We start from the raw sequence: 144,179 nt of genomic DNA on the forward strand, positions 1-144,179 counted from the left end.
GAAAGTTGGTGAAACAGAAAATTAGGGTACCAGAAAGAATGTATGAGAAAAAGTTTGGCTGGATGGAAGAAAACAGAAGGTTGTTACAAATGGAGCTCAGTTAAGCTGGATTAATGTCCCAAGTGGAGTACCTCATGGCTGAATCTTAGAATCTTTGCTCTTTTTATTTACATTAATGTCATATGCGAAGGAATGGTCAATAAACGACTTATATTTGCAGATGACATTGAGGTCTTGAGTGTTGTTAGCTGTAAAGAGAATGTTGCTAATTTACAAAAATATTTAGATCATTTAGTGAGTTGGGCAAAAAATGGCAGATAAGTTTTAATTATAATAAATGCATGATGTTGCATGAGGGTTATCATAATTAGTACTATTAGTATAATTTGGATGGGAATAATCTTAACAATGTAATGAAAGAAAATGATCTTGGTGTATTACTAAATTAGTCTTTAAAGCACCCAAGCAAGTCTGCTGTTGTTAGTAGTAGAGGAAATAGGATTTTAGGTTACATCTGCAGAACTACTGAATACAAGTCTAAAGAGGTTATAATTTCATTGTACAGGTTACTGATTAAGCCACATTTAGCATATTATGTTCAGGCTTGAATTCCTTCACTCAGGAAGGGCATTGTTGGAAAAGGTTCAGAAGAGGGCTGTTAGAATAATACCTGGAATGGAGAAATCGTCATAAGAGGAGAGGCTGAAATCTGTAGAGTTAGTGGAGATAAGACTAAGGTGTTTAAGATTGTAAAGGAAACTGATAATGTTGATACATCATATTTTTCATATTTAATAGTGTAAACAGTAAGACTAGGGGCACAAATATAAATTTGGCAGGGCATGAGTCGTCTTCAGCTATAACAGTATCATTTTTAAAACAGGGTGGTTAACCTTTCGAGTCGATTGTCTTCAGATGTAGTAGAGGCGGTAAATTTAAGTGAGTTTAAGAAAATGCTTGATAATTATCTGAGTGATAAAGGCTGACTTCAATTTTTTTTTAATTGTTAGTCGCAGTGTAATGGAATGCCTGCTTATATGATACTGGAAAACTCTTTTATTACATGATGTGAAATCCCCAAATTCGCGAAAGTTTTATCCTGTGTGCATGTAAATGTGCAATAGGAGTACATGTATGATGTCATGGAACGTCACATGCGGATCTAATGTACTGGCGCCATCTATAGAAATATAATAGTACTGTCTTTTGTACGTCTATGTAAATACTTCACAGGGTGTGAATGGATCTTTGCCAAAAGTTGTATATGAAGGTTCATTGGGTCCATGGGGAAATACAAATTTTCAATTTTGCATTTTGCGAATTTTATAGGATTTTTTGAGGTTTTGTTTAATCGCTACTTCGCCTTTGTTGGTGGATCTTCACCAAATTTGGCATGAAGGTTTGTTGGGTCTATAGGGAGATAGATGCAAGTTTACGTTTTCACATTTTCTTCTTTGCTGTTCTTATCTGCGTTTGAGGGTTTTTTTAAGTTATAGATAAAAAACACGACTTTCAGGTCCTAAGACAACCTTTCATTAATCATCAATTTAAATAACTTCCGTCCAGGATACTGGTACCACAGCTAGTTGTTTTAATTTAGTTTAGAGGATGGAATAGCTGAGATAAACCAGTGAGTCCCATGTTGTTCCAAAATGCTAAGTCTGCAGACATACATGGTTTTTTTAAGTTATAGATAAAAAACACGACTTTCAGGTCCTAAGACAACCTTTCATTAATCATCAATTTAAATAACTTCCGTCCAGGATACTGGTACCACAGCTAGTTGTTTTAATTTAGTTTAGAGGATGGAATAGCTGAGATAAACCAGTGAGTCCCATGTTGTTCCAAAATGCTAAGTCCGCAGACATACCGCTAAGCCAATGGGAGCATCAAATGCATACTAAAATATCAGAATGAATATGCATAATGCAGAAAATATGGTATCTGCATAAACATTCATGTAGCTGAAAAGTAAAATTTAAACTTGATAGTGTATCCTTTATACCTCTAATTTGTGATTATATACGTAGTTGGCGTTAAACTTTGACAAAGGTTTCTTTAAATATTTAGGATTTTTTAGTTTCATACTAATTAAGCCCTTGTCACGTAGAGAATGCATATTTTGTTCTGGTTAGGCTAAAACACTGTAACAATTTATCTGAAGTTATATCTATTTTCCAAGCATTAAATCTCAAAATAGTCAGTATATAATTTCAAAGTATGACTAAATAAATTTCAAGCCAATATCTTGTTTGTTTGGTTTGAATTTTGCGCAAAGCTACTCGAGGGCAATCTGCGCTAGCCGTCCCTCATTTAGCAATGCAAGACTAGAGGGAAGGCAGCTAGTCATCACCACCCACCGCCAACTCTTGGGCTACGCTTTTATCAACGAATAGTGAGATTGACCAAGCCAGTATCTAACAGCAGTCCTACACTATGACAGCGGTAAGTCTTTGAATATACAACCTTAAAATCAAGGTTTCGATTTACCTTAGCAGAGACAGCAGATAGCTCACTGTAGCTTCGTGATAAGAAAACATACACTTTAATACCAATTTTATCTTTGTAGTCTTTAATTAAAATGACATTAGACTTCCTTTTTTCATCAAGTCTTAGAAGGATAAGAAATATTTCAGAAAATGTCTGTTAAAAGTAAAAACAATAAAAATCAAACTGTACACTGATTGACCGTCTTAAAAATTCTTTTCTCTCTCGATAGATTTGAAAAGTCTTTATTGTATTGTTATTAATAAATATTGAAATTAACTTTGACAATTCTAAATTTAAAATGTGTCTTACAAATATGAAATCTTATCGTAATGTTCAATGGGGTTTCTTAATTCTTAGCTTATGCGTCTTATACCTTGATCATAGCAATACTTACTGTTTTTAATCTGAGCATCACCTTAAGCAGCACGTGGGGTAAATGACCAACTCAGACAAATAATCTTAACCGAACTGCAGGGTTGGTTGTCATTTTTATAATACTTCCACAACTTAAACTATGAAGCGTTTTTAGAAACGTATCGCAGGCCTGAGTCTTGGACTTTCTTATCAGCCACTATGCACAATGACAAGTAGGCAATGTCGACCCTCTTAATTTCTAACACCGAATAAACATTCTACTTCACCAAGCATCGTTTGATTTTACCAAATAGTTGTGTTATATAGGTTAATTTTAAATGCTGCTAGTTTAAAAAAAATGTATTTTTTCACTGCTCGTCTAATCAATTGTTCTGGTAAGCATGTATGTTACGCTTTCTTATTATACATTTCATTTATAAAGAAACGAGGGGAACGCTTTTATTAAGCTTAAAGTAAATAATAGATATGTTATCTTTTTAGTTGTTTGAAAATATTTGTACAGACAGCTTTCCCATTGGCAAAGGTTTCAAGTTGTTGCATTTTTCACTAATATAGAAATCATCCACAAACTCATCCGTGGAAGCTTTAAAATTAAACATCAAAGCAGTTTTATATGTTTATATCCAATACCGTATCGAGATTATATCCAATTAAAAAGACCTCTTTGACGAGGTTTGTTGTTATTTAGAATACAAACAAAGAATATTATTAGATACTGAAAGCGACCTCTAGTTCCAAATTTTATGATGCCTCAGTAACTGTGCTTAAATTTGAGGCATTTAAATGAATAAGTGCGAAGTTTTAGTAACTGTTTATGTTGTATAGTTAAAACACTTCGTAATATTTTCAAATAGTCGTAATGTGATTGATCGATTAATGAAACAAAAATTTGATTTTCAAAACCTTTTATTGACTCAATGATAAAATACACAATATACACTTGGATTGGATCATTATCCAATTGTAATTTAAATCGATACTCTTAAAAATAGTATTTGTCATATTATTTCATGCATTAGATGAGTTTATGCGCGAAAATTGAACCACTAACGTTGAATCATGCATAACACATTTAAATGAAATTATTGTTGTTGTTGCCTCCCCTTCATCAGCGGCACAGCGGCATGTCTGCAGACTTACAACGCTAGTAACATGGTTTCAATAATTGTGGTGGGCAGAGCACAGATAACTCATTGTGTAACCTTGTTCTTAACCTAAAACAAACATTTTTTTTTTTTTTTTGCTGTTAACACGTCATTCGACGTTATATTAAAAAACAAAAAAGTTAAAAATATTTGAGGGAGACTGGCGAATATATAGGACAGTAATAAAATTGCATAAAACTAATGCACGCTCCAGCTCTGCTAATTACTGAATCGGCCTGGCTTGGCCAAGCGTGTTCAGGCGTGCGACTCGTAATCTGAGAGTCGCGAGTTCGCATCCCCGTCGCGCCAAATATGCTCGCCCTTTCAGCCGTGGGGGCGTTATAATGTTACGGTCAATACCATTATTCGTTGATAAAAGAGTAGCCCAAGAGTTGGCGGTGGGTGGTGATGACTAGCTGCCTTCCCTCTAGTCTTACACTGCTAAATTAGGGACGGCTAGCACAGATAGCCCTCGAGTAGCTTTGTGCGAAATTAAAAAAAAAAAAAAATACTGAATCTACCACGTGATTGGAGCAATTTCATCATAAGGAAGCATAGTACGCATGATTAATAATACTTAGTGCTTTGTTGTTACTTTTGTGCACTGTATGCAAATCAAAATTTAACGATAAATTGGGGAAAATCAGTGATTCAATCATCTAGGAAAATTATATGATATGCATTCTTCATGTTGGGCGTGTTCTAGTATGATAGAGCGCGGGACTGTGATCAGAAAATCCAAAATGGGTATCGTATTATGCAGTTTGGTTTGGTTCGTTTGAATTTCGCGCAAAGATACACGAGGGCTATCTGTGCTAGCCGTCCCTAATTTAACAGTGTGCGACTAGAGGGAAGGCAACTAGTCATCACTACCTACCGCCAACTCTTAGACTACTCTTTTACCAACGAATAGTTGGATTGACCGTCACATTATAACGCCCCCACGGTTGAAAGAGCGAGCATCTTTGGTGTGATGGGGATTCTAACCGGTGACCCTCAGATTATGAGTTAAGTGCCTTAACTACCTGGCCATGCCAGGCCGCGCATTATGCAGTTGAACATGTTCCATACATTCAGCTGTGGGGGCTTTATAAATGTGACACCCAGTCTCGCTATCGGGTTCAAATTACCCATAAAGTATTTCTAAATTAGGTATAACTATGCTTGGATATTAAGTGTTCTGAATTGGCCGTTTAGCATGTGCCATTCAAATTGAAAATATCGGTATCCTAATGTTATTCAATTATCTGACCTCGGAGTCGTTCAGGTGAGATACATAAACTGGAACAGCAGGGAGAGATAATTGAAATGAGATATTACACAATAATTGGTAAAATATATTATATCATAGTGAATTTTTTTTAATGACAGAACTCTTACTATAACTAAAAAATCCTGTACATTAAGAAAGAAATTGTCCTTAATGGCATATTTATGTCAACACATAATTATTTCGTTCAGTGACATTATATCTCAAATAAACAAAACATATACATTTAAAAAAGCACACATCGCTATTATTCATTAAATGGTAAATGATTCAGCCTAGAAAACCTAAACTTCCTCTACTCCAAATGCAGCTTTAGCTAAACTCTTCATTCTTCATGACTGGATTAAAAAGAAAAGCTAGTCAGAAAAGGTTTGTTTATTTGTAGCGAAGTGCAAAGCTACATAATAGGGTCGCTCTGCTCTTCCCACTACGTGTATTGAAACTCGGAGTTTAGCGTTGTAAGTTCGCATACATACCTTTGTGCTACTAGAAAACGTTAAAAGAGGTGGAAAGCTAGAAAAATTCCACTAATCATTAGATATGGAAGTGAAATATTAAAAGAGAAAATAAGCAGAAAGTCTCCCTTACATAAATAGAAAACTATCCATGTTACAATTATATTTCCTATAACACAACGGAAAACTCAGTGTAAAAGAGTTTCGGAGAATTTCCTTGATGGAAAATCGAAGGAAAATTGTGAACAAATATATTGTAAAACATTGTTAACAAGAAAAGTATCCAACTGATGAAGCAATGTAATGTAGTTTTAATAAGTAATAAGATAATAAAAGTGAATGTAATTAGCTATATTCATTATCAGGTTGATTTTTAATCTCACAAAAGTAGGTAACTTGTCTTCATTGGAAGTTATTATTCATTTCAAACACGAAATAACCTCTCAAAAGGCTTAAAGAGAGTTGTGCTTTATTTAATTTATATTACTACAGAAAATTGTCTGCGGTTTGACCAAGGGCCTATAGTTTTATTTAGACCTACAGAGGCAACAGCTACATAATTAACTATTAAATTCTTGAAATTCTTTCTTACCACTATATATATTGGTATTATGAATATTATAAGCCTTTCTTTAATATACAAAGCATAAGTTCAGATTTTATTGACTACAGTCTAATTATTCATTAACTTCTTTAATCTTTAAGTGTCCTAAAATATTTCAAAAATTACTATTTTTACTAAAAAACAAAACAGATATAATATCGGCAGACCTTATATATAATTGACACAGATTTTACAATGTGAAAAAAATAAGATATAATATTGGCAGACCTTAAATTGTAACTGTCATAGATTTTACAATTTGAAACAAATAAAAACAGGTGACATTTGTATTTTATTAACACCAATTAGTAAAAGACAGTATTATGATAAGTTATATCTGACGCTGGTATAGATTTCTTTCACATCATTTCAGTAACGCAATGAAGACGAACATAGCTCTTCCGTCTTAAGGTTTTATTTTCATTTAAGGAGAAAACAACTCATTTGTAATTAGTTCATTACTGTGTTTCAATAAACAAATAGTTAATTTTATTGGTTTTTTCGTTAAGTTCAAACTTAGTTACAGAAAAAATAAATTAATGAAAACGAAAAACCATATATTACAAAAGTAATTAGATTAATGAAGCATGAAATAAACCTGCGAGAAACCTTTCATATACGAGAAACAGGGATGGATACAGAGGGGGGGGGGATGCATCCCCCCACTGACCATACCGAAATTGTGTAGGTTAATGGGAAATCAGAAATATAAAGTACTGATCATCTCAATTAGAATATTTTTGCTGTGTTTACTTGTAACATGTTATTTAAGAATATATGAAAGTTCATTGTCACATGCACTATGTTGTGTGATTCAGTATAGTGCTGTACGATTACTTGTAACTTGATATTTTAGAATAAAATCAATAAATGAGAGTTCATAGTCATACATGTTTCTTTTCTTTGTTTCTAAATTAATTCCATGAAATTTACGTTGCAGTAACAAGGAAAAGTTTACTTAGGGTCGGGTTTAAGTCACTGTTACTTAGTCGATCATCTCTCCCACCAAAAAATCCTGTGTCCACGACTGACGAGAAAACTTGATAAGTTTTTAAATTTTCAACGGTGTTTCTATTTCTGTGCTGCGGTATAAAAACCGAAAAGTCATTAACAAAACATGTCAAGTACTTTCTCGTCCATAGCAGATTCTTAAGGTGCCCGAAGCACAGCTTAAAAGTACACTCAGTGAAATATTCCTATCTAATATTTAGTGGTAGAGAACTAGAGTACTCTTGATGAGACCTTTATTATACGATTCTTTCTATCGAACATTTAAAGAAACTGTGTTTGTTCCACAAAGCTATATGAAGCTATATGCTGCTTGTCCACCGCGAGTAATCGAACCGCAGAATTTAGTTTTGTAAGTCCATATACTCACCTCTGACAACACAGATTTATTGAAAGCCCTAAAATCACCCTTCCTTTAGCTTAATTAGTTGTGTAACGGATTTACTGTTATACGTTTATTTTATCTACGTTTGTTTCACTTTAATACATGCAACGTATATTGTTAAATATATTTCGCAAGTCCCGTCTGTTCATTAAATTTATAGATTATCGAGTTTAAAAATAAACAATACATGTTTTATGAAAATATTAACGTATTTTCGAATATCGTTGCAAAGTGAATTTTTAAGAATCTCGCCTAATGAGTATAAACCACAATATAAAGTAATGGCAAAATATTTAAACAAAGACATATAAGTTAAATAGCAAAGTGCAACATACAGCGTGTCCAAAAATGAGCATACCAAAAATAAACTCGAATAAATTTTTATTTGAGATAACAAAATTCAAAACAATTTTTTATATTAATTATTACACTATATAACACAAATTTTGTTCCCGGATAGTATGTGTTATTTCATAATTGCTTGTGTTGTAAAAGTACAGAAAATGGCCATCATTTCCTTCAAACTTTGCTTTTGTGACCTGGATAATGAAATTTATAAATTAACATATTTTCTATGTAAAAACGGGCAAATTTGCACATTTTCATTTACATAAGGTCTGAATAAAACAACATATGAATCAAGATTTACATTTATTTATACTAAAGTTATACAAAAAAGTTTAGAAGAGAGCAGTTTTTCGAGATTTGCGACTGTATTGTAAATCACTCTCAAGTATCAGCTCCCAAATATAGTCTCCCATCATGTTTTCGTTATACGCTCCCAGGTCACAAAAGTAAAGTTTGAAGAGAAAAAATAGATATTTTCCATTTACTTTAGGCATAAGCAATTGGGAAATAACACTTTCTGCCCAGGAACAAGAAAAAGTAAAAATTTTGTTACATAATGTTATTTATGCATGTGTTTTATTTCAGAATTTAACCTGTTTTTAAATAGTGACAACTTCTGAATGCTTCCTTGATTTCACCCTTTTAGAGTATTGTCTTTGTTTGGAGATATTTGAAAACAAATGTTTGTTTTGAATTTCGCGCAAAGCTACTCGAGGGCTATCTGCGCTAGCCGTCCCTAATTAAGGAGGGTAAGAGTACAGGGAAGTCAGCTAGTCATCACCACCCACCGCCAACTCTTGGACTACTCTTTTACCAACGAATAGTGGGATTGATCGTTACATTATAACGCCCCTACAGCTCTAAGGGCGAGCATGTTAGGTGCGACGGAAATGCGACCCCGCGACCTTCAGATTATGAGTCGAGATTATGAGATTATAACTGTGTTGGAAAATGTTCTCAGAATATGAATGCAGAATTATACTGATTGTAGCTAATTTTGGATGTCATTTTAAAATATTAATTAAATGAAATAAAACTTACAAACCTTAAGAAGTTACCTGGTGTATGCATTTTCGGATAAACTGTGTATCCTTTTTTGTCTTAAACACAGCGATGCAGTAAAACCTACACGCAGCATTGAAATTAAAGTTCATTTTGTTTAGTATGTTTTATTCTTCTTTCTTTCTTTCTTTTTCTGATAGAAGAATTAGATCGGTCGCCCGCTGGTAAAGCGGTACGTCTATGGATTTATAACGTTAAAATAAGGGGTTCGATTCCCCTCGTTGGATATAGCAGATAGCCCAACGTGGCTTTGCTAAAAGAATTAGTTTGGTTCAACCGATCTGTAAAAACGTTGCACAGTTTATTACAAGGAGTCCAGTATGTCGGGATATATGATACGTATGATTGTTTCTGAACATATATGAAAACAGAAATATTACTTGTATTTCCAGGCTAGTTTGGATCACAATTCATTTTTTGATAAATTGAGAAAACTAGTTTCAAACTCTACATTCATATCTTTCTTAGCTATAACATATGTGATAAGCAGTTCCAAATTTTATATCAATATTCTTCTTTACTGCAGCACATATAATAAAAGTTATAGATAACAGTTTCATTCGATGAGCCCCAACAGGGCCAGGTAGTTAAGGAACTCCACTCGTAATTTCAGGGTCGCAGGTTCGATTCCTCGTTACACCAAACATGCTCGCCCTTTAAGCCGTGGGGGCATTATAAAGTGATGATCAATCCCACTATTTGTTGGTAAAAGAGTAGCCCAAGAGCTGGCGGTGGGTGGTGATGACTAGCTTCCTTCCCTCTTGTCTTACATTGCAAAATTAGGGACCGCTAGCGCGAAATTCAAAACAAACCAAACCAATGATTCGATGAACATCACGCTCTTCCAAGGATAAGTTCTGACATAAATAAACTTATCACGATATTTAAATCAGAAACACATACTGAACGTATAATATTCTTAGATACTGCCGCGTTTAAAATGCATTAAATGGAAAACACGAAGTAAAGAGAGGAGATAAATAAACAGATGACCGGGAGCAGGAGGTTTCGTCAATAGCGTTAAAACATAATATATATATATGATCAGAACCATGCGGACTTTATGGAAGACGAAACGGAAGACATTAATTAATCATACTACCAGCAGAAAGGTAAGGTCGTTCGGTATTATAATATGTATGAGAAAACACACCAATAGTAGTGCTGCGGCAGCCCACCATAGAATGTGTAAATTTCATTTAGTGTTTTTTTCTCTGTGAATTATTAACTTATTGTAAAAAATAATAATTTCCCCACGTGTATTTATTTTTTTTTTATTTTTATGAGTATAAGAGGAATATTTTGTTGACAATCTTCAGTATCCCAGTCGCTTAGTGGTAAATAACTAAGCTTGCACGAGTTTCGATACACGTAAAGGACATAACACAGATAGTCTAGTGTATATTTTTGTGCTTAACAACAACTATCCAACATCCATAAAATTGGCTCTCCAATGGCACAGCGGTATATCTGCAGACCTATAGTACTAGCAACCGGGTTTCAATACTCTTGGTGGGTAGAACATAGATAGCCTTTGTGTAGCTGCTTGTATTTCTTTTTCGTAATATAAAAACTGAATAGTTGTTTATTTCAATGTATAAACTATTTAATTAGATTGTTGCTTTTCTCCATACAGAGTAAATAAACCGTATTTACTCGAATACAGTGCGCACCTCCAAAAATCTTCCGAAAATGCGACTGAGAATTATATTCGCGCACGTTAAATTGTTAGGTAATGTACTAGAAGCTACCACCGAAAATCATTAAAGCATTATTAAAGATGTCAAAAAATGATGGATATCCGATACAATAGATGGGACGGATGGGATGGAAAACCTGTGGGAATCAGAAGAGGATGAAGCAAAGGTTCAAAGAAATCTTAGTTGACTGTAGTCTTAGTTGACGGTAGTTGTTGACTGTATTTAGTAATCCTTCAACACATTTAATGCAAGTGTTATGCAAAAGATATTTTTTTCTTAAATTTAACCTTTCATAATATGATGCACGTTAAATCTGGGCAACTACGAATCATAGAAATAGTGGAGTTATTGCGAGCCGTATTTAAATTTTATTTGCTGCATACAGTTTTATTTTAAGTGTTTTGACATTTTGATCTAATATCAAACTCTGAGTATATTTTGATGGAGAAAAAGAATACATCTTGTCAAGCTAATATACACAAGAAAGGTTGATAAACAAGTAAAAAAGGGATCATGTAAGAATAAAACTAGGCTAGTTATTTGAATATAAAACTTCAAAAGTACATATGCTAATTTACTTCTCTTGAGCAACCAAGAAAATAAACATATAATATGACGTCAGTAAAGATTGTTCCTGGTTATTTTTGTATGTCTTGTATTGATTTGGATTGATCCACTTTATGACGTCACACTTCCCACTACACGATTTCTGGTCGAGCATTTCGAAGCACAGCTGTTGAAATTGCTATCCTGCTCATATTTCGTACAGCCTACGTCACGAGCGAACAGCTGGCCCTCTAGGTTCTCTTATCGTCAGCACACTTTGTCTTCTGTTAAAAGCGCGGGGAAAACTCCCTGCAGGTAACACAGAATGTCAGCACGTTCATGTGCAAGTTTTGCAGACTCTACATAAAAAAGCCAACACATCACGTCCACATAGAGAATGTATACTTGGTAAGAAAATCATGGATACTAGACACATAAATGTTATTTCCCTACCAGTCTACTGTCCTTTCTACCATAGAACCAGTAAAACCATTAGAGACGGAGAAAAATGTACAGACGTACCAAACAGGTCAGTACAATTTTCAGCGACTTACCGCCTTTGCTTGGATGTAATAATGGCACATTCTTTGTTCGTCTAGAGAGACTTACGTCTGACAGGAAGAACATGATTAAAATTCGATGAACAATCGAGCTTTCACGCGTCCATCGGGCAATAAGATAAAGAAAGTTTATGTTAAGTTACTCTATTTCAATGTGTTACGATACTGTCTGATAATTAATTAACATATAATATTTAACCGAGTTATCTTCTTCGTAAGAATTAACATTGAGCTCTTAAAACATTCCAGTTGCTTAAGCCATCAAACTCTTACTTCATAGTATATAAGTACATATATTTCATATTATTCCCACTGTTTAACTTTTGATCTCACTTATTAACAATGAATTCAGTTAACTATTTATTTTAATATATTTTAAAGTATTTTGTTATTTGCATATGGTTAAAATTCAGTTTTCAGTGCAACATTTATTTTATACATTTCACTTATTTCATATTTCACAAACACAAGTTACTCATCTTCCTTCTCGTTAGTGTAGTTATTGGAATTATATCTACAAACTGATTAATCAGACTTTGTACTGAGTATTAAGACAACATCTGTGAATAACGCTTTTGGTATTTCTAACAGGAAGCAGTGATTGTTTGATGGTTGTTTCTTACCAGTGGTTTTTGTCTATACTCTTATAAAGAAATGCTAACTTTTTTTTCTTCGGAAATTACCATGCTTGACATTAGAGGCTTTCTTCACAAATATTTCTTGCATCATTTTATTATTTTGTATGCATGTTAGAATGAATAATTCTGAAATAATGATTTATTGCTCGTAAGATGGGTAAAGTTTTCATTTGTTTACGAAATAGTTATGATTATTGTTGAGGAAATCTGTAAAGTACTATCTTAGGGATTATTTAGCAGTTAGTATATAAACCAAGGGTTTCCAACTTAAGAGTGCCCCGGGGCCACAAGTATATTCACGAATGTAGTGGTGGACGGCATTATATTTTTGTCAAATTAGAGCTTGTTGGTGTATTACGTAATATAAAATAAAGAGTAAATAGATCCATGATAGGATTAGTTTATGTCCTTTCAACATGGTAAAATGAGCTACGACTGGGGAAGAAATTAATCTAAATGTGACTTACTTTACGTTACCTGATATTTCGACGGGCATATTTGTGAAAAAAGATGTATTTCATTGTGAAAAAAAGGAAAATGTAATTTAAACATGTTCAATTACGTAATAAATAAATTTAATGAAACAATGCTGCATATAAAAGAAACTAGAATAACAGACATATCTATGATATTTTAGGTGGTAAGGATATAAAAGTTTCAATGTGAACTTTGAGGTCCCTCAGCTGCATTGACCAAAGAGGGTATGTCGACATGGAGTTCTGTTGTTGCTAGTCTCTGGAGGTGAAGCAGAGAAGAATCCGTGAGGCGACTTCTGTTGTGGTTCTTAATGAATTTCATCATGGAGAACACACTTTCACATGTGTATGTGCTACAAAACATTGATGTCATTTTCTGTCCAAAAGCAGGCAGATTTGGAAATCGATTTTTTAAAAGTAGTTTAAAGAAATCTGGCCCTTTTCTTGTCTGGTTTGCAGAAGTGGATCAGGTTGCAAATCACATAATTCAAGTTGAACGTCAGCTTGTTGATTTTCTATGTCAACAGAAAGAGGATTATTGAACAGCTCTATCCTGCTGACAACTTGGAAAGTGGGCCAAGTCGTTGTTCTCTAAACAAACTTTGAAAATTCTTAATTTGTTTCGAAACCCATTTATGTTTCCCATTAAATCTGATACCATCTGGTTCCGCCCCTGGAGCTTCAGGTTGAGATCGTTAAGGTGAGTGGTGATGTATTTGAGAAAAGCCAGTTGTTTCAGAAAATCCTTACTTTTGAGCTCTTCTTCCAACTGTGTTGTATCCGATTGAGCAAACTGATCGAGGAATGCAGGGATTTCTTTCCTTATTCCAAAGAATTATTCAAGACACTTTCCGGCACTGAGCCACCTTAATTGGTTGTAAAGAGCCAAATCCCCATATTCTGCCTCCATATCCTCCAAAATCTGATTCACCTGCCGATGTAAAAGAGCTTTGTTTCCTCCTCTTATCATGTCAATAACTTTAACGAGTTTAAAACTTCATTTTGTTTCACTGATTTCCCACACAAAGCTCCTTGATGAATAACACAATGAAATGTTGGACAAATTACTTCATTTTCCCTAAGAAAACCAACAAAGTCTAATCTTTTTCCAATCATCACAGGTGCGCCATCTGCCACTATTGCTGAATACTTATTGAAACCTCCGATTTTATCAAATAAACTTTTCACTGCCTCGAAGATATCCTTTCCTTTCGTGGTCCCACAAAGAGTACATATATTCAATAATCCCTCTTTTGTTAAAAAAAATCTTCATGAATAATGAGTACAAATATTAACAGCTGACTTACATCTGCTTGAGCAGACTTTCGTCAAGACAAAGCGAGAAATAAGTACTTTTTTCAACCAATCCAACAAGTGAGTTTTCTAATTGTTGTTCCATACCAGTGATCCTTCTTTCTTTGGTTTGATTGGAAAGCAACACTGATTCAAATTTATTAGCAATTTTGGCATCCCCAAACGCCTCTGCCATTTCAACAGCACATTTCTCTACTAAACTGCCATCAATAAAAGGTTTCTTTGCTCTTGCAAGTTCAAGAGAAACGATGTACGAAGCATTCAAAGCAGATGTCTGACAACTTGCTAAACATACTCGTTTGTCATTTTAATTTCTTGCTGAAATCTACAATCTCAACTTTTCGAGTTTCTCCTTCATAATTTTTATACTTTTCTTCATGCATCGTTGAATAATGCTTTTCACATTATATTCTTTGGGCACTGATATAATTTGCATACAAACCAAACACTGCAACTTGCCGTTATTGCTTGTAATTAAATAATCAAGTTCCCAACTTTCCTGGTACACTTTGTTTTCACTGTCAATCTTACGTTTCTTAAAAAAAAACAACTTTGTTCATGTTTATATTTACCACGGAACTGAACAGTGATAATTTACAACATGTCAACCTCCACAACAGCAAACGGACAAACTGGCAATAGCCACCAGCCGGGCGAGTTCAATTTGTCTGGCAGAGGGGAGGGAGTATATAGCTGAGCGAGTCCACTTTATCTAGCAGGGGGAATGATGGTATAATACGCTGAGGTGTATGTGATATAATTTAAAAGCTATTACTATAAAGTTATTACTGTAAAACTATAGAGGCATAAATAATAGACATATAGGTGCACATAAAATAAATTTTAAAATTTCATTAATGAATGTCAGTTGGAGCTTTCATGCACTTTTACCTCGCAAATCAGAATTTTTCATTTCTTCACTAGAAAAAAAAAAGAAAAAGTTATTTTGCAATAAACCTTCGCGGGCCACACAAAACCATGCCGCCTGTTGAAAATCCCTGATATATTGGTTTTTGAATTTCGCACAAATTTAGTCGAGGGCTGTCTGTGCTAGCCGTCCCTAATTTAGTAAGGTAAGACTAGAGGGAAGGTAGCTAGTCATCACCACCCACTCTTGGGCTACTCTTTTACCAACGAACAGTGGGATTGACCGTCACGTCTGAAAGGGCGAGCATGTTTGGCGCGACGGGGATGCGAACCCGCGACCCTCAGATTACGAGTCGCACGCCTTAACGCGCTTGGCCATGCCGGGCCTCCATGATATAAACTGCGAAAGTAATTATTATAAACAAACTATAGACAAGACTATGCAGTAAATGTAGTGTCATGTAGATATGGAACCGTGTAATAGTAAATCAACTTGAATTTAAAGCTGTATCGATCAAACATGTTATTTATGTACAATAATATTTATTTATTTTCTCTTTAAGCGAAGATCACTAACAATATGTTGACTTTTATACTAAATTCAATCTCACAAACTGCAAAACAATTACAAGCAGGAAACTATATTTCTGTACACAAGATAGAGCAGCGAACGATAATAAAACTTGTAAATCCAAACGTAACTTCTTAAAAATAGTCTGGCATAACTGAAGCGTATCACAACAGTTTAGGACTAAGTTTTAACAAATTGTTCTAATACCAGCTAGAAACTTAGGATGGATGAGGAACATAGTTATAAAAATAAATTTACATAAATTTGGATTATATAATCGCACCAGTTTAAAACTGCTATAGATTAATTTCTTATTACGTCAGTTTAAGTCTAGCAACACTGGGTTATAATAATAGTTTAAAGTAACTAGGGGATAATTATATCATCATGCAAGTGTAGTAAGGCTTAGTTATATTATCAAGCCATTTTAAGTCTAATAACTAGACACTAGGAAGATTTGTTTGTTCTGAAAATGTGAAAACTAAAAGTAGCCTCCGATCTTTTAATGAAGGAAGCATGCCGCACGTTTTTGTTTTCAAGTTAATCATCCTTTTAAGACTGAGCTATGTACAGTTCTTTTGACCGTTCTGTCATATCAATTTCGGGATTTGAAGGAATAAAAGGTGTATCATATTTCTTTGTTTCGTTATTTTATTGCTACAAAATCTGGTGTAAACTATCGCCACACACACGAAAACTTTCTGTTTATTGCCGTAGTTATTTCTCTGAGAATTTATGTCCATCATGCTTCTAAGTGTAAAATTTCCTCTGTCTTCCTCTGTTTGACAAATTTATCACATATCAGGGTTGCATTCCAAATGCTCATTTTCACCTTTTCTCCAAACTTCCGTAGAGTTTCTTTGACTTCCGATGTTTAATGGTAGTTGTTTTTTGCTATATATTTTGTTGTCTTGCTAATATATTTACTCTCGACTTCGGAGAGAGATGAGGGTATTGCAATCAAGTTCATGTGTGTATCTGCCAGTATGTGCTTTCGTGCGCTTATCTCGAAAATTAATAGACCAGCTGCTTTCCCACTAGTCTTACACTGCTAAATTAAGGACAGTTAGCGAAGAAAACCCTCGTGTAGTTTTGCGCGAAATTCAAAACCAAACAATCTGTTTATTTACCATTTTAGCTAAGCTGTGTAAATGTCTATTTGGTGCTTTCTTTTGTCTTCTCTACAGATGTGGATTGATAGTTAAGTGATCTTGTTTTCTGTGTCCTGTACCTGTTAGTTATGGTATTTATTATCTGTATTTTTCACTCAGTTTATCATATGTATACATACAACTGCTCACTTTATTAATATCTCACAGTGAATCAGCTGAAAATTTATAATTTTTTACGCTCAAATGTGGGGTTCGATTTCCTGTGATGGTCAGAACAAAAATAGCTTATTTTTCGGCTTTGCGCTAAAACAAACAACTGAAATTTAATTAATATTTACATGGTACCATATATTAATAAATTGAGAAGTTAGGTAAAATCTTATGTTAATACTGGAATTAACAGACTTTGTTGTTGTTGTTTTGTTTGTTTGTTTGTTTTTGCTTTAGTAACAGCTCCAACATTGCGAAAGGTTACAACCACTGAAGTAAACACTTAACTTCGAGCTTGTGTCCCTTTATTTTATCATGTCAGTAGTGGGTGCCGCCTCTAAGCGTTATCTCTTACATTCTATGTATGTACCTAACGACCATTATGTTGATTCTAAGTTACAATTTGGATCTTTCTACACATTTGTCAGTCATATGTTATCCTTTCTTCTCTGTGTACCTGTCAGTCGTAGTACCTAATATTAAAGTGTCCCCAATCTACCATCCATATTACAAAGCGCGAATTATTTCTTGTTCTTCCTAATTGCCTTTAATATCTAATAATGCTAAATGTTAGATATTATTTTTCTATTTAGTAGTTCAGAAGTGTTTATGAAGGAAATCATTTTCGACGGTTTACGTTTTTCGTGGCATAATAAACAGATAAGGCCCTCTTGTTTTTCAACAGAGTACCCAGAAGTGAATTTAACAATGATAGAGTACCTTGAAAAGTGTTATTGTAAAAGTGTTTCAGGTGACTTGATTAACTGCTAGTATATATTTAGCACTTATGTGAATATTCAAGATGTGTCAAGGAGTATTATAAGAAACAACTTATTTCAACACTGCATAAGTCCAGCACCAATGGAATTATACAGAATAACAGTCATATAGTAAAATGCCACAAACACTAGACGAGTTCCAAGCATTGTACTTTTACCTCCACTCATTTAATCTACTTATAAGTTCAACTTTATTGAGTAAATCTCATAGCGAGATATAATTTCTTAATGGAAATCATCCTGATGTTTTATGTTTGTAATTCTTATCTTCCAATATAGTGCACAGAATTTAATCGCATACCCAATATTATATTTTTTTTTATGCTGCAAATTCATGTATGGACCAAACCTAATTCGTAGACTAGCTGTCGCGACTATTGTTCTTTTGATGGTGCTACGTAACGCACAGAAGTCCTTAACCTTTTATATAATTCCCGGACTTTTTCTCTAATATCTAAAAATAACCACTGAAGCATTAGGCTGATCGAAGTACGTAGTCGGCTTGTGTACGTAAGCTGATGACGTTAGAGTTAATATCGATTTAAAAAAATCACTTAGCATTTGAAGCAAAGTTAATTTATTTTTAAAATGTTGATAGACAGATTATACCAAGATTTAAATGGGTGATATTCTGAAATCGTCACACACTTGGTAACATGTAGACGTCGTGGAGTTGTACCAGTTAAATGTTAGTTACAAATGCATCAACATGTATTATTGATGTTTAACACCAAACTGTTTCATTTAGAATACTTTGAAAGACGCCACAGTCGACAGTTATTTCAATAAATATTTACCGGTTCTCAAATCAAAGTTTCCCACGGGTACAAGGATTCTATTTTTACATCACAAAGTACTTGTAATTAGTTTAATATGTATATCAGTTTCTAAACCTGAACTAACCTGTAATCTTATTGGAAGGTCAACCACTTACAATCTTATACAGTGGGAACACTTCTGAGACCTGACCCTAAATGCAGACTTTCCATGAATTCATGTTCCTGTTGGTAAGATTTTTTTCAAAAAACATGACAATCTATAAACTTGTGTTTAGTTAGTATGTTATCACGTTTTATAAGAAATGCAAGTGTGTACGTCTGATAATTGATTTTGTTGTTGTTTAGATCCTATCAAAGTTATAGTTTTCTTTGACATTTCTAAACTAATAAGAAACAATGATAAAAAATTATGCCAGTAAATATCGCTCTTTTACCTCAGTAAAAAGCTAGGTGTGGAACCTAAAATTTTACTTAGCGTTCTGAGAGTAAATGTTTGTTTGTTTTTGAATTTCGCACAAAGCTACTCGAGGGCTATCTGTGCTAGCCGTCCCTAATTTAGCAGTGTAAGACTAGAGGGAAGGCAGCTAGTCATCACCACCCACCGCCAACTCTTGGGCTACGCTTTTACCAACGAATAGTGGGGTTGACCGTCACATTATAACGCCCCCACGGCTGGGAGGGCGAGCATGTTTGGCGCGACGGGGATGCGAACCCGCGACCCTCAGATTATGAGTCGCACGCCTTAACACGCTTCGCCATGCCGGGCCTACCAGAAAGCACACACAAAATAACCATGGTATTAAGTATCAGTGGTATTTAATGAATACTTACGTTGGTGCGAAATATTCCCACAAATAACAAAAGTGACAATATAGACGATAATTTAGTGTTTTATAATCATATTTTCATAAAAAAAAACGATAATTCTAATTTTCTGTTTCATATTTTAACGATTATTCTAGACGCTTCGTTTCATCGACTAAAATCAGCATGTTAGAAACGTTAGCCACGAATGCCGCCCGTCCTTTCCAGATTCATCATGTCAATTCGGATCATCAGGCGGCTGCTTTTACAGCCCTCCATAATATGAGAGAAAAAGGGCAACTATGTGACGTTACACTGATTGTGGATGACAGGTCAATTGTCGCACATAAGGTAGTGTTGTCAGCATGCAGTGCCTATTTCCACGCCATGTTCAACAGTAGGTGAATTTTATGTCATACTTCTACAATACAAATCATTAGTATAACAAGGAATATTACATGCATTTTGTAAAGGTTTTGGTTTTGTAACTCTTGCTTCTGTAATATAAATGCTATTTCTTTTCATATCGCAATTCCTTAGTCTAATAAGCATAGTTTTGGAAAAATACTATAAGGATACTTTACACAAAAGCAGATATAATCTTATGTTGAATAATCAATTTTATTTCAGTTTTAATTTCTTTGTTTTTTCCACGGACTTTCCCTACTTCGTTCATTACACTTAGTTAGGACTATTTGGAGGAGGGAGGGCAACTTGGCCTGAATTTTAAGCTCAAAGGGGGCCTCAAATTTAGATACTTGACATTTTTTTAAGTTTATCGACTTGTTTTTATACAAAGAAAGAGGCTAGAAAAGCATTTATTAAATGTTAATATTAATAAATATATGTTAAATAAACATATCCAAATTATGTTTCACTTTTCTTTGGGGCTAATGATTGTCTTATTTTGTTTCCACATGTCCTTTTTATTATTATTGTTATAATCAAGCACCTCAAAAGGTAGTAGTGACCCGAGCTTCTCTGAGAGGGCCTACATGTAACTTCTTATTCCTCAGGACATACTTGAACAAAACAATCCTACAAAGCTGCTTATTTTTCGCACCTTTATTTATCTTTCGTCGATTAACCCCACGTGGCTACCTATTTGGCATAACTTTTCCGGGTTGATCAAGTACACACATAGTTAATTAACTCCAGGAGGCTGCTTGTTTCTAAAATTCTCCAAAGTTGGTTCATCCCTCATAACTGTTTAATTCTCACGATTTTCTTGAATTTGTTAATCCCACGTGGCTGTTTATTTCTCACAGTTTTTTTCAGAGTTTATAAAATCAAGCTTTTTAGCACGCTTTTGCATAAGCCTCTATTATTTCATTCTTGTCATAATATTCTCCACTACCTTTAAAAGATGCCACCCTTATTAAAGAATTAATAGCAAAATGTCTCATTTCTATTCTCATTAAGATTTTTTTAAAATCAACATTCATGAGGTTTATTCCCCTCTAACATCAGTTAACATGATCAGCCCACTAAAATGCCCTCAGTACTATAACAACGAAAGAAAATCGGTCAACAATGAAGTCTTTTATTTCAGTATAAACTAACTCAAAAGGCCACTAGAAACAGTTCAAGCATTTGTACAAATGTAAATTCACTCCCAAACAAGGAGAACCATTAAATAAGTAAAAACTAATTCACATATTTTTACCAAAAAACTATAAAACAAGACACACTATAGCTTCCGGAGCTTCTCAAGAGAAAACTATTACAAAACTGAACAAATTACCAGCATGTTCCGATAGTCTTCAGTGATATATTAACAAATAGGAAACCCCTAGCGACTACACGTTCAGTTGCGGCGCCAGGATATTTTCGTTGGGGGCTGAGGTAAACTGTGGAGGGGCTTCCCAAAATGCCATCAGTATGAAGTATAGATAGATGGTAAATTATAATAATGTAAATACCAAGGTACATTTTAGAAAGGTGTGCTTTTTTGAACTGCGTTTTTAATGCAGTTTTCATTGGAAATTCATAATCTGATTAATAATTCATTATTACAAATTAGAAATAATCTGTTTATGAAAATATGCGTATATGTAAAAAAGGAAACTCACCTAAATTCCACCCAAGGTAATATATAATAATAAAGAAAATAAAGATTAGCTTAGATTGAACATTTAATATACCATTAAGAGTAAAGCTACAAATCAAAAGAAATATAATATAAAGACATAGTTTACATAGCAGAAACGAGTTATCCCATGTGAAGTTAATACACTCTGAGGAAAAGTAAGGTCACTATCATGCTAACTATCATTCATCATGTTGTGTTTATAGTCAATATTACTTGAAAACAATGTGCCTGATCTGTTGTAACTTAAAATCAACGTGGTTGTCTAATCTTCGTCAAAGCTCAAGATAGAATGGCATTACACAGGGAGCGGCAATACAGCGCATGAGTTTCAGTGCATTCAGTACGTTGCTATGGGACGCATGACACATACTTCCGTCTTAATGAAGACGTTGAGTTATACAGATCTATGTCTCTTTGATGTTAATTGTTAAACAACAACGACAATTGTGTTTTTCATATTTTATGAATATAAGTAGGTGACAATATTGGGGGCTGAGGGGGGCTTGGCCCCAAAATGAGCCGCCACTGCACACGTTCTATGTGTATATGTGCTACAACTAATCACCTGTATAGCAACATTTAGAAGATCCACAGAAACAGTTTCTACATTCCACACTGGTACTCCAACAGTACTCAACGGAAGAGCTTTTTGTATTTCATATAAACAGATCTCTTACAGTGCATGAAAGATAAAGACGTAATTAATTTATATCATTCTATAATTGATACTGCAAGTAGCATGTAATCCAAATGCTTTAGTTTTTGGTATGTTTTTATTTTGTAATGTGTATGTATTTAACTTTGATAGATTGTTTCGGCATAATGGAAATAAGATGAATGGACAGCAACTACCTCTTGCAAAAACAAGTACAGAAGACGACGTTTTGAAAGAAACAGGCAGTTGCCATCCATCCATCTGAGTTTGATATATATTTAACTGTTATTTTATACATTACGATTCTTTATATTTCACACACTTCCCAAAATTATATAATTTAATAAAAGGTGTACTTTTCAAATTATATACGTTCATTAAATATACTTCAATGTTTCTCAACCGCCAGTCTATCATAACCAATTTCCGGTCTGTGGGATTTTGCAAAAACAAATAAACAAAAAGTTTAAGGATATTCATGCATAAATCGTATGGTTTTTTCGTTGTACTTGTGTTTTAGACTTTCCCTATAGTTTACGGAAACAGCGAGCAGGTGCTTCGTATCAAAAATATCGAGAAACACTATCACACCTGAAGGCTTACAAATGAAGCTTGGGACGTAAGTGAAATTTGTTTTCTTATACAGACCACAATGGACATAGGATTTTTGGTAATAATATCAAACAGTATAAGTAAAAACCTTCAACTGACAATGGGCATAACTTAATATTTGATACGACCTAAACATATATACTGTGTTGTTGTTCTTGGGTTTGGATCATCCTAAAATATGTATCTGGTTTCTTGGCGCCAAATTCAAAGAGAAATGAATAGCGTGCACTTCACTTGTTTCGGGTTTTTTGGCGAGAGTGAGAAAGATACAGACGTGTTCTTTCAACGCTAAAAAGGAAAGATTGAATAGATAAGCTTCCCCAACTAATACAGCTGAAAAAATATATAACACATTACCAGTGCGATTGACTACAAATACTACTACTACAGCGGCGGACACCTCAAGAAATCACTGACAGCAGAGCGGGAAACCGCATTTAAGATCTCACCTGGAGACTAAAATCAGACCAGGACAAACTATGGCAGACGGAAAAAGTACCGATGCCGATCAGGATATACAGAAAACAAGTAAGTCAAGTCTTGTTGGTGGCAAATCGAAAAGTAATTTAACTGATTGACCATTATTAGCGCGATGTACTATAGCTAAAAAGGAACTTAGTACAGCAGAAAAAAACAAATGAAAATAATGTAAGAACAAGAAGAAAAGTCAAAAGAAAAATTATTAAACTAACTCTACGGAAAATAAAGAAGAATCAGTTGTTGTTACTAATACCGAGGTAGAGGTAGCTTCCCCTGCAATTAACATTAACAATAAAATAACTAACAATGTAAAAGAAATAGAAGTAAAAACAAACGCCGTGGATGTTGATAGATCTACCGAAAACACTCAAAATAATATTGTAAAAAATACCATAGACAGTGAGCCAGACACCGAAGATCAAGAAGGCTTTATTACAGTCACATCAAAAAAAAAAAAACATTACAGAAAGAACAAAAAATAAGTAACAATATGGCACAAAAAACAAAACCACCACAATTCTCAATCATTATAGAAGGTATTCCAGGCCAGTACAACCAACCCCTACTTGCGACAGAGGTTAAACGCTGCAAGCCGCATGTAACTATTGTTAATATCAAGCGTCTGCCCAGAAACGGTGTCCTTGTTCAAGGACAAGCCGCTGCTGACCTAAACAGATTAGTAAAAGAGTGGCCAGCAGATGCCTTCAAACCAGGTAAAATTAAAATCCACCTGCCAGGAAGTAAGCCGCAGCCTAAAGCCATTGTAGTAAGAGGGGTTCACCAAACCATTAACCTTGAATCAATTATACAAGCTTTAGACGAACAAGGCATTCCACATACTAATATACAGCGAATAATCTCAAAGAAAACACAGGCACTCACTAATCTTATACGTATAGACATAGACGACAGTTACATCATTCTAAAACTAATAAATAATGGAATAACGCTTTGGTATCAAAAACACCAAGTAGAACAGCTAAAAACTCTGGCAACTGTAGTAACACAATGTTACAATTGCCAAAGATATGGGCATGTTTATACAGCCTGCTTAGCAACACCGAGGTGCTGCGGCTGTGGCGGGGAACACCATATCACCCAGTGCAAAAAAGATAAAGAAACACCCAAATGTTGTAACTGTGGTCAAACCCACACAACCAACTATAAAGAATGTGATAAACACAAACAAATAAAACAACGTATTTATCAGATAAGAACACCATCAGAACAGAATCAACCAAATACAAACAGACAACCAAAAACAGACATATCAACAGAATTTAATAAAACAACTAAAACCACATATGCAGAAATGTTAAAAGGAAAAGAACCCTACAAACAGCAAGAACAGAACATTATTACTCAGGATAAGAACACCTTAACACAAACACAAAAGCCACAAGAAAACAGCACCACCTTCCAAGAAACGAATACTAACACACCAGATAAAACAAGCCTTTTCACAACCATAATCAAAAACATATTTACAGAATTTGTAACAGAATACATAAACCGAACCAAACAACCAACTGCTTTGAATTACTGATTAATACCTCCAAAAAACACGTCACACCACACATACCCTACATAATATCACAGCATAATGTTCACAGTAGTATATATCAACATCCAAGGCGCAATAGCTTCCAAGAAACATGAGATCAAAGACCTAATACAAGAAACTAACCCCCACATTATAATAGTATGCGAAACTCTGATATACAATAACAATAGATTTAAAATACCAAATTATTCAACAATAAGGAAAGACAGAACAAATAAAAAATGATGAAAACAGAGGCATTATGCTGCTCTACAAAATGGAGCTATCAGTAATAGAAATTAAACTGAGCAGTAACAACGAACATGTTACTGTCGATATCCTGCAAAGAAATAAAACAAAAGTAACTGTAGCAGGGATTTACTGCTCACCTAATAAACAACTAGATATAGCATTACTCAGCAACATCTTTTCCCACAACCAAAACTCCATAGTTATGGGTGACTTAAATAGTAAAAATGTTACCTTTGGATGCCGGAGCTCAAACTACAATGGTAGAAATCTATTACAATTCATAGATGATAACAATATAGTCTTATTAAATGATACCACCCCTACACATACAGTGTATGCCACTAACTCCAGTGACATACTAGACCTGTGCATGTGTACATATAATCTGAGCCAAAAATAATAAAATTCAAGTGGTAAAAGATGTTGACAGTGATCGCCTTCCAATATATTGTCTTTGATCTCGCCCCCCATAAAAATATAACATTTAGGAAAGAAAAATTTAATTACAGAAAAGCAGATTGGCAAAATTACAAACAGGAATTAGACAACCTATTACCTAATAAAGTTATAAAAGAAGTTAAAACCCATATTGAAATGGATAACTACTGTCAAACAATTACGGAGTGCCTTCAGAAAGCAGCCAAGTTAACAATACCAAAGCAACACCATAAAACAACACATGGAAACCCATCACAGAAATAATCAATCTAATCAAAAAACAAAGACAATTAAGAAGACAGTACATGATAACAAGAGGAGAAACCAAAATGCAAATAAACAACATTAGAAATCACATCAGAACACAAATAAAACAACAAAAACAAGATAAATAGCACAACTACTGCTCAAAACTAAATGATAAAACTGACCCAAAAAAATTCTGGTCACATCTTAAAAGACTCACCAATGAAAATACAGACACAAAGAAATATCCTTCACTTGAACATAATAATACTATAGCACACACAAATAAAGAAATAGCCGAAGCTTTCAAAGATCAACTCCAAAATACATTTAAAACTCAAACTGATCCAGATATGGATACATATTTCTACAATAAAGTCACTAATCACATATTAAACAACAAACATCAATTTGAACCAATTTTTCCAATAAACATAACTGATACAAATACAAGTTCCGACACAGATTATGCAAACACGTTACTAACAAATGAAATATCCCTTTACGAACTACTCGAAGCAATAAAAAACACAAAACACAAAGCACCAGGTGAAGATGAAATACAAGCTATCCTTCTAAAAAAGGGCACTCCGAAATTGTTTGACCACCTAAATTCACTTTTTAACCTATCTCTATCCTCAGGATACATTCCAGTTTCTTGGAAGCTTGCAAATATATTAATGTTCCATAAGGAAGGGAAGCCAGCAAATAAACCTAACAGCTACCGACCAATCAGCCTGACCAGCTGTGTAGGCAAAATTCTTGAAAGAATAATCAGTAATAGACTCTCCAAATTTTGGAGATAACATCAAAATTATCAAAAGAACAAAATGGATTCAGGAAATTTAGACAAACGACAGACCACCTAATCAGATTAACCAAAACCATAATAGATATCTTCAATAAAAAAGAATGTACTGTCGCTTGCTTCCTTGATATCGAAAAAGCATTCAACACTGTATGGCACGATGGTCTAAGGTTCCGAATGAATGAAATGGAACTACCGAGAGGAATTATTTGCTGGTTATCTAACTTTTTGTAAAATAGAAAGTGTAGAGTAAATGTTGAAGGAACATTTTCTGAATACTTTACTCCAGAAGCTGGTGTCCCTCAGGGAGGGGTGGTTAGCCCTATACTCTTCATCATGTATGTAAACAATATGCCACTGAGGGATCCTAATCATGGATTCTCTTCACAGTTTGCAGATGATGTGGCAGTCTGGAAAAGTGCCGCAACACCCACGATAGCAGCCACTAACATACAACCACAACTAAATAGAATAAGTGAATACTGTAAAAAAATATAGAATAAAAATAAACACAGCAAAAACACAACTCATAGTCTTTACGAATTTGACAAAACACAAAAAACAACAGCCAGAATTATATATGAATGGCACACTACTCCAGATTGCCCCATCGGCAAAATTTTTAGGTCTGACCTATGATTCAAAACTAACTTGGATCAATCATTTGAACGAAATTAAAAATAAAGTCTGGCGAAGAACTAACTATGCTAGGAGTCTAACTGGTAAAAACAGTGGAGCATCTACAGATAACATACTAAAAATCTATAAAACATATATTAGACCTGTAATAGATTATGCAGCTCCAGCATGGATAACTGTAAGCAATAAAATAATTAAAACAAAACTACAAACAATCCAAAACACACTCCTCACAACTGCATACAGAGTTCCAAGAACTATATCATCTCAGTTCATTCATAAATACTCAAACATACCAACCATACCAGATACAATCCTACATAGTACAATAATGTACTTTAATAAGAATTGAATGAAAAACGAATTACTATGCAAACTAGACAGGTACCTCATACATGATGAAGCTAGTCCTAAATATCTCTCCCCAGTTAACTTGTATTTTAAATATAAAAATAAATAAAAAATATATATATTAAATAATAAAAATATGTATACATATATGTATTATGTATTATACATGTATTAAACAATAAAAAAAATGCCACCAACAAACTTGACATTCTGCTGATAGAATAAAATAATCACTATATAGGAGCCACAATACATGACCCTCCAGGGTATGAACTTTTCTTATCCAAACACCTACAGAGATTCAATTCAATTCACTTGTTTCTGGAGGAAGAGGTCTAGTGCACCTTACCCTCCAGGGTATTCCACATAATTACCCAAATACCAACACACAGAAAACTCAACGCTTCACTTGTTTCAAAAATAATACATATATATATATATTTCAAACTAGTTTAATGTATGTGCAATAAATTCTTTACACTATAATGATCAGAGGAATATCATAAACACTATATGGTTCTCTTCTACTTGTCAAAAGTCTGCTTAGGTCTATTCAGTTACTTTAGAATTCCAGTTGAGAAGATGAACGATCTTTTCCCACTTCAATCCTACTATTATCCTCTGTATAATTCACTTACAATTTGGTGTGAGTTACCACAGTATTCGTTTGGTCTTCTTTCTTCAAGACATCCTCTGTTTCCTTCGTCAAAAGTGCACTTCAATTACTTTAAAACCAGCTTTAGCTAAATAAATTATTCTGCTTTTTCTTCTTTTCAACTGGTAGCCGTACTTTAACATATTAAACGTTAGGCCTATCACTTCTACCATAGTTAACTTCCCACTGAACTTTTCCTTAGCTGTGACATTACTCTCTTCTTCTCCTGTTTTTATCTGTCTGCTGTTTCCAGCTCATCTCATATTATTTACAAGGTTATTACTAATTCATTGGCTTGCTGCGTTTTGGACATCAATGGGTTACAAACACAACTTCCAATATTTCTCTGCTTTTAATTCTCTTATAATTAAAGAAACAGCACACTAATCAATCATAAAACATTTGTTCATAAAATAATTAAATTTATAATATATAAAATAAACAGTCTTTTATATCCTGACAGGTAAATTTTACCAATTTACGTTAACTTGACTGATACTGTGATCACCTAAGTATAGTAAAGATGGAGGTTTCGAAACTGCTAAAGTTAATGGACTACATAATGTGTCTCACAGATAATTTGGTTTGTTGTAGATTTGTAAAAACATTTTCTAAATATGATGTATGTTAAATACTTATATGTATAGGATTATATAAATAATATTAAATTTGCATGTACAAATCAGTAGGTCAAGGGATAATCAGCCAATGTAAAATTGCAATGGAATTGTATGTACCAGAACTACATTTTTATTTTGTTTGGTGCATCATAGGTAGTGTTATGCCACAAAATATTGATTACTTTTGGGCAATGTATGAAACAGCTCTTTTTAATACAAAATATTCATACAGTATAATCTAAAAGATGTGTTTATATCAAGGATTTAGAATTTTTAAGATGGGGATATTGTTTGTACATAATTGCATTGGAGAACAAAGGCATAAGTTTCAACCTGTGACAGCAGGACCACACAAAAAGATACTTTAAACAAATCATACCTCAGACACGGTAAGCAGAATACGTTATTTTGTAATAGATGAGAATCCATTAATATAAAAGTTAGTGACAAAAGCTGTTCAAGTGTCCCAGACAACATAATCAAGAATAATCTCTTTCTAGAAAAGTGACACAAGTAATTTATGCATTTTAGTTCCAGGGTATACTGTTCGACCTTTCATATATCTCAAACAGCTGGAAAATGAAAGATGTATTCATACCATTCCACACAAAGACATGCCAGTCAGGTCAGCATATGAAGTAGCCATCAGTTTCTCAGTAATATGACCTCAGCATTCACAAAGACACCAAGATTTAATGGGACAAATATCTTTAAAATTATCAGTATCATAACACTTACACACACATTTTAATTTTAAGCATACACTCGTAAGTCATAAATTTATTTTTCTCTTTATATTTTCATGCATAACCACTCCTTAGATCAGTAAAGACAAAGTGAAAAATCAGTGGAAACTGCTAATTACTATGTGCACATATATATATTTCAGTCTAGAAATATTTCACATGTTAAGGTTAGCCTTATGAATGAGAATAACATCTTTTGGAATTACAGTGTGCTTACAATCTGTAAACACCATGATTTATTTCTATTCAACAAAACAGGAACATTAGTAAAGTTTCTAAGTAGTGATGTTGACCTTATTTCAGGAGTAATCTTTAGTTCAACTTCTTTGAAAATTTGCCTTTGGAGTTAGGATCATATAACTTTTTCTGTGAACTAACATTAGTAGTAGTCTGCTGGGGCAGTCCTCAATCATACTTATGTGGATCCACAGCTTGAGGCTATTGTAGGTTGAAAATAATCACTCACAATCAACCCTCTGTGAAGTGTGAGAAAATATAATCATATGCTGCAAGGGATTCAACTGTATCTTTGAGACAAACAAATATCAACTGGTACATCACTATACAGTAACTTCCATTTCTCAATTACCAGTACAAGGTTTTTATTCTTTTGAAGAAATTTTTTATAATACAAAAACATCTGACACATGTTGTTGATGTAATGATTCAAGTTTTCTTGGTACAAAGGCATTAATTATAATCAAGCTTGTGTATTCATTTCCAGTCTTGTGTTTAGTTCTGAAATGTTTGTTTGTTTTTTGGAATGAAGTACAAAGCTACACAATGGGCTATCTGTGCTCTACCCACCAAGAGTATTGAAACCCAGTTTTTAGCAGTGCGAGTCCACAGATATACTAGGAGCATTCTGAAATGACATGGTCTATGAAAACATAAAACATAAACTTTTTGGTATGCTGTGAACTGGTATCTTCCGTAACTGTATTAGCCAAGTGTATTTGTCCCAGATATCACATGATCTTGCTTTTAGAGCCTGTTTGGACAAGTTAGTATCTGCATATACTTTGGTCAACTCACAGACAGTTGCTTGCAGTGTTTTAGTGACTGAAGCACAGTAGCTTAGTACAATCTGTATCACATGAATATATGTAAGAAAATACCCATATTGCATCAGCCTTGCTCACAATTCTGCATCACTTGTTACAGCATAACCACTGCTTTCATTTGAATTCTTGGCCAACAGTGTCAATAAAGTACAAACTCTAGCAATCCATCAGATTGAACCAAACTTGGGCATTGTCTCTGTTTTTAAACTCTGTCTGATAGAGTCATTTTAGCAATGGAAATCCTTGTGTCTTTTCCATAATTCTGTATGCTTCTGTGTTCCCTCTTATTTGGACACCTATTTATCTACAGCTAGAAAAAATATCCTTTCTCTTTGCACTTCTACAAAGAAACACTTTAGCTTTTCCACTTTGTCAAGTAAACTGTGAATCTGTGGAATGCTCCTACATCCTGCTACAAGTTCTAATGCTAACACATTTAAGTGACAATGAACATAGACAACATTCTGATTCTTATTCTTGATCCTAGCTTGAACTCCATTTTTGTTTGGGATCATGACAACTGTGTCCAAAATATTTTTGAACTATTATGTTGTCCATATTTGGTCCACAGTCTCTCATAGTAAAAACTAAATTACTAATTCTTTCAGCATCCATTTTGCAAGTCTGGAACAAAGCCATTAAAATGTCCCTGACCATCATTGTTCTGTACACATGTAGTGATTTGTTCACCAGTGGAGGAATCTTGTATTTCATTTGCTAATAAACTCCAGTACTGTGGGATTGATTTGGCTATTTGGAATCATATTTCTTGCTCACACAACATTAATCTGAATCTGTGGAGATGTATGCCTTCTCCAACATGTTGCATACAGTACAAACAGTTTTGCACCTTTGGGCTCAATGATATGTGTTCAGTGCTGCTTCCATAATTGCCTAAGTAGTTATCCTTCCTTCCAACAGCTTTTTTCCAAAACAAATATCATTCAGATTTTCAAATTCTCCAAACACATCAGTAAGAAAGAAATGTACTGTAATTATTTACACTATACCATAGGCAAGATTTGTTGAACTTCTACTCTACGTTTCCTTTCTTCTATTCGTGATGGCAAAAATTAAAGTTTTGGATGGCTAAAATTTTGCTCACTAAGAAAATCAAAAAGGTGATTTTCATCTGAACAATGTTTAGTAATAAAATTTACTGGATTATGATGCTAATTAATTTGTCTCAATCAAGGGAGCTTCTGGATTAAGTTGGGATTCTGTTAAAGCAATAAATGAAGGGCTGATCAAAAGAGGTGATTTTATAATGAAGCTGCCATGGTTCATTTTTGCGAGAAAAATTGTTACATACATCCTCAAGCCTAACGAGGAAGGACTCAGGGGGCACAGTCCCAGGGCCCAGAGTCAATTAGGGAGCCTGGGGAATATATGGGATAAAGAATAATGTATTTTCATTTTCGTAATATACTTAAGGAAAACTTTCAGTACTGCGGGAAATCGCTTTACCTCCAAAATACCTTTTTATCCAAAAAATGTAAATTCTTAACACATTTGGCTTCCGCTGATCAAAAATTTCTTCATACGCCCATGAACGTATCATGAATTTATGATGACTTCAAAAAGGATCCCGATGATATAATTGTCCCCGGGGACCGACCTGCAATCTCGACGCCCCTGTACATCCTTGATGTAGTTCAACTGTATATAACTACATTGAGAAGCTGTAAATATTAAATTTACGCTAATTTACTAGGCCTAAATAGCTTATATTTGAACTTTTTGAGACTATCAGAGTTAATGTCATCCTATGGTGTCTAACATATATAGAATAAACCCTTTTAGAGTTACATTTTCCAGTTACGCTTACATAGCTCATTCAACATTTTTTATAGTAGTATGTATAAATTAGGACAATTTTTGTTCTTATCACCCTACTTAACTAACACAATAATTTAGAAACAGTTTAACGATAGCTACATTTAGACAACAAATCAGTGAATTCATATTTAATCTTAAGCCTAATTTTTTCTAATGTTCTAAACCTCAAAGGTGACTACAGACATGAATGAATGAATTAAAGTTAAATAATATTTACCTCACCTAGTTTTTGTGTGATAAATTGTAGCATTAACTGCTGATATGGTCTTTTGGTTGGAGTGGGTACAGTTGACATTTTGACCAGCATTTCTCGAGACTTAAACAGGCCTATCTATAGCTAAGACACAATAAATTTCAAACTGAGTCTGTCAACTCTGCTTTTACTTCTTAAAAGCTAGTGACACAATATTTAGTTGCAAATTTTTATCGAAAAAAAGACCGATACTAGAAATACCACACTGACACACCTACGTGTACGATGTAACATTGGAGTAGTCAGGCTTGAGGAGTTTTATGTCACTGTGCTTGCAGCGTGAGAAATTTACATTCAATGCAAACACAGTGACACATAGCATGTGTGTGCGTGCAGACTTCTCTTTCAGTTGTTCTGCATGATCAAAACAGAAAACGGTATAAAAATGTAAATTATATCAGACCTACACATGCCAACAAACAATATTTGATTCCAAATTAATCTGTTTTATTATAAGTCCGAAATAATAGCTACAAGAAGCAGGATGGAGTTTAATACTCTTTTGCTAATGCACCACGTTAAGAACCAGACATACATATATGATCCGAGATGATGAGAACATGATTTAGGCCTGATATAGAGAATGATTCAAGAAATAATCCTTGTAAGTATTACATAGTTATATTTAATAAGTTACACCATTATTTAGAATTTCAGGCCTTTTACTTTATTTTTAACCCACAGTTTCAGGAGGAAGATGCTCCCTCTCCGAAGGATATAGCACTGTAAACATGCGCTGAAAGACTACTGTCCACATACACTAAACCAGTGATTCTTAACCTTGTTGGAGGTACTGAACCCCGGAAGTTTCGTACTTGCATTTACTGAACCCTTCGTAATTGGAAAAATAAAATATGATTTTTTCAAATTCAAAACATAAGTAGATATTTTATTAGTGCACAAAATGAACCATGCATCAGTTGCACACAATATCATTGTGTTCAAAGAACAAAACCAACAAAACATGAATTTCACACAAAAAGAAAAACATAACTCAATGAATATTTACTGCAAATCTTCACCTTGGCAAGTGCCACTCTGATATAAGTTTCGCAACAAAGTCTGTTCCTTTTCTTCGTTTTTATGTCTACCATTCTCGAAAAGGATTGCTCGCAAAAATACGTTGTAACAAACGGTATGATTATCTCAAGGGCTTTCTTAGCAATAAGAGGGTACGCTACGATTTGGTGACACCAAAACGTTGAGAACGTTGTTGTTCTGAAAAGGTGCTTGAACCTGGCTCTGCTGAAGTTCAATGATTTCGTCGAGGTATTTATCATTGACATCTGCTGTCGCAACATTAAACGTGAACGGCTGTCTCACCCATGCTGGATATGACGTTTTGGTGGGGAAGTATCTGTCGAGAGACTTTGCGAGCTCACCTAAGTGCATGGCAATTGCTTGCTTCAGTTCCCCGGGAATAGAAATGTCTCCAATTTCAGACACATCTTCGATCTTACTTGCACAGTCATCCAGCAGGGGAAAGCTTGCGAAGTTATCATTCTCTATTCGTCGTTTCCATAACGGTAGCTTTTTTTTTAAAAGGATTCAGGTTTTCTTCCATTTCGATGATGTTGACTCCACTGCCCTGCATCTGTTGATTGAGAACATTGAAGATATCGGCCATGTACGCCAAAATGAGAATGAAATCAAATTTTTCGAAGCAATCTGCATGACAATGTTGGTGCTCTTGCAAAAACAGGGCTAATTCCACACACATGGCAAAAACACAATTCAGCACCTTTCCCCAGAATAACCACAGAACATTAGAATGGTACAGAAGTACCTCGAATTCAGAGCCCATTTCATTACACAGCTTTTTGAAGATGCGGTGCTTCAGAGCACCATTTCACACAAAGTTCACACATTCCACTACAATTTTTAATACTTCTGCCAGTTTTGAAGGAAAGGTTTTTGTCGCCAATGCATGCCTGTGCAGAACACAGTGCGTTACAATGATGTGTGGTGCATCGGCTTTCACCAGCGCATCAAAACCAGAGTGTCATCCCAGCATTACTGGAGCTCCGTCCGAACAAACTGCAGAAACCATATCCCTCGAAAGATCATTGTCTCTGAAGAAGTCATCCACAAGTTTCTTCACGTTGGCTGCCTTAGTTGTTGTTGAAAGAGGCTTATAAAATAAAAAATCTTTTATCTCGTCATTCTTTACATAGCGCACGAATACAACAAACTGGCTTAGTTTGGAAACCTCGGTGGTCTCGTCGTGTCTGAATTTTGCTAGGCTTGAAATCAGATCTGCAACTACTTAAGCCAAGATGTCATCTCTCATGTCATCTATTCTGCTGTTGGTGGTGTCATTTGAAAGAGGAATTTGGGATAACTTATTTTCAGCAACTTTTCCCAGCATGATATTCGCCATCTTCAAGGCAGCTGGTTTTACCAGTGCTTCACCAATGGTGTGTGGTTTGCCCTGCTTTGCGATCAAGTACGCAACTTTGTACGATGCTGTGAGGATCGGTTTGTCAATGGGTACAAAGCCGAGAACAGGTAAAGTAGCCTTTTCATCGAACCTGGCTCTCTTTACCTTGAATTCAGCAAGCGTTGTGCTCTTTATTTCCCATCTCCATGCAGCTTTAGGGAGTGTTCTCTTAGTTTTGCCAGTGCTAAACTAAAATTGCTCAACTTGGCATTGCAAATCATACATTGAGGACGCTGACTCCCATCATGTTCCGTTATACACGTGAATCCATATTATACGTATTCGTCCGACCATTTTCTGTTTTTGCTCGACATAGTTGGTATGAATGGATTGAAAGATTAGGAAAAAAATCACAAATGATGCACGATTACTACAGTCACAAGTCGACTGCTAAGCGCACGAAGTTCCCTGCAGCACAAATATCAAGGCCAAGTGATGTGACGTGATCAGCCGCAGCCAATGATGGTCAAGTGGAACATGACGTCATGAATCATACGAGTGGGGTGAACGGAAGGGATACACACACAGTGTGTGTGTCTTGACCTCCGCTGAACCCCTGGAGTTCGATTGAACCCAGGTTAAAAACCACTGCACTAAACTGTTTATATGGAAAGCTTGCATGGAGGAGGGGGCTGTATTTTATATATGCAAAAACGGCTCGTTTGGGTTGAGAAAATATTTTACATAGAAGAGTGAACAACGTTTCGACCTTCTTCGGTCATCGTCAGGTTCACAAAGAAAGAGGTAACTGACCGGAAGCTGGCCACAACCCAAACGAGCCGTTTTTGCATATATATTTCTCTAAAAGTGGGTTTTCTCGACATCACTGGGGCTGTATTTTAATCACAACAGACTTTTGCAATTGAAACTAAGCTGCAGAGCTATTGTCAAAACTCGCGGTTGTTAGATAGAACACGGCCAGATGTAACAACATGGACTTTAATGGCATGACATTATGAAGCTCCAAAATCGTTTTAATATAAAATAATCAACCACCAATCAACGAATGTGTTAGGCCTTTACGTCACGATTTCTTTGTCTTTCAATTTTACTTTTGATGAAAATGAAATCTTTAACATGTTTATGTATAATCATTAAACAGATCATCTGCTATATAATATAGGATAATGAATTAGGTCCATTGTTACAAATTCTAAATTAATTTAAATTATTATGTAATGAATTAAAAATGGCTCAAATCCTAATACATTTTATATACACTCCAATTATAAGATAAGTAACTGTATGTCTTTGATTTGTTTATCCTAGTTGCTAAAAGAGACGTGAACAGGCAAAACTGCAACCCACAGGAGAGGATACGGGATCTTTTTAAACAGTGCAGTGATTTTGTTTAATTCATTTTTTATTTTGGCTTATTTTTAAGCTATAAGAAACTAATATACTCTTCAAAACAAGAAACACAAAAGGGATATTTTTGTTATTTTAAAGAGAAATATATGTAATAACGTTACAAGCTCAGAGTATGTGATGTTACACGTGTTAAGACACTGATTGTCAGACCAAAATGACAATAAAAGTTGTGCACTTTCAAAACGGAGGAAAACATCGGATTTTTCGCCAAAACGCATGCGTGTCGAATAAATTTGTTTGAGAGATCTGCATGTTCTGCAAGTGCAACATGTGCAAAATCCCTATAAAAGTGACGGGTTCTCGGTTTCCATAGCTCAGTGTTAAGCCACCGACACGCAATACAGTTACGCCAAGACTGACTGAAGCACAACGCAACAACGCCATTGGTCGCTTGGAAGCAGGCGAATCTCGATCAGATGTTGCCAGAGCTGTGAATGTTCACCCAAGCACCATCACAAGGCTATGAAATCGTCACCAACAACATGGATCAACTTGTGACCATCCACGATCTGGCAGATCTCGTGTTACCACGCCCGCACAAAATCGCTACATCCGGTTACGTCACCTTCGGGATAGGACCACCACTGCGACGTCTACTGCCTCAACCATACCAGGGCTGCGTAGAATTTCCGATCAGACCGTACGCAACCGTCAACGAGATTCTTAGGCCCCATGTGCAACCCATCATGGTGAACGTCAACGACGTTTTTCAACATGACAACGCCCGTCCTCACACAGCCCGACTCACCACTGTCTTCTTGAGACACCACAATATCAACGTTCTTCCCTGGCTCTCCAGATCATCAGATTTAAACCCCATCGAACATCTTTGGGACGAGTTGGACCTACGTCTGCGACGGCGACAACCTCAACCGCAGACTCTACCTCAGCTTGCAGCAGCTTTGCAGGCTGAGTGGACAGCCATTCCACAGGATGTGATTCGTCATCTCATCGCTTCCATGGGCAGGAGATGCCAAGCAGTTATTGATGCTCACGGGGGGGGCATACTCGTTATTGACGTTGAGTGACGTTAAACTTCAACTAGTGAGCCTGGACTTCGCCTTTGCAGACTTTGGATGTTCAGCAGTGAATGTGCAAAGTTTCACACATGTCATACAGAACTACCCGGAATAAACTTGTTAACAATTTGTCTCATATTTAGCCTTTTGCGTTTCTTTTTTTGAAGAGTATATAATTAGTCAGAGGTTTGGATTTGCTGTTTTTAACGCAGTCCTTCCTCGTGATTTTGTTTGCTTAACTTTATCAAAATGTATTAATTTTCACTAAAATATATATATGTAGGGCCCGGCATGGCCTAGCGCGTAAGGCGTGCGACTCGTAATCCGAGGGTCGCGGGTTCGTGCCCGCGTCGCGCTAAACATGCTCGCCCTCCCAGCCGTGGGGGGTGTATAATGTGACGGTCAATCCCACTATTCGTTGGTAAAGAGTAGCCCAAGAGTTGGCGGTGGGTGGTGATGACTAGCTGCCTTCCCTCTAGTCTTACACTGCTAAATTAGGGACGGCTAGCACAGATAGCCCTCGAGTAACTTTGTGCGAAATTTCTAAACAAACAAACAAAATATATATGTATGTATGCCTCTTAATCGCAAAAACGTCTCATCTCAGGTACATTTTAATTTGTTGTTACTTTCTACTGACTAAATACAAATTTAATTTTTAATTATTAAAATGACTTAAATATATTGCAATTCGGCACTTGTTTCTTAAATAAGCTCAGATATTGACTTGGTTTTAGTTTTTGTTCCTGTTTTAGGATATCTTGTTAATTTACCACATATAAATATTGTACTGAAAAAGGTAAGTGCTCAAAGTAACTTTAACCAGCATGAAAACCCTTCTTAATGTGACTCCTTATAGTTTTATGTCAACTAATGTGAATTTATTTTATTGTAACGTACTTAAATAGTGACACTTAACTTACGTTTATTTAAATCCAAGTGTAAACACTAAATGTTCAAAATATGAGTTATCAAAGAGATGAGGTGAAATCTGGAAAGAAATGGAAGTAATGTGTAACTTCATTAAACTCATGACAATGAACACAAAAAGTACATTAAGTAATACGAGTTATTTGTGTTCAGATATATCACATGCAATCAATTTTCCAGAAACTACCAAGGTGTAAATTATTTTAGTTTGATTAAGGGCATAAGGTATTGAATATTATTGTTTCTAAGAGTTAGGCCTAATATCGAAATTCATAATAAAAAGTTTACAACCTTTAATTTCAAAATATCAATACGACAAGATTCAAAAAGTCAAGTGTCCTTTTTCATCACATTAATATTGCCTCACAAAACAGATTATGAAGGTGAGATGGGTGGGCAAAAATTATTACAACGTTGGTACAGTTCGTACTGTACGGGTGGTAGAATTGATATCATGTGATTGGTACTAAAGAAAATATTGCGAAGACAACTGAATCCAGTTTGATTATTATTTCTTTCAGAGTAAGAAGATAAAAATTAACTTGTATTCTAAATAAAGTAATTATATAATCCCTTTTGCTCTACACTGCACATGCCTTATTAGACACGTTTAAATAGTAATTGAAATAAAGGATTCTTAAGAGGTAGCAGCCTGATTACTGTTTTCCTGTTAAGAACTTGGGAATAGCTTTCGAAGGTCGAAACAAACTAAGCTTTCAAAACCAATTAGAATGTCGATATAAATAAATGTTATTATTTTGTGAAAGAAGCGAATGTACTATTTTTATCTTGGGAGAACTCCTTCAAAATTTTCAATGATTATAATAGTTTTCAAAGTTTGTACAGTATCGCCAAAAATTAGTAAAAGTAAACATTTGAGAAAATATATACCGAATAGGACATACTTATATAAACGCCTAATGGCTGAACAAAACTTTTCATGCATGCAATGAATTACATGGGATCAGGAGGAAGTCCCGCACTGGTACAGCGGTAAGTCTACGGATTTACAACGCTAAAATCAGGGATTCAATTCTTCTCAGTGAACTCAGCAGATAGTCTGATGTGGCTTTGGTATATGAAACCCACACACATCAGGAAGAATTTACGCGCCTCTTAACATGACCGATCTGAGTGAACACAGTGCAATGTGGCGTTTCACCTCAAAATACTCATAAATTTCTACTTTTTATAAGCGGTTTTGTCTTTGAAACTCTAAAAGTTCATATTCCACTTTCTTACCACAGATTATATTTGTATTCCAACGTCGTACTAACGATTTTGCTTTTGAAATCTCAGAAATCATATTTTACCTTCTTACAATAGATTGTGTCTTTGGAACCCCCAACATTCATATTCCACCTCCTTCTTAGTAATTTTGTCATCGAAACCCCAGTATTCATATGACATCTTAGCAGAGATATTTGCGCTGAAACTACAACAATATTCCACCTTCTTACCAAATACTTTGTCTTCGGAATCCAATAATAGTATGCCTTCTTACCAAATATTTTAAATTTGGAATCCCAACGTTAATATTTAATCTTGTTATTCAGAAATCCTGCTATATCATGATCGTTTTTATTTAATTAATGCAACTTATTAAATATTATTTATGTGCGAATGTAAAAAAAATGTTTTTAAACATTTTTAAAGTCGTGTTAATGGATAATGTCTTAATTCACAAAATAATATTTACATACATAAAGTATTTATAAATATACATTTCAAGGATTAAAAAACCAATGTGAGATTTTACATTAAAAAAATCTTTTTCTGATGCTTTTATGAAATAAGAACGAGATGTTCAATGACCAGTTATTATTATTGGTATTATGATCAATGTTGTATTGACGATTACGGTCTTGTGGCGTTTCAGACGAAATGGCTGAAAAGCATCAATCTACTGTGACGCTTCACGATATCGACGGTGGTGCTCTTTCTTTGTTAATTGAATTTACCTATACTGGTGAAGTACTAATTACAGAAGACAATGTGCAAGTATGTATGATATATTTTTTAATTCTAACCAAAATATCTTAAAAATCGGAAAATAATGTATAAATATATTTCTCTATGACTAAATGTGCTTTCAAAAAACGTAATATTAAATAATTGCATCATATGTATTAAACTCCTTTCGTTATCCGAGAGTATGATTTATTAACTCTTAAATTACGCAAAACTAATAAAAGACTATCTGTGCTAGTCTTACCTAATTTTGAAGTGGTACACTAGAGGAAAAGCAGCTAGTTAGCATCACCCTCCGCTAATTCATAGGCTACTCTGATGATAAATTATACTCTTTCAAAAAAAGAAATGCAAAAGGCAAAATTTGAGATATATTGTTAACAAGTTTATTCCAGGTAGTTCTGTATGACATGTGTGAAACTTTGCACATTCACTGCTGAACAACCAAAGTCTGCAAAGGCGAAGTCCAGGCTCACTAGTTGAAGTTTAACGTCACTCAACGTCAATAACGAGTATGCCCCTCGTGAGCATCAATAACTGCTTGGCATCTCCTGCCCATGGAAGCGATGAGATAACGAATCACATCCTGTGGAATGGCTGTCCACTCAGCCTGCAAAGCTGCTGCAAGCTGAGGTAGAGTCTGCGGTTGAGGTTGTCGCCGTCGCAGACGTAGGTCCAACTCGTCCCAAAGATGTTCGATGGGGTTTAAATCTGATGATCTGGAGAGCCAGGGAAGAACGTTGATATTGTGGTGTCTCAAGAAGACAGTGGTGAGTCGGGCTGTGTGAGGACGGGCATTGTCATGTTGAAAAACGTCGTTGACGTTCACCATGATGGGTTGCACATGGGGCCTAAGAATCTCGTCGACGGTTGCGTACGGTCTGATCGGAAATTCTACGCAGCCCTGGTATGGTTGAGACAGTAGACGTCGCAGTGGTGGTCCTATCCCGAAGGTGACGCAACCGGATGTAGCAATTTTGTGCGGGCGTGGTAACGAGATCTGCCAGATCGTGGACGGTCACAAGTTGATCCATGTTGTTGGTGACGATTCCATAGCCTTGTGATGGTGCTTGGGTGGACATTCACAGCTCTGGCAACGTCTGATCGAGATTCGCCTGCTTCCAATCGACCAATGGCGTTGTTGCGTTGTGCTTCAGTCAGTTTTGGCGTAACTGTATTGCGTGTCGGTGGCTTAACACTGAGCTATGGAAACCGAGAACCCGTCACTTTTATAGGGATTTTGCACATGTTGCACTTGCAGAACATGCAGATTTATTGGACACGCATGCGTTTTGGCGAAAAATCCGATGTTTTCCTCCGTTTTGGAAGTGCACAACTTTTATGGTCATTTTGGTCTGACAATCAGTGCCTTAACACGTGTAACATCACATACTCTGAGCTTGTAACGTTATTACATATATTTCTCTTTAAAATAACAAAAATATCCCTTTTGCGTTTCTTTTTTGAAGAGTATAGTTGTTACCGTTACTTTTATAACATACCCACATCCACAATAAGCAGAGAACGATTTTTTTTTTTAGACGATAACGACGTGTCAACTGTAATCTGGTATGCTAACAACTAGGCTCATTAAATGGCATTTCTACGAAAGTTAAAAAAACTATGAGTAATTGACAGTTCTTTTCAGTTTAGGTAATAAATATGATAAAGATACTTTACTTTAGTTATTTTGATGATGCAATGGTGGCCTAATAGTTATTATGCCAGGTTCACGTCCCGTTATTGCCAAAATCAAATTGTACTCTTCACTTTAGAGCTATAAATGTATCATAATAATCTACAGTACAATTACCACTAATTGATTGCAGTTAGCGATAGATTATGTTTTTCTCTCATTTCAGAATTAGGGTCAGCAAGCACAACAGGTTTTCACGAAATCTAGGAAACAAATTTTATGGCAACTGGTAGATATAATAAACGATAGGATAATTAATTAATAAAACAATCGACTATATTTTCATTAAGAGCGCTGGTAGGCCTTGCGGTATTTCTGTTCATTTCGGAGCTGGTGAACTGGCTTCGACTCCATGCGATACCGCAAAATATTCCCCACACTTTAAGGTGTGGGTGCACTATAACAGTGACAATCAGTCCCGTAGCGTGGATGGAGTGGTAGATTGCTGCTTACTGGCCACATTTCCTCAGGTCAGTAGTTCATAATAATGCGCGGCTTGTTTGTTTGTTTGCTTTGGAATTTCACGCAAAGCTACTCGAGGGCTATCTACCCTAGCCGTCCCTAATTTAGCAGTATAAGACTAGATGGAAGGCAGATAGTTATCACCACCCACCGGCAACTCTTGGGCTACTCTTTTACCAACGAATAGTGGGATTCACCCTCACTTTATAACGTCCCCACGGCTGAAAGGGCGAGCATGTTTGGTGCGACGGGATTCGAACCCGCGACCGCCGGATTACGAGTCGAACGTCTTAACCCACCTGGATATCCCAGTCCATAATGCCCGGCAGCTGATAAAGTTGAAATACAAATAAACTCGTTTATTTCTTTCAGGTCAACGAAAAAGTAATAAAAGTTGGTGCCTCTTTATAAAACAAAAAAATGGCCTGGCATGGCCAAGCGCGTAAGGCGTGCGACTCGTAATCCGAGGGTCGCGGGTTCACGCCCGCGTCGCGCTAAACATGCTCGCCCTCCCAGCCGTGGGGGTGTATAATGTGACGGTCAATCCCACTATTCGTTGGTATAAGAGTAGCCCAAGAGTTGGCGGTGGGTGGTGATGACTAGCTGCCTTCCCTCTAGTCTTACACTGCTAAATTAGGGACGACTAGCACAGATAGCCCTCGAGTAGCTTTGTGCGAAATTCCAAAACAAACAAACAAATCCATAACAATTTTAGTGAAGATCCATTCACACACTGCAAATTTGTTGCAGAGAGTACTATTATATTTATGCAGATATTAGGTCTTTGAATTCTTTAGGAAACAGTTATTTAGATCAGATTACACGATTATGCCATGAGACAAATAACAAAGAGATTAAATATTAATTCATATTGATTTGGTCTTAAGCTTACATAACACTCGGTGTATACGATAGCTTTAGGAATTCCCAATGATCAAAATATTCAATGCATTATGATATATTTACAGATGTTAAAAGATTTTAACAGTACACTGAAACTACTCATACACTGTAAATATATCATAATGCACTGTTGAATAATTCTTTTTTTTCAGTTTCAGAGAGCTAAGCACTTCTCAAGTAAATATATTATATGAATCCCCCGGCCTGGCATGGCCGAGCGCGTAAGGCGTGCGACTCGTAATCCGAGGGTCGCGGGTTCGCGCCCGCGTCGCGCTAAACATGCTCGCCCTCCCAGCCGTGGGGGTGTATAATGTGACGGTCAATCCCACTATTCGTTGGTAAAAGAGTAGCCCAAGAGTTGGCGGTGGGTGGTGATGACTAGCTGCCTTCCCTCTAGTCTTACACTGCTAAATTAGGGACGGCTAGCACAGATAGCCCTCGAGTAGCTTTGTGCGAAATTCCAAAACAAACAAACAAACAAATGAATCCCCTTTCAACACTCTAAAGAATATCTACTTCTTTTCTACAATTCGACTGTTGACTTCTGGACACCTTAATCAATGACTTAATATATTTGTAGACTTGTTCTCTTTGATCATTTTAATTAACTTTAATTAGAAAACAATTCACTGCGATCTCTATATGTTGCATTAGTTTGGGTGGGAATCGTAATATTTAGAAAAATGCAAGTTGGTAAATGGTGCCCAGACAATATTATATCATACATAAAAATAACGATTTAACTACTGAAAAATAGCTCTGATTTTACCACTAACATTTTCACACGGTTCAGGTCAATACTAGTGGTAAGCAGGTGCCTCAAATAAGAACAGAAGATGGTGAATCTTATTTTGGCCAAATGAAATATTTAAAAGAAATCTTAAACAATCTATATTTTATAAAAATGAACTGGTTTAGCTCGCAGAAGTTACGTACGCTTATAAACTATTAAAAGGTAGAAATATACAATGTGTAAAATTTGATTTTGATTGTCCAGGGATCAAAAGTTCAATATTTTTAAAAACGGATTTTCTGTAATTGAGGTTTAGTTTGATCTGTTCTTGTATATGCTTTTAATCTTAAGTAAAATAATGGAAAGTATTTCTTTCACCCAGATTATGCCACATACAAAAAATAAAATGAAAAATAAACGTTAGTGTTATTTTCATCGTTGAAATAAACAAAATATTAAATTTGAAATAGACAGAAAGTTAACGATGAAAATGCAACTTTGTCACAGAAGTTCAGCTATAACAGTCCTCAAGAGGGAGAATGGTAAGTATACAGATTTACAACACTAAAAGCATCATTCGATTCCCCTCGGTGGACACAGTAGACCGACCTGGGTTTGCTGTACAAAAACATGCACACAAATATAATAATAATTATGCTCATAAGTACGTAAGCCGCTGATTTAACGAATAATGTTCCTGTGGCACGGCAGCAAGTCTGGAGGTTTAAAACGCTAAAAAATGTGTTGTATACTCGTGGTGGGCACAACACAGATAGCCCAACGTGTATTATTATGCTTAACTACAAACAAGAAATTTATGACCTAATAATTAAAATTAATTAAAAACCTAACATAATATGAGTGATTAAAGGACATCATACCTTCATCTTATCTCATGATTCAGGAAGCTTCTTTGTTTGTTTTTTGAATATCGCGCAAAGCTACACGAGGGCCATCTGCGTTAGCTGTCCCTAACTTAGCAATGTAAAACTAGAGGGAAAACAACTAGTCATCACCACCCACAGACAACACTTGGGCTACTCTGTTACTAACGAATAGTGAGATTGACCATCACATTATAACGCCCCCACGGCTGAAAGAGCAAGCATGTTTAAAGTGACGGGGATTCGAACCCATGACCCTCAGAGTACGAATCGAGCGCTTTAACCAGCTGGCCATGCTTAGCGATTCAGGAAGTCTTTATTTCAATAGTTCAACTTGTCAACTGGATCACAGTGATAGCCGAAAATAAATCTAGAATGCTTTTTATTATTATTATTTAGTACGAAAAAATGTCGTGGTGTTGTATTACACTCGTCTGACTTCAGCATGATCGTTGTTTAATACAGACTTTTAACTTTTCAGTATTATAATGATGTTGACTTTCTCTTGTAGGCCCTTCTGCCGGCAGCTAGCCTTTTGCAAGTAGCCAGTGTTCGAGAAGCTTGCTGTAGGTTTCTTCTCCGACAGTTACATCCTTCTAACTGCTTGGGAATCCGAAGTTTCGCTGACGCCCATTACTGTGAGGAACTATATAAGAAGTCCCATAAATATGTCCTACAGAATTTCAAAGAAGTAGTTCTTGGAGAAGAATTCCTATTACTGTCTTTCAAGGAGGTAATTTACAAATGAGCACGATATATCAAATGTGATTTCCACAAATTATATTAAGAATCGACTGGTTTCGAATATGATATAAGTTCGTTACTTTTCAGTCTCTTCAAACAACTGAACACATGTTTTAACCTACCTTCATGCCATATTAATGAAGGATTATCACATTGACATGACTAATTGTGTCTGATGGCTTGCCATTGGACAAAATGAACGAGACGATTAACCAATGGAAAGGTGCTTTTTTGTTGTTGTTCTTAAATGACAATAAATAATTGCGTTGTGTATCTTATAAAATGGTGCAGTTCTTCTTTGTATAATTTTACTTATATTAATACACATGTATGTACGTGAATAATACCTTTTTGAAATACGTAAATGATTTATAATATTTATAAAATACTTTGTCATGATATCAAAACATAAAGAGTTAGATATTTTTTTGTAAACAAAGTCCATTGAAAAATGTAGAAATTAATTACTTATAAAAATTATTAAAGTATTCGTCTTAGAATAAAATAATTGCTTATAAGTGTTAATTATTTGAAATTAAAAACTAAGACAGAGTTGAATTTAAGCCTACAAATCTACTGACTGGTCATGTTCTTTTATCAGTTACGATACTTTGTTTGAATACTACAACCCCCGAGTAAGTGAAGAGTAGCAGGCATCACCCTTGAAATTTGTCTGCCTCCAAGCATCCCAAGTGTTCGTGATGAAAAATTACTCTAGACCGCAGAAGTTTTGTTTTTGTTTTTTTATTTTCATATCAGTGTTAATTAATCCACTTCATATTTCAAGTCAGTTTATGTTGTAAACTGCTACCCAGGATGCCATTTGTTTCCACTCGTTTAATAGCAGAACTCCACTGTGCTTGGTCATGATGACAGCCAAAAATATATATAAAGCACAATATTATATGCGTTACTGACAATTTTATGTTAATTTTAGTGTTGAAACCTTGGAAGTTAAGAAAAATCATACTGTACTTCAGAATAGTATTTTATGTTTTACTTTTAATTAGCACGTTGTGGATTTCATATAATACACATTTAACAATAACATTTAAGATATATTTTGTCTGTCGCAAGTCATAAATATTTGAATTAGAATTCAAACATAAAAGTTTAAATATCTTAACTGTATAAATGAGACTGTTGGTAATAAGTAAGCCTCACTTATAATAATAAAATAATGCGATATGCTGATAGTGCGACATATATTTTCATAGATTCACAAATAACTGTTTTAATTCTTTAACTTAACTAGTAACATTAATTAATTACCTGGTACTGTAAATTTCTTAATTTGATTTTTTTTTTTTTTTACATAGCACAATTAATTGTTGAACTGCACATTCTGAAACTATAGATGTATTGTTGATTTAGATATGTTTCGTCCTTACAAAATTTTAATTTTTTTAGCTATTTAATTTGTACATATTTAGGTTTCAGACTTGGTATCATGCAACGAACTGAATGTTACTTCGGAAGAAGATATCTACAGTGCCGTGATATCATGGGTTAAATATGATATAGAATATAGGAAACAGTACCTCGACCAAGTAAATACTATGCTGTTTTTTTGCAATTTTTTGTACTGGAACTCATGTAAAATTGTTAGTTATATTACACAACAAAATTTGAGGACTAAAATATTTGAAGTAGAAAAAATTTTAAAAACAGAGATTCAAACCTTCCAGTGATGGTTTTCACCTGCTTCAGTGTGACACATAGCATTGGCAGTCAAACATGTAATGAACTGAGGCTTGCAATGGGATAATAAAACAACTGTATTCAGCATGAATTTCTATGCTAAGACTGCAATTTATATTATTTTTTGTGACTCATAATAGCTATAACAGATGTAGACATTAAAAGGTGCTGAACAAGAAAGGGGTAAACACGATATTCCCCAAACAAAAAGTGGGTGAACTGAGTTTTGATTGTACTAGTAGATATGAAGATATTTAAGAAATACCATTTAGTCAATCTAATTCCTCGTTAATAACAATAGGCGTGAACATAACATCAACACAAATATCACTATCCATTTATAAGTATTTTGTACATATTAATAGCATTCTTTTCTTATGTTTGTGGACCACATAACGTACACAGTGTCTGTGTATGCCAGTGACATGAGCATCTCCTTTTAACTCACTTATTATCTTGCATGAGGTTTACAACTTTTAGATTATATTTTTAAGTGATGCTGCTGTTGACAAATGAAATTAAATACACTAATAAGGCAAGCAGGTATCCTTAGAAAGGCTCATAAAATATCATAAAAAATTATAAAGTAAAACTTAATATTTTTAATACTGTTGTAAGATTTCTAAACTATTAAATCCACAGGTTAAACTAGAAACATCACACTTAAATATCAATGCAAAAAAATTAATTTTTAACTTTATGCTTTGCACTGCTGCTAAAAATAAATATTGTTCTCCCCATCAGTTTGCTCAAGATATGTGAAGGGTTTGTAAAGTTAAATCATCCTTTTTAATTATGAATGTACGATAATTCTTTATATATGATTATTGTTTATGTCTTTAGATTCACAAGCAGGATTCTGTATGCTGCTTATTGCTTTCATAATTATTTTCTAATGTTTTTTTCTTGCACAAAATTTCAAGGATACTACTTACATGGTTAGTGCTTCCTGTCTAACGTTTGGGTGCCTGTGCATGTAACTGCTTTTCATTACAACTATTTTGCATTATAATATTTAACTGTGTTTTTTTGTTTTTTTGTTTTTTGCCTTTGGTTATTGATTCTCCCCTTTAACTTAAATTTAAAAATACTTCACCATTCTATTGTTTCTTCATTAAGTTTTAATTTTTCATGCAATAGTAGGAAAAGAAGAGAGCTAAATCTCTTTGACCAACCCCAGAACATTTCTTTACGATGTTATCACGTCTGAAACAAACATTATGTGTATTTTGTAGACTTGAAGTAATAAACTAAGGTTTATTGGTCTGGTCAAATCAATAACGCATGATAATATAGAAACTGTTTGTTGTTAAATGCAAAGCTACACAATGGACTATCTGTGTTATGCCCACCACGGATATCAAAATGTGGCTTTTAGCATCATAAGCATACATACTTTCCCCTGAGCCACTGTGAGACAGGGGATCGGGGGTATGTACGTATGCTCTTACATAAACTACTAGAAAATGGAGAGCAATGATGTAATGTTAGTTGTCAACAACTTCATTAGTCTTGTTGCTATCCTTTGTAAAAGAAAATTGTTTCACTGGTGCAGTGGCACAACTCTATGTCTGCAGACTTACAACACTATAAATTGGCTTTTGATACTCCTGGTGGGCAGAGTACAGTTAGCCCATTGTATAGTTTTTGAGTATAACTTTAAACAAAACAAACAAAAACTAATGATAAGCTATATGAATGCTGCCTCAATTCTTCTAGATTATACAGATAGTGATTCGTAACTTAGTTAGAAAATAATCCTAACACACCATGCAGGCTGTGGTTCTTTCTTTTTATATGTCAAACAGAAGAACACTGAGTGTAATTTTTGTTTAACATTATTATTTCATCTGCCATTTCAGAACTATTGAGTTTCTGTATTTAGTTTCTAAAATGCATGGATGAGAATTAGCTGTGATGGTAATCTGTAGTCAGTTTTTACTATTATTTTTTTAACTCCATTGTTAGCCATATTTTTAGGCCATGTGATACATTCTTTATATATACTATAATGTCATTTTATTTAATTTCTCAACAATAAAAGCTCCTCAAGTATGTCCGGCTCCCATTAGTCAGAAGAGAATTTCTTTTAAGAAAGGTAGGAGAAGAACCACTAGTTCGAGAGAGTCAGAAGACAAAAGATCTCTTGATTGAGGCTATGAAGTACCATCTCATGCCAGAACATCGAAGCACCATGACGGGAGTAAGAACAACTTACCGAAGACCAGAAGGGTTGAAGACTTATCTGTTTGCTATAGGTATAATAATCTTTCAGTTTGATTGTTTAAGCCACATGTATTTGGAGTGATTTGTATTGACTAAGTATAACTTGAAAGTTAGTAAACAACAAACTTAATAACAAGTTGGCACTTAAAGGAATGGAATTTTAAACATGAGTAAGTCATTTTATAGTTATACGACAAATTACCTTAAACAGGTTATAAAAAAGGCAGGAAAATAAAAGTGATATAAAGTTATAGCATGCATAATTTAAAATGTATAACAGTCATTAATATTATTGATGCACATATCCAATTGTTAACACTTCTGGAAAATATATTACAATAGTTACCAATACTTGCCCATTCATGTCAACCATTACATTCTTTTGAACACATACCTCAATTGTTTTGAGTTCTAGAAATAAAAATGTCATCATTCTCAATCCAAAAAATGTTTTTCACATTGTGGATATTTTAGATGATTTCTGGCACACGTAATTTTTAAATGTTGCATTAAAATAATATTTTACTATCAACTATATTTTTATTTGCAACATGTTATGATACAGTGTTTTAAAATACATATAAGGTTTTTATTCTTTGGAGAAAGGATATTAAATTAAGAGTAATTGCAACTTAATTTATAAATTAAGAAATAATACAAAAATAAATTGTAATCAAAATAAATAAATCAACAATTACTAAATGCACGAAAAAGACCCTTTATCATTACTTTGTAACGTAAACAGAATAACTTTCAAAATAAATTTTCATTCACTAAAAATGATACTATTATTAACATAGATGTAGAGTAGCAAGTCACAAAAAGTGTACATATTTAAAAATATTTCCACCTCCCTTAAAGATAGTGACAACAGGTAAGTTATAAAATCCGTGTTGTTATGGTGTCGTTATTATTACTATTTTATTGTTTTCAGTTTCTTTGCGAACAATCTAGAACAGTAGTAGAATGAATGAGCTTGTGCATATATTTACTTGCAACGTGAGACTAGAAGCGCAGTACGGTATAATTCACTATTCGTTTGTAACGTGAGTCATGTTACTAATATTCGTATGTCTAAAATCATTGAAAGAACTATTTTACTCGACTTGTTTTTGTCATAAGTGGGATGATGTATTTAATGATTGTTGAAAAATGCAATTCTAGTTTCAAAATAATTAAATATCATATCTTGAATTATTCAAAATTATATATACGATCCTCCTCTTCTCTAAGGAAATGCGGATGAGATAAAATAATTTTAGAGCATTGGTAGAACAAGCTCATTCAGTATAAAAGGAAGAAAGCTGATGGGAATCTGTTGTCAACGTCAGAACATTTATGTTTCTTCTACCTGAAAACAATATAACAAAGGATTATTATCGCGGTTTACACAGCCCAGTCTCCAAATATGACATATAGAGAAATGGTTGATTGAAAAGAAAAATATTTTTTGTATTCAAAATTTAGCTTTCGCTTGTAGGAACATCAGTTACGTTTTCATCAGGGCACGGGTTGGCCCTGTGACAGAGCTCTAGATTTCGGAGGTGGCGATATCACACAATATCCCTTGTACTTTAGATCATAGATATGTTATAAGAGTGGCTGTAAATCCCTTAGCATGCGCGTTGCTGACTGACTAACATCCCTTTTGTCAGTTGTGCAAAATTAGGGAAGACAGTATATATCTTTGTATTAAATAAAAAGTACAAATACGTTCGTTTTTTTCACCCTGTTAAAACTTTCCTGTATGATGAAAACATTACCTTAAAGTACATATACTAGTATTTCAAGAAGGGATACTAGGGCAAGAAATAAAGTTAGAATTCCTAAACAGAAAACAAAGAACTTTTAAGTAAAAAAAAAGGCTATTTCTAATCACCTGTTCATTTTATGTTACAGAAACTGCTAGCAACAATCTTGAAACAACAACAACTAAAGTCTTTGTTTGTTTTTGAATTTTGCATAAAGCTCCACGAGTGCTATCTGCGCTAGCCGTCCCTAATTTAACAGTGTAAGATTAGAGGGAAGGCAGCTAGTCATCACCACCCACTGCCAACCTTTGGGATACACTTTTACCAACGAATAGTGGGATTCACCGTCACATTATAATGCCCCAATGGCTGAAAGGGCGAACATGTTTGGTACGAAGGGGATTCGAACCCGCGACCCTCAGATTGCGAGCCGAATGTTCTAACCACCTGGCAATGCCGGGCCACCAGTCTTAGAATTGTTGATCAAAATTATATGATGAAGCTCTTTTTAGGTTTTAGACATTATTAATCTTTAAACTAATATTTTTAAGCATAATAAGATGTATTCGATAAAGGTAGCAATTACTGAGTAAAGTAAACTGCTTCTGGCAAGGGTTGACAGTATCAAAATAATGCTGGATATTATATATTACTAAATACGGTAGTGCAGTCTCTGACTACAGCTACGAAACTGGAATATGTTTGATAGGTCTCTAGTCAGTATGCAATCTAACAAACACCTAGCTACAAAAATGTATATACAAACCAAATGAGTGAAAAGAAACGACTAAGCTCGAAAAGGCGAACCAAAGTAAGTTATTTCACAGGTAGAATGTTCACTGTAAATTGAACATGTCATAATCGCCAAACTAAACAAAATTATTACGGGAATTCTGCTCCTCCTATTTTTGGTTATTTGTTTATGAACAGTTTATTTGTCGTTTAATTTACATAAAAAAACCACTCGAGACGCAGGGGTACGAACACTTTCTGTCGTAACTGTGCATTATCTTTGTTTTGCATCCAGCCTTAAATAATGTTTAATTTTCGCTTGCAATACATTCAGTGTGTGACTGTTCCTGTATATGAAATGAATTATTTGTTTGTTTTTGAATTTCATGCAAGGCTACTCGAGGGAATGCAGCTAGTCAACACCACCTACTGCTCATTCTTAGGCTAATCTTTACTAACGAATAGTGGGATTAACTGAACATTAAAACGCCTCCACGACTGAAAGAGATTGCGAACCGAGTGCTGTAGCCACCAGGACATGTCAAGCCTACAGGACGTAAATGAAAAAAATTCAAGATAGTCATTAGAACATAGCGCTTCTTTATTTTGAATCTAATGATTTTAAAATTACACAATATATCCAAAATAGTTTATTTAACAGCTAATGGCACAAAACGAAACAATAACTAATAATTTGATCTTGCATACAGTCGAGAGAAACATCACACTGAACGATATTTTCGTTCAAAACTAACTTTTAAACATCACCTACAAGACTTGACTCTGTAATGACGTCACCCATTAGACAATTGAACTAATCATCTGTTATATCTCTGGCGGATCTCAGCGAATTTTGAGATGTGTAAGCAAGTGAACTTGTAATGCTAGTGTTAAGGACGGTTAATTTAGTAAATGCGGTTATATTATTTTTGTAAATTGTGCGCAACACATATAGACGACACGTTATTATATTTACATAACATACAAACATTAGTTATGTCAAATCATCTTATTAAGCGTAAAACTTTTTTGGTATTTTGGTATAATGAAAATGAATTATTGTTAAACTCTCCGCAGAGATGTTCATTATGATTAAGCGGGTGGAAAGTAACTTTTAAGCTGTCTATAGGAGTAAATTATTGTTAAGTTTACATACTGAGTACTATATTCCTGATTAGAGTGAAACAGAATGGTAACAGTTAATCTACTTTTACATTATTCATTGGAGCATTAGGAGCCAGACCAACACACGTCCTTCTTAAGACTAATGTTTCGTGCTTTAATTTTAGGTGGTGGCTCATTGTTTTCTATTCACAATGAATGTGAATATTACAACACTCGTACTGATCGCTGGGCACCATTTCTACCAACTCTTCACCGCAGATCACGAGCCGGAGTGACGGCATTGGAACGTCACGTTTACGTAGTTGGTGGGTAAGTTCAAACAGTTTCAATTTAGGGCCTGGCATGGCCTAGCGCGTTAAGGCGTGCGCTTCGTAATCTGAGGGTCGCGGGTTCGCGCCCGAGTCGCGCCAAACATGCTCGCCCTCCCAGCCGTGGGGGCGTTATAATGTGACGGTCAATCCCACTATTCGTTGGTAAAAGAGTAGCCCAAGAGTTGGCGGTGGGTGGTGATGACTAGCTGCCTTCCCTCTAGTCTTACACTGATAAATTAGGGACGGCTAGCACAGATAGCCCTCGAGTAACTTTGTGCGAAATTCCAAAACAAACAAACAAGTTTCAATTTATCGTCGTCTATACGTTTAACGTAACTTGTATTAATTTAATATGGTTCTTTACATATTACTCTTACTTGATATTCGTCCAAATAATGTATATGTAAGTACAGATTGGATGTGACTACATTCTCGTTTTGATGTTCTTGTGATTTTTAAATAAAATAACTGTACAGTAATAAAATATGGCACATAATATAAAATATGATACGACACACCTCATGACATCTAAGTTCTATTGTGTGCCAGTCCAATTCTTTCAGACTTTTAGACCAATTAAGTTTTATGATTAAATGAATTAATTAAACTTGTGTAGTCATACAAATAAATAAGATTCATTGTGAAAGATGTTACGAAAGTTTAAAAACTGTCGACTGAAATGTCATCACGACATTGTAATAACGAATGAGTGAGATACAGTAATATTTCGATAGTATCTATTTTGAAAACAAGCGTTTATGTGGAAGTTTGGTTTGAATTTCGCGCAAAGCTACACGAGAGCTATCTGCGCTAGCCGTCCCTAATTTAGCAGTGTAAGACTAGAGAGAAGGCAGCTAGTCATCACCACCCACCGCTAACTCTTGGGCTACTCTTTTACCAATGAATAGTGGGATTGATCGCACATTATAACGCCCCCACGGTTGAAAGGGCTAGCATATTTGGTGTGACGGGGATTCGATCCCTCGGCCTACGAGTAGAGTGCCGTAACAACCTGGCCATGCCAAGCCGTAAGTTTGGAAAAAAGAAATGAAAGAAGTAAAATGATACAACTCACTCATAGTTCATGATATTCATTGCAATTAAACACGTACAGCCTGAAAGACACTTTTTTATCAAAGTAAAACATCCTTTCCAATTAATTACAGAAAGAATGTAATCTAACAAATGAAAGAGATTTCAGTAAGATCTCACATTAGTTTCAGTACAACGGAAAACAAATGAAATTCTAGCTCGAACCTTCAATTAATTAACAATGTATGGTTGCATAAAGGTAATTGATGACACGCTGTAAGGTAGAAGTTGGTCCAAAAGTTTCCATTTAGACTCAACCAACTTTATTAGAATAAATAAGTACCCTTATTATAATATATGTCTAACGCTCCCTAAAAAATCTAAGTTTTGTGTGTGTTTTTCTAATAGCAAAGCCACATCGGACTATCTACTCAGCCTACCGAGGGGAATCGAACCCCTGATTTTAGCGTTGTAAATCCGGAGACATACCGCTGTACTAGCGGGGAACATCTGTTTTAATTATCAAAACAGGCTTTTGTGGTTGCATATGTGTCAAACTCAGAATACGTACATGTTGGTCAAGGGTTACGATTGACAATATTTTGTAGAGTGATTCGGCTAAAAATATCACAAATTCCAATTATACTTTCATCATTTTGTTCATTATTTGTTATTTTCAACTTGAATGGTACTTTATCAAATACATAGGCTAAACAGCCAGATCAGAGACCCTTTAGATTCAGTCATCCCTAATTTAGAACTCCTGAACATAAAGAAGGGTAACCGACTAGCAACACGCGTCACCTACATGGCTACTTTAAAGTACTCAAGTTCAGAAATAAATATACTGCGTTCCGAAAGAGCGTAAACGAAAAGTGGGTTGTTTGGTGAGTTGTTCTCGTGTGAAAAATACAGCTTAAATAATATTGTCAAAAATAAATAACAGTGATAAACGAATGAAAAAGTACTTAAATCATACTAGTATAATTTTGTTTAATAAACTGTGTCAATTGTTATTAGAGTATTATATGCCTAGCAATGACCATTCCAGCTGCACTGTCTAACAATGCAAGAAACCCCCATTATCCAAATCACTATATATAATGGTACTGTTCTAATCTATTATTAACAAATATACAAACATATACCAGTTTTTCATAATATGATGGTTATCACTTCGTAACACTTATTTTTAAGGTTAAGATCATAGTTATTTTGTTGTTGTTTTTAACTTTTCACGTTGGACAGACATTGTAGTCAACTTTCTTATAAATAAAATTATTTATTTAGGCAGGTATCTTAACCATGTCATCTTGATTGATTGATTAAAAATAGAAAGCAGGTATACTCTAAAAAACCCAATTTCTTGTTACTGGAATATTGTGCATAATGAAACATTTTTCTCAAAACAAAATGAGTCCTAACAAATAACTAAAAAGCAAGCATACACTGTGATATACAGGTCCTAGCGAAAGTATTCGTCACCTACCAATAATTTCACATTTCAGTGAAATACAAATAATGTAGAATTTTTTTAAATGAATGTGTTTTTGTTCAAAACTCCAATGATCAATTTTTACACTGTTATGTGTGAAAGAGGTTGAATGTCAGCAAAATCTGAAAAGAAAATATATATAAATTGAAATTTGCTTACTGTATAAGCATTCAGTCCCCTAAGTCAGTATTTTGTGGGAGCATCTTTAGTAGCAATTACTACTGTGAGTCTTTTTTGATAGTTCTACCAGCTTTGAAAAAGGGTTGGTATAATTTTTGCCCATTCTTCCTGGTAAATTGCCCCATTTCTGACAATTTTTTTTTTTATCTTTGGTGGATTGTAATCGTCAACTCTCACCATAAATTTTCTATTGGATTCAAGTCTAGGCTTTGACTGGGCCACTCCAGGACACTCACTTTCCTGTTTTGAAACCACTCACTTGTGGCTTTGACCTTATGCTTTGGGTCATTGTCTTACTGAAATGTAAATTTTCAACCCAATTTTAGGTTCTTGGCTGAATCAAGCAGGTTTTCTTCTAGGATTTGTCTGTACTTTGCACCATCCATCTTGAGCTCAATCCTGAGAAGCTTTCCAGTTCCTGCTCATGAGAAGCATCCCCATAACATGATGCTGCTACAACCATTCTTGATGGTTGGTGATGGTGTTGACTGAGTTATATACTGTATCAAGCTTGCACCAAACTTGCTGTATCTGTTAGTGAATACATCTGGAATTGCTAGCTGATAATTATGTTAACAGCTTAGACTCAACATAGCAGCTGAAGCTCAGTAAGTTCTTGGTTGAATATGCTTATGCACTCGTGTGGCCAGATGGTTGACAGAGTCAGACAATGGTAACTTGCTATCACATAGATATGGGTGATGTTTGTTTTGTAAACTGAAGCATTAAAGATACAGCCATTACTGAAATATGGTGGATGTTAAAGGATGGAATCATAAAGCTTTCAGAGAGTGTGTAGTTACTGCTAAGAAGGAGGAAAGAATGCCAATGTTATGCTTTTATTTTACATGGGTAAGCTCATTGACACACATTCATGCACTTCTACCAAAGGAGAGATAAGTGTATGGACGCATTGAAAGGAACTCGTTGTTTCAGTACATAAGGTCTACCTTCTAGATAGTAACAAGTCAAAGTGAATGATGAGAACAGTAGTAAGACTACTTTTGGTACTCTTAATTATTTGTATATATTCTGCATCATACCATCCACATCTGCCACTTTTTAGATGGTAATGGAGCATATGCTGGGAGGGCTGCAATAGGAGAGGTGCATCATCTAAAATCATGAAATCTTAATGTTTGACCACAAGTTTCAGCTTATTGCTGAGAACAGGAGAATAAGAAAGGCAGGCTTGGAGCTGCAATCACAGACGTTTTCACAACCACTTATGCAGGTTGAGTTCCATGATTATATTTTGGGTAGAGATTGAGTCTCTATGATCCCTGTAAAAATTGCACCAATGCAATACTGGTTGCAAACTATCATCAAACAAAACATACAGTAATTTTGCATCATATTATCAATGTTTTGTGGCTAATTTTTTTCCAATATCACAGCAGCATTATCTGTTTTGAGTAAAGCTCATTCATATTCTAAATCTCTTGAAGACTGTAATCAAGAATTTCAGTCACTAAAATATGATTTAACCTAAGTTTAAGTGTTTCTTCAAACATTACAACAACTTGTAATGTTATGTTCTCTATGTTTTTTATACACCTGGTCCATTAAATTACAAGCTGCAATAGATGCATGGTACAAATAGATGGTTGATCATGTTGATGACAAGCTGATGCTATGTTACTGATGAAGCTCTCTTGCAACAACTAGCAAAATTCAAAACACACCAAATCATAAAATTTCTTTTCAACTTTCTAAATCTATGAAAATGATAGCACTTGCAGTTTTTCATTTTACATTTTTTCAACATATCGAGACTGCAGTATTATTTAATGTACTGCAAGGTACACTGTATTGTATCTGTATCAAGTTGCATGAAAATATAAACTATGAATAATCACCATTTTTGTGGTGTTTCTGTAATAGAAAGAGTTTATGTAAACTAGTGATTTCTCTATGTATTTTTCAAAACAAGCACTTATAATCAGAATAAGTAAATCAAAATTTATGCAACAGTTTTAAATCATATGTTGAAATGGTTCTGATTCATTAAAGCCCACAATGAGTTTCACAGTAACACAGCTGTGACCATGAATGATTTATCTCCAAACATTTTGCATATTCTTTTATAAAATGTTTAGTAACTATATTATTTTGATTCCTTTTATTGTGTGTTCCATAATGTAACCAGACATTTTCTGATGTCACCCAACCCCAATCTTATTGAAATAGTATCTCTGGATTCTTGATTAGTTTGTTCCCATATCTGATTGAGTTGATGTACAGTTCTTTTGATGTACTGTATCAGTGAACATCTTGATGAGGTTGTATTATTGAGTTGCCTATTTCCTTACACAAATATGTGTTTACATGCTTTGTTTAAAATGTTATATGAAATTATTGAATATAGGAGAACTAGAAATCTCTCTATTGTTGCTATGTTATTATCAGTGATGCATTTTGTGGCAGATTAAAAATGCCAAAATAGGGTAATTGATTGTGACTGAGATCTCCATACATCAAAACGAATATTTTGGCCCACACCAGCAAAGGCTGAAATAGTGTCAAATCCAGAGTCAGCATGAAGAATACCTTTGTGGTACACTTGTATATAGACTATTAGCAATACTATGGACTAGAATGTATCTAAATATTGTGGCATTATCAAAAGTATGCCACAATTCACATCCATGAAGCACATTAGCGGCTACAAATGCTATGACAGAACATCATAAAACTTATGCACCTGATGAAGCTGACATGAACTACATGTAATTCTATTCTGTAATAAGCCTCATTATGACTGCAGGTACCAATAATTAGTCTTATTAGAGCACTTTATTTACAAGTTACCAATATAACTTTACCTTCTGGAGTTTCAAAGTTCTCTACAGCTGTTGTAAGAAAACAAAAGAGGGCAGTCTTGTTAGAAGCAACACTTAAAAAGATTTTTTTAATTGGCTGCTACTCTTACAGTGCAACTGATACCACAGCATTGTCTTGCATAAGCTTTAAGCTATCTGGCTAGTGGGTAATAGGTGTCCTATCCAATGCCCACTCTAGAAACAAACTGCAACTGTTTGTAAATTAGAGGTGTGACTACCCTGTCAGTATTGTCAAATGTCTTTATGGTAATATATGATTTCATTTGGTTTAAGAATTGCATCAATGCAGCTTCATCTCTGACCTACACATTTACAGTCATCTGACTTCTGCTCTAATATTTCTAAACAATTCAATAAATCAGATTTACTACCAAGCCTTATGCTCTTGTTTTCTGCAAGTGAAGTCACGTATGATGTTCATGGTCAAAGAACATATCTAAATTACCATATCTGTTTTGACATTCAGTACATGATCTCGAGAACAAATGAACTTCAGATTTCATTGTTTTCAATTTATACTTTGCTTTCAGTGGTACCTTATTTTAACTCAACTGATATAGATCTCTCTTCACTAAACACAGATTCATGACATCTGTTCAATTGGTTTTTGTGTTCATTTTGACCTTCTTTAGAATACATTTTTACTTCAAGTGTGTTTCTCATCATCATGAATTTTGCTGAGTTTGTTTACAAATATATTGAGATGTTATTACAGTAAGGTAAATTTTTCAGTTTATAAGTTTTAAACTTTCAAATGTTATACTCATCCAGGACCTGCCTTAGGTATTTTACCAAAGCCATAAACAAAATCTTAAAATACTACCCTTGATGAAACCTCTGCATCATTGTCATTGATTTACGTATTTATTTTATCACACCTGTGTTTTACCTCCAAATATTTAGATTTAAAATAAATTATTTTCTTGTCTTTTTGCAGATGCAAAGGTGTATACATCAGTATGGTTTCTTGAAATTGGTTAAAAGCTGATTTTTCAGTTAAATTGCTTATCTAACAGTTTCTGATCGTATAAAAACAGTTCTCAAATAATTTAGACATGGTAGCCAAGGTAAAGCAAGCACAAAATATTCGTTTACATTGAAATTAAATAAATATAGAACTCTTTATTAAGTTTTCTGCCTTAGACAGTTGGCCATTTCCCTTACCCACTAAAGCCAGGATTGTATTTATCCAAACTGAGCTTTCTAAAAACACAATAACACAGTTTATATTCAAGTGCTTTCATTACTAAGAGTATGTCGTTATATACTTGCTTTTTTTTTGTAACCTGCTAACAAATACATTCATTTTTATTATATAGTGTATTTTTATGATATACTTTTGATAACTTAGGGTCTGCTAGGCTACAATGGTTTGTTCTGAATTTTGCACAAAGCTACATGGGGGCTATCTGCTCTAGCCGTCCCTGATTTAGCAGTGTAAGACTAGAAGGAAAGTAGCTAGTCATCACCACCCACTTCCAACTCTTGGGCTAGTCTTTTATCAATGAATAGTGGGATTGAGTGTCACATTATAATGGCCTCCCCCGACTGAAAGAGCAAGCATGTTTGATGTGACAGGGATTTGAACCTGTGACCTTCAGATTAGGAATCGAGCACCTTAACCACCTGGCCATGCCAGGCCAGTAGGCTACAATATTTTTTAAATTCTGTAAATTTTAACATTTATGTTGTTTGGTTTTATTTGTTTTGAGTTTTGCACAAAGCTACACAAAAGTTATTAATGCTAGTTGCCCTTAATTCACAGTCAGAGACCCCCAACTCATTGATTACTTTTTACTAACAAATAGTAGGATTAGCTGTAACTTTATGATTGAAAGGGCAAGTATGTTCAGTGATTGTAATTCAAACCCGCAGATTGAAAGTTGAGCATCTTAACCATCAGGCCCATTAATGCTGTTAGACCTATATTACACAATGTTATGGATTGTAACAGGTCCCATAGTATTCACTACAACATAACATGATCCAAATTATAATAACATGAGTAATGTTAGCCTATGGGTGAATTTTCAAATAAAGAGATTAATGATATAAAATTAAATTAAATAATTTAAAAAAACTTTGTTTTATCCTCAGTTTTCAGAATATCACATATAACATTCTTCTATTAGTATTGCATCTTGTAATAATACAATAGCTTATGGATTTATCAATAAATGATGACTTTATAGCATTGTATTCTAAAGGTATGATGGAACAAAGGACTTGGTGTCTGCAGAATGTTACAGTTCCCTATCCAATACCTGGCAGCTCATATGTAATATGGGATCTAAAAGAAGTTGTCTAGGCATAACTTCTTTAAGTGGATTAATTTATGTGGCAGGCGGATACGACGGTGTTTCATGTTTAAGCAGTGTGGAACGCTATGATCCTTTAGTTGGGACATGGTCTTCAGTGGTTGCAATGGAAACCAGAAGACGCCACTGCAAAGTGACAGTTTTAGGTAAGTCAACTTGTTTCATAAGCTCGCATGTGTCAGTGAGTAAATTACATTTTCATGTTGCTTATTGCATTTTAGCTACAACAGTTATGCTCCTTTTCACGTAATAAAATCATATAGTTTCAAAAGAGTTAAGGTTAGAATTAATGATGTAGGTGTCATTTGTATTCGTAAATTAATGTCTAAGTATCTTTAACAAAGTTGATGTTATTTTGTAAGTCAGTAATTCAGTCTAGTTACTTTTAGTTTTCTGAGAGAATGGCACAAAAGTAAACTTCACGGCTTATTACGGTAAAACTCAGGGTTCAATCCCTATGCAGCAAGTCCATTGTACAGCATCGTGGTTAAATAAGCAAGTGCCATGTATCTTATGTTGAAAAATATATTTAGTGGCTGAAATTTAAAAAAAAAATATCATTTATAGGCATTTTACACTAACAATTTAAAAAAGTGTTTATGATTTGTTCTATTTGACAAAATGGTACCCAAATGCACTTGTTCCTTGGAACATTCATATTAGAAGTGTTCAGTGAAAGGTTTCTTACAGTCTTCTATGGCCTAGCATGGCCAGGTGGTTAAGGCACTTGACTTGTAATCTGAGGATTGAGGATTCGAATCCTTATCACACCAAACATGCTCGCCCTCTCAGCCATTGGGGCATTATAATGTGACAGTCAATTCCACTATTCACTGGTAAAAAGAGTAACCCAAAGTTGGTAGTGGGTAGTGATGACTAGTTGCTTTCTGTCTAGTCTTACACTATTAAATAAGGGATGGATAGTGCAGATAGCTCTCAAGTAGCTTTGTGCAAAATTCAAAACAAAGAAACAAACAAAACAGTCTTTAAATATAGGGCAAACTTGTCAGATTTTATAAAAGAAAATGCTCTACTAGCAAAACACTGTCCAACACTCCAGTAACAAAAGTATTCATTTTTAATTGTATGATGGTAATAAAATGTGAACCATGGAACCTCAGAGCCACAGCCCTGCACACGAACCACTAGGCTGCACTTGGCTTAACTGGTAGGAATTAAGAAAAAAAAAATTTTTTAACTACTTGTGTGAAGATATTTTCCAGTGATGTTTGAAAGGTCTAACTAAATATAACTTAGATGATGTTGTTTACATTAAAAATTATGTGATTTTATCTGTAGATTTTGCAAAAGTTAATTACACCAAATTTCACTGGCTTTGTTTTTAAAGCCCAGCATGGTCAGGAGGTTAGGGCACTTGACTTGTAATCTGAGGATCATAGGATTAAATCCCAGTTACACCAAACATGCTTGCCCTTTCAGCCATGAGGGCATTATAATGTGACAATTAATTCCACTATGTGTTGGTAAAAAAGTAGCCCAATAGTTGGCAGTGGGTGATGATGACTAGCTACCTTTCCTCTAGTCTTACACTGCTAAATTACGGACAACTACCACAGATAGCCCTTGTGTAGCTTTGCATGAAATTCAAAACATCTGTATGTTTAAGTTTATATGTGTTGATTTAGAATAGTTGTTGTAACAAATGGTGTGAATAAATATTTGTAGTATAAATGCTTTTTCTCAAGCTTGTGAAGCATGATTTTTTAATATGCTTGTCATTAAACAATAGTATGAGGTCTATTATATATTTTTTTAACATTGTATTCTATATCTAGTCCCTTAAGGATTTTCAGAATTTGGTTGAGAAAGTAATGTTTTAAAATATAATATGCTCAATGCTAATGTCTTGTTGCAAGTATAAGTAGTTACGACTTTTAGTTTTACAAAGTAAATTATAATATATAGTCAAAATTTATTAAATTATAGTTTCTTGTTAATTCTAGGCTTTGCTTTCAAAAACTGATGATGTTCCATCCAAAATAAATAACAGTTTTCTTATGTTTCGCACTGTATGCGAGGAATTAAGAGGAAAGGTGTAATGGTTGAATTAAGGGCATGAACACCCACAGAAAACACTCAACAGAATATTTCATAGAATAAAGTTATGTTGAACTCTATTTGGAAAATAAAACGCTAACTGCTTATATTAAAGCTAAAAACAACAATAACAACAACTAATTCTATTCATATCCATAATCTTAACCACCATCAGAAGCACTGACTCCTCAAGTGCATTTATAGCTGGAAGTAAACTATAAGACATAATGTATTAATCCAACATATAGCCAAAGGAAGGTCAATTGTAACATAGTTTTCAAATACATGATGCAAGTCATGATTTCGGTTACATACTAAATCAGTGCTTTATAACCTTGTGATAATTAATCAATGGGGTCATAATATACTGAATCAATGTGTTGACTTCAGCTAGTAATTTCTGGTAGTGTTGACTGGCAATATAGAAGGAAAGAAATACTGATTCAATGCACAGTCAAACTTTATAACAAAGAGTTAGTACTGAGTTAGTACATAATGCACTGATTCAACATGTATTCAAAATTACTTTTAATTGTCTTCTGTCTAGTATATGGTTAGGTCAGTGTTAGGCAGGGGCATAGATTTTTTACACCTGATGGAGGGGATGATTTCTGCAACCACTTATGTGAACTGTTCAATTTGCAAATTGGTAATCTCTGATTACATGAACATGAAAGCTGTAAACATGTAGTCACAGAGTAATCTTGTTGCCACAATACTTCAAGGTTTCCTATAGGTTTGTATAAGTGAGGCGTTGTGAACAGTTTTCAAAATGTTAATAGAATAAAGACAAATGTGTCACAAATTAACTGCCACATGAATTTATTCCTGCACACTGTACAGTATAAAAGATGGCCATTATACTTGACAAGGTTACTAATAACTTTCATTGCATGAATTACATTTTCAAATATTAATAAAATTAGTAATTACCCTTGATAAGTTTATATCTACTGAAAAACTGTTCATGTTGTTTGATAAAAATAATTAAAATGTCTTTGCGAACTCTTGAAAATTACACATCAATACAATGTAGCACATAATTATTCATACTTTTCACTGAAGTAAGATTCATTTAGTCCTCTAGTATACATGTTCCCAAACGTAGACCTCCATTGTGATGATCTGTTTATGAATTCTTTCATAAGCTCTTCTATCTTTATCTTGTCGACCTCATCTTTGTGAGTGTGACAAACTGCTACATGGTTGAGGCGGCACTGAGACATAGTTGACCTTAACCACGTCTTCAATAGTCTTAATGCAGAAAAGCTGCATTCACGTTCGCAGCTGGATACTGGACATACAAGCAAATTTTTCATGAGAAGAAACACTTCACTAAACATCTGCAGGCTTGTTTCATGCATTTTACTGTAAGCATTCTTTGCATGTTTCAGAGTTACTCCTTTTGTTGTTCCTTTGAACATGGGCAACTGAAACTCGAGCCATTGTGCAGAGATTTCTGGATAGAAGTTATAACCAAGTTGTCAATCTTGCCAGATGTGATCATGTTCTCAAGTGCCAGATATTGCCTCAAGTCATTGTTGTCTGCATTGAATCTAGTTGTCAGATGTTCTATGACTGTGTCCACAAATTCAAAATATTGGCTTCTGTAGTAATCTCTAGCTGTTGCAGAATGGTGTACTGAGCCATCACCTGTGATCCTTCTGGGTGGTCTGTGAATGAGTGGTAGTTCAATAGGCACCAGATCTAGGGAAGTTACCTTTTTCTCAGCTTCATGAAATATCTTGTTGTAATTTTCCTCTGTTCTCAAAACCTGCAATTGCTCAACTGTCATTGTAGATGCTTCAATCATGCCAGATACTGTTGCTCATTTGCTTAGAATGCACAGTTTAGTTCCTCTAATGCAGCTAATGGATGCTGAGCCATCAACAATCCTAAAACTGTCTTTCCTTTGTCAAATCTGTCCAGCAGACCTCGTGCTTTCACTGCTACATCTGATTTTTCATTTGCTAATTCAGACAAAAAATCAACAATATCACTGTAGTGATCATAAGCACATGTAGTTGCAGATAGGTGGCACAACCAGTGTGTTGGACACAGTGGGCAGATGTATTTAACAGGACCATTGTGGCTGTCTGATGATACAATATTTTCAAAGATTGTCTTGTATTTGCCTGACCTCTGAAGCAAGATACCAAGTTCATGTTCCCACTGGATAGAATCTTGAACACATTCACAAGCTTCAACTGCATGATGCATTACTAAATTAGCCTTGTGTGTTCCACAGTGAAAAAACAAAGCTGACGGTTGCTTCTCTTTTTTTTTTTTGCCTGGCATCCACTGTACGCACCACTCATGTTAGCGGCTCCATCATAAGTTTGTGCTCTTAATCTTGACAGTGGTAAATTGAGTCTAGTCAGTACATCAAGTATAGTCGAGGATATCGTTTCACCAGTTGTATTGGAAACACCGTACAAACCAAGAAATGTCTCATGGATGTTAAGGTTCTCATCGACGTATTGTACATATATTGCTTCCTGTTTGGCACCTGTAACATCATGAGTGCCATCAACCATTAATTCAAAGATTTTACTTTGTTGGACTTCTTGTGCCATGTTTCTCAGTATTTGATGGCTGAACATCTCTATTATTTCATTCTGAGCCTGGGGTGATATGAATGTGGTTTTCTTTGACAAGTAGGCCATCAACTCAGGATCTTCCTTTTCCAGGAGCTTCATTAACTGCACGAAGTCCCCCTCTGTATCAGTATGTCCACATAATTGTAAACCTTGACACAGTAAGAAACATAAACTTCTGAATATTTTGGCTAGACTTCTTGTGCATTCTTCCTGCTGCTCCTTTTTTCCATCATGTAGCTGGACAGTCACTGGAGTTACATCAAGTGAACCTTCTGGAGATATAGCGAATCTGTGCTGAGAGGAGGATTGGTGTTCATTGAATTTCTGTTTTGCCTTTTTCCAGTTGCAAAAACAGGTGGATATGAAGGTATACTCCATTGGCCTCTCCAATTTGCCTATAAAAGGCCTCTATTTTCTGCCTTGGCACAATGAAAGCATATGACTTTTTGGGTCTGTTTGTCGAAGTGCATCTTCGAGAACTCATCAACCACTTGCCCTGGAAGTTGATATTTTGAGATTTTGCTTTCTGTCGTGGTATTACTTGTGCATCTGGATGATATGACTTTCCACACTGTATCTATGGAGTGTCAGATTTTTCATTACTGCACAAACTTGTTTCACAACTATCTAGTGGTTCATGATTTGCAATAGTTGCACAAGCATTTTCAGACTCGTCCTCTGATAAACATGGTATTTCCTATATTTATAATTGGAATCTGTTTCCCAGATGACTCAACAGGCTAAAATACAGTCTTTATTGAAAAACTCTAACTACGACGAACGAATATAGAACAGAATGGAAGTAGGACTGAATTGTACAATGTATTTAAGTTGAATGCGAGAACCTTACAGTGACTAGTGAGCCGACTGACCACCTGGGCATCGCTGGGACAATAATGTGTGCTAGTTACAACACAAGTAATTGTAAGTTTCTTGAAAAATACTTAAACAATCACAAATATATTATATTCCTGTTAAAGCTGATCAAAAGGCAAACATGTTGTGATATAATGTCTATAAGCACGTCTATTAAATAAAAACACCTAAACAAAAACTAGCAATACAATTCGAGTAGAGGCTTCAGGCTGTGGAAATTGCTCCTTTTGTGTTCTAGTTATACAAGAAAATACAATATTTTTCTGTCTATGATGAGAGAATATATTGTTCTTTTACCATAAAGCACCAGCACTTTATTAGAGGGTGGTGATAATCTGAAATTTCATGGATTAATGAGGGCCACAAACACAGGTCTAATAAGCTCTGTTGTAAAATCAAGGCTCAGACTAAAGGGAGTGGGTGGTGGTGATGTAGGGCCCATCTGGATCCGAGCTGCCCGAACCTGTCATTAACTGTATACTAAATGTACATTATGGTCAGCGGCTTCAGCAGCTAAGGAGAGTAAGGCATTTGACAATAAAACCAGCTAGACATGCATAAGAACAAATGGCGTAGAAAAACTGCACAATATACACATAAGATTGATGCAGCTACAAACTACAAATGGCCTGCCAGATCTAGATCACAGGAGATTACACTTGGGAGTAATATTTTTGAATTTCATGCTCTGTTCAATTTGTTGTGATGAAAATTTTACTTTATCTTACACTACGTACAAGATGTAGGTAGATTCTATGATAGTGCTTGCAAGCCTTACATGTATACTTAGACCTACTGACAGATACTTAGGAATTATCGCTTAGATCGAAAAGCTTAGAAGCACGCCTACATTAAAGATGTACATTTCGGCTACTGAAAAGGCTACATCTAGGCCTAATTATGTAATTCGATTGGTAAAAACACATGAGAATCACAAGAACAAACACACAATTTGTAGGCCTGTGATGCAATAAAACAATTCAACAGACCAAACTATAGGGGGGGGATGATTGTATGCACCATACCCCCACCTAAAATGAAGGGGGTGTATCCCCCATCCCCCCAGGATCTATGCCCCTGATGTTAGGAATGTCTGTATGTTGGAGACATTTGTGTACCTTTACATGATTATGAAAAAAGGATTCATAGTTTGAGTATTCTTTCTCCCCAAGTGATGCAAAGAAGGTTCACTCAGGAAGCCACAGGGCAGGGTCATAATAAGAAGAAAGATTAGACTTAATTTTTCTGTACTATATGTTAGATATACATGACAATTCATTTTAAATTTAATATGAGATTATTATTTAGCTTATATTGTGCAAACATTAAAGTAAGTTATTTTTGGAAGCAATAGTTATGGCAAGTTTGCTTTATAGCTGTTTACAAATCATATGCTGTGTTGTTTAGTTGTTGTTAACTGATGTCCTGTTCCTCAAACCTTTTGAATTCTTCTTATTACTTTAAGTGAGTATTGTTATATCATAACATCTTATAATTTGTATAAAGTTCTAGGTCTCAGTCAGGCAGTATATATACAAGTTAGTGCAAATAAATTAGTTAGTGAAAGTAAAAGTGAAGTTAGGCTATGTTTGTGTGCTTTTATCATAACAGACAATTTTTAAAGTCTGTTTCACAGCTTTTATTGTAATAACAGAGATAAAGGAAGGTAATTTTTATTGTCAAAGAGTGTTCTGAAGTAATTGAACCTGCCAGTGTGGGCTTTGATAAAAATAGACAATTATACAACTGTGACAATCAATAATGTGAAGAATTTTTGTACCTGCATTGACTTGTTGTGAATGTATCACACTTGTTGGAGTATGGCAGCATAGATGAGACCTGACTCATAATCTGTTACTACAATAAGCTAGTGTAATCTTGTGAATATGAAGCATATTGTTTTGTTTGTTTTGAATTTTGCACAGTGCTACACAAGTACTATCTGTATTAACCATCCCTAATTTACCAATGATAGACAGGACAGAAAGCAGCTAGTCAACACCATGCACTGCTAACTCTTGGGCTGTTCTTTTACCAACAAATAGTGGAATTGGCTATCACAATAAAATGCCCCTACAACTGAAAGGACGAGCATGTTTGAGATAAACAAATGCACACAGTTAGTGGCATGTAACATTCTACCAAGATGATGCATTTATTTTGCAGATTATATATTAAAAGATGTAATTTGTTGCACTTTATCACTTTAGTTTTTAAAGTTGGAAATAAAACCAATCCAAGAGTAGATAGAGGTGTAACAAAGTTAGTAATATTTATTTTAAGGCCAAACAAGAATAAACAAAATGTTACAGGTAAGCTATCCAACCTTGGTATTTGTTAGTGTAAAAAAAGAATCCATTCTACCTCATTTTAGACATTAAACCTCAGACTGATACAATATATTCTTCAGTATCAGTAAAATTCAGTGATATTCCAGTCTACTGGTGACAATAAGATAAATTACAAACTATCCAAGATATAAACATTCTAAAATTTTATGCAGAAAATAAAACAGAAATGGACAACAAATGAAAGAAATACACATCTGAATAAATATGTATTCTAAGCTAGTTATGGAGGGATGAAATTCACAACTATTTCAGTCACTGAAATGTCTTAACAGTTTTGTTCTTCTGATGAAAATTTTACTTAATCTTACACTACGTACAAGTAAGTAAATAATATTGCCTATGGGTATCTGTCCCAGTCAAGTAGTCTCTGCTGGCACATCTTCCATGCTTTTTAAGACTCCAATTACTCTCTCATAAAGTCCATTAGATCTGGATTTTATGGGATGGGGCTGCCTTGTGCTGACAAGTCTGCTCATCTCTTGCATCACTTCTGAGTTAGACTGTGTCTTTCTGTCTAGGCTTTCTTTTGAAAACCTACTCTGCTGAACATTATCAGGAGGCTTCTGCTACTCTTTTCTTCCTTACTCTTGACAGTGCTATGACTTCTGAGTAATGTGGTGCATAATGAATTACTGTCAGTATGTACAGGGTGCTTTTGTCTTATTGAGGTGCTAGTGGTCCAATCAAATTCACAAATACTCTGCTGAAAAGCTCTTCTATAATAGGTATCTCGTCCAGTAGCATCTTGGCCATCCTCCTTGCAGAATCTGATCACATTTCCGATAACCCTCCACCAACAGATGTTGCTGGTGATTATATCTATCACCTTCTTCCCTTCAAAGTATCCGTCAACAATCAAATTATTAGCCAACTTCATCACAAGTCAGTTATTCTGTTGGTACTGTGATCTGTTTAACTTCCCCAGTAGAACCACCTTTAAAAGATCTAGCACAGTGCTCCCTTCTGGTCCTTTATTCCATAGGTCACTTTTCCCCTTAGTCTTGTGTTCAAATTTCTCCCAGGCACTGCTCCAAAGTTTCAGCATTGAAGGATCTTTCTTCTGCACTTCCTTTAGTTTCTGTAGCTATACATTCAGGATGTCACCCTTTGAAACTTGTGGGTGATTGATATTTTGTTTGGTTTTCCTCTCTCAAGTTACAGTGGTGCCTGAAGATGCCTCATCAGACTTCTTTCTGTCTGCTTCTTCCAAACTGATACTGCCTGTTATATTGCCAATCACCAAATCACAGATGAATGCCTATATACACAGGGTCTCAAGGTCTTCCATATAGTATGGACTGTCCACCTTTATTCTTGCTATGGGAAACTTTCTCACTATCTCATGAATCAACATATGCAGATATACTGTGACTCTCATCTGGCCATCAGATGCTAGACTTGTTGTCACTGCTGCACCCAGTGTCTTGTAGGGCTTTCTTGTCACTGGCATCTTACAACAAACAGTGTTACAAATTTTCATATGAATGTGGTTCAATGGTAGGAAAATTATATCACTTTCAGCTTCAGAGTTTGAAGGTTTGCATTTCAAATTAGAGTATATATATGGATATAGATTTAGCTTCTTACATATACAGTTGATTGCACAAATGCTTTTTCCAACAAGTAAATTAATCTAGAAACATACATCAAATTCTGATAATGCAAGTTGTAATAACTTTGGTAATGTTTTTTGTAAAAACAAATAATGTTACTCAACATAACATTAACAGTATTTCAATTCCTGTGTTTTAACACTTCTTTCAAGTGGTTGAGTAGTTAATAAAAGAAGATAAATCTATAGAAGGTATAACAATTATGAAAAAAAAGGTAAATGCAGTGATTAGATTTTTGATTCAATAATTATATTATTTTACAGATGGTTGTTTATATATAATTGGAGGATATGATGGAGCTACTTACCAGTCATCTGTAGAAAAACTAGATCCAAGGGTAAGTTTGCTGTGTTTTGAAATCTGTCATACAACTAAATAATGTTAATTTACATGCAAAAATATAAAATAATGAAGCATATCACTGTGCAAATGTGATAGCAATATACCATTATCTTGTTATAACATTACAAAAAGATTAAACTTTGTACCACTATGAACCAGAACTTTATGTATCCTTAGCTTGATTTACATATAAATCATATTCAAGTGTGTTTAAATTCTTTACCATTTGAAAATTTTGCTTTCTCAAACATAGATAATAACATAGGCTATAATAATGTTTCCATCACCAGAATAGTCCTTATAGCTGACACCTTTCAAATTAATGAATAACTTTTTAATAGATAAAGAAACTAAATCTTATATAATATTTCAAGTGAGACCTAACTAATGAATTGAACAAAAAGATAATTACCTCTTTTTACATATGATCAATATATCTATAAATATACCCTAATATTCTATTACATATGCTTATCTACCACATTCTCAAGATTCTTTTCTTCAGTTATGATTTGTATAAATCCCATCTGTATTGCACACATTATACAACCTATGAAAACTTGAAAGCATTACCTTGACAAATATTTGATCAACTTACAATTCAGCAACTTAATCTGTTTCACAACATAGCACCTGTTGTAAAACAGCTTTCGCTCATACAAATAGGGTCTCAACCACTACTATGTCTGTTGTATTCCAGGGTTCATAATTGACCTGATTATTCCTGGTGTTGGGCAAATGGCTTCATTTTAATGTGGTTGACATGTTTTTATGCATTTTACTTTAACTTGTTAATAAATACCAACTGACCTAAGCCATTCAGTAATACCTCAACACTTTTAATACAACTATAAATATCCATGAGTGTAGTCATTAGCAAATTTTACAATTTACTAATTATGTTCCTCTCAGTATCATAATGTAAATAAGAAAAAGCAAATGCACTCTACTGTTAACAACAGTCCAATTTAACTAAACATAATTTTAATATTTTTCACCTACCTACTCCTCAATGTAGTTAAGTAAAGAGTAGATTACAACTTTTTTAGCTAAGCCTTTAGAAAACACTATCAAAACATTTTTGGAAACATAAGTATCTATATAGCAAATAACATTCTCAAAAAAAAAAATTGAACAGAGTAGTAAGACAAGATTTCTCTGTGATAAACCTGTGTTGGATCTCTTTTATCATATCAAACTTACTAAGTGATTTTATAAAACTTCTTTTATAACTCTCTATACTTTTCCCCCTACTGAAGTAAAACTAACTGATTTATATCAGTAGCTTCCAGGATAATTCTTATCATCTCTTTTAAAAATAGGAATAACATTAACAACTCCCCATCCTCAGACACATACCTCCTATGTGTTAATTAAATAAAATTGAAAAGTAAAATAGCAATATATTTAGTTTTTGATCTCTCTTAAAATGCTGAGAAAAATATTGTCTAGCCCTATCTACCTATTTAACAAAAATAAATTAGTATCTGTACAATTCAGATTAATTCCATTTTGACCCATACAGTGTTGAGGGGCATAAATATTATTATCTTCTTTTGGCAAAGAAAACCATCCTGATTCATTTGAACAAGAAATATGTTTCTCTCACTATTTCTTTCAATAAAACCCCAATTAATGTGTCCATAATTAAAGCTTTCAATAATTATTGCATTGTTAATCTCACTAGTAACAACCCCTATCTCATTATACAATTTCTCATCTCTAGATCAGATGGCCTATAATAATTTAATCAAAAAACACCTTAGGTGTGAAAAAAAAATGTAGTCAAAAATGGAATCAGCATGCAACTTAAAGGAATGAAATTAAAATTGGTGACATTTATAAAAAATTTTTACAGCAGATATTCATCAGTTAATTAGCTAGACTGCATATTTTGTTTTACTCACATCATGCCCTACACTTGTTTCTACAGCAGCAAGTTGTTGTCCATTTATCTTAGTTTCATATATATTTAACTGCTACTGTTTATGATTTTACATAATAAGATTTGTTATTTTTCACATACTTTCCAAAATTAAATGGTTTTAATAGCGTGTGTGCTCTTTAAATGATATGTGTTCATTGAATCTACTTCAATGTTTCTCAGCTGCCAATATGTCACAACCAATTGCAGGTCTGTGGGATTTCAAAAAAGCAAACAAACAAATATTTAAAGAATATTCATATAAATCATATGGCTTTCATTGTACTTGCATTTTAGCAGTCTCCAACAGTTTAGGGAAGCAGTGAGCAGTTGTTTCATGTCCAAAAGATTGAGAAACTCTATGTATCGTATCTGAAGGATAAAAAATAAAGCTTGAGATGAAAGTTTGTGGTGTTATATTGACCATAATGTACACAGGATTTTTGGTAGTGAAGCATTAGCTTTAGGTTCTGTGAAATGCTAGGATAAGGTATGCCAATTGTCAGTTAAAGGTTTTTACTTATACTTAGTAATATAAATATACACTGTGTTGTTGTTGTTGGACTTAGGACTTTTCAAGAGTGCATGTCTATGACTTATTGGCAATACATGGCATTACAATCGACAATAAAGTGAATAACATGCACTCCACCTGATTTCAAAATAATATGTGCATATATATTTGAACAACAAGTTCTTTACACTATAGAGATCAGAGGGATAAACACTATGTAGTTCTCTTTTCCTTATCAAAAGTCCTTTTAGGTCTATTCAGTTACTTTAGAATTTCATTTAACAAGTTGAACTATCCTTCCCTATTTCTATCACACTAGTATTTAACGTATAATACACTTATAATTTTGGGGAGAATTGCCACTGTCTTCTGTGTTGTTTCAGTAATCATTTGGTCTTTTTTTCCTTCAAAAAATAACAGATTCTTTTTGTCAGTGTTGTCAAGCTGATTCAATTACTTTAGAACTGTGCTTTGACTGAATAAATTATTCTACTTTTACTCATTTTCTGCTGTTAGTAATACTCTAACATATTAAACATAATGAAATAAAAACCCTATAATTCAAGTGCTTGCAAAAGGTGGACCTTTCTTCTTCAGAGGCAAACATTTTAAATGTTAGGCCTATCACTTCTACCTTGGTTAACTTCACACTGTATTTTTCCTTGGTTGTGACTTTACTCTCTCCTACTATCTTCTTTGTCTATCTGGTGTTTTCTTCTCATCTCATACTATTTGTATGTTTGTTATTAAATCGTCTGCTTGCTATGTTTCTGAAATCAATGAGTTACAAACACAACTTCCAATAGTTATCTGCTTTTCACTTTCTTATGATAAAAACTAGACAATCATAAAATATTTATTCTCAAAATTAACCAAATAATAATATTTACACTGAACAGTCTTTTATATTGTGATATAAACCCCTCTTCAAGAGAAAAATTTACAATATTTTCTTTTTTCTTACTATATACAAGAACTGTTCTTAGTTCATATACAAGTGTACAGTTTTTTCATCTGCTTCTTCTATGGTAGGATCTCCAGTAGGGCTCCTCCTTTATGGGGGATCCCCTGTCTTCATCTTGACCTTGTGTTGCCTGAGATTTGTGTTTACTGATCTTTCTTCATACTAACACAGTAGATTGTGTTCCTCTTCCTTCTTATCAGTCAATTTGACACTTATGTTGATGCATTTATATGTTTCATCTCCACTCAGTGTTCTTAGGCTTAGTAGGCCCTATCTTCTATAATAAATTCACTATCTTCAGATTCTGCATCTATGGTAGCTGCATCTGCCATGTCTATTTGTACATCAACAGCTATACCTGCCAGGTCTTCTTATTTCTGAAAGAACCTCTTCAACAGATTGGCATTGTAGACCTTTATAGTGCATCCTGTCAACCACTTCCTGTACTGTGAAAGGTCCTTTCCACTGCTGGGTGAATATGTTATTGTCAAAAACTAAAACCTCCTGTCCAACCTTGAAATGTTGATCCTTGTCTTTTTTGTTGTAGAAATATTTCTGACTGCCTTCAGCTATATACAAGTTTTGTCAAACAAATTGACAGGTCTCCTACAATTAATTTTTGAGGTCTAACACATAGTAGTATGTGTTCCTTACTTCTGACTATTCTTTTCCCAACCACAGCTCTTTCAATATTTGCATTGGGTCCCATACTGTTCTTCTACACAGTAACTCAAAGAGTGAAAGTCCTATAATTGTTTGTGGGACTTCTTGATATGATAATATCTGCAAGGTAGTTGTCTCAGTCACATGGTCTCTCTTGGTACATCTTTAGCAAGCTCTTCAAAACTCCACTGACTGTCTCACAAAGTCCCAAAGTCAATTACCTTTAGAATTGTACAGATTGGTAAAGATCTGCTGAATACCGATAAGTCTGCACACTTTCTGTATCAGTTCTGAAGTTAACTGTGTTCCTCTGTCACTCAGGATTTCTCTCAGAAAATTAATTCTGTAAAATATCTCTAGGAGGGCTTTTGGTACTCTCTTTGTTCCTATCTTCACCAGTACTATTGCTTCTGGATAGTGTATTGCATAGTTGACCACGTCAGCACATACCGGTTTTCCTTGTCAGATACAGGTGCTAATGGCCCAATCAAGCCCAAGCTAATCTGCTGAATGGCTCTTCTATAGAAACACCTCCCCCCCTGGCACTTTGACTACATTTTGGCAGATCTCACATGAACTGCAAAATTTACTCGCATCTCCAATGGCTCTTGGCCAATGAAAATTATTGGTGATTCTGTCTGCAGTCTTCTTTACTCCTAGGTGTACTCTCACACTTTATTCACAAGCCAACTTCATCATCTGAGTCCAGTATTCTGTTGGTACTCTGATCTGTTTAACTTCCTCAGTATAACTACCTTGGTAGATTATGTATACTTCTTCCTTCCAATCCTCTATGTGCTATGGATCTTTCCCCTTTGTCTTGTGCTTAACTTTCTCCTGGGCATTGTACCAAAGTTTCTGTAGTGAAGGGTATTTTCTCTGTGCATTCTTAAGTTCCTGCAAACCAACATTTGGGATATTGCCTTTTGACATTTGCAAGGGCTTAATGTCATGTTTTCTCTGCTCCTTTTTTTTTAAAAGCTCTCATTTTGACAGCATATACTTAATTTATCTTCCTTCTGTCTAGTTTCTCTAAATTTCTACTATCTGGTATATTTCTTATCACCAAGACATATACTGATTTCATCATGCACATGGCTTCAAGGTCTCCTACAGAGTATGGAGTATCCACTTTCGTTTTTACTATTAGAAACTTTCTTGCTGTTCCACTGATGTACACACAGATGTACTTTACCTGTCATCTGATCATCAGATACTAGACTGGTTTTCATTGCTGTACTATTGCACCCGGTGTTTCAATAAACCTTCACTTTCTTGTCCCAAGTATAGCCTTTACATACTGGCACCTCTTCACGTTTGCCACAAACTCCCATCAGTATTGGCACTGATGATCCATTTGCTAACTTGAGCCAAACATTAGGCATCTACTGATCAATCATACTTCATAAATTGAGTCTGGCATACTGTCTTGATTGCCTTTCTTCTGGCAGCAGTATCCAGTGTTTGTCATGCTTTTCTTTCTTCTTACTAGCACTGTCTTTGTAAATAGCTCCAGCTACTTTGTGTTTACATTTTTGTTGTTGTTTGCTGGCAACGAGTGTGCATTCCTTTGCAAGGTGTCCCATTTTATAATATACATAGTACCTCTTCTCCCTTCTGTTTATTAACCTCCTGTCACCCTTGGTAGGGTTTTGCTTCTGGTCAGCCATCACTGGTCTCGAATTTTACTAGATATTCTTTGACTTGCTCGTTATATTACCACTATAAGCCTCCATATAGCATTTTGCCAGACAGATTATCTCCTCCAGATTTTTTGGTGCTCTCTCCTTTAAAAATGGTGATGTGTTGGATGAACATATGAGATTATGAACTGTTCTTGTACTAATAGGTCTGCCAGTCCCTCAAAACTATTTTCTCATTTGATCATGTCAGTCCGTCTGATGAAATATCACTACAGACATGCCATAAACTGAAAGACAGTTTCTGCAGTGTCATGTTTCACTTCTGTGAATTTCTGATTTTTCATTAAGTTCATATTGTTTCAGTAAAACCACTTTTAATTTGTCATAATTCATAGTATTTTCTGACATGCCTGCATGTACTTGTAGGTCTTTTCCTATATGAAAACAGACTGACCAGTTCTGATTTTGAGTGAATCTTTCATATCTCTCCAGGAAAGCATCCATCATCTTTATGTTCATCAAATTTGGGAAGCTTGCATCATCTGGCATTAATTCCATTATCATTCTTTGGTCTCTCTTCTTTTGGTTGAGAGTTTTGCAATCCCAATTTGTGTTCTTATTTTTTTGTCTATTTCTAGTCTTTACTTTATATTTCTTCTTTTTCAATTTCTATTCTAATTCTCTCCATCTTTAGTCTTTCTTTTCTTTCATTTTCATCACTCAACTTTTCTTCTTTCTCTCTTTAAGCTCTTATTGTTTCACTCTCTTTTTCTAGTCTTTTTTTTCTTCTTTTTAACCTCTTCTTTCTCTAGTTCTTGTTAACAAACTCTAATAGTTTACTGCCTTTTACCCCAAGACATTCTTCCTTTTCAACCCATTTATCAAAAATCACCTGATATGGTTATATGTGGTAATTGTAATCTTTACAGTCTTTGCACTACTACTGCATTTGTGTGTATAGGCTTACTTATTTCTTCTGTCATTCACATTTTTTGCTATTGCCATTTACAACTGTATAATCCTGGCTGTGGCTCACCAATCTGTCAGATGTTATATTTGCCAGTTGCCAATTAAAGGCTTTTACTTATACTTTATTGTATAAATGTATATTGTGTTGTTGTTGTTGGGTTTAGGATTCTTCCACAGTAGGTGTCTATGACTTGTTGGGAATATAATCAACAATAAAGTGAACAACATACACTCCACTTGATTTCAAAATAATGTACAGATTATATATTCAAAGCAGGTAGATGTATGTACAACAAATGCATTACACTATAAAGATAAGAAGGATATCATAAACACTACTTAGAGTTCTTTTTGTCAAAATTTACTTCGGCTTAATGAATTACTTTAGAAATTTAATTGGCAAGCAGAACTACCTTTTTCTATTTCTATTACATAGCATTCTATGTATAATTCAATAAAGTTTTAGCCTAAGACACCTGCAGTCTTACACTGCTCTTTCAATAATCTCTGTTCCTTTTGTCAAACTGCAATCTGATTGGCTCAGTTACTTTAGAACCAGCTTTAACAGAATAACTTCTTCATTTTCTCCTTTTCTGTTATTAGTCTTATTCTGACATATAAAATGTTAGCCCTTCATTTTTGCTGTAGTTAACTTCATGCCAAATTATTTCTTGGCTGTGACTATTTTTTCATGTTATTGTATTTGTCTATCTGCTATTTCCCTCTCATCTCATAGTATTTATATGTTTATTGCTAAATTGTCTGTTCACTATATTTCTTGACATCAGTGGGTTACAAACAAAACTTTTAAACTCTCTTGTAAAAACAAATAAACAATCACAAAATATTCATTTACAAAATAAACTAAATGATAGTATATAAACTAAACAGTCTTTTATACAATGACAGTATATTTTTCTATCAAATAAATTTTCATACATTTGGTGCTAAAATGACAGGAAAACTTCAATTAAAATTGAAGATATCTCATGTATCTTTAATGGATTGCCTTGTAATTTGGTATATGAAGCAACTGTCCACTATAGCACATCCACTGTAAATATGTAATAGTATGGATTATCACAGTCTAAGCTACAGAAAGTGGTAAATTTTTAAACTATCACTCCTGTTGGTAATGCACACTGTGTCCTTCAGTATGTCTTGGAGACACTACTGTGTGTCTTGATACATATTTAAAATTATTTACTATTCAAACTCCTGATTGTAGCTCATCATGTCAATTCAACTTCTTGACAAGCCTTTTTGTCTTTAGGCTGTAGTCCTTTATAAGTTATGCAATAACTTATAAACTGGAATTTTAAAATAATTTCTATCATTATTATTTTTGAAATATAACAAAGTTTCATTACTGTTCATTCTATCAACTAGAGCCCTCAATTTATTCATTTTGGTCCTAATCTTTAAACATTAGAATAATAGCAACTACTCTTATTTTGGAACCCACAATTATTTATCTTTAAACTTGTTATTTTAATTATACTGTAAGTTTGTTTTTTCAGTTTCCTCATTGCTCTAACTGTCCTGTCAATATGCTTATTCCTAATTTCTCAACTTCCATGACCTCACTGCAAAGCATTTGCTCTTAATTTTTAGTTTGAAATTTATGTGCAAAGATACATAGAGGTTATCTGCATATACCATTTCTAAATACAAACTACTGATTCCACAGCCCCAGAGTATGAGACACATTTTGTGCACTAAGGAGATGCAGACTGTAAATTTTGAGAAATACAGTCTGGATATGTTAACAACTAGGCCATATCCATCATTGCATTTTATTATATTCTATACATTTTAGTGTTTGAATGTTAAGGAGTAATTTCTAAATTAATCATATACATGTATATATAGAACTATATTATTATACTAATTTTATTGTAGAGTGATAGTTATTCTCTACTGATTTTGAGTTATCTGACAAAAGTAGTCTTGAGTCTTCACTAACTGAAAAAAAAAAGAAAATGATAACCTCTGCACTTGCTAAGCCTACCCCTGATAATCTTTCATTTAAGTCTAACCCAAAAGAGAACTCTCAAAAGCTCTTATGATGTTCCATTTCCAAAATCATTCACTCGTATGTGTAGTGCAAAAACTGAAAAAGAGAATACTCCTTGGTACCAGTAGTTAAGCTGTCAATGCTTTGTGTATGTGTGTGCATGTATATATAATGCAATATTTTGGCCTAGATTGTCTGTGCTTCCACTATTAGTCTGAATAATTTTGTTTAACAGATGTGTAATGAGAGAATTACACTACATAAAATTCTTTATTATCTAATCCTCACTCATTACAAGACAGCCAAAAAATTCAAGTTTGTTAGAGACTAGTGCCTGAATTCTAGTGAAACCTGTATTTAAATAAAGTTATTATTGCTTAGATTGACATACAGAAAAATTCTGTAGGACACATACTCAATTCTATAAGAAATGCAATAACTAACACTAAAAATAAAAACAAACATCTATCATCAAAAGTGGCATTTCTTCTATTTTTAATATTAAACGTACCATTAAGTTGAAATACAGAATTGATGACTGTAGTATAATGTATATCATAATTAAGGGTCACTTAAATACGATACTACAATCACTTTCCAGTATTCTGTCCAAGAATGTTAATCAATATATATAACTTAATATTTAAGGACAGCCAGGGAGTTTTTGTCTATAGAGGTCATTACTTCATCAAACTAAACCAAACTTAAGAAGAAAACAACTTAAAGTAAGCCCTAATCATTCAACTATTAATCAAGCCTTCTCTTACAGTTACAGCATCCAACATGTCAAAAGAAAACCTATTCCAAAGGCTTACCACCCTATAAGAAAAAATAAAACTGTCTTAGCTGAAGATGATTCCTATCATGCCAGAATCTATATTTGTGTACCCTATTCTATCATTCTCACCATCAAGTATGAAAACATACAATGCATAAACACTATCAGTTCCCTTAACAATTTTAAACACTTAACCATATCTTCCTTAACTTTCTCTTTTTCTTTAATGGTAAAAATATATTTTGGATATTTTAACCTGTCCTCATACTCAGTGCCCTTTTAAGGTAAGAAGCTCAAGATGAACACAATACACCAATGATCTATACAATAAAATTATAACATCTATAGACGTCTATTCAGTGTTTCTGTAGATACAACCTAAAACCCTATTAGCATCCTACTCGAATGACTTAAGAGACTGATAAACTAGAACACAAAGGTACTTTTCTTCTGTAACAATGTTTAAAGTTATTTCCATCAAAATTTTTCTTTAGAATTCAAATTATGATAAGCAACATGCATTTGATTATAATTAAAAACTATGTGCCATTTATTCACCCAACTCACTAAATAACATTAATCCTTTCATACAACAGCATCATCCTCCTCACAGCCAGCAACATACAAGATTTTAATACAATCAGCAAATTTAAGTAATGTATTTAAAATTCATTCACCTGTGCCACTGATGTAAATTAAAAAGAGCAAAAATCCTCAAATTTAATCATGAGGTACCACACTTGTGACATTTTTCAGCCAATAACTTTTTTGGTGCTATAACTAGAAGCTTTAATAGCAGTTAGAATGTTAGACAGCACTAGTACTGCTAAATTCAATAAAAATTTAAGATTTTTATATCTTGTGTATTTTTAATGGATTGCCTTAAAATTTAGTATGTAACATCCCTAAATATGAAATGTGAGAAATACTGTAACTTTGAGAAATTGTGTAATAGAGTTTAAGGATACCAGATGAATAAACTGACTGGTAATACTGACAGGGTTATTGAAGATGAGATGGTTTCTACAATATGAATTCAGCAACTTCAGTGCTTGAATTAGAAGCTGTAAGAATGTTAGGTTGCATCAGTACTGAAAAATTCAATTAAAGTAGGAGATTTTATGTCTCATGTATTTGTAATGGATTGCCTTGAAATTTGGTAAAGGAAATAATTGTCAAGAAGAGCATATGCACTACAAATATTAATATTTGAATGATTAGTTGAAATTATGCCCTAGATAGCACTAGTACTGCTAATTCTTGATTAAAAGTAGTTTATGAAGTTGTTATTTTGAAAGGCTTTAAGGCCTGTTATAAAAACTATGTTTATAAAAAATGAATAATTTTATTTAACAGACATGTACTGAGAGCTATTAAGGGAAGTAATATCATTAAACATGTGTTTAGAAGGAGTATCCTGAAAGGAAAAAATACACTTCTATAAATTTTCTATAGACCACTTAATGACAGAAATAGGTACAGGCAAATTAGTTATGTTGCTAATAAAAAAAAAAGTTTTATTTTTATGTGGAATTTTAAGTAAATGGATTAGGTTTAGCCGTTTTTTATCATAAGAAGCTAAATGTTTTGAGGTAGTATGAATTATTTTCCCCTTCAACATGTAAAAAAACCTACTGGGGAAGATGCTGTTTCAGACTTTGTTCATCTCCTGATGAAGGTTAGTTAGAAATTTTACTGTGCAAAAGTACTTGAATATTACTTACTGTAACATTGTTACCTTTGATGTTTTTATTGAAACAGACTTACTGGTAATATGAATTATGTTCTTGACAATAGAAAAGTAGACTATTAAAAAATTAAAAAAATTACTTTAAGAAACAAAAATTAGGTGTCTGATTTGAATGGAAAGAATGTTAATGAAACTTGAAATATTTTTTTTATTAATTTTATCATGATAAAAAGAAAGGGGTTCCTCTAAATTGTTTGCATTTAAATTGAAAGCATTTTTATAAATGTATAAAAAGAGGAATAAAATTCATTTGTAAAATAGAAGAGGGAAAGATTTGTAATGAAAAACAAAATGAAGTTAAAAAGAAAAAACTTATCATTAAGATAAATTGCATTCTGAACTTTTTTTGGCTCCAAACACTATACTTGAATTGTCTGTGTTATGTACAAAAATATAAAAAGTGAAGGTCTATAGTGGGTCTTTAAAATATTTTAAAACCAACCTTATGAAGGAAGTGAACTTTGTTAAAATGTGAAATATGTAATTATTTTTCTTATATTATTTTTACTAATGAAGCAGGATATTTATAACCTGACCAATTTCTTTAAAAATGGGGAGATTTTTTTAATTTAGGTTTTACTTAAGTTGAATAAATTATTGTTCCAGAAGAACTGGAGAAACGTTTTGAAATTAAATTCCTTATTATGATGACATTTTCCCCAAATATGAAATTTATAAAAGGAATTAGAAAGGAATTAATGTGGGCTTTAACTATTATATTTCAAAAGCCTTTTGACACTACTGAAAAGCCTAATGACTACATCAAAAGGAATAAAGGGCACACCAAACTAAAGTTTTATTTGTCTTAATTCTGTTTGAAAGATTTCAGAATCCATTATCAAAGTTATTTAAAAATGCATTGCATAGACAGTTGGCATTGATGAAATGATTTCAGAAAATAGTTTTATTAGCATAACTAATTTCTTGTATATATATTTTTTTTTACAAGGCATCTGGCTTTTTGTGTAAGATCATCCTAATTAATTTTGTGTATTTTAACTTTCATAAACCACTTGATAAGATACCTTACAAAAGATTCAAGAGTAAGATGCTCATGGGATTGATGGGAAACCAAGTAAATTTAAAAGTTAATTTGGAGTACAAAGGACCCTTACAACTCATTGCTTCTTTTAGTTGTTTGGATGTTTTTTGGGGCAGCAGTTTAAGCTTGCTGATTTTACTAAATTGCTGGAAAGGGACATAAATGTTGTGAATGTTTCTCTTACCCAAAATGATCTTCACAGTCTTATAATAAATAGGACAGGATATGGGAATTGTGCACTTAAGATATTGAAAGTTGAAAATAATTTTTAGAATAAGCAAATGATTTAAGTATTATTGCTAATAAAACTATAAAGCCCTCTGAATGGCAATTAGGATTTGTGGCCATGTTTACCAAAAAGTTATTGTTGACTTGTATAAAACTGAAAAATCATTTGGAATACTTTGTGTACTTTATGTACCTTTAATAAAAGTATGTTTATAAGTGCAAAGATTTACTACAAAAATTGTTCCTAATTTAAGTCATTTGAGCTATGAAGAGAGATTTATTATTTTGGATGTGTTTTCTTGCTTTCTCTTGTACATAAGAATTATAATACAAGACTTAATTCAGGAGTTCAAAACTATTAGCAAAGTTAGTCTTCCTATGTGTTGTCTATTTGAATTGTAAGAAGAAAATGCTTTAAATACAAACTTGAATGTTTGTGGAGTAATAAACTGAAGCCTTATATTTCCACTTCTTAAATGTATGAAGTTAGTTATAATATTACAAAATGGTCTTAATGGTGATCTTGTTAGTTTGAATTATTTTAAAATTTTGTTTAGTAGGTAATGAATATAAAGATATACATTTAACTTTGTCTAAAAGAATTCAAGCAAAAAATTAATGTGTTAATTATTATATATATATTTTTTATTGAGTAATAACACCTAAAAGTCAGTAGCATTCTGTTACTTGGTCTTTTTCTTGTGTCTTTTATTTTCCAAGAATAGCTTCCTTGTATGTGACAGATTTCTGAAATGTTTTGCATGAAATTAGCATCTTCTGATAATTTTTAATTAGGTACCATTGCATTTAAAACAAAGTTTAACAAATTTATAAAGAAAACATTATATTTAAGCATTTTTCTTTTCACAATAGTAAATTAGTGTCATCCGTAGGCTTCTGTCTTCCAAATATTCCTCAAATTGTAACACATTTTACTGTACAGTTCAGTAGATAAAATAATGTTATCACAGCATATTTTTGTGCAGACTTCAACTTTCTTTTAAAAATGTTCAAACTTTACCATTGTACCTTTAACAGTTTTACATGGACTGTATTTTAAGGTTAAATATATATGTTCTTAAAGGAATATTACATCCTGTGGCCTTGGTGTTTGGTTGTGAGCTGTTCATTTTATAGCTCTTATATCTTAAATACTTCATACAATATCCAAGAGACTTGACCACAAACTTCTGACATTAAATCTCCAAGTCAAACTTAATCTGTAAATAAAATGATATCTAAGTTTAACATGTGAATATATGTACATAAATTTATTACTTATTTGAGCATTCCTTTATAGTAAAAATACTGCATATTATCTATATCCACATAAATAAATCTCATCACGTTGAATTTTCTAAGCATTCTTCCCTGGAATAAAAAAATATTTTTATTTCATTGTAGAAGTTATAAAAGTGTTTTATGTTCTTATGTTGCACTTCTCTTTGAAATATTTGGTACATCATATCTGTGTAATAAGAGACTAACTACTGCTTATATCTGTTAGGAGGGCAAATGGACAACTGTTACTAATATGATCAACAGACGTAGCAGTTGTGGGGTGGCAGTCATGAATGGATTGCTATTCGTTGTAGGAGGTAATGATGGTAGCTTATGTATGTCTAGTGTGGAGGTTTATGATAGTCGTAGAGCAGCCTGGGATGCTGTTGCTTCCATGCATTCTCGTAGGTAAGATATGTAATTCAAACCACTTGACAACAACTTTCAAACAAAATGTTCTAAAGCAGTGATGGTGAACCTGTGACATGTGTGTCACCTTGGGGATGCAAAACAATTTTGCTGGCACACACACAAAATGTCACCACTTGATTCTTTAAACACTAACTCATAATAAATAAAATATATATATAATTATTATCAGTATTGACAAATACCATAGCAAATGATTTTTCCCAACCCAGGAGCAGTCAGAACTGTTCACAGGAGAAGCTTCACACCCTCCTGAAACTCTGGAATTCTATTTCTAAAACTTTTGACTGTTGAAAAACGTCACAATGGCAGTATTAATAGTATTTTAATCAACATATTTATACAAGTCATTATTTTCAGTGATGGGCTTTGTAAAGTGTAATTATAGGAATAGACTTGCTCATGAAAGTAGTGCTACATGCATAGCTCTTAAAACAACCAAATACGAACCTGATATAGAATATCTGTAATTGTTGGTGCAGCAGCAAGTCTCACTAAGAATAAAATATCCTTATTTTTCTTTCATTGTTTCTTTTTTTATGTTACATAATATGAACCACAGCTTATCCTTTCACAAAATGTTTTCTGTTAATAGTAAAACAATGAATAAATGTGAATAAGCAAGAGGACTCCTTCTCTTTCCTTAAAAAAGTATATTATTATTGTTACTAATTAATTATTTTATTTCCTGTGAATTACTATTGTTATTAATAACATGTAACTCCTGAAGCTGTTTCATTTAAAATAATTCAGAATGATAATAAATGATAATCTACTGCTAAAAATTACCATTGGCATGCAAGAGAATTATTTTGAAGATTATCCCCAGTTTGAGGACACACTCTCAAAAAGGTTCACCATCCCTGTTCTAAAGTGTTTATAATAAAGCTGTTCTATCTTGATTTTTAATCCTTTTAATGTATTTACACTTTCCTTGATAAGTTTCTAGCCATCTCTTAATAGTTTTTAATTCTGTTTAATTATATAGGATGTAAGTTTTCATTAAGGTTAAGTCATTATGGAAATATTTCAGTTATTTTATGTTAGCAGTTTGTTTTTAGTTTAACTCTGCATTTATTCATGAAGTTTTTTTTTAAATCTATTAATAACCTTATGATTACACATAACACTAACTCTCTTGTGTAACATATGTTTACAATGTATGGTAATAAGTAGCTTCTCAAAAATAGGAGTACCCATGAAGTAGTACATGCAGAGGGATACCTTTATGCAATTGGAGGAAATGATGGAAGCTCAAGTCTGAATACTGTGGAACGCTATGACCCTCGATACAATAAGTGGATGTTGGTTACTTCCATGATGCTTCATAGGAGTAGTGTTGGGGCTGCAGCTCTGGACTGCCCTAATCTGGAACAATTACTGTTTCAGTCAGAATAAAGACTAGCAACGTTATGAAAGAACATTTCTCACATTTAGTATACATTGAACAGTGAGCAAACAAAATGGGCCTAGACTATTCCAGTTTAAAGCAAACCTAATGAATGAAAGATAATATGTTTTTTTCCACACTGAAACACTTTGATAATGGAACCTTACTAAGTGAAATAGCTATATTTTCAATAACTATAAATTGTTGCCAAGATTTTACATTTTCTTAAGAAATTAATTATCTTGCTAAACTCGTAGTTGAAATGTTAGTGCTTACATTCCTGCAGAGAGCACTTTTTTAAGCCATTGAAGCATTAATGATCAAATCTCACTGTGATTGTATTAGCCAAAACTATAAAATATTCCAGTCACACTGTCAGTTACATTCACAAGTGTAAATACCCTAGTCAGAAGTTTACAATTCAGTATTATATATCAAAATTCTCCTTCCAAGAATGTGAATTACCTTGAAATAACAACATGATTCTTTCAACATAGAAGTGAAACTACCTCATACTCTAATTAAAATAAAACTGAGATCAATAATGATCAAACAGTCAAGGAGGAGTCCAGCTAGAATGAAGGTGTGGGCCATGAGAAGACCTGTACATAATCAGGTTATTACTGATGGTATTCAAACCTTTGTGTCATTTCTTTACTCAAAACTGATTAATTAACAATGTAACAGACATCATCATGTATTATTTGTAATTCAAAATTAATAATCAACCTGGTTATCTTATTTGTCTACATAAGTTGTAAATGCTTAATTGGAATTCTCATAAGTGAGTCATTACAAAATGTATGCTGAAAAACTCTAGTGATGTATTTGCAGTATGTCATTCAAAATATGAGGATCTAATTTAGAAGTGTATGGTTTACTCCCATAAAAGAAAATGAACAAAAGATATATTATACATTCTTCTATAAATTGTTTGAACTCTTTCTTACTAACTGTGGCAATATAAATGGAATCCTTTCATTGTTGGCAAGGCTTATATTTAATACAAGAATCAACAGTAAATATAAACAGTGTAACTGGTGGAGTTTCAGAAGCTTATTTGGTAATATAAAAATACTGGTATGGCCTTCTCTGTACATATAAAGGTACTGTGTTTTTGTTTTGACTATTTAAAACAGATGTAAATCAAAAATAAAACCAAATGGTTTGTACTCTGATTGAAATAGAATGGAAAAAAATTTATAAAGATATAATAAATTGAACCTTCTACCTAGCCTTAGAGCTTCAATACAAATATCAATGCATAGAAATTTATAAAACAGCTCATGAAAGCAACTGTGCTCTTTTTGAGAATTGTTTTTCCCACCAGAGCAAAGTATTGAACTGCAAATTCAAGTTATTTATTTAAAAACAGGATTTATTAAATAGAAAATCCTAACCAGTAAGGTCAGTATTTTAATTAAAACAATGAAGACTGCAATTTTTAATGTATTTTTAGCTGCCTAAGGTGTTTTAAAGTATAAATTACTACATTAAATCTGTTTGTTAAAGCCCAATTCACAAGTGTGACACTAATAAGGTAAACACACACACACACACAATAAAATACTTTAGACATAAAAATATTACAATTCTACTATAGAGCATGCCTACATTGATATTTTACATTATAGCATGCAGTCTATACAGATACTATAATCATCACCATTTTAATGATTCACTGAAACATAATTTTTTGCTAAATGATTTATATTTATACATGTTTTTATTCAGCAAATAACAATAATTTAATAAGTTGTGTTTTTTAGAAGAGTATCTTAAATTTAGATTATAATTGTACAAGTTTTGATTGTTGGAACTTATTTCTTTTCAATTATATTTGCCCCCAAAACATCATGTAATGGTATTTTGTACATTATTAGTTTAAAAGCATTACTTATAACTGGTGCCAATTGTGAATAAATGAAAGTTAAAATGGTGATGACGATGACAGTATGCATGTAGACTGCATGCTATTTGTAAATATTTTTGTAGACTGCACACTATAGTAGTATCAACATTACATTAGGTTAAAGGAGTTAGTGTTGTTATAAATGATTGGGATAAAAATGGTCAAATGCAATGATTAATATGTTTCATGTTTCAACAAGAGAAGTTTCTTTGATGCAGAAAAATGACTGATGTGTGTGAAGTTATTTTTCTAAACATTCCTTCAAAGGAACTTTCAAATCCTTCAGTGAAGGTTCTTAAATTGTTCATGTTATGTTATCCTATCATATGACATTAGAATAGAAGATTCGTGTTTTATCACTTACGCTTTGCTCAATACTCTTACTCATCAGTTCTGCCTAGAACATTTTTAACTAACCCACAAAATAAAGTAACAAAAGTTGTTAAGGTTTCAAAACCAAGCCTAGATACGAACATATCATCATTTTTGTTTATCCAACACATAACAGTATTTCAAGTTTAAATCTAGTCTTACATGATGAGAAACCTGAAGGTGATGATTATTGATAAAAAAAAAATTATTGTCTCAGTAAACACCTTAGCAGATAACAATGGCATGTAACTTTCGTTTTAGAAACATTCCTTGGAGGTGAATGTTGACTAATGCTGAAAAACTTAATGTAGCTCACAAGGATTTTGCTTCCCAGTAGTTTCATAAACTAGTAGTTAGTTATCTTGTTTGACACCAAGTAGATATTTAAAGAATATGTTCAGGTAAGTACAGTTCTAACTTCCTTTAAACCCAAACAAAACCAGGTGCTTATTTCCAGCTCAACCAGTCTGTTGTCTTTAATGACAAAGTAAATCACAAAGGTTTTGCTCAGTCTCTTTAAATACTTGTTAGTTTTATACTAAACCATTTTATAGAGATGTGTATTGCAGTATCTTAAATAATTATAATGTACATTAGGAAAATCAGTAACCTTTAATTTATATATATATAAAAATATTTTACTTACAATATTTTAAAACCACTGTTAAATGCTATCTTTTTACATTAATAACATCTTAACCTTTCAACGGAATCTTCTGAAAACAGTGTTTACATTTTGGTTGGTTTTTGTACTGGCTGTAAAACCTACTATCATTGGTAACTTAATTTTCGCTAGATGTTTTGCATTGAAAGTAAATGTGTTTGTGTTTACCCACCTTCAGATTAGTGTGTGTTTTTATTTTTTATCAACTGTATTTAAGGTGTTTATACAATTTCTATTAATTATAATTTTGCTCTAGTAATATATCATAAGAACTGAGAAACTGCTTTATTAATGACAACAAAATTTACTAATAACTGTAAGTAGTTAACAGTGTATTTGTAACATTTAAAAAGATTGTTAAGCAATGAAATGTGAACAAAAATATTCTTCTTTGAGCTTTTTTCTTTCCTAATACAAATTTCCACAAATCTAACTAAAATATTACATTTATTACTCCATATATATCTACTAATAACTCATCTTTTGATGAAAAACAAAAAATATAATCTGTGGAATTATTATTCTCTGTGTCACTAAAATTGTTGCTCAGATTTGTTTCAAGTAACATTCCCACATGTTGCTTTTACATAACTTCCTTTCTATTAAAATAAATCATATTCCATCAACAAAACTTAAAATTTAAAGTCAAGAGGCTTACTGGTATATCTAGGCTGTTCCATTCACTCAATTAAGCTATTATTATATATATGGAAGCCTCTCAAACTTTCTTAAATTTGTGCTTCTATCATGTCTTAAGGCAACCCACTCCAAATGCCAGTCACCTTATAAGAAAATTAAAACTGTTTTAACTGTCAAAATGTACTTTTGTGTCTCATAACCTACCAGTCTCACCATTAAGTATAAAAAGAATGATGCATCAACAATATCAATTCCTGTAACAACCTTATACAATTCAATCTGATCAACAAGAGAAAAATGTTTCTGAGGTTTTAAGCTGTCCTTATGTGACAACCTTTTTGTTCCAGGTATATTAGTAGCCCTCCTCTGAACTCTTTCCAACAACTCAATGACCTTCCTAAGATAAACAGTTAATTACTAAAAACATGACTCCAAATGCTGCCTAATAATAACTTATACAATGAAATCATAATCTCTTCAGACTTGTATTCAATATTTCTGTAGATACAATCTACCACTACCAACAACAAACTGCTTGGATGGATTAAAAAGCTGTTCGGTCAAAATGCCAAAATTATTTTCCTCCATAACATTAATAAGGTTATTCCTATTAAAATTTTGCATAAAATTCAAATTATGAAACCCTCATGCATACCATGCATTTATGATAATTAAAGCCATCTGCCATTTATTTGTCTGACATGTCAAGTTGTCTAAATCCTTTTGTAAACTAACAGCATTCTTGTCACAACCAGCAAAGCCCAATACCTTAACATCATCAGCAAATTTAACACATTGGTTCCACCAGCAAAATTAGTAGTTCCTACCTTAATGCCATTGAAGAGGTGCTGAGGAGTTGTCACAAACTCATATGCCACAAGATAAATTTGGCTTTGAAACATAATTCTCTGTGACCCACTTGTATGGTCTACAACATTGATGTAAATAAAAAAGTGCAATAGCTCTGAGGTACCCACTTGTGACATTAATTTAATTTCATATAACATTATATATAACAATCAGCCACTTTGAAATCCAATGAACCAACTTATTCCCCCACACACCTGTAAAGCAGAGTTTGAAATTTACATCATATCATTGGCTCTAATCAGATACAAAGTCTATGGGGCAATTACAAAAAAATAACTTAATCAGCTCATCAGAGCCAATTAGAATTTCAAGCATTTTTTTACTTTGCTTTATCATCAAATAGTCATATAGTCATATTATTTTTTCCCTAATATCATAGTTACATCTCTTGAAAGTATCTTCTTGTCTTCAACCTCCCAAATGGAGCCTTTAGGTTTATGGGAATCTCTGGCCTGTGATGTTTGAAATGAAAAAGAGGTTCCTGTAACTTGTGAACGTAAGAATCAATTCAAATGAATAAATATATTACTTTTTGACATTGTTAGAATACCAATATTTTTATATGTTTATCTGGATTAATATAAAGATTACATACATTCCAAGAGTGATATAATTATAAATTGTTTTCACTTATAGTTTTGTTTAATGTTAGACATAAATATGCTTATGTATTTTGTGTACTGTTTTAAAAATTCATGTATACATTTGTTAAATGAAGTGAACAGTCAAAATTTTTATGAATTTCAAACCCTGCTACAGAGATCAATTTGTTATCAAGCAAGATTTTCTGTAGTACTTTGTCAAATGTATTCTGAAAATCCAGATCACCAACTCACACTCTTGCCAGTATCTGTATAAGTAGTAACCTCTTCAAGGAATATAAAAAAATTAGTAAAGCAAATGTTTCTCCTTATGAAACAATGTTATCCTACTGTTAAAACTACTTCTGTACTTTGTTCCTAAACTACAATTTTCTTTAAGCTTCATCCATTCCTGAAAGTGAAAGCTTATATCTTTCCCACTGATTTATTTTCACACTTCCAGCCAAACAATCTGTCCATCCTTACATATGATCCTAAGCGTAGCATTCAGTTATTATTATCTACTTATAATTTTATCCCTGCAATCAATATAATTATGTTTTTTTCTTTATATGGCTTGCTGTACAGAAAAAAACGTTTTATTGTGAAAAGAACTATAAACTGAAAACATAACTTAAGAAGAACTTATTTAATCAAAGAATCAATCATATGATGAAGCTTTTAATGCTTACATACTGATTATTTAGTTTACCAACAGCAACAGGAAGTAACATTGTATTAAAATATTTATAAGTATCTTTTTCTTATCTTGATTTTAGAGCATAACTTTATGATTATGTAAACTCTATCAGTGACATGAAGTACATATCTTTATCTAATCTTACACTACTCTTAAGCTACACCTATTAAACTATAATATGCTCAATTATAAAATAATGTGTATGTAAGTACAAAGACCAGTAGCTGCGTGTTTAGGATAGTATATTTGCTTATACTCAAACAAAAACTATTTGTACAGATGATGTTCAGAAAATAAAAGTGCACTTAGCAATAGGATACTGTTCTATAAGTTATTGAAGCCTATCTAAATGCGAAGTACGATCTATTTAGTTCGCTAATGTGTGAAAGCAGCTTTTTACCTTTTTATATGGAAGGTTATAAAAAGATATTTAAAACTGTATGTATAAATATGGATATTATATCGCGTTTTAAAAAAAATTCACATTCCTCCTCCAGAAAGTTTAACAATACCACACAATCCTGTTGTCAGAAATATTTAAGATAACAACGAACAAAGTGAGCTTTGTATTTTAAAATCAAATTTTAGAAAAAACGTTTCAAGTTGGTTTTATTTAGCTTTTCTTCCCTAAATTAATTTTTTTCAACTATCCAAATTACAAATATCTTTCGGCTAAAAGCTTGAAACAGTCTTGACAGTTGTAATTTACTTAGTGCAAAGCTACACGTCACTTCGCCAGGAAAACGAACCTATGAATTTTGCGTTATGAATTCGTAAACTTATGCTGACCCACCAGTGGGCTGCTTCAATAACAATATAACGTTTGTAATTTTTTTTCTCCTTTTCTCACTCCTTCAGCAGATGAAATATCTGGGGGGGGGGATTATCCCTAACTTCTCCCTGTGTATGGTCATCAGCTGACGTAGCAGTTCAAAGCGCGAGAAAAGCATATAGGGACTGATCCCCATGTCGACCTTCCTATGTCACTCTTCGGGACGGTACAAATGAGGTTGAAATTGAAAACCGGAGTTCGAAACTCGTAGTGGGTAAAAGCACAGGTAGCTCAGTCAGTATTCTTTCGTTCAACAACAAAACAAACACTCCGTCGGTTAAGCTTGGTCAACAAATACAGGCGCGTAAAACGGACGAGCTGGTAACACTTTTGTTTCACAAATATGTAAAATATGTTATAAAACAATTAATGGGTTACTTTAGTGGGATTGACCGTCACATTATAACGCCCCCACGACTGAAAGGGCGAGCATGTTTGGTTGGACGGGGATTCGAACTTGCGACCCTCAGATTACGAGTCAGATTACCGTAGCCACATGACTATGCCGAGCCGTCATTGATTATTTACTATCCACATTATCATGGCAGTAATACATCGTACAGAGTTACTATAATTATCTTGTTCTAAGTGATATGCTCTTTGTTCCCAAGGAGATGACTCTGCTCTTCTCGCAGCGATATTTCACCACAGTGTGTAAAATCCAGATTGAAAAAGTTAACGCTGGAATATCCTTTACTGGCGGATTGTGACGTTGACTGAAGTTGACGATAAGGAAACTGAGTTAACATTCTAGATCTAGGTGCGATTCCTTTGTTCAGCTCTGCTTAGCTTTCATTGTAACTAGTTTATTGCCTTGAACTGGCAATAATTTAGTGCATGATCCCGAATGAAGTTCACTGCAGAAATGACTGGTTTCAGTACGCAAGAAATATCTAAGTCTTTTCCACAGAGTACTTGCTGATGTATGATGCATTGTATGAACAGAGAGCTTGGGAATTGAAGATCTTCCAACTGTTTCCTGATCAGCCCCACCAGACCCTTCTTTACTCCAGCCATGTTTCTTCCTCCATCAACTGTTACACCTCTAAGCTGATTCCACTGAAGGTTATAGTCTTGAAAAGTTTTATGTACTTCCATGAAAATGTCTTCTCCAGTTGTTCTTCCGTGCATGCTGCAAACTGATGCCAACTCTTCCGTGATCTGGAAGTCCAAATTAACTCCACGAATGAACACGAGAAGTTGTGACGTACTCGAGAGATCGGTAGACTCATCCAGTGTCAGAGAATACCATCGGAAGTTTCTAGCTTTTTGGCGTATCTGTAATGCGATGTTCTCTCCAAGTTCTTCTGCTCTCCGTACAATTAAAGTTGTTGAAAGGCTGATACTTTCAAAGAAATTGGCTTTTCCAGGACACAGCTCATTTGTTGCTTCATCATACACTCTTTGATGAAGTTGCCGTCAGTAAAAGGTTTTCCTCGCTCTGCCATCCTATTCACTATTTTGTAACTTGTACGAGTGACAGATTCATTTTCAGCAAACTTTCTCGTGAAGAGATTATTTTGAGATTCAAAAACACGTTTCATGGATTCAAATTTCTCTGAACGGAACTTTCCTGAAAATTCCAAATATGTTGATAGATGTTTTGTTTCATAGTGATGCCGAAGATTGTACTCTTTCAAAACGGCAACACTTTCGGTGCATATCACACAAATAGCTTTGTGGTTTTTTGTTTCAACAAAGAAGTACTTTTCACCCCATTTTTCATTAAAAGCACGACACTCAGAGTCCACTTTTCTTCTTTTAAAAGCAGCCATAACGATGGGTGAAAAAAAACAAAAACAGGTTCTGAAAATGAAAAACAGAACGCTGTGAGAAAAGTATTGTACTGGTCCAAGAACGCACAAACAAAATATATTGAAACGAACGTTTGCCACAACACTTACCTAAGAACGATTTACGAAAAGCGCATAACCCGACTACTAAGAGAAATGAGCTTGTTGAAGCGGTAACCCTAGGCCGCTAAATTTAAAAGACGAATCGATAGGAGGAGAGTTAAGTCTGTACTTGTTTTCGAAATCCTAATGCTTTCATAGATACATGCCTCGATATGAATAAACGGGCATCAAGGACGAAAGAATAATTTTCCTGTTGATTAAAAATGCGCGTGACACCCTTGTTTCTTTTTATCATAACGTCTTGTGTTTGCTAGCTTAAAGCGACCATCGGTGTAATTTATTTTGTTATGACAGTCGGAGATTTGATGAAATGTCACTTTTTATTTCCAAGCGGCTAACTGCTGGGGGGCCGGACAAAATGACCTCGAGGGCCGTAGTTTGATGACCCCTGGTCTAAATAAAAATTTCCAGTGGCATACGAATGCGTCGAACCTGTTTATTTCTCAAGCAATGTAACAAACTAGTAACGTTTAAGACTAGATAACACTCTTCATATTTCTAGGTCTAATCTCGTGCCTGTTCGATACAAGTCAAGAAATCGGAAATACTACATTATTTACAAAAATACTTTTGTGTTAAATTGGCACTGTAAAAATAAAATCAGCGGCAACTGTCAATATTGTATTGATATAAACTGATTTTAATGTAGTTTAACATTAAGCGATAAATTTCGGGAAAATCTTTTACAAGACTTGGTTAAGGAAGAATATTCATTATAAACATAATGCAAATATTAATAAATAACAGAAACTATTAAATTATGTGGTTAATTGATATTATTGAGGTTTTTGAGTCATTTTTAACTAACCATACAGGAACCTACATTAATTTAGGAGTGTATATAATGTTTTAATATTGCACCTCACTCATTAATTTATATTATGCAGTTGACTAACTTTACTGTCACTTGTTGGGACAGCAGTTAGTCATCGGATTTGTAAAGACAAAAATCAAGGGCTCAATTCACCTTGGTGGATGCACTTGGTAGCCTGATGCGGGACTGCTATAAAAGAACACACATTAACTTTATTAATATCAACTCCTCCCAGTGGCTCAGCGGTATGTCTGTAGACTTACAACGCTAAAAGCCGGGTTTCGATACCCGTGGTGGGCAGAGCACACTCAGCACATTGAGTAGCTTTGTGCTTAATTCAAAACAATAATATCAGCTTTACTGAAAAGAGAGAGTCTCTAACACACACACACCGTATTAATTCGAATTTGAGACGCCCTCTAATTTAAGACGTAACCCACTTTTAAAAATAGATTTTTAGAAAAAAATGGATGATAATGAGAAAGGACTAAATATGTTTTGAAAGAGTTTATTAACGAATAAAAAATATAACAATGTATTTGAAATGAACTATAATAAAAATATACAGGAAATCAAATTTTTCATTACAGTCATGTTACTTACTGCTTTCTTTATTTAATCAGAATGGTACTCCGATGTTTCTTGTGACTCACTGTTATATTCTGAATATGAAGCATCTTCATCACTTGATTCACTATTGTTCCAAAGAGTGTCATCTTGCGCTCCATCTTCCACATTCTCAAAATATGGCACGGCAATTTTTGACTAACTGTTGTCCTTCGCCGTAGTAATAAGTTTTCTCTTTTTATAAATTTCCTTTTTGACTTTCTGATTTTCTTGCAAGAAAATAACTTGGGTTTCATACCACGCCAACGACGTACATTTGCTTCACTCACTGTATACTGTTTACCGGCTGCACGATTTCCAATCTGTTCGGCGCACAAAATAACTTTTCTTTTAAATTCGGCATTGTATGTAAAATGCTTTTCCATGGGTAAAAAGTCAATAAAAAAATTTTAAAATACAATGAAATAGCGTCTGAACAACAGGAAAATCATACAAAGACCTGAGGACAGTGATATCCAAATACACCGCTAGAGGTGCTGACATCTGCAACTTTGACGTTTTATAGGTGTTTTCAGTCTTTGTAAGCCAAGTACTTTTTAAAATGTAGTCCAATCTAACTGTTGTCCTTCGCCGTAGTAATAAGTTTTCTCTTTTTATAAATTTCCTCAAACCAGCCACGACTAGCCTTGAAAGAAATACCACAATTTTTCTGGACATTCTTTCTCTTGTTACAGGCAGCCCTTTATTCCATAACACTCTGAAATACGTTAAAACAGCGGCATCAATTTCAGGATTTCTTCCTATTCTTGGGCCAGAAAATGACTTTCTGATTTTCTTGCAAGAAAATAACTTGGGTTTCATACCACGCCAACGACGTACATTTGCTTCACTCACTGTATACTGTTTACCGGCTGCACAAGAATTTCTTTGCAAATCACTAATGAGCTTCAATGTAATATATTCTCCACTTTTTAAAATTTCCTTATGCGGAAAAGTATTTCGAATGAACCTTGGCATTTGGCTTATATGAAGTATGACATAAATTTTGCATTCTCCATTGCTGGGGTGGGAAAACTGTGGCTGCAACTTTTTTGACGACTAATTGGAAATCAGTCCTTTCAACATAGAGAAATGGCAAATTGAGTCATTATAAACAAGTACCACAATTATAATATTCACATCTAACAGTATTTGTAAATATATTTGCATCAGGTTTGCCTGTTCTTGTCTTTTCATCTCATTACTAAAGAAATAGCCAACAGGTGACCTCTCGTTGATGTTTACAGAAACGACAATGAACATCGAACGTCATTTGTACAAACGTCATAATGGCTAAGAATTATCTTTACATCCTACTTTACGTATTTTCTTAAGGACATTTCATTTAGCATCAAAACACAAATAATTTTATTTGCTCAGTCTTTTTTTTTTTTGCCTTTGGTTGTAACGCGTTAAATGTTTCTTGTGTGAGGCCCAGTACTCCAAAGATTGATTTGATACCACTTTCGAATAATATATTAATATAGTAGAGCAAGCTTAAAAGTACAGAAGACCGTGCAAGAGACCGTAAAAGTGGAGGATATGCTTTAAGAATCAATTTTCTTATCTATAAAAGTCCCCTTCCTCAAGTGCACAGCGGAATATCTGCGGACTTACAACACTAGAAATCGGGTTGTGATATCCTTAGTGGGTAGAATACAGCTTTATGTTTTACTGTAAACAAACGAACAAAAATCTCTCGATAAGCAATACTCTTTTAAAACTTTCTAAAGAGGTATCCGAGAAAGTGGTGTTTATAACATAAAACTATTGGTGGATGTTAAGTTTCTTATTTTTCAAACTTTGTACAATCGCTATTAATGAAACAATAAGTTGTTTTAAAACCCCTTTTTTCACTGTGAAAAACTACATTTTCTTTTCTAGCTGCATTCAAATGATAAACTTTTGGTCTTTTTTTTTTTTTATTACAAGACTAACACTCAAATGATAACTATGATCTTTTGCCTAAGATTTGCAAATGTTGTACTTGAGGTAACTGGATGTGAAGCAATAGTCAAGTGTGTTTGTGTGTTTTCCTATAGCAAAGCCACATAGGACTATCTGCTGAGCCCACCGAGGGGGACCGAACCCCTGATTTTAGCGTTATAAATCCCCAAACTTACCGCTGTACTAGCGGGGGGCACAACAGTCAAAAGTATGCTTGAATTGGTGTACTTTCGTACAGACGTTCTCTTTCTGGAAAACTGCAAACCAATCACAAAATATACTCGAATAAAAAATTTACTGAAGCAATTTATATTTTATCCCTTCTTTTAATAATTTCATTATATGGAAAGTTGATTTTTTTAAAATATTTCTTATTACCTTTTAAAGAAATGCCACAGTTCCACTTAAAAAAGAATATAATAGCCTGTCTACATAGACAGACAGAGCAATGGCACCACTGTTTTTGGCTTAAACATAAAAATGAATCTTAAATTAACAGTGTAGCATAACCGCTTAGCTTGGTATTGCTTTATTGTTAAGACTAGATATTTCCTGGCCCGGCATGGCTAGGTGGCTAGGGCACTCGACTAGTAATCTGAGAGTCACAGGCTTGAATCGCCATCGCACCAAACATGCTCGTCCTTTCAGCCATGCGGCCATTATAATGTTACGGTAAATCCCACTATTTGTTGGTAAAAGAATAGCCCAAGAGTTGGCGGTGGGTGGTGATGACTAGCTGCTTTCCCTCTAGACTTACTCTGTTAAACTAGAGACGGTTAGCACAGATAACCTTCTTGTAACTTTGCTCGAAATTCAAATTCAAAACAAACAAACAGAACATACGCTACTTGTGAGTTTGGTTAACCATACTTCCCGTTGGTGAAGAAGTAGTCTAAGAGTTGGCGGCTGTTTGTGGTTACTAACTGCCTTCTCTCTAATCCACCATTCTTATACTAATCCTCAAGTAGTTTTATGCGAAATTCTAAGAACAAAGAAATAAACACAGCTGCAAAGCAAATATTAAACACAAATATACCTTACATATAATTACTGAAATAAACAATATTGCTATACACTGGGTTTGGTTTGTTTTGAATTTCGCGCAAAGCTACTCGAGGGCTATCTGCGCTAATCATCCCTAATTTAGCAGTGTAAGACTAGAGGGAAAGCAGCTGGTCATCACCACCCATCGCCAACTCTTGGGTTACTCTTTTACCAACGAACAGTGGGATTGACCGTAAAATTATAACGCCTCCCCGGCTGAAAAAGCGAGCATGTTTGGTGTGACGGGGAATCGAACCCACAACCCTCAGATTACGAATCGAGTGCCTTAACCACTTGGCCATGTCGCGCCCCTATACAGTGGCGAGATCTCTGAAATTAAAAGCGGTTCCAATTTTTGCCAAACAGCAATCAAAATGTCTCGACTGCTACAAGGCAGCTCTTTCAGAACGAAAGGTTTTTGAATTTGCTGAATATGAGAAAAAGAACTTATTTTATACATTTCATTTATACAACTCTTTTCCTTAATAATAGTGGCACTTTTCTATACTTGTCATAAGTCATCAGTAATAATCAGTAATTACATTTTTGAACATTAAATTTTTTTTTTTCAGTCCTTCAGGTTTTTCCGAAAAGAACCATATTGTGTCTACTATATCCATTGTTAACAAAGTGTTTCACTCAATACAGGTCTCAATGGGCCAGCTGAGGAGCAACAACCACGGTAATGGGGTTATACTATTATTCTTTGTAATGGATTTATTATAATTTTAATACCTACGTTTGTTTCAGTTAATGCATTAACGTATGTGTGTTAAATATTGCGCAATTCCCGCATGTTCTCTAAATTTGTAGAAGACTCTTGAGAGTAAGAATCAACAATGTATGTTTCACTAAAGCACGAGTGTATCTTCAAATATTGTTCTCAAGTGAACTTTCGAGAATTTCGCCTAAAAATTATAAATCGTCTCCAAGAGACAGTTTTAAAATATTGTTGGTCAGCTACAATCAGTGTACTATAAGCCTCAGAAACTATAATTGTGAAAACAAATTCTTATTATTTGGAAAAACTAGGAACGTTTAGAGATTTCAAACATTGCAAACCATTATTTCTAACAACAGTTATTATAAATTGTATTGCTGTTTGTATAATGACATATATTTGTGTTAAGAAATTAAGTTATGTGTATCAATCTTGTTGGTAAATATTATAAATTTGATACATATCGACATTCACGACATTCAATTAACTTCTAAGTTCAAATTTCAGGTTATTTGAAATCGTAATACGTACGTATGTAATAAGATAAATCGAACACTCGCCGATATAAATTATAATACGTAACATTATATACAACAAAAAGTAAATGAGAAACCCAGTCTATCTTTCTGTTTACTACTTGTCATAGTTCTATCAGAATTAGTAGCTATAGAGAAAAGCAAATCGAAATAATAAAACTTGGCTTCGTATTTGCACAAGATATTTGTTTCAACAACAACTGTTAAAGTGAGCGCCTTTTCTAAGCTAGCGAGGAAGGATTGTAGTTAATTATATTTGTCATAACACATCATTATTAGACTTAACGCTATACTCTTTATTCAGTCAATTAGGGTTTTCAAGAATTTTGCTTTGAATTGTAAACAATTTAGAGTTTTCTACTATTATATTCCATATTTTCATGCCTGAAAGATGAATCTTTTTTTTTTTATTAGATTTAAACAATTTATTTTAATTCAACTTGTAAATTCGCTCTGCGAAATCGCTGGCACAAGTGATTGTGTTTCTTTGCATTTAATAGATGTTTACCTGTATACCATAATATTATACATATGGTTTGCTTTAGCACATTAAATTTTAGTTGTTTAGTATTATTAATTTCTCTAAACAATATATTGTTTGTCATGTGGTTGGAAAACAATTTTATTGAAGTATTTTTTTTTAAGAAAGCATTTCACTGGTATTTGATTCCTGATGAAAATATTGATATATACGAGCCATTTCATAAGCACATTCAATTGGTGTTTTAACTAGGTTTATCTTAAACAACTCTGAAACCTGTTAAAATATAAACCTGTAACTATCATATTATGATACACGTCACATTCAAAACTACTATTGTAACAGTTTCTATTCTTGGAAAATTATTTTGAATTATTCAGTAAAAATAATAATTCAAAGTACACCTCACTTAATGCCAATGAAAGCGTTTTATTTCGTCGACTGCAAGTCCTATACTTAGAAACTTTCAAAAAGTAATGATAGGTTCTAACACCACAAATAATGCTAAATACCAACTTACTTGCTAATTTTCTAGTACCTATTTCTTATTTGAAACACAAACTCAAAATGTACTGCAACGAACCCTATTAATATTACATAATCGCCAAGTATTCAACAGTCTCTGCAATCTACCTTCTACCTTCTGTATCTACTTTCAAATAATTTCTTGAACATTCAAGAAACTTATGCCTTCATCACCTGTCATTAACGCTCCCTCTTTTGAATGAAAACAAAGATCTAAAATGAGGAACGTAACCTACGACACTAATGTTATTATTATTTGTGTGTTTGTTGAATTTCGCTCAACTTGCTCGAGGGCTTTCTGCGCTAACCGTCCATAATTTTGAAATGATAGCCTCACGAGGCAAGGTAGCAAATCATTACCACCCACCGACAATACTTTAGTTACTGTTTACCAACGAATAATGGGATTGACCATTACATCATAATCCTCTTACCGCTGAAAGGGCGAGAAAGTTCAGTAAAGGGTTTTGATCTCAGGAACGGAAGATTGCGAGTCGAGTGCCCTAACCGCCGGGCCACGTCAAGCCATACTACTATAGTGCAACAAGCTGTATTTGTTGCTAGAATTGCTAGATTGTTAAGATACTGGCAAAAACTTACTTGTTTGTTGAGAATCACTAAACAAGGCAAAAGTATTGTCATCATATCTTCATTGCCATACAGGTTTAAAACTTAATAAAGGATTTTACAGCCATTGTTTTTCATAATGACAAAGGTTTGTTTGTTTGTGTTTGTTGTGAATTTCGCGCAAAGCTACTCGAAGGCTATCTGCGCTAGCCATCCCTAATTTAGCAGTGTAAGAATAAAGGGAAGGCAGCTAGTCATCACCACCCACCGTCAACTTTTGGGCTGCTCTTTTACCAATGAACAGTGGGATTGACCGTCACATTATAACGCCCCCACGTCTGAAAGGGTGAGCATGTTTGGTGCGACCGGGATTCGAACCCGTGACCCTCGGATTACGAGTCGAACGCCTTAACACACTTGGCCATGCAGGGCCCAATGACAAAGGAATAACTTGGAAAGAAATGGTACTAACGTTTATTTCATCGCAGTTTCTCCAATATGATCATATATATATATATGTATATAGTTATTCAATAAACATATAATTTATTGGTGGCAAGTTCCAGTAATGTTTTGGAAACATTACATTCTTTATGGTGTTATAAAACAGATCAAATATTAACTATAAAGTGTTTTTAAAGGAATATTACTATTCATACATTTTACATCAAAATTTGCACAATAAAAAATTATCAAAGTTCAAAATTATTTTAAGTACGTATTCATCATAATATGCCATTTCAAAACGTTAACCAAAATAAACAGCTAATTTCTTTTACATGTACCGGTATTAAAAATTACCTAGGTGTAACTGGACAACCCTGGGAGTTTCCCTGTAATATGTGGAATACCTCCTCATTGGGTTATCGCTAAATTTTGTAGGTTTGTTTCTCTAGTCTTTTTATGATTTTTTTAATATCCAAAACTTTGTATTTGCTTTTAAAATACTATTATTTTTACAATTAAATTCTATATTGTTCTTAATAACTGTACCATTAGCTTTATACGTTTTTTTAATTTTTACATAAATTTCTTATTTTTATTTTTTCTGTACTAGGATTATCCTGTTTGTACCCGCAACTGCAATCGCTAAGTGATGATAAGGCTATTACACTCATATCGTTTCTAATGTTGTTAAATGATTTATCACTTTCATTCCATATTTTATGTTGTGAAACCTATAATAAGTGCTCAAAAGTCATCAAATACAACTCAAGTTTAAGTTTTAAAGATGAAATTACAAACTTCTAAGTATGTGATGCTAATACATGTTTTTCTTATTTATTAAAAACATAATTACAGAAATTTAATATGAAATCATTAAGAATTAATAACAGTATTAACTCCTTGCGCTTTCGTTCATCGATTAAAGTTTTCAAACGCTTCTGTCTAATTATAATTAAACAGTTTATTGTTTTACGTGTTAATAATATATATATAATTAACTTGGGATTTTATTTATTATAAATTGCTTTTCAGGTTTTAACTTGACTTACGTTTTTGTAATGTTTAAACTTGATAATGGAAAACAATAATTTATTGAGGTATAAAGAAAGAATTTCGTGCTTAAAACAGCTACAGTGTCTTCATGTAATTGTAGTTATATTGTTTCCTTCACCGCCTGGTTGTTTTTAATTAAGTATAAAGCTGCACAATTAACTGTCTATGCTTTGTCCACTACAGGTATTGAAACTCGGTTTCTAGCGGCGTGAATCTACAGACATACCATTGTGCTACCGGTAGGCTCACATGGTTGAAAACACACTATAAAGTACATTTATTGATAATGGAACAGACAAGCATACATAATCATGAGCTGGAAAATGTGACATTACTTAATACCACAGTGTTTTGAAAATCCTCTTTAGCATTTTGCTTAAATTATGAAATCAGGAAAACATAATGAAAAATTTCATCCAATCAATCTTCAGCAACTTGATTCTATCAACCAATAGCAGATGCGTTCGTGAAGTGTGCATTATATAGCAATAAAACAAGTAGTCATATTAGTTTTGATTACATTCACTAACAGTTCAACTGACCAGCATACGCTAATTTAATCAAAGTACATTTTCTAGTTAGAGATTTTCTACACCTACTGCAGCATCATTGAAAGTAAGTGTAACAAAAGTTAGCTTTGATAATTTTAAGTGTTTTTTTTTCGTGTATCAAATATGTATTTATAGACTTTACACAGTATTTTGATGCTTAATAATTTATAAAATGGTATAAATTTAGTCTTTGTTTATTGTTGAAGCTTTACAGAAACATTCAACTAAACTAATATTTTCATATATTTATTAAAGAATGACGATGGAAGTTGATTAGTGGCTCAGCGGTATGTCTGTGAACTTACACCGCTAAAAACCAGATTTCGATATTCGTGGTGGCTAGAGCACACGTAACTCATTGTATAGTTGAATGTTTAATTCAAAACAACAACATCAAGTAAATTTTCTTCTTTTAAAAATTATCTTTTCGTGATATTTTTGCTAAGCCCAAATTAATAAAGCTTTACATAAAATGAAACTACACTCGTTTTGAACGTGTTCGTTCGAAAACGGTCGATATGAATTATTTTGCTTCATCTAGTTTTTACATTAACTGGCTTTCTGTAACATTAGAGGTAAGAGCTAGTTTTCTTGCTTTTAATTTTAATGTCTTCAAACAAAAATACCACAGATTTTCATATATATTTTTATCATTAAATGTCATGTTTGATTTTTGAATTTCGGCAAAGCCATGTGACGACTTTATGCGCTAGCCGTTTCTAATTTTGAACTGCTAGACTAGAAAGAAAGCAGCTAGTCACGATCATTCGCTGCCAACCCTTTGGTTACTTTTGTCCGTCCGAATATTAGGATTTGACTGTGACTTTTATAATATATACCTGATCCAAAGTGCAAAGTGCGACTTTGTTGTTATTATTATTTTCACTAACAGAACGTGAACTGATCGGAATATACAATCTAATATGATAATCACTGGTCGGTGCTAGTGCTGAAACTGAGCATTTATTACAATTGTTGACTCTACAAAATACATAACATTCTTAAACTGACTGTTGTTTTTCTTGTACAAATATACACAATAGACCATCTGCATTCTGTCCACTGCTGGAACTTGAACCATATATTTTACCGTTGTAAATCCATAAACATACTGCTGGTCAAGTTCTGTTATGTTCTTAGATAAACACAAAGCTACATAATAATGAACTATTTGTTCTTTGCAAACTGTAGGTATTAGGACTTGGTTTTTTGTGTTGAGCTATTCAGAGAGGTGAATAAGTTGACAGGAGGCAATAACATGCAACTCGAAGTAAAAATAGTATAATTGGCCTGAAACATGAAATAAACTTTTTATAGAGTAATGCTAGCCGTGTAATGATATCCTATGTGCCAAAAAGTCAATTTAACGTGCTGTAAGTAATATGTTACGCTTTAAACTTTAAATTCTTAATTGATGTTAATAAAATGTTGCTTCTTAGAGCATCTTTTGATTGAACCTAACATAACTTACATCATAAAACAGCTTAAAGTGTATGTACAACTTAAAAAAAGGCAGAACATTGTATTGACCTTTCGATTTCGAACTTCTTGTGCACGCATTAAAATGAAAATGTCAAACAATAATTCAATAGAATAAAACCATGCATCTCATACAAAATATTTCAACACAAAAGCTCATCTTACTGTCATTACATTCATTGTGCATAATTTTAAAATTATTATTTTTAAACGGTTTTTTTCTGTTTCCAGGGTGGTTAAGTGTGTTTCTTAACTTTATTGTTTAAATTGAAGTCCATTTCACCAACGTAGGGGGTATTACATTCTTTATAATTATAACTATTTGTTATTTTTTTACCTGATTTACTTTCCAATAAAACTTTGGTATTAATTTCATGTTTAAGAAATCTTTCTCCGAATTTTATCAGTATATTGTATAACACATCCATACACATGGTACAATTTCTATTAAATGTTTTAGATTCACAGAGTTTTCTTCAGCAGTAATATATTTATGCATATTTGCGCGGTCGTTATATTTAAATTTCTTTCTTTTGATTTCTTTAATGTTTTTAAACTCTGGATTTGCCAAACTACAGTTATTCCTTGAGATGTTTTAGAAACAAGCTCTTTTCTTTTTATAAATTGCCTTTACTACATAATTGTAAAACTTTAGTACATAACAACATTCTATAATGAGCTAAAATACTATTTTTAACGTTTTCAGGTTGAACTAAATTTCCACACATTGTAAGCTCTTGACTCCCATACCACGCAATAGTAAATTTAGCCTTTTTGGTGAATGCCCATCTTAGAAGATGTACCTTTGGTGTTGTGTTATTGACTTACCTTCTCGTCCCTTTGGCTAAGATCAAACATAGTTTGTTATGTTTAAGGCTAGTTCTTGCTGTTTGTTTTTAGCGTAAATACAAAGACTTTGACCTTGGTGTCAGTGGGATAATTCTCGTCATCTTGATCAATAGTACTATTTTTTTTAAGTCTGCAAGAGCAGATGCAATTGAGTAATTCGATGCTGCAGTAATTTCAGTAATAATAATTCAATGTCGTTCCTGAATACCTCTGGGCTTCAACTAAAATGCACAATCCTTTTTGTACTTTGCTGTCAAAGACGTAATTTGCGTCCTAATTTCAGTATCAAATACAGTCGATCAGGTATTTCCGTTGTAGCCCCTCAATCATTCTTCCTGGTCCCATTTTGTTACACTTGTCATTAATGAATCTTGCAAATATCTCGTCAATTTTATCTTTGAAATTGACAGCATATTTCCCCTCATAGACAGAACCATACCAAATCTTTTTGCACAGTCATGAGATTGTTTCTGGGACAAAATTGATGTCCTTGTAATCCAATTAAGAATCATTCATTGATGATACTGTCTCACCTTGTTTCGTAATATCAGTTAATTCCACACGGCTCTGATCAATGAGATTATTTATATGTTTGAACAGGACAGTGAGTAAATCATTCGTTGCTCTACCACTACGACACGTATGCCGATCATTATTTCTCTCTGTTTGAAATGTACGCTTACATAAATCACATTCATTGTTTTTTGGGTTTTTTCCAACAGACTCATTCATCGCTTCCAGTGGAGATTATGGTGTTTTTATTTGTTACGTTGTATCTACTTTAACTTATGTATTGTGAATGTACATTTTGTCACAGGTCCTTGTAGCTCACAATAATCGCTATCATTTATCGACACTGGTTTGTTATGTTCATCAATAACACCACTTTCATCATACGGATTTACATCGTCCGTGTTTTAATCTTGAGCACCATTTTCTTGATCATTCACATCTACAGATGACACTAGGTGAAATGGGTCCTTCATATGAACTACAAAAAAGTTAATTCCAGAATACTCAAAAATATGAAGCTTGGCTCCATCAAACACCACCTAAATGCATTGAGAAATTTTTTCCAACAATTGGAACTCTTCCTTGTATTTAATTTAAAGCTCAAATAGTTTATTACGACCAAGTGAGAACAAAGACACAGCATTCGCGATTCCAGCATTGCTCTGAAGCGCTATGCAGAATTCTATGCAGGAAAAAATACACATCAATGCATCCTTTTCGTCTTGTGTATTGGTACGCATAAACAATTGCAGTTCAAAACCATACTTATGAGCTAAAAGAAACGTTCCAAATATTAACAATCCATTCTGACAGCACTTTGCTTTGTCCAAATGAATGATGTGAAGGTTCTTAACATTCGGATGATCCTTTTATTTGCACAAAAACATTTTGAAACTGTGAGGAGACGGTGATACAATCATGCTGTGAATCACCACCGGAAATATGATCGTAATATGAAATTCTGAAAGGTTTATATGAACCTTCTACAACGATGTGAGTAAATAACATGGTCCAATACCAACGTAACCATTTCTTTCCGTAATGTTCAATAATTTCCAATGGAAATACTCGAGCTCGTACTTCATTTTGTGGTTCTTGAAAATAAAAACTCAGTTGGGTACAAAGTTACCATGAATTGATTGAACCATCCGACGTAAATTCTCCACTCAATTACAATGGGTTTAAAACAAGAATTTGTGTGCATAATCTTTCAGCAGTCCGTGACAGTCTGAAAGTGCATGGTTCAGCAAATAGTGAGGCCCGGTATGGCCAGGTGGTTAAGGCACTCTACTTGTAATCTGAGGGTCGCAGGTTCGAATCTCCACCATGCCAAACATGCTCGCTCTTTCAGCCTTGGGGGCGTTATAATGTGACGGTCAATCCCACTATTCGTTGGTTAAAGACAGCCCAAGAGTTGGCGGTGGGTGGTGATAATTAACTGCCTTCCCTCTAATCCTACATTGCTAAATTAGGGATGGCTAGCGCAGATAGCCCTCGTGTAGCTTTGCGCGAAATTCAAAAAAATAGAACAGAACAGCAAATAATGAATCGTACAAAATGGGACTTGCTTTAAAAGCTTCACAACCAAGCACGCATTGGATGTTGTGATTGGCAACATAATCACTTGCAAGGTGAGCATCAAAATCCTGCTTTAAGAAATGTTCAAGCCTTTTCAGAATTTTGCAGGATATTTTGCTTTTCAGTCTTCACTTGAATTCGACCGATAATGTATTCCAAAACATCAATACTGTTATATAACGATAAAAAAGCAGCGTAGTCAACAGCGTAGTTGTTAATGCAAAAAATACTTTTGTGAAAGAACTGTCTGATATTTTACTTGCGGCATTTGGGAGCCATTCTAACTAGTCATGATAAATGTACGCTTTTATTTTCTGACTAGTAAAGTTAGAAAAATAAATTGTTTTACCATCCACTTTAACCGTTTTTGTCTCTAAGATAAAGCTTTCACATTGATTGGGCTCAAGACAAGGTCTACCGCTTTCAGTGCAGCTCACTTACTGTGATGCTAATCAGATTGTACCATGGGTTCTAACTGAAACCCAGGTTTCAATTGGCGAAAGTGCCATCTGGCTGTTTCGAAAGCTTAATTTTTAATTTTCAATCTCTCTTTCACTTCTTTGAATATTATCAACTAACATTGTAAGGCAAGTATAACTTTTCTCTGAATACGTTTCTCTAGCAGAACTTGCTGCACTTCGTGAGTAGATGTGAACAGTTTTGTATCATCAGATTTCTTACAAATGTCATTCGTAAGACCATCTGGATTTTCTGGGAGTAATTATGTATAGAATCTTTAATACAGTTACGCAGAATGCAAGCGATCGATTGCTTTTCCTCAAGAGCACTGAAACTTGATACCTTCCATCAAACTTCTTCTTTTGGAAAGTCTTATGTCGCTGTGGATTCGATACCACATAAATCCCATATTGAATAAATATTGTATTTACGCCTGTTGGAGTACTACACACCGCCTTGAATGCTTGTTTTCACACTTGAATTCTTGGATGGCGTACGTCGTTTGTTTGGTGTCACAAATTCCAAGGGATTCTCAGTAGTATCGCTAGACATTTTATCTTCATCACTCCATGATGGAATGTCGTAATAAGCCCTTCTTTGTTTCTTTCTTTGTGCCCATAATTTGTTTTACAACTCTTTCCTACCTGTTTTCGGTGCAATTTTTATCTCTGGGTCTAAGTTGTCGCACCTACATTGACATCGAAAGAATTTCCCACAAGTACCGCACATACACACTTTGCACTTACAAGCATTTTCTTCCTTTCTTGGTATTAACGTTGTTCTAGCAATAGAAGATCAGCACTCTTTCTCACTAATTGTCAATAATATGTTGATTTTCGTTTTATAGCCAACCATGGATCTGGCTTTCATAAAGAGAGTGGCTATCGCCTGATTTTTGTCCAATCAGATTGTGGTAAAAGATATTAACCAGTAAACAAACAATCTAGAATGACCTGAGAAATTAGGTTCTGCAAATGCTTGGTGCCTGGCCTGTGTAAGCACTGTTAAAAAAATCAAGTTACATACGAATGTTTCTATAGAGTTAATAACCGCAGATTTCTAAATAATCATTCCTTCTCGTCAAAATTAGCAAAGACTGGTTCAGTTGCTTTAGAACACAATTAACAATACTAATTATTCTTCTGTGCTATGTTATTACAATACATGTTGGCGATAAGTTCACCTACATTACACTTTTGTATCTAGAGTTTTAAGTAATTGTCTCTTTCCGTCAAAAGCCCACACAAATTTGTTCATTTACTTTTGTCAGAACACGTTGACAAAACAAATTATTTTCTACTCTGTTGTTACAATACAATCTGCAATCATTTTACTTCAAAATTGCCACTACAAGCTCTTTACGGCTAAGCTCACAAACAAGTCTAGATATATTTAGCTATGTTCTCCCTAACTTTCAATATAACTAGCTTTATCTTCCTGCTTTTAAAATACGTTTTGTACGCGTATTTATAGACGGATAAAAGCCTAAACCATTCTACACACTATGTGATAATAAGAAACAATAAAACTGGACTGAAACAACGAGAAGTTTCTAGTAATATGATGCAATAATACACTTGTCAAATCGCAACAATGGAACTATACAATATATGATTCATTCAGAGTTAAGTAAAATACCTGCGATAAACTATTGCTTGTAAAAATAACCAAATTTCCCAGTCTCACTCCACCCAAACTATCCAAATGTATGTGTGTTTTCTTATAACAAAGCTACAGCGGGCTATCTGGTGAGTCTACCGAGGGGGTTTGAACTCCTGCTTTTAGCGTTATAAATCCGTAGACATACCGCTGTACTAGCGGGGGGGGGGGCGCTATCCACCTAAAAACACTCGTATTAAACTTCAATATACTGTATATCCAACATAAATCTATGTTCTAGATACACAAAGGGGGTCCAATGTTCTGTTGTACTGAATGGGCCAAATCCTCTTTTATGCAATTATTGTTTTGATATGATTTATAATGTTATTGTTAAAATGTTCATTATTTCTATTTATTTAAATTTGTTTAATTTTTTTTTCATGTGTAGGTGTCATGTTTGAGTGCATACTACTTATTTGATTTTGCAATGATATCTGATACTAGTTTGTAAAAACACAAAGTACGTCATCGATGTAGCTTTTAAATGTATGTAGGTGGAGCCGTTTCTACATCTCTTCTTGCGGGGTAACTACTGACAGTTCACGAAGTTCTGGAAATAATGGTTTCCCAGTGATTTATATCTGCACAAAAATTCACTTTGAAAGTAAAAAGACTTTTCTAACGCCATTGAACAAAACAAATTATGTAATATTTGTAAGGGAGATTGTACGAGAGTATTTATGGTTTATAGAGATTAATACATATATTGAATTAAATACCTTATACTTATCGTGGTAGACATTAGTACTATGTACAAAATGTATATTTATCGTACTTATAATGTAAACTATCAGTAATAGTTGTGCATTTAAAATCATTTTTCACTGTGTATATGTTCCTATTTGTAATGGCTGTATTAGATACGCAATAAACTTAGACAATTGGTGGTTATAAGTGGAACAGGTTGAAAATATAAAGCCCTTATACACTTTTGTAGTGCTGTATAAAGGCAAGGGCTGTGTTCATTACTTATTTCGTTTGTAAATTTTTCTTTCTTTCATTCTAAAATTAGACTACCTCATGTTTTCTATAACAATGATATGAATATTGGGTCATTATTTAGGTCTTGATACACAATAATTGTGAGGCTTTCATGTATTATGACTTTCTATATACTCCATAATTATATACAAGTTATAACTAAAAATGATGCTTTTTATTTATTTTATTCGAGAATTTTATTTGGGACATCATTATGTGATCATCACACTATTTATCTTGACAAAGTAAATCCCTGATCCTCATTTAATAACTAAAACTTGAAAGAAAAATCGGATTCTACTTTAGTTTTCAATCTGATATACGAATTTCTGGTCTCTAGTTCTGGAAACACAATGTACAAGCGGCCCAGCATGGCTGTCATGGAAAAGAAGTTGATGTTATTCTTAATGGTACTTGGATTCACAACAATCATTAGTGCAGACGATTCGGTAGGTGAAAACACGAAGAATATGCATGTTTTTAGAACCAAACAAATAGTTCTGTTTTTTATGTATAGACTATTGAACCTTAAACGGAAAGTGTTAACATCTATTTGAAAAGTTACTATTTTTTGATATTTTAAGCGGATGTCACATTAATATAAATATTTTTTGTTTAAAGTCTAGCTAAATTTGTGAATACACGTTAACAACAAATCATTTCAAAAGATATGTGGTTTTATTTCTGCAATGCATTGCATGACAATTCAAGTTAATTACCAAAAGTTTCTGTACAACAAAAATTATAAATGATGTTTTAGTTGTTGAGATGAATATGTTTAGGTTTCACACACGTAATGCTAGAATATGTTTAGGTTCCACACACCTAATGCTAGGACAATTAAAGTAGGCGCAATGATGGACTTAAATTTTCGGCTGATACTCTTTTGTTTCATTTTTATTCCGATAAAGTTTTAATTTACTAAATCAAAGATCAAAGTCTGTCAGTTTTTATTTCGGATACTTGCACAAAGTAAGCCGATCTCAACTCGAACTAATAGAATAGAGAGAAACGAGTTTGTTATTACCACTTTCCGTCACTTTTGTAAAGCATCCACGGCTTTAGAATATAGTGTAATTACGTGGACACGGGAAGCAAACAATGGTTCTTTAGACTTACATTCCGGCACGATAACTACTAGGCACTTCTCAGTTCGTACTTTGTTTCTTTGCCTGTGTGTATATTTGTTTATTTTGCCCTACCCTCATGCTTCAGCGAAAAATGTCGCTTTTTGGAATTGTTTTGTAAACATCATTTTTGAAAGGCTGTGAAAAACATAAATCATTCTAAAATACTTCCTTTGTTTCATCACTGAAAACCTTATTAACAAAATTCTTCTTCTAACTGTATCATGACGTCATTGATAAAGAAAGGGAAAAACACCCCATAAATCTACTTTTATTAACCAGTTTAGTTAGGTTGTGTAGGTCATTTCAGGACATGTATGACACTGGAGCTAAGGTATAAAATTTGAAACTGAAAATTCGAGATGTGATTAATCACCTATTTTTTCTTCTAATTTAATGAATAGATGAAATTGATACTTGATATACATGTATTAAACAGGTGAAACTGACACTTGGTATATATGTATTAAACAGGTGAAACTGATACTATAATAATAACAATACTGAAATGTAACGCCTACTTTTGTGCTTATGTAATCGGTAGACCTCCAATTACACGATTGCTGATTTCTTGGTGTTTAACATTTATTTAAAAAAAAAACGAAAGTGAAAATTTAAGCTTTAATTTAATTTCAATAGCATGTAAAATGTGTATTACTTCATTATTTTGCGTTACTGATACTTCTAGATTTATATACACATGTATACAATGTATTTTAATGAGTTTCTAAATAATAATCATAAAATAGCAAGCAGTGTCGATTTGTGTGTTTATTATAAAGTATGAAACTACATAAAATAGCAAGCAGTGTCGATTTGTGTGTTTATTATAAAGTATGAAACTACATAAAATAGCAAGCAGTGTCGATTTGTGTGTTTATTATAAAGTATGAAACTACATTATCGGTTATCCAGCTTTAGCCACATCGAATCCCGATCGGTAGTGCTATAAGTTACCACACTTTTCACTCAGCCATCTGAGGGGTGATTTGAGATTATCGATTTGTTGAAATAAACTAAAACGCCTGATATAAAAAGCAAGTTGGTCTAAATAATTAACTAATGTGATTAATACTGACGAGTAGAATATTTACAAGAATAAAATATTTTTTATGCTATTTAGTGTTCGAATATGTTAAGAATAACTTAAGTTGTCTAATGGAAGCACAGGAGTCTAAGACGAGGAAATGAATGAAGTTATTTGTTGACACAGAAAAAGAAACGTAGCACGAGTCACACTGAAAATTACACAAATATATAGAAAAAATTATCAAATCGCTATTAATATTACCGGTGTGGTGAGGCGGTTAAGGCACTCGACTCGTAATGTAAGGAGTACGCGTTCAAATCTGCGTCGCACCAAATGTGCTGGCCCTTTTAGCCGTGGGGGCGTTATAATATGGTAGTCACTCCCACTATTTGTTAGTAAAAAAGTAACCCAAGAGTTGGTAGTGAATGGTAATAATTAGCTCCCTTTTCTTTAGTCTTACAGTGCTAAATTAGGGAAGGCGAGCGCAGATAGCCTTCGTGTAGATGTGCACGAACTTCAAAAAATAAACAATTAATATCAGTAATGAGAAACAATATTTACTTAAAAATAGAATGCTAAGCTAGATGAAGGATGTAAATGTTATAATAAAATGAAGAGTTTCCACTCAAATTTTGAGTAGTTTGAATTAAAAGATACATTTAATACTCATTTGCAATGTATGATAAAATGTTGAGAATGATTGGGATGTTGTTAACCTCCACTCTAGACAACGGGTTCTCTATACCCATTATGAGTATTAAAACAAATTTTTTTAGTGTTGTAAACTTGAAGGCTTATCGCTGACCACAGGAGGGAAATGTTGAGAAATAGAAATGTAATTATATTTTGATATACGAGTTACAGGCATGAAAAAAAAGAAAATATAAGTTTGAAACCGAAATATCACTGAATGAAAAAACACAGAAATTGAATGTTGATTCAATGATTATGTGAATTTGGACAATGTTCTTCGTATCAAAATCGTGACAAATATAATAAATACTTTAAAATTAGAAATTTTATTTAAAAAAATCATATGATTGAGCGAAAGATTCAGCTTTCTAGTTACATCAAATGATAGAGACATGAGAAGAAGAAAACAGTAAGCAGTTACTGCTGTTTTACATCATGGGAAAGAGAGGAACCTAACGGTTCATCTTTTTCCACACACACAAACATATATATTAAGTAAGTACAGAAGGAAATTTATAGATTGTACAATTATAACCGTTCTTTTACATATTTGGAATAGTTTTAAAGCTATGATTGTGTAATATATAAGCATTTGCCCCTCATATAAAGGTGAATCGCGCTTGTGAAATGCCGTCAATACTTAATTGGTGGCTGAAAAGATATGCAAGCACTCTCTGTTAAAGGAAGGTATTTATACAATGAGATTATTAAAAGAAGTGAATGAAAGAATACAACATTTCAAAGTCTTAAGTGTTCTCCATAGGTGGGTAAAAAATTTGTAAATCTGAGAACTTAAAATAATAATGAGCTCTGAAATCACACTCAAACTAATATGGGAGACCCCCTTATTCTCAAATTTTGACTAATAATCATGACAGAGAACCTTCAGACTCAACAAGCTATTAAGCTGAAGCTAGGCACATCAATTTGTTTTATTAAGAATACAATAAAAGAGGATTTTAAACTGACGATAACTGACAAACCAATAGTTAATTATTTTCACCCACACCTTGAAACAAATAATTTCATAAGGAAAACGGCCAAAGAAACTGGAATCTCTGTAATGTTCATTCGACAAGGCATTTGTCAAACACTCTTATGCGCCACCAATGGCACAGCGATATGTCTGCAGACCTGTGGTGGGCAGAGCACAGATAGCCCATTATGTAACACCGTACTTAATTCCGAATAATCAACCATTTTATACAGCTCATTTGGTATTCTTAAGTGCTCGCTTGGAATCGTAAACATAATAATTAGCTGGTTTATAAAAAGTTACACAAAATGAATGCAACAATACTGGCACGATTTTTTTTTAAAAAATAACCCTAATATCATAGAAATACTGAGGCATGACCACTAAAAGTAGATAATACATGATCGCCGAGAAATGCGGTCTTTAATATTAGTATGTCAAACTTAATCAATGTTTTCAAATGAACGTAAAAATGCGTTTCGTAGTCAAGTAGTAAAAGTTTGTGAAGATGGCTTTAATTTTAGAGGTATTCAGAAAGTTGATAGAGAAGTGTTAGTTTGTACTAAGTTTGTCTTTGGTCTAAAAATATGATATGAATTAACATGAACTCTAATTATACTAAAAAGAATATAAAATAGTCTTGGATAAGGACTATTAGTATACGAATTTAAACTGTTTTGAGAAAGCCAATTTTATCTCTCACCTTTTTACATTGAATTTTCAGTTTACCTGTTGTATGGGGGGCTGGAAGAGCGTCAGTGACATCTCTGTCTGTAATGCACCTTGTTGTCCAGGATATGAAGAAAAGATTTCACAACCACCTCTTTTTGCTAAACCTTTGGTTTACTGTGCTATAACACCTCAGGTATGAACTGTGATCTTATTGTTGTTGTTTGTTTTTTACTGTACTCCTATATATTCCTGTGCAATTGCAATTTAAATACATCTATACTTTGCATAAACAAGGAGTAGAAAGTTCTCGTGGATAAAACTGCATCATATCATAAATACTGTGCTACTTTTAAAAGACCGCTAAACATATCTGGTGCTACCTATCATCGTGAGTAAAATAAACTTTAACGAATGATCTGCGTAGTAAAATCGGAAATAAATAAGGAAATTCATTATAAAACCACGATATCATGGAAGCAAGATGTTTAAAGATTAGATTAAAAGACGAGTTTTGAAAGCTGTCAGTAAAATAAAATTAATATTTAAAGAAACAATCTGACTTTGTCTTATACAGGGGAAAAAATACAGTGGTACCTCAGTTCTCGAACTTAATCCGTTCCAGAAGGCTGTTTGAAAACCGAATCAATTTTTACAATAAGAAATACTGTAAATTAAATTAATCTGTTACAGACCTCCAAAAATTACGCATTATGAAGCATTTTAAGTAAAAATATTGCTTATTTATACCTGTATAATAATACTTACATGCATGAAGTCAACCACGGAAGAAATCCAAGACCTTCAGAAGGAGCAGCAACAGAAGACAACTGAGGAAGTGTCTTCAGATGAGGAGGAGGGAGGGAACGATGTTCCTAGTTCACTAATCAAGGAAATGTGTGGAAAATGAGGAGAGTTACAAAGTTTTGTGGAAAAGTTTCACCCTGACAAAGCTGTAGCAAACCGCAGCATAAACCTTTTCAATGACCTTTACTATGTCTTACTTCAGAAACATTTTAAAATCCAGGCAGAAAAAACATCATTAGACAAGTTTTTAGTGAGAAATAGTTCCAGTGATTCTCGAGCAGGTTGTAGCGGTGCAGAAAAGAGAAAAAACCCCAGAAGGAGAGTTACCTTACATGCATAAAATCAACCACAAAAACTATAAACACAATAAAAAAGCAATAATATAAATTTTAATTGCACTTTACCTGTGCTGAGGAGAGCTGATGGCGTAAGTGAAAGGTAGTGAGGAACGTGGAGAGTAAGAGGGTTATTATTGTTTGGAAGGGGAGTCATCTTCCATAAAAACCTCAGGTAACTCTCCTTCTGGGGTTCCAGGGTGTTTTTCAGGAGGTCAGCATACAACTGCTTTGCTTTTTCACAAATGATGGTCTCAGAAATGCTATCACCAGCTAACTGTTTTTCGTTTACCCAAATCAACAACAGTTATTCTACCTCTTCCATTGTTTGTGATCTTTGTTTCGTAAGCACTGTCACTGCTTTTGCAACATAAGCTCCTTTGATGACCTCTTTATTTTGCAGTATGGTGCAGACTGTAGACTTCGCCATACCAAACTGTGTAGCAAGGTCAGACACGCGAACACCACTCTCATACTTCGCTATGAGATCTTTTTTCACCTCTATTGTGGCTCTAACAACTTTTCTTTTTGGTTTGCTGCTTTCATTATCCTTTTTTCTCCCCATGGTGGCTTATTTAATCAGAATATTTAGAAAAAAAAAAACGAGAACGTTCACAGCAGATTTTAGCGGGGGTGTGGACTGAGCGACAGGTGCGGGTAAAATGTTTTGGGCAAACTTGGCGTGGGCCAAAAATGGTCGAAGAGTCGTTCGGGTCATCAGTCGGGTTATTTTGGGGGTTCGGGCCACGACAGCTTGGTTCGGGAACCGAGTTTATGTTCGACAACCGAGACATTTTTTTTCTCAAACAATATGTTCGAAAACCGAATTGTTCGAGAAGGGAGTCGTTCGAGAACTGAAGTACCACTGTATGTTGGTACTCGCCGGTATACAGTACCGTACCAGTTCCTTTTAGGAGTTAAGTTATTTATTTATTTTTTCCTTTAAATAATGCATAAAAAGGCACAGCTGACTTGCTCAGATTTTGATACTTGTGTACTGTGAAATTAGATTCTGTACTTCGTTATGAAGGATTTTACCACTGATTAAACACACACCCTAATGTGTTCTGGTCTTGAATCTTGTTTCATACAGCTATCCTGGTGAGAAGTTCCAAATCTTATCAAATGCAAGCGAAAAGTATACATTTACATTTTTCAGTAAGCGCACTTTTGGTTAACTCTAAGAATGTTTTACATTGTTCTGACTGTTTAAAATACTTCCATTAAACGTCGTTCTAGACAAAATATCTGAAATCATTCATATAATACAGAAAGAAAACAGAGGATCTGATCTTATACTTTGTTTGAACAATTATTATCATATGAAAATGTTTAAGCTCTTAAATTTGCATAGTTGGATATATTACATCTACATATTTTCAAATCCCAATGTACATTTATTTATACAAGATTGTATGAATCTATTGAGCTGTTATGTTTACGAATTAGATTGACATATCTCACATTCAAGAATGAACATAAAAATCACTTCTTTATGTAAATGTAATATATTTTGCTGTCTATTTATACATAGGAATAATATTTGATTGAGTAAACATTGTCTTCAATTACATGTTGAAATTTAGAATAAATAATTTAAGTTTTATAACATTCAAAAGTACGCCGAATAAATAAGAATCGGACTAGAGTGTATGATATTATAACACCAAGGGAAAACAAAGCAATATATACAAAACAATATGCTGTATTAATAAAATAAAATACATTTCATGTCTGTTAAAAGTTCTAGCATACAGTTTGACTTAACTTGTTTACTAGTTTCATTCTAGGAAAGCTTACTCACTACGTTTTTCTTTTCTAGAAGTTTTGTGATGTGCCTGTTTATGTATTTACTTAGTATGTGTTCATTCTACTTAGGTATTTGATTTATATTTCTTATGCAATAGTTTGTTTCCTTTTGCTCACAGATTTTTCCTCGATTTCTAGTTTTGTTTAAAATGTCACATAATTCGACGAATATGTTGATTTAAAGGTATTTATCGCTCAGTCTTTTAATTCAATAACTGCTCATTTTCATTATTATTATCTATTTATCCAGGAGAAGAACAGAAAGAGAAGACACTGGAAAAATGTTGATGATGCAAAGAAATTCTTTATAAACTCTAGTAGATGGCGACGCCTGTCTCGTTACCAATAAAATATCGCAACTAGGTCGCAGAAGTAATGAACTACGAGTTCTAGATCGTATTTCAGATAATATAGAATTCGAATCTTTTGAAATATTACGAAGGCATCTCTGTTTTCAAAGATTAGTAAATGGGTAATTCATATGCAATCATTCTGTTGTTTGAAAGTCCTTGATTTAGAACTTATTGATAATTATTTTTGGCGTGAAACACTAAACGTCTATATTGAGCCGTCGGACATTAACAGCAAATTTGATACTTTGTGTGGATGTTGGTGTTCGACTTACTATTACGCTAAAGGCAAATTATGTAATTGGATCTACATGTTCTATTTTACTTTTTCCAGTTTGTCTGTTGTTTGGAGTTATCATGATTAATTAATATGAACATATACAAGTTTGTTTATTATGGTTTTGTAAAATGATAATCATTTTTATTCATATTTATTATTTGTCTCTGGTCTATATGTTTCTTATAAACATAAAGAAAATAAATACAATTAAACTAGTGTATGACCGTCTTTTTTACAATTATTATTTCTCATGTACAATATTAAGTTGTTATTGTTTTGAATTAAGCACAAAGCTACTCAATAGGCTATCTGTGCTCTTCCCACCACAGGTATCGAAACCCGGTTTTTAGCGTTTTAAGTCTGCAGACATACAAAATATTAAGTAAAGCATATTTTGACCCTTCAGTATTACAATGGTTGTAGCTTTTAAATTATTAAATCAAGTAAAACTGCTTACATAAGAATATATTTCTTGTGTCATTCACAAAAAAAGGTACAATAAAAAGGGATGTATTCTCCTTATCAGTCTAGCCATAATTTGTATCTGTAAATACTTTTAACGATATTTCTTCGTTTAAACTACGTATTTGAAGTTACCAAACTGCTGTCCATCACTCGTATTGTAAAAGTCTTTATTTTGGGAGGGAGGATTTCGCGAAAAGCTACACGAGGGCTAACTGTGCCAGCCGTCCCTCATTTTACAATGTAAGACTAGAAGGAAGGGAGCTAGTCATCACCACCCACCGCCAGCTCCTGGGCTACTCTTTTACCAACGAATACTGGGATTGACCGTAACACTATAACACCCCCACGGCTGAAAGGGCGAGTATGTTTGGTGCGACGGGAATTCGAACACACGACCTACATATTACGAGTCGAACGCCTTAACCCACCTGGCCATGCCAGGCCTTGTAAAGGTCAATCAATTTCTTACAAAAATAGATTACAGCACTTTAGAAATCTAAGGCAGCATTCACACTTTCAAAAAAATTAATATACTATTTCAACCAGATATATTAAGTATGAAAATATCTTTAATTTATATATCTTTCATATTTTACAAATTGTATCACGTCTGCGCTACAAATATTAGGTTGCGGGAAACGATCCGAAACGGCATTTCATTTCTTGAGGATTCACTCCAGTGGCATTCCTGATCTGATTCAAATGTCCAAATGGATCACAAAAAGGAATTCGAGCTATTTCAGAACTCCATTGAACTACTGCTATGTTAACTGTTCTTTAATTTAAACTGACAGACTCCAGAGACGATAGTTTGCCAACAGCATACATTGCCAATTCTTGGGCTAATATTGACTGATTGAATGGTGGGTGTTGATAATTATTCTTCTAAGTTACCCACAGTTCTAGATTGTAGAGGCGATTTGGTGTTATCAGAATGTGAACCATGAATCCTCTAACTAAAAATCCTTCACACTAACCACTAGGCCACCCTCACCCTTGCGTTGAATGAAATAAGTAATTTTATTTAACTTTTCTCTGTTATAAACTTATTTTTAGCTGTGTTCATAAACCCAATATGAATATCTTACCTGCTGACTGGCGTACCTAATATGTTGTTTTTTAGAAGTGCCATTTGTTTAATAAATATTCACATGCTCTCACTGCTCTTTAACCTTTATCATTCATTGGAATGTTTCAAAAGCGAGACTTCGTTGATTGGCCTTAATGGAAGCACTTGTGTGCAAAAAGTCACCTTCATTATTCTAGTGTCAAACATCAATTACTGTTTGTTTGTTTTAAATTTCGCACAAAGCTACTCTAGGGCTATCTGTGCTAGCTGTCCTTAAATTTGCACTGTAAGACTAGAGGGAAAGCAGCTAGTGAGAGTGACCGTCACATTATAACGCCCCCACGGCTAAAAGGACGAGCCTGTTTGGCGCGATGGGGATGTGAACCCGCGCTCCTCAGATTATGAGTCGCACGCCTTAACACTCTTGGCCATGCCGGACCACATCAACTATTAATAAAATTACTTTTTGGTTTTCCATTCATGTTTGTTTAATGCAAAATTATTGTCAAATCTTAATTTTCACTTTCGATCTAAAATATTAAAGTGATATGTAAAACAATAAAATATTAAATACCATACATATTATAGCATTCGTTGTAGATCAGTAATTTAACACTGATAATTTAAAAAAAAATCCAGGTTAGGCATAATTATTAAATATACAACAGATAAAATGAAAGTAAAACAACTAAAAAAAAATAAACAAACAATCCCATAACAACTATAATGTTTATAGACGAGTGAGTAAACGTATTCCTTTTGGATGGGACTTATCTTCATAAATAAATCAGGGGATGAAGGAAATATTTTTCCTGAAGATAAAAAGACATTCAGTAAAAAATCAAAGCACAGAAAATTATTATGACTAATAACACTTCATGCATAGATCATTGTATGTTTAGTATTCGTAAAACACCTGTTATGAAACTGTTATGTAGTCAGAAATTGACAAGGATCAATGTTAATGAAAAAGTAACACCGAAAGTACATTAAACCCAAAGGAAATCGCACCAAAGTCTAATTAAAAACTTTAATAATTTATAGCAGCAATTCTAAATACCCAGTATGATGATGCCCAAAAGTTTGGAACCATTTATATATATTTTTAATAACTATCTTGTAATATTTTAATAGAGCTACTACTACTAAAATTAGAATATTTAAGTGAGGCTACTGCTGTTGGCAATAGAATATTTAAATGAGACAATGGCTATTGAAAATAGAATATACTAAGCAAGGCTTTGGTTATGACTATTAATAATGGTTTTTCTAAACGTGACTTATGCTATTGACAAAAAATATGTAAGTAGAGTTACGGCTATTGACAGTAGAAAATCTATACTGGTCTGCGGCTATTGACAATACCATATTAAATGAGATTACTGCTTGCTACAATAGAATATCTAAATGGGTCTACTGCTGTAGAAAGTATTAATGGGTCTACTGCTATTTACAATAGAATATTCTAAATGGTGATACGTCCATTGACAATAGATTATTTAATTTTGTATTATTTTTATAATAGAATATCTAAATGAGCCTATCTAAATGAGTCTTCTTCTATCAATAATGGAGTGTTTAAACTAGGTTATTTCTATTGATAATATAATATTCTACAATTGGTTATTTTTATGGAAAAAATTCATATCTAAATAGGACTACTGATAATGAAAATACAGTATTGAAAGGGAACTAGTACAATGTCCATAGAATATCTAAATGAGGCTCTTGCTATTTATATTAGAATATTTTGAATGGGGCTACTGGTAGTAACCAGATATGGGGCAAATACTGTAGATCATTAGTCGAATATAATTAAGAATACACTACATATTTTTATAAATACGAATACAAGAAAAATGCTAAGCGTTCGAAAAGAATACATAATAATGTACTCATTTTGTCAGGTAATGTACAATACTGTTAAAATAGGAGAGATAAGATTTCATTACTTTTATTTCATCAAAAAAACAATAAAAAATCGGACAAATAATGAACGTTCATACTTTTATTTTTCAAAATGCAATAATAAAGAGATTTATAGACATAATAACTGTTTATTATTCTTTATGAGCAGCTGCTTCTCAAATAGCTTGTCAGTGAGATGGCAGCAATTAGATCTTGAAGTTTTGCCTCGGATGCTAAACAAACGCTTAAGAAGGACATAGGATGCTGGAACACTTAGGTAGCATTTGGCTAGTAGAAGTAGAGTAGGAATGTTTTTAATGGATCTTCCAATGATTTAGAATTTTAGAGAGTTGCTCTCTCCAGAAATGCAAGGACCATCGAGGTATGTGTTGATCTCTGTATCCCCTGAAGATGAGGTGGCTGGTTTCTTGCAGGCAGCAAACAAATTAAAGAATTTACTTCTTTTGCAAGAGGAGGACTTAAAGTCTTCTTTTGGTTCCATGGTTGAACGATTAACTTGCTGAAGAAAATTTCTTGACTTCTTGCTGCAGAAGCATTTGACTGAACCCATAGACTGTAGGTTTAATTAAATATCAGTCAATTTTAAATCTGGGATACACTGCAGCAGCCAAGCAGTAGACACTTCTTTGTTCACTCTAAGTCAGCCAAACATGAACAGATTTAAATAGCAGAGACAAGACTGACATTATATTTGGACTGAATGTTGCCAATATCAGTCACAATGTCCCCTGCTGGAACAGTGGTAAGTCTGTGGAATTACAATGCTAAAGCATGGGTTAAACTTCCATCAGGGGACACAGCAGATAGCCTGATATGGCTTTGATATAAGATGAAAATACACACAAACATATGTACTACATAACTGGAGGTAAGAATGTTCTGGCTCTAGGTGAAATTTGTTGCCTCATCAAAAGATGTCAGTATATTGTCTTGCAAGTACAGTTCAATCATGAAATGTAAGGGGAATCTTCAATAAAGTCTTAATCATCTTAATTTATTAGTTCCATCATCTTGGTCCTACCGGCTAAACTCTGGCCTCTTCTTCAAGTAAATCAGCTGCTGACATTGATATTTGAATGTATAACACGATGGTTGATAATTAAGAAATTACTTTCAGCAGTGGTCCAGCTATTTTCATGCGATTCCTGACAACAAACTGTAGCTTGAAGGAAAAGCAGGGGTCGTGTTCAGAAAGAAACTCGTATAAAGTGGCTGCTGATATAGATTTATCCAAAAGTTCATCTTCTGAGACACTATCTATAGATGAGCTATTGCCATCTCTTACACTAGGTGGCCTTTGCTGTTCAAACGCAGGCATTCATAAAGCCTTGATTATGTTGGATTTGTTATCAGATGTCACATAAGACACATTGTTGTTGATATTAATTAGGTTTACCATTGCATCATAAATGTTATTTATTTATTTATCTATTTATTTATTAAATATCATTTCATCATTTATCACTGAGTTGCACCTTGAAATGCCGACATGCCAGCATGACTGTTTGCATTTTGCAGCCAAGTACAACATGATCAGTGATTCCAGATACCCACAGCTACTTCAGATATCCACAGTGGCATTGGTGTTGAGTATAAGTTGCAGTACAGAAAGAGATATCTTTTTATTGGACTTCGTCAAACCTGATCTCGATCAACATTGTAGAGAAATGCTTGCGACTGGAAAGAATATACAGAGAATTTATGGCTGCCATTAAATTTTGAAAATATTTTGGCTTCACGACTGAAAAGATTGCAGTGTACTGGCAAACAGTTGATGAGTTTGTCAGTGATGTGATTCTGATGAGAGTGTGTAGAGTTATATTTAGCCAGTTTTATACAGTACACTGTTAATGTAAGCTGCTGCACTTGAGTAGAAGTACCAGAACCACGTGTAGACTTCTATAGTTCTGCTTCATGATTATACTACAAATAAAACGTTTATCTTCGTTTATAGTAAAAAATGTAATATTAACTGAAAATGACGAATATAGTTCAATACGTATGGAATACAATTTATAATAATAAAAACATATAACACTAAATGAACGAAAATAATAAAAAATATAGTTTAACATGCATGAACAATTTAGTTTACTATATCATATTGTGTAATTTAGATAGAGCATAGTTCACATTAGAAAAAATAATAGAAAGACTTACATTCAGATGTGTCTGCAGAATAGACTGTTTTCCTGAAATAGAAATAATCTGCTCACAATATTTACACTAGCAGTAGGAAATAAGAAGTGTTCAGGTACTTTTGAAAGCAGTTTAGTAGCCATCTTAAATTCGCCTAAACGATTTGATTAAATTATTAACCATGTAATACAAACAACTTTTAAGGTGGTTGGAAAAGACTGACCTAATTTAACCATTCCGTCACAGGTATCCTTGGCTACACATGCCATGATTTTTTTATTAAGTTACATTCTAACTTTAATTAAACTACTTTCTGTTCTCGTTATGCCAATTAGTATAGCATAATATCATAGCTAGTTATCCACATGTTAATAATATATAAACTTTAGGTTTTTAATTTTATAAGACAATGCCCTCCACTAATACAGCAGTATGTCTAGGCATTTACAACATTAAAATCAGAAGTTCGATTCCCCTCGGTCGGCTCAGCAGATAACTCGATGTGGCTTTGCTGTAAGAAAAAATACACCCGTTATAAGACAATAATAAGACAAAATCCATAATTTCCTCCAGTGAGAAAAATGTGAATTCTTACTGTAGGCCTTCCCCTATAATTAATTTATCCCCCAAAAAAGTACGAAATTTAACATAAATTACTCATTATAATGTTGTCATTGCTCAGGCAAAGCATAATTTTCATAGCCTTCAATTTTGTGCGGTTAAATAGCCATCAGCTTAAAAATCAGACCTCTCTTATCACACCCATCTGTTATATCCTGTCTTTCAGGATCTGTCAAAAGTTTTCTCTGACGTTTAACATAACATTACTTATAACTAAGAGAAAGCCAAGGTTTTTATCTATCAACTGACATATTATATTACGATATTTTATGTACAGAAAGATGTCACTTTCTTCTTCAGTACAAACTCGATTCCCACAAGAAATAAGAAAATAATAACTAAGGCAACAAGTAAGGTTTCAAAATACACCTCAGATATTTCTGTGGGTAAACTAAATGAATAATAATTTACAACTGATTCTTAATGAAAGGCCTGGCATGGCCTAGCGCGTAAGGCGTGCGACTCGTAATCCGAGGGTCGCGGGTTCGAGCCCGCGTCGCGCTAAACATGCTCGCCCTCCCAGCCGTGGGGGTGTATAATGTGACGGTCAATCCCACTATTTGTTGGTAAAAGAGTAGCCCAAGAGTTGGCGGTGGGTGGTGATGACTAGCTGCCTTCCCTCTAGTCTTACACTGCTAAATTAGGGACGGCTAGCACAGATAGCCCTCGAGTAGTAGCTTTGTGCGAAATTCCAAACAAACAAGAAACAAATTCTTAATGAAAAAATATTTTACCCATATAGGATTAATTAATAACCAAGAAATGTTGGATTTTTAGGTGTATTATAAATATAAATAATTCGCTTATTTAAATAACAATGTCATTTTCTATCAATTAAATAACATGAGAAATCATGTTTACTCAATAATTATTTTGTATTCTAAAATTTCAAAGATGTTACCAAAGGGAGGCTGGCCCCCTAAAAATCCAAGCATATTGATCGCATATTATTTTCATCTTTTCTACATAATAAACTCGTTTGTATCATTTAATAAAAAATAAAACGTATAAAAATTGTTACACTCATTTCTTTTACTTGAATGACCATTTTATTAAAAATTTAGATTAATTTCAGCTTTTTAATTTAATGCCTCGTTTAAAGTTTCTGCTTCCTTGAGAGCAAAACCTAGCTACGCCAGTATAAAATTATTTATCTAAGCCATCATACATGATAGATATCTCATAAACACGATGAAAAAGTATTTTAACTAAATTTTCTTTAAAGATACTAGGAATGAAACGCGAAATTAAAATATATACCTACAAATATTTTCTTATGATAAACTTCACACATAATCTACACGTTATTATTATTATTTATTAGAATGTCCAAAGATGGAAGCTAATGATCCTTCAGATTTTTAAGAGTAAACTTTATACTGACATGTCTACTGTTCAACTACTGAAAAAATAAGGATACCTGATTCGAATTTTCAAAAATAGTCATGATATCATCCACATATCTGCGACAGAGAAGAGGGTTTACAATTCTAAAATCCGGGATTCGATTAACTACGGTGGATACAGCAAGTAGTTCAATGTGGCTTTTCTTTGAAATAGACAAGCAAATAATCTTCGGAATTTAAATTTTTTAAAATGTTTGTCATTAATATTATTACTATAAATTAGTAAAGAAACATTATTTGTAAAAAACTTTTAACTTTAATAATTTTCAAATTTAATTCTATTTGGAGGCATTTAAAGTGCTTGTAAATCAAACAAGGCCTAGTATGCCCAGGTGGGTTAAGGCGTTCGACTCGTAATCCGAGGGTTGCGGGTTCGAATCCCGTTCGCCCCAAACATGCTCGCTCTTTCAGCTGTGGGGGAGTTATAATGTGATGGTGAATCCCACTATTTGTTGGTAAAAGAGTAGCCCAAGAGTTGGCGGTGGGTGGTGATAACTAGCTGTCCTCCCTCTAGTCTTACATTGTTAAATTAGGGACAGCTAGCGCAGATAGTCCTCATGTAGCTTTGCGCGAAATTCAAAAACAAACAAACTAAATCAAACTTTTTAGATTTCATAATTTGAAATACTTTACACGAGTACATAATAATTTTTTGTAAAGTTAAAACATAATTGGATACATTTAATTTGAAGAGATAATGATATAAAACATCTTTCATAGAAATTTCTGATCAGATGATTATTAACTATTCTAAGTATATGATAAATAATATCGAGAAAAATATTTTGTCTCGTGCTCTAAACTTTAGTATCTTAAATAAAGTTACACATTAACATTATTTTATTGAACTTGAAACATTTTTACAAATACTTGCACATCAACATATTCGAAATGAATCACGACAGCCTCTCAGTATTCTTGGAACTTAAATTAATGGTTAAATCTTGCTTGTTTTAATAATGATAAATGTAACTACACACGTATTTTTAAACTTAAGTTAACAAGAATATGAATCTTTAAAAAATGTAGACAAAAATAGTATTATTATATCTAAGTCAGGCAAAATCGCAATTAAGTTTGCTACATGTAAAAAAGGTAACATTATTAACGAAAAAAGAATTGGAATATTGTACCACCATGAATTTATCGAGAAATATTTTTGGGTTACCTAAACTTAATAAAGGAAAATGCCCATTGTGACCAATAAAATCCGATATTGAAACTTATAATTATGCTTTGGCTGGATTTCTGGTAAAAGTTTAAAAGAAGTTCATCACAAACGAATGCCTTTAAAGATAATTTTGCTTCTGTCATGAAATCCTACAACTAAAATTGGATAGTAATGCTCGTTCTACCAGTTTTGACACTGAATCGTTTTATATTAAGTAATCCCTTAAGTAATGTCCAATTTTAAGTTCAGAAAAAGAAAAATTATTTCAAACGCTTTTAATGTTATTTAATCAATAACGTATGTTCCATTATTATTAATTACTTTTTGTCAACTATTCACAAGATTCTGAATGTCATTTCTATAAAATTCTTGGGGTTAGTAGAAAAAGAATGTAGAAAGGATAGTTTTGACATCTTCATATGTTCCTAGCTCTTTTCCATCAATACGAGTATAGCTCTGCTAACTTCGGAATAGATGATAATTAGATGGGGCAAGTTCTGAAGAATAAGGAGGATATTCCCAGTTTTTCCCAGTCTAGTTCCTCAGTCTTTGCAGATGTGATCCTTGCTGTATGGGGCCGTGTATTATCCTAGTGTAACACAACACTTTTACGATTGATCAAAGCAGGCCTCTTTTCTTTCAGTGCAACATTCAAGTGCTCTTATTGTTGACAAAAGAAGTCTGATGTAATCGTTACATTGAGTGACAGCAACTCAAAGTGAATCACACCACCAAGAATTACCTGGTGTGGATGTTCATTTTGAACTGTACTTTAGCCAGTTTACTTGCACTGAGCCATTTTTCATCTCCATTTACTAATCTGTACAAAAAAGGTGAGTTATCTTCACGAGAATGCAAATGTCCACTCTTGATCTATGGTTGGCTTCTGTCAAATCATGGGGGACCCATTTTCCAAGTTTTGACACCTTTCCAAAATGTCGCAGATGACGGTAGATTATTGAATGGATTGCATTAAGCTTCTGTGCTAATTCTTTAACTTTTACAGCACAATCGTCATCAAGTGTGGCCAGCAGCAAGCCGTCATTAAAACTCAATCGGATGACCTAAACTGGCACATCACTTTAACTGCTAGTTACCTGATTTGAACGTCTGAAACCACCTTCGACGTTTTCTTTTACCGAGAGATTCCGCACCATAAACACTTGGAAATTTTCGAGTAGTTTCTGCTGCACTATTGCATTTTTAAACTCATAAAGCATTATATGCCTAATGTGCTCCTCAGACACTTGATCTTTATAAGGGTTTATTTGATTAAAGATCTGAAAAAGTGGATTTGGATTAGTTTCTTTTTCTTATCTGAGCATTTCATACACGTCCCGCTACACATTTTAGTCATTAAAGTCTCTTACATAGACAGAAATGATATTGCCCTTTCTGTACTAAATTTTCAGATATTACTTATGAGATGACCTTATATATATGTATATAATATATATTAATATACTATTAGAAGAGATTATTCCAACGAAGTAAGCATTCCGGAACCTGTTTTTCTCTCTTTTTTGAATAATTAATTTTGCTGTATAAAAGTCTCGTTTAATTCTGAATGAAATGTTTTATAGAGAGAATGATGGTATTAGCATCGACTCAAGATTAGCCCCATCTCCTATCAACTTATTTTTGTATTTCTTTGAAATTCAATGGCTGGGCAACTGCTCATAACAGTTTGAGCTTCACTGCTATTGCAGATATGCGGCTAATACCTTTACTATTTTTTTGAAAATTCTGATCAGATCTCTTGATTTTTACAGTACTTGAACAGCAGACACGGCAGCATGAAGTTTACTGTTGAAAGTCAGAAGGATCACAAGCTTCCATCTTCAAACAATGGTAAACAATATTATATAAGCGAAGTGCTGCTGTATCCTGTATTTAAGAAGTACTTACAAATCCCTTAAATATTAGTTTACTCTTTATTGGTAACTATTATTTTACTATTAATGTAACAGATTTACTGTTGTACAATTCTTTTGGTACCTACGTTCGTTTCGGTGTCATTTTCTTTTTTGTCCTTGACATATATTATTGACTGTATATTGTTCTCGAAATTTATAGAATATTCTTGAGTATAAGAATCAGCAGCGTACTAGGTGTGTATGCAATACTGGTGATTAACAGTATTGTTGCCATGCGAAATTTGGTGAACGTTTTAGAGTATCGCGTGATTCGTATAAAAGCAATGCGCCAAGGGAGAAGAGGGTTATTATTATTAGACTGGTAAAGTCAGTGTGCTATAGATTTTAGTAACTATAATTATGATGAATGCCTATTAATCAAAAAACAACAAAACTGACCAGGAACATTTGTAGATTTCGAATATAACAAACCGTTCATCTTCAGCGAATCAACTTTGAACGTTCGTGTTTCTACGAGGATATTAAGTATCCTCTTCGCTAAACGTCACCTTATAAACGGCGTTAAGCCAACCAAGCCAGCTAGCGAGGTGTGACAATAAGAATCAGTATTGCCTGAAGTTTGTAAACTCTTGTATATAAACCATCATTTGTAATAATTATTAGTAATAACTCTTATTATTAGTTATATTGTTTTTTGTACATTAAAATATATGTGTTAAAAAAGAAAATTGTGTGCGTCACTCTTGTTAGCAAATATAAATTTAATACATGTTAACATGTAATTAATTTCTAGATTCAAATTCAGATTTCCGGTTATTTGAAATAGTAATACGTGATATAGCTCAGAAATTTGTCCAAAATAAATAATAATATGTAACACTAAGAATCAGCTGGAAATGTTATTCGCAGAATGTACCCGTAAATAAGTTCAAATTTCTAAACATAATCATTTTTGTTTTCTTTTTAATTTAATTTGTCTCTCCTGTCAGTAAGGTTGCATTGGCTGTACTAAAAGAAAAGGCTAGGTACGGCCAGGTGGTTAAAGCGTTCAACTCGTAATCCGAGGGTCGTGGGTTCGAATCCCCGTTACACCAAACATGCTCACCCTTTCAGCCGTGGGGCGTTATAATGTGACAGTCAATCCACTATTCGTTGGCAAAATAAAGAGTAGTCCAAGAGTTGGCGGTGGGTGGTGATGACTAACTGCTTTCTCTCTAGTCTTACACTGCTAAATTAGGGACGGCTAGCGCAGATAGCCCTCGAGTAGCTTTGAGCGAAATTCAAAACAAACCAACCAAACCAAACCTAAAAGACAATTACTAACATGTATAAAAGAACACGCCAACCTAAGATCATCAGTTAAGTCTAATGCATGTGCTTGGGAATGTGACATTCCTCTTCATCGCAATTTGTTGAAGATCTTGACCAGTGCCAATGTTTGACGAAGCTTCCAAATAAAGTAGAATTCGCTGAAGACCGACATCAACGTTCTCAGATTCGCTAAGAGTGGTATCAGAACTGTAACAATATATTAAATTATGTGTATATGTGTGTGTTTTTAGTAGCCTAGTGATAAAAAAGAAATGCGATTCTTAACATTATAGCAGAAAAGATAATTTCCAGTTAATAAATGGTTTTATTTTCGTAATATCGTTCAAGTAGGAATAACATAACTTTGCAGGTGGCATCTATGGCCATGCTTTATTACGCGTGAAAAGTACAACTGACACATACCTCGGTTGTTATAGTTACCAAACTAATCACTTAATAATGTCACCATGCGTTGAAAATAGGCGCTGTTGGTACATACGTGTATCATGTCACATTCTAGTTATAAATTAATAAATATCTGTATATTTACTTTATTTAAGAGAATAATGTATACAAGGACCTAAATATTCAGACAAATATAGGGTTTGTCTTATAAACTGAGATGTGGTATGTTCAGTAACAGCCAGAGTAATTAGCTTAAATCGTATTATTTTCTAAAGATTATTTCAATTTCAAAACAGAAAATCAAGAAGTGGCATTAATGTGATTTATTATATATTTTTCTAGAATCTATACAACACCAGTTTAAAAATAAGTTAGATCATTTTTTTTCCGTAGTTGTTGTTAAAGAAATATCTACGCAGTAAAATAGTTGTGGATTATGTGACTCTTTCTTTGAAGGCGAAATTGCAATAACAACATAGAAATACAGTGGCATACCGCTTTTTAATAGTTTTGATAAAAGAACATGTTAACTATTTTAAACCTTCGTGGATATTATTAAAGATTAGATCTCATTATCTAGGAGGCACGGCATGGCCAGGTGGTTAAAGCACGTAATCCGAGGGTCGCGGGTTCGAATCCCCGTCCAATCAAATGAGCTCGCCCTTTCAGTCGTGGGAACGTAATAATGTGACGGTCAATCCTACTATTTGTTGGTAAAAGAGTAGCCCAAGAGTTGGCGGTGGGTGGTAATGACTAGCTGCCTTCCCTCTAATCTTACACTGCTAAATTAGGGACGGCTTGCACAGATAGCCCTCGAGTAGCTTTGTGCGAAATTCCAAAACAAACAAATAAACCCTCTAGTCTCACACTGCTAAATTAGGGACGGGTAGCGCATATAGCCCTCGTGTAACTTTGCGCGAAATTCAAAACAAAACAATCAACTTGTATAAATTTACAATTTTTTAATAACTTTAGCCTACCAGCATTTATAATAGCAATTCAAAAGATTAAACTAATAAACCTGATTTTTCTTAAACAAAACGGCTATGGAATAATGTATGGCATAAATTAATTTATAAAAACGATTAAAGAACGAAATACCACGGAGGTAAGTCTGACGGATGAAAGGGTGATGAGGATTAGAACCCTCGCCTCGTAGATTGCGAGTCAAGTGTCCTATCTACTTGGCCATGTAATTTATTATCATATCCTAACCAAATTCTGCTATTTCATGTGAGAATCATTTCTGCACTACTTTGTTTCATATGAGCATGGAAATACCCAATCGGTAATGTGTACATCTAATACACGTAAATGATTTTTCGCACAAACATTGCAATTAAATGTAACAAAATACACTGTGTAAAACTGGACTCACTTTATTATAAGCACCTTTCTATATATGTTTTTGTGTTTTTCTTTTTTAGAAAGGCCACATCGAACTATCTGCTATGTTCACTGTGGGGAATCGAACACCTAATTTTAGCGTCGTAAATCTGTACACTTACCGATGTCATAACGGTGGATTATATGACGGTTACATTAATGTGTATTTTAGTTCGTTCTATCAACACAAAATATTTTTGGTCACTTATACTGCATCCCAATTATTTATTATAATGACACTGACAGTTCAAGGATTTTGGACTGGAAGAAGCCACCTGCAAAAATTTAATCTCTCATGTAATTTTGAGAATGAATCTATTGACAGTATTAGGTTTATATTTGAATTGTTTGTCTTAAATCATACAGATCAGCTGATATTAAATGAAGCGGTATTAGTAACAACTTATAACTCTGAGAAAGAATGAAAAGTGAATGTACATAGAACTTTGTAACAAGAGACAGTTAGTACGTATTCTGGAGGCATCTCTTTATTGCTAGACTTGCCAGTAGGTGACATTAGAATATTTTGGGTGGATGATTATTTTAACTTATATGAGTACTTAGTATTATCAGAATTTCAGATCGAGAGCTATCAAACTGTAATGCTGACTTGTGTAATTGAAATGCCTTTCCAAAAAAGACTCGCATGAAGCACTACCTTTGAATTTCTGTTGCACTAAATATGAAGATTAATAAAATTTTGATATGTTACCTGGGATTTACATTCCATTGTTATTTGAAAGTAGCTTTAAATCTAAGTTGTATAATTTACCCTAATATTTTTGCACCTTACTGTATATTGTCAGTGATATCATCTGCCAGCAAACACCTGTTTTTTTCTTTGTTCTAATGCTGATATTGCTCAGATCTTTCATACCATTCTAGGAAAGTATCTGTGATCTTTCAGTTCAGTAAATTTTGGGCAGCTTGGGTTGGCTAGCCCTGACTCTGTTGTCATTCTTGTGCCTTTTGTCTTTCTGTTAGGTAAGCTTGGTGCTCTCTGTTTACAGTCCTGCCTCTCTTTTTTCTCAATTTGTATCTTTTTTATTCTCTCACTTTCAATTTCCCTTTCATTCTTTCGTACTCTTTTTCTCTGCACATGGTCTTTTCTCTTGCTATTTTTTAACAAATTCTCTAAGATCACCATCTTTGAGCACAAGGCACTCACTTCTTTTTATCTACATATCAAAGTTACCCATAGTTGTATAGTGTGATTGTTATCTCTGCAGTATTTCCACTATCACTGCAGCTGTTTTAATATGAAGACCTAATTCTTTACATTGACTTGTTGCAATAAATTTCAATAATAAACAAACAGCACATAATCCACTTGTGTTAAAATAATATTTTAAAAGAAGTCAAATATATAAACGTCAATACAAATTTAATCATTACAGTTGTATCCAGAATTTAAATAATCATCTTTTTTCATCAAAAGTATACACAGATCTGTCAATTACTGTAGAGTACATTTGACAAGACAAATTATTTTCTTGTTGTTACAATACATTCCACAATAATTTCACTTTAAAAAAACTTGACTACATATAAATATTGTATATATACACTCTTTATGGCTGAGCTCACAGACATGTAGTCCAGATTTATTTGACTACATTTCTTACTAAAATAACTTTCTTTCACTTAACTTCTATTATTGAACTAATCAATTGAGGCATAAATATACACACAACAGCAGTCTTGAACATTCCACACACTACGAGATACATGATGCAATAACACTTACTTAAAGCAAGGAGAAAAAATCAGAAGGTTCAATGATGAAACATAATAGCACAACAAGTACCAGTTCAAAACAACTGAACCACACAACATATGATTTGTAAACAGTTATGTATACAAATTTGCTATAACTATCACTTCTAAAAATAACTTACTTTAATGTTCACACTATATAAACTATATAACACTCTGGTATTAAACTTACAATGAACAGCAATGTATATGTAACATATTTCATAATTAAAATAAATTTAGGATATTTCTTACTTCTTGATGTAGAATGTAGTTTTAACCTTGAATCAAAATTCAAAATTATTATTAAATTTAGTACTTTTAGCGTACCAAATTAAAAAGTAGAAATCTTGATTACATCTCTACCATGAAATGGGTTGCTTTGAATTAAACAACATTAAAAGGAAGCATTTCTTGTAAACAGTACAAAAATGTGACTTTTATTTTACTGATTGTCCATAAATTTACATATGGTTGGCAACCTCACCCGTTTTCTGTTTTTGCATGTGATTAGACTGTTCTTATAGTAAAATAGTTCATGTTGGTCATTTTGATTTTTAATATACTAAAACTTGCATGGATGTTACAAGTTAGTTGTAACCAATAAATGTTGTACATCTTACATTAAGTTTATTTTTAAAAGTTCTAATTATCTTTATTTTTTTAAACATACAAGGAAACATGATAATAATATATATGTAAAAACAGCTGGTATAGGTAAAGAAAGCTCTATGTAGAGGAGCGAACAATGTTTTGACCATCTTCGGTCTCGTCATCACGGATTATAATAATACCTACCACAAAGATCTGCTCCTTAAGAAACAAATTGCTCTGATATCTGTTGTCAGAATATAAAACACACGAGGTTAAATTTAGTGTCAATAAAATGCAACAATGAATACAAATGCTGAGGTTAAGTTAGTCAGTAATACACAGTTATGAATACAGATGTTGAAGTTAGGCTTAGTTTCAGTCAAACACAATAATTAATACAAACACTGATACTAGGTTAAGTGTCAGTAAAAAATAGGAATTAATACGAACATTTGGAAGTTATGTTTAATGTCAGTGAAATACAATAATAAGAGGCTTGGAGGTTATAGGTTTAGTTTTACTAAAATGCCCCCAGTGGCACAGTAGTATGTCTGTGGACTTACAGTCCTAGAAACTAGGTTTTCATACCCATGATGATTAGAACACAGGCAGCCCATTGTGTAGCTTTGTGCATAATTCCAAACAAACAAACAAATTCACTAAAACAGTAAGAATATGAACAATCAGAGGCTTAATGTTTGTTTAAATATAGTATTTAGTGTATACTACAAGTTTTAACTGATGTACTGTGTTTAATATTGTAAATAGTCATTTGTAGTTAACATCTAAGGTTTTCAGGGTATCCATTTAGTTCTTATTATCTTCTATATTCAGAAGTATTAAGTTTTGTATATTTTATCTAGTGTGACTGAAATATAAAAAGTTGTTTAGTAATAATAAAAAAAAAGAGATTATGGTATGTTGATTGTACCTTGATACAGCCAAGTCTTTAAGTGACAAGATAAACCAAAAAGTATAGCAAAAAAGATAAAAGTAAGATATTGAGATATAATTGTTTTTATCACTTTGTACACAAATTTTGAATGCAAGATAAAATTAAGTGCTTCTTAAATTATGATGAAGATGACTAAACCTTCATTGTTTTGTTATGCAGCTAAGCCTAGATGAGATAAGTAATTCTGCAGATGTTGCTCATCCTCAGATAAGATCTTTGCTTCTTTACATCTTTTAGCAGCTGATAAGCCTAACTCACAACATTGCTTAGCCTGTTAAAAAATAATAATTCGATTTTCATTAACAAGTCTTGTTAAAAACAGATGCAAATATTTTATTTCAAATAGCTACCCAAAGTTAAAGTAAGTAACTTAAAAATAAAGGTGTATAAGGATACAATTACATTAACTATATGCTTTCATATATGGAGATATCTTAAAATGCACAATATTTTAAATGAATGACAAAAATATTAATTTACAAAAAGTGTTTAAAAATATCATTGTGAATTCTATTACTATATTTCATTAGAATGTGCTCTCCGCTTGTACAGCGGTAAGTCTATGGATCTACAACGCTAAAATCAGGGGTTCGATTCCCCTAAGTGGGCTTAGCAGATAGCTCAGTGTGGCTTTGCTATAAAAAAAACACACACACATTAGAACGAAAAGGAATTCTAAACCTTTAAAACAATTGTGTTTCTATTAAAGGGTGTAATTACTTTCTATTTCATAAAAAATGTTAACATTTATTTCATTAATTGTTTTAACTGGTCTTTTAAAAAGAGTTTTTTTTTGTGTGTGTATGAATATAATATGGTTACTGTAAATGTTCACACAGATGTTTTTGCAGAAGTTGTTAAAAAGCATATTCAATGAATAAATATCTAAAAGATTGTCAATAACTTTTTTCTAATATGTTAATACTAGAATAAAATGTGATCACACATTGATAACCTGCAATAAATCAATATAAAACAAATTATACATCAGTAGTGGCTTTAACTTGAGTATATTATATTAATAAGTATTTGCAGTTTATGAAAGTTTAAAGCAATGCTGATGAATTTAGTAAATGTCTTGTTCTAAAGTTTTTCACAACTTAGACATTATTATGAAGTTTAAACAAAATTATCACTAAAATGTGAAAATTTATTACACAAAATGTTTGTGAGAAATAAAAGTAAAACAATATCATCGCTTTCTGTTATTTGTTCAATACTAAAATAATGTTTAATTGTAATGGTCAACTTGTAATTCTGATCACCAGTGCAGGTGTTTGTGTACAGATGTTTGTTTTTTAAAAACAAAAGTAATCTTTACTTACTAGACAAATTTACATTCCTCTTTATTAAAGTTTTATGAATAAACTATAACATTATCTTATGTTCAGAATATGTTAATTAGATATAAATAAAGAAATATTTTTAGAAGTAATTAGCATTTTCAAATATCTATACAAGACAACTTTTCTGGTTAGGACAGGTTTGAAAAATAACTATAGAAGGCATATGTAAAAGGTTAATTTAAATTAATAGCATGTTTAACCGGTGTAAAAAGTAAACAATGCATAAGTATTGTTTTCTAATAATTTAGTAAAAAGAAAAATAATGATAACATAATGATTCTAGAGCTATTCAAGATAGTCATACCTCTTGAAAATTGCCATTTAAAGAATATAGCAATGCCACAGCATGATGAACAGTAAAATGTAATTTCCACACTTTCACATCCTCCTCACTTTGTTCATGTTGTTCAGAACAGAATTTCTTCATGGCTAAAGGGATGTTTAACCCTTTATCTTTTATGGAATTTTCTATCAAAAATTAAAAAAATAATTGATACACAAATTAAATGGTAAATGATTATACGGAAATATTTAGTTTTTCACATTAGAAGTTATATTTAGATCTAATAACAAAAATGAAAATGGTTAAAAAAACAAAAAAATATTTTATTTACAAGGTATGAATGTTTCAGGATATACTTACTCCATCATCAGTAAAATGTGAAATCAGTGTTACAAAAATATTGGTTTACTGATGCCATAGTATCATTAATAACTAATTTATTGTTGTGAGTGATAGGTAATTTAATTGTAAGGAATATATACAGTACTGTTGTGATTGATAGATAGTTTAATAGTAAGGAATATATGCAGTAATGCTGGGAGTGACAGCAGTTTCACAGTAAGGACTTTCAGTATAAATATTGTTAAGACTTGAATCAAATGATATAGCTTAAATTACGTCATTCATGATGTATTTCATGAAATACTCTCTGGGAAAGAAAACTCATTGAGAGTGTTACCAAGGCAGAAGTTTTAACCTAAGGCATATACACCAATGAACTGTTTATCTTACACATTTTTCCCAGTTAGCTCAGAATAAAAATAGTGGGTATGTACTATGGTAACATTCATCTACTCTAATATAGGCATCATTTCTTTTCATTTTTACTCAATCAGAGATATAAGAGAAATTTATATTCTATATGTTAGGTTTTAATCACAAACTGTGCTTAAAGTAGAGGAAAAAAGGAAACTGGATAGTTTATGAAATATTGATTCTTGAGTACTATATTTTTTATTTTTCATGTGTATTCTTCATTTGTTATAAAAGTAACTAAAATAAAAAAAATATTAAGTTAGATAATGAAAAATAATAATACAAAGAAAACTTCACTAGTACACTTGCTAGTAGCTCATGCATTAAATAAATTGATATGGTAACATGGCCTGCAAGTTCATGAAGTAATTTTAAATTAATGTTGCAGAATTATGGGTTAGACATGGATCAAAGAGCAATAAAACTAAGTATAACAGACGTATACTATTATGATTGAGTAATAGTATGGAAGCTGATGGCTATTTTGTGGTTATGGACTCAGACACATGAACTGAATCCATAACAGAAGGTAAATGATATAAATCCAAACAGTGATATAACTACAAAACATGCCCCCTCTTCCCACATAAAAAATAATTGGGCCCTCTAAATTTATTTCCCCATAAATTGTAGTTACAATCCTGGCTGATTGATATCATTAACTTAATAGATCAGTGCAGCCATCCTTACAAACAAATTCAACTGTTTGTCTCACCCATTGTCAGCAATTCTTACATTTGTCAGGTCTTTGTGCCTTCTTTTGATTCCACTTCCCCTCTCTTCTACCTTTGCCACTGATTTTAAGGCTACTTTTTGGTGGAATGTAAGTGTTACTTGCTATTAAATTTTATATTTGATATGTAATACATCCATCCCTAGACATGTTTTATGAAACTGAGCAGAATTACTTGTCTTGACTTTTAGGTTCATCATAGAGGTTATAAAATACATTTTAAATTTTGTTCCCATGACCCAAAAAAAACTTTTGTTAAGTTTATAGTTTTTAACTTTACAGCCACAAATTTAACTTTGGTATTAAGTGATACTGATAAATAAAATTCAGGTATGATTTAATGTTTCAAGGTGAATTGGTGTAATTGTTTGTATAATTTATATACTAAAATTTAATACATTTGCTATAGCCACATGGAAATGTTACCATTAGAAATATATGAACACATTTGATTTTCTTCTCTTGAAAGAAAAAAATAATAATATATATGTTGCTAATAAAAATCAGATAAAACAATGCACATAATATATATAGCAAAAGAAAAAAGTTTTATGTAAATAAATTTTAAGTTTCAAAGTGTAAAAATGAAGCATTTCATCGAAATCTTCAGTTTCACCAGGACATTGCTACAATGGAAAAACGATATCAGGGCAGCTGGAATCCGTCAATGCTAGCTAGCTATTGTTGGACACTACAACATGATGAACCAGACATTTAATACAAATGAAAATCAGGAGCAAAACACTTTTAATTATGTTGAACTTAATAGCATATCAGAAACATAAATGCAATTAAATGCGTTATTGCATATGAAGTTAACTGTCTATTTCTAAGAGTTCCTATGTGATGGAGCAAAACCAAAACTATATTTGTGCATACCCACCAGGTATCTGTCACAATCAGCAAAAACTTTTCAGGAAGCAAAACTTTTCAAAAAAATTGTTGTGCAGTGTAATTTGTCTTCAGTCTGTTATAGGTGTTGCAGTGATCATTAAAAATTTTTGCCAAATAGAAGGAGCCTAAAATGATAAGAAACAGTCTATTTATACATAAATATTATAATAAGCCATATATGATTCATCACTAATATATCAAAATGATGCTTTTCACCCACTTCTTTGTAATACAAATATGCAAATTTTCTGTGATGATTTAAATGCTTGTGACCATTGACATAGTTTTGCTCTTAAAATTTCTTGTGTAAAGGTAACTAGAAAACTATCATTTATGTTGCAATGTTTGATTTATTATGTTGTTTACAAAAACGTACAGTTTGAAATAAGCAATAACTGTTTCAAGAAAATTCCACAGAAATTTCAAATTCAAACCAGTTATATCTAATGACACCTGAGTACCAACTTACTAATCTTGTATAAACTTGCAACAATGATATGTATAAAGTTCACCATTAAAGCAAATATATAGATATCGATAAAAGTTTATTTTTATGTTTATATATGTAATATTTGGTAATAAAAGTGTTCACCAACAGAAAGCTGAAAAATAATGAAACAACTGCAGGCTCAGAAGCAAGTTTGACAGCTTATAAACCTAAAGTTCAGGATTCAATTTTAATTGATGCCTGCACAAGTAGTACATTGTACAGCTTTATGCTTAGCAACAAGCAAGCAAAACTGTAAGAGTGACAAAATAAGTTTTGCAGAATAAATAAGCCAAACAGACTTGAGAAATAATAGAGACAGTACACTACTGCTTAAAATAACAACATAGGCTTTGATGATTACAACAAAGTTTGTTTTTGAAGTTTCTATTGCTGTTTTGTTTCACATAACAAAAAATAACAACAAAAGACCAAAGACATTCATATTATTAAGCAGTGATAAGATAACAACAGTTTCACAATTCGCCAATTTCAAATGAAATTTGTAGATGAGGACTTGTATCACAATGGTAACTAATAAACATAAATTATTCAAGGATTACACCATTCCCACTGAGATACTCTTTTTTTTTTTCCTCGGTTGGAACAAAAGGATTAATAACACAAAGGTTTTTTAAACAGAAAACATTTGAAATGAGTATCAATATGACACACCTAAAGAAGCACTATTATTTCAAAAGTATGATGTTGTTAATGTAATAAAGTTAAAAAACTAAAATATTTAAGTTTTGAAGAAATGTTGATAATAAGAATATGTAAGTTGAATGATATGTGTTGTTGCAAAGCAAAATTTCTGTAATTGAAATGTTAACTAGTACTCTAAAGTTTAGAAATAAAATACCATAAAAGATGAATGTACACATGTGCATGATTATGCATATATGTATGTTATTCTTCATATTACAAATTCTTTGTTTTTCTTGGATTATTTTTAGTCTTTTTTATTTTCACTAATCTATATACAATGCTTTCAGACATTGCTGTTCTGCTCCATTTGCTTGCTACTGTTACAAACTCCAGTACTTGTGCTCAGTATGCAATGTCTTATGGTTTATTCATCAGTTGTTAACACCATTTGTCTCAGTTGTATTCTTGCCAGTTCCAGTTCATTTGGATTGTGGAATTGATTGCAACCACTAAAATGTCTTTCTGCTTGCTTTTAAATTCATGTTTCATGTGATTTCATGAAGTGACAGTGTATTATAAGCTTACTGCAGTTCCAAAAATAAACATCAAATTCAATGAATGTCAAGTATATGCAATCCAACAAAATTACTTTCTTCAATGTGGCTGTAGGAATAACTTGATATCCTCGATAACTTAAACCTTATTCCCTTAATACTACAGAAACACAATTAATAAGTTATTTATTTTTTGAAAAAGAACTAACTGTCCATCTAGGTTATCAAGTTTCTGTAAGATTAAACCCAAATAGAAACAGCCTGCAGCACAATGAATAGTCATCTTATCTTCATTGGATTTTGTACATTGGTAAATCTGCAAAAATTATATATCACTATATATCTAAATACATTTTTGTGCAGTTAAATATAATAAATAAATATTTATAAGAATCATCCAAAACGTTTTCTCAAAAAGGAACTTGTCAAAATACAGCTTCTTGTATCTACTGGCTTGCATTTGAAGAATTATGTTCAATGCTTATTCAAATTGTTTTCTTTTATTTATCTATTGCAGTTTGTTTGCAGATGGTATTTTGTTGCACTAACACTGGTGGTGAAAAGTATATACAATAGGGATTCTGGACCACCAACTTCCTGATATTGCCCCCTTTCCAATAGGTCCCAGTGGCTTAGCAAAGAAATACTGTAGATCTCAGAATCTGTGTGCCCTTCCATTATCAATAAATAAATGTATATAGGCCTTCTAAACTTTGTTCCCACTATATACTGATGGTACAGATTTAAAAAACAGGAGATGGTCACCCCTCAACTGTCCTTTGGAATGTCAAAGTATTGATGAGGATAGCTGTACTAGGTCTCTTAATGAGATCCTGCAATTGCAGATACCTTCTGGTGGTCAGTAAAGCTTGTGATTTTGAATGCACCTATTGTGATTATATTTACAGCACCAAATAAATATGTTTGGCT

The 144,179-nt window shown here is 33.5% G+C and overlaps 2 protein-coding genes and 1 long non-coding RNA gene across 4 annotated transcripts; 2 read left to right on the forward strand and 1 right to left on the reverse strand.

Moving 5' to 3' along the window:
- Positions 1-8,096: 8,096 nt before the first annotated feature.
- Positions 8,097-33,144, reverse strand: LOC143256812 (uncharacterized). 2 transcript variants are annotated; one of them, XR_013031528.1, is made up of 3 exons: positions 33,006-33,144; positions 32,761-32,875; positions 8,097-11,747 (listed from the first exon to the last, which is right to left on the reverse strand). It is a non-coding gene; the product is annotated as an uncharacterized LOC143256812 (long non-coding RNA). The 2 variants fall into 2 exon arrangements; XR_013031536.1 differs by having other exon boundaries at positions 32,761-33,120.
- Positions 11,744-90,420, forward strand: LOC143256810 (kelch-like protein 17). Its single transcript, XM_076514527.1, has 11 exons — positions 11,744-11,917; positions 19,657-19,895; positions 40,431-40,552; positions 45,712-45,933; positions 47,378-47,494; positions 49,690-49,903; positions 53,644-53,788; positions 61,548-61,804; positions 71,420-71,493; positions 85,498-85,679; positions 86,891-90,420. Exons 1-11 carry the CDS (start codon positions 11,808-11,810, stop codon positions 87,096-87,098), a joined length of 1,890 nt encoding a protein of 629 aa, XP_076370642.1. The 5' UTR covers positions 11,744-11,807; the 3' UTR covers positions 87,099-90,420.
- Positions 90,421-104,841: 14,421 nt separating this feature from the next.
- Positions 104,842-120,483, forward strand: LOC143252990 (uncharacterized). The gene is made up of 4 exons (XM_076506046.1): positions 104,842-104,932; positions 112,730-112,838; positions 116,940-117,080; positions 120,086-120,483. The coding sequence occupies exons 2-4, from the start codon at positions 112,743-112,745 to the stop codon at positions 120,182-120,184; spliced, it is 336 nt and encodes a 111-aa protein (XP_076362161.1). The 5' UTR covers positions 104,842-104,932; positions 112,730-112,742; the 3' UTR covers positions 120,185-120,483.
- The last annotated feature ends 23,696 nt before the right edge of the window (positions 120,484-144,179 follow it).

The sequence above is a fragment of the Tachypleus tridentatus genome, chromosome 1 (assembly GCF_004210375.1).
Source record: "Tachypleus tridentatus isolate NWPU-2018 chromosome 1, ASM421037v1, whole genome shotgun sequence".
NCBI classification, from domain to species: Eukaryota; Metazoa; Arthropoda; class Merostomata; order Xiphosura; family Limulidae; genus Tachypleus; species Tachypleus tridentatus.

What these genes read in the sequence shown, in the direction of transcription:
- LOC143256810 (XM_076514527.1), top strand. Translation starts at nt 11,808, where the DNA reads ATGGATACTAGACACATAAATGTTATTTCCCTACCAGTCTACTGTCCT. An exon ending in TATTACTGTCTTTCAAGGAG is followed by an intron (nt 45,934 to 47,377) that starts GTAATTTACAAA and finishes GTACATATTTAG; the next exon opens with GTTTCAGACTTGGTATCATG. An exon ending in TAGAAAAACTAGATCCAAGG is followed by an intron (nt 71,494 to 85,497) that starts GTAAGTTTGCTG and finishes TATATCTGTTAG; the next exon opens with GAGGGCAAATGGACAACTGT.
- LOC143252990 (XM_076506046.1), top strand. Translation starts at nt 112,743, where the DNA reads ATGTACAAGCGGCCCAGCATGGCTGTCATGGAAAAGAAGTTGATGTTA. An exon ending in TCATTAGTGCAGACGATTCG is followed by an intron (nt 112,839 to 116,939) that starts GTAGGTGAAAAC and finishes TTGAATTTTCAG; the next exon opens with TTTACCTGTTGTATGGGGGG. An exon ending in ACTGTGCTATAACACCTCAG is followed by an intron (nt 117,081 to 120,085) that starts GTATGAACTGTG and finishes CTATTTATCCAG; the next exon opens with GAGAAGAACAGAAAGAGAAG.